This window comes from Cricetulus griseus (genome assembly GCF_003668045.3).
Source record: "Cricetulus griseus strain 17A/GY chromosome 1 unlocalized genomic scaffold, alternate assembly CriGri-PICRH-1.0 chr1_1, whole genome shotgun sequence".
NCBI classification, from domain to species: domain Eukaryota; kingdom Metazoa; phylum Chordata; class Mammalia; order Rodentia; family Cricetidae; genus Cricetulus; species Cricetulus griseus.
Genome location: NW_023276807.1, coordinates 166,244,377 through 166,359,776, shown reverse-complemented (window position 1 = coordinate 166,359,776; position 115,400 = coordinate 166,244,377). Strand labels below are relative to the sequence as shown.

The 115,400-nt window shown below is 40.8% G+C and overlaps 3 protein-coding genes across 6 annotated transcripts; all 3 read right to left on the bottom strand.

Moving 5' to 3' along the window:
• Positions 1-4,823: 4,823 nt before the first annotated feature.
• Positions 4,824-24,552, bottom strand: LOC100755241 (THO complex subunit 2-like). Its single transcript, NM_001379121.1, is given in 8 exon segments — positions 4,824-6,923; positions 8,064-8,237; positions 11,245-11,423; positions 14,994-15,227; positions 15,663-15,819; positions 17,673-17,713; positions 17,828-17,866; positions 19,264-24,552. A coding segment is annotated over 1 exon segment (4,806 nt). The 5' UTR covers positions 24,400-24,552; the 3' UTR covers positions 4,824-6,923; positions 8,064-8,237; positions 11,245-11,423; positions 14,994-15,227; positions 15,663-15,819; positions 17,673-17,713; positions 17,828-17,866; positions 19,264-19,593.
• A 13,264-nt stretch (positions 24,553-37,816) lies between these two features.
• On the bottom strand, positions 37,817-77,496 carry LOC100771469 (polycystin-2). The gene is made up of 15 exons (XM_027388483.2): positions 76,813-77,496; positions 69,025-69,138; positions 59,618-59,751; positions 57,968-58,218; positions 56,589-56,813; positions 54,458-54,686; positions 51,731-51,898; positions 50,608-50,789; positions 49,325-49,445; positions 45,373-45,471; positions 43,096-43,217; positions 42,748-42,865; positions 42,315-42,478; positions 40,452-40,599; positions 37,817-40,057 (listed from the first exon to the last, which is right to left on the bottom strand). Exons 1-15 carry the CDS (start codon positions 77,411-77,413, stop codon positions 39,821-39,823), a joined length of 2,913 nt encoding a protein of 970 aa, XP_027244284.1. The 5' UTR covers positions 77,414-77,496; the 3' UTR covers positions 37,817-39,820.
• A 23,379-nt stretch (positions 77,497-100,875) lies between these two features.
• Positions 100,876-107,972, bottom strand: Spp1 (secreted phosphoprotein 1). 4 transcript variants are annotated; one of them, XM_027388485.2, is made up of 7 exons: positions 107,817-107,972; positions 106,634-106,701; positions 106,500-106,538; positions 104,210-104,290; positions 103,647-103,688; positions 102,367-102,663; positions 100,876-101,686 (listed from the first exon to the last, which is right to left on the bottom strand). In XM_027388485.2, exons 2-7 carry the CDS (start codon positions 106,685-106,687, stop codon positions 101,297-101,299), a joined length of 903 nt encoding a protein of 300 aa, XP_027244286.1. In that variant the 5' UTR covers positions 106,688-106,701; positions 107,817-107,972; the 3' UTR covers positions 100,876-101,296. The 4 variants fall into 4 exon arrangements, with proteins under 4 accessions (XP_027244286.1, XP_027244287.1, XP_035308644.1 ...); XM_027388486.2 differs by having other exon boundaries at positions 107,763-107,914; XM_035452753.1 differs by lacking the exon at positions 107,817-107,972 and having other exon boundaries at positions 106,634-106,724.
• Positions 107,973-115,400: the final 7,428 nt, after the last annotated feature.

Here is a 115,400-nt window from a genome sequence, read left to right as displayed (position 1 = left end):
ACACACCATGAACAGATAGTTTGCTGGTGTTTCTGCTATGAAATCAAACCGTACACCAAATCCCAGGCCCTCTCTTACTACGTGCAACCCCTTGTGCAGTTGTTTGACGTTTGGGGATACTTGTTTTACAAAGGAGCTAATATTGGCAGTGCCTTCTACGGTATTGGGAAATCAAACTGAAGTTATCTCTAAAGTATTTATTTAGTAATGTTAACTGTATGCCACCGTGCCTGTGTTTTGTTTATTTCTTTGTTTGTGCTACTGTGGATGCTGGGCAGCTTTTCATGATTAGAGGGAAAGTTCTTTACTGACTAAGCTCTGTCCAGCTTTAGTGTGGTAATGAAAGCATCGAATTTAGGTTCCCCAGCTACCAGACAATGAAATGAGTTTGTAAGAGAAAATAAAGTTGCTTTGGAGTCAGTCTGGTGGCTAGAATACCTTATGTTCTCAGTAAAGACAAGAGTTTTTCTTATTACCTTCTCTCTTCTCATTTAGGATGTCTGAACAGGGTCAAACAATCATCTTCTCCACTCATCTGCCTTCATATTCCATCTTCAGGTTGTTTGGCAGCCTTACCTTACTTGCCTTGGGAAAACTCATGTTCCATGGGTCTGCACCAGAGGCATTGCAGTACTTCGAATGAAACGGTGTGGTTGACATCTTTTGTAACAACCCCTTCATTCTCAGGATCCCAGAAGAGAACAGAGGGGGCAATAGACTTGTGGTGTGGTCTCCATTCAGATCAGGGATTAAAAAGCACATACTTAAAGGCAATTTATATCAAATTGTAGAGAAATTCAAAGCAATTCCAATAAAATAAGGAACAAGACATGGTTGTTCATTCTCTCCAGATTGATTCAATATAGTACTTGAAGTTTTAACTAGAGCAATAAGACAACTGAAGGAGATCAAGGGGATACAAATTGGAAAGGAAGAGATCAGCATATCGTTATTTGTAGATAATATAATGATATACATAAGTGACCCAGAAAATTCTGCCAGGGAACTCCTACAGCTGATGAATAGCTTCAGCAAAGTAGCTGGATACAAGATTAACTCAAAACAATCAGTAGCTCTCCTATGTAGGGCTGAGAAAGAAATCAGGGAAATATCACCCTTCACAATGGCCTCAAATAATATTATCTTGGTATAACTCTAAACAAGTTACTGAAAAGACATGTATGACAGAAAACTCAAGTCTTTGAAGAAAAAAACTGAGGAAGATACCAGATGGAAAGATCTCCCATGCTCATGGATTGATAGGATTAACATAGTAAAAATGGCCATTCTACCAAAAGCAATCTACAGATTCAACACAATCCCTATCAAAATTCTAACATAACTCTTTACAGACTTTGAAAAGGCAATGTTCAACTTCATATGGAAAAACAAAAAACCCAGGAGGGCTAACATAATCCTAGTAATAAAAGAACTTCCAGAGATATCACCATCCCTGATTTCAAGCTGTACTACAGGGATATTATAATTTTAAAAAAAAAAACAACCAAGGTATTGGCATAAAAACAGACAAGTTGATCAAAAGAATTGAATAGAAGACCCAGACAACTCCACACGCCTATGGACACCAGAGTTTTGATAAACAAGCTAGAAATACATGCTGGAAAAAGACAGCATCTTTAACAAATGATGCTGATCAAACTGGATATCTTCATGTAGAAGAATGCAAATAGATCCATATATACCATCCTGCACAAAGCTCAAGTCTAAGTACAATCAAAGACCTCAACATAAAACCAGATACACTGAACCTGAAAAAGAGATAGCCTTGAATGCTTTGGGCACTAGAGACAACTTCCTTAACAAAACGCTGATAGCACAGGCACTAACATAAAAAAAAATTAACAAATGGGACCTCATGAAACTGAAGCTTATGTAAGGCAAAGGACAACTATTAATAGAACAAAACAACAGCCTACAGAATTGGAAAGGATTTTTACCAACTCTACAACTGACAAAGGACTGATATACAAAATGCATAAAGAACTCAAGAAACTAAACATCAAAAAACCAAATAATCTAATTTAAAAATGGGATACGGATGTAAACATAGAATTCTCAATAGAGGAATCTCAATTGGCAAAGAAACACTTAAATATTCAACCTCCTTAGTCATCAGGGGAATGCAAATCAAAACAACTTTGAGATTCCATCTTACACCTGTCAGAATAGCTAACATCAAAAACACAAGTGACAGCTCATGCTGACAAGAATGTAGAGAAAGGGGAACACTCCTCCATTGCTGGTGGGAGTACAAACTTGCACAGCTACTTTGAAAGTCAGTGTGGTGGTTTCTCAGGAAACTGTGAATCCATCTACCACAAGACCCAGCTATACCATTCTCAGGCATATACCTAAGGACACTCCATCCTACCACAAGAACACTTGCTCAACTATGCTCACTGCAACTTTATTCATAATAGCCAGAAACTGAAAACAGCCTAAACATCTCTCAACTGAATAATGGATAAAGACAATGAGGTACATTTACACAATTACTCAGAAGTTAAAAACAGTAATATCGTGAATTTTTCAGGCAAATGCCATTCAACTAGATAATTCATCTTGAGGTAACCCAGAACTAGTTATGTATTCACTTGTAAGCGGCTATTAGCTGTTAAGTAAATGATAACCAAGCTACGATTCATGGACATAGAATAGGCAAAGAGGAGAGCTCTAGAGGGAAAACAGAAACATGTGGGGACAGGAGTGGGAAGGATCAGGTGTGTGTGTTGGGGGGATAAGGGATGGAGGGAGCGTGCAGGGAGGGATGGCTGAAATTGAGGCCATATGGAAGACAGTGGGGAAACCTAGTGCAGTGGAAACTTACTGGAACCTAGTGAGGGTTCCTAGTAATGGAGGATATGGAGTCTGAACTGGCCATCTCTTGTAGCCAGGCAAGGCATCCAGCAGCAAGTCTGTTGCATTCAAGTTGATGGCCTATGGGGTTTCCATGACATCCCCAAACAACCCAAGCTGATGCTAGGACTGAGGTTGCTCTCCACAAACTAACAGTGGGTCCCCATTTCTGAGGACAACATCCATGCAATCCACTGATGTAGAGAGGTTGAGTTGGTGCCTGCATGGAGCCTTCACCCCTATATTCTAGGGTTGGTTTTTTTTTTCCTGCTTGTTTTTTTGTTTGTTTTGTTTGTGTGTGTGTGTGTGTGTGTGTGTGTGTGTGTGTGTGTGTGTGTGTGTGCAGGGAGGTACTCTGCAGGTTACCAAGAGAGAAACATGGACACCAACCCAGCCACAAGACCCAAGACCTTCAACCTGGTCTGCCTGCAAGATGTGCTGGGGCAATGGAAGTGGCCAACCAATGTCTGATTTAACTTGAGGCCCACTCCACCAGAGGGAGCCCCATGCCTGACACAGGCTGGATCGCTAGGCACTGGAGTTTGGGGTAGGCACCTAGGATAGAACCAAACAGGACTGGTAAAAAATAAATAAATAAATGAATTACTGAAATGATTCCCAATGATATACTGCTATATTATAGATTGACGTCTTGTTCACTTGCCATCAGAGGCTTCCTCCAGCAGCAGATAGGAGGAATACAGAGACCCACAGACAGATACATGGAAAGAATCTAAATTGGAGGTCTTCTTAGGGTCCCTTCCCTTGGAGCTCCAGAAATCCCACAGAAGAGGGCCAGAAATATTGTAGCAGTCAGAGGGGAGGTAGGACACCAGGAGAACATGACCCACAGAATCAAGTAAGCAGGGCTAACATAGGCTCACAGGGACTAGAAGCAGCTGTGTTAAGTACCTATGACCCACCCTCACTCCCTCTGCTGTGCAAAGTGCAGCTCCAGTGTTCTCTACACCATACACACCAGAGGAGAGGCGAGGTGTGGCTTCATCTTCTGAACTTAGGGAGGAGAAAGTGGGATCTTCAGAAAAGGAGGATTCATGTAAACCATGTGAGTTGACAAGATCCAATGGCTAGTAAATATTGTCAGGATCAGAGCCTTATCACTGTGCTCTCACTATGCCTCTTCCAGCTTCTCCCTGTCTTTGGGTGGGTTCTATGCAGTGCAAGTGCACAGAACACCATCTACACTGTATTCTAAGAGGCTTAACCCTCAATACTACACCTGAAGGATAACGTGGCATTGTGCCCAAATCTCTTGTGCCACACACCTCAGTCTGTGTCAACCAATCTTCAAGTACTGCTCCTTTCTATTTTATTTTTTTGAGCCAGTTTCATGTGGCCAGGCTACCCCTAAACTCTTGGTCCTCCTGCCTCTGCCACCCAGGTGCTGGGACTGCATCATATGCCATCATGTCTAGCTACAGCCCTTTTCTTAATCACAAGTCACCAAGGGCTGCTGTTGACTGCATAAAATAGCTACCATTCTGCCCAGACTAGTTTTGCAACTCACTTCCTCAAACAGGGTTGTCTCAATTATGTGTTCTAATGTTTCCCAGCATAGCAAAAAAGGGACATGTAGTTCTAATGGCCTACAGTGTTAGCAGCTTGACAGCACACCCTCTGTACACCTTCCCTTTCCAGTCTTCCTCAAGCACACTATTATCCACTCTCCCAAAAGAACTACCTGCCCTTCAACTGTCTTAGGTTACAGCTCTAAGGGATCTGAAGGGTAAGATGTGGTGATATTCTGATACCGGCATGACAGCCCTGTGCACTTGCTAAGTGGTCACAAGCACTCTCTGTCAAAGGCTTGTTTCATTGTGTGTCCCCCACATACAGACATTTTCATAGTCTAGGCTATTACTAATATTTGCTTATAAAAGGAAAACTTACTCATTGCTTTTTGTAAGGAAACAGACACATTTTCTTTTTATGTATCTTGTCTTTATTCAAGTGAACAGTATCACACACTTCGGAAACACTTAATTGTGGAGATTTGAGCAATTCACTTCCTAATTACACTAACAGAGGGTAAGGTAGAGGAAAGGAATTAAACTTCATTATTTGATTCAAGAAGAAAAAACCCAAACAAACCAAAAAACAAATGGGACTCATGGGTAAAAGAAAAAGAATTCTGTACAATCTTGTAAGTATAATAAAACAAGGTAAATAATATGTATCATAAATACTCTCTGAGGACTGCAGTGGATATGTGGCGCATGGCCAGTATACATGGATACTGCATAACAGCTGCACTTCAAGTTGAAACTTGTTTTGATGTAACAACAGGGTATACATGATAAATATATAAACTCAATATGCCTGGAACACAAACTTTACCCCCTAGGAAGAAAGAACTTGTTCAGCATACCCTAAGAAGAAATGGAGATGAAATATATGAAAAACCTGCTAAAATCAGTATGTTTCATTCATTAACTGACTAGTCAGCTCCCGTTTTTTACTGGAGACATGACTGACATAGCCTAGTAATTAAGTGAACACAAGAATCTAAGACACAGCACTAAAAATGGGGTTTCTGTACTGGTTCTACAGCTGAGAGTATATCACCAGCCCTGAATTGTATCTTTCTTATCCCTTCAGACCACAAAGGATCATACTACATAGTATGTTTGGAAAATAAAAACCTCTTATTGAGAATAACTTTTTATACACAGTTAGTGAAAGCCTCCCTCTTCTAATGAAAAAACTACTAATACAAACTCTTCCTGATGCTTTCTGATAATAGATGGGACTTGCAGCAAAAAAGTATTTTAATTAAAGCAAACTTTATTTGTATTATAAATTCTATTCTGACATACTGGACCAAGAATATCTGAGACCGTGTCTCTGAAATACTATGAAATGACTTCTGCTTTATGATTCACAATGAATTTCAAAACAAAGTATCGTTCTTAAACATTTGCTTAACTGAACATTTTACTGCACACTCAAGTAACATTTAATAAGCTGGTTCTACTAAGTAGCTCTTAATATTGACTTCCAAATAAATTGAGACATGAGAAAGACAAGAAAATATTCACACTAAACAAACTGTTATAAGTCAAACTTAGTGTGAATTTAAGGAACCAAATAAGTCTCCTTTGTTGTAGTTAAAGACACTATTTGGAGACTTTCTGGGGCCATTTTATAGAGCTAAACAATACAAAAACCAAGAAATACAGCTAGTCCCACGGACATTAGCTATGAGAAAGTAAGCAAAATAAAAAAAAGAAAAGAAAAAAGAAAAAAAGAAAGTGCAGTACTAACATTTTAACTATTCATACAAACTCCAGTACAATGGGGACACGGCCACGCCATGGTTTATCAGTATGGTTTAAAGTTTACCAGTAGAGGGCGCCTGAAATGAACAACCACATAGCTGCAATAGCATGGAAAGAAATCCCTCCTTTCCTTCCACACACTGGCTAAAAATGGCAATGCTGAAGTGTACTCGGGAGTCCTTTACAGTTCCAAGCTTTAAAAAGCTACTTCATTGTCACCTGAAAAGAATTAGGCAGGGCAGCAATTGGGCGTACTTCTCAACATACCTTCCAGTTTTTTTTTTTTGTTTTTTTTTTTGTTTTTCTTGGTTCAATATTTCAAAGTCTAGATCTGTCAAGAGAGGAAAAGTCTTTTTTTTTTTCTTTTTTTTTTTTAAATCTTCTTTAATCCATGGGTAAAGTTTATGGAAAATAAAATCAAGTGCAGAAGATTAATAATTAGTTATAAAGACCAGCATCATATGATTATCAGGCATAAATAATGTACATGTTATGGCAAATCCACTCAGAACCACACAGTGGATTATCCCATGTGGATCCTGGCATCCCCATTTCTGCCTCCAACTTCTAGGTCCACTGTAGACTGGAAGGAGGTGAAGGATTTCTGGGGTAAGGCTGACTGCTGAGTCTCACTGTCATCTGAAGATGCTGACCTGATGGGGACACTGCATCACCAGTCCCAGCACTCCAACTGTTTGTGCACTGCACCAGCAATTCATCTGTTCCATGCGACCTCACTGTCACCACCTGTCGGCCATTATTAAAAATAGAAGAAAAACAAGAACATGTCACCAGCCAGACGATGCATACTCTGCTACATAGAAGTTGCCTTAGGAAATGTGAGACCAAATAATGTTCACAGTTAGAAAGACTGGAGAGAAACAGCAATTCATAACAATCCTTGTAGTCAATGGAGTCCCAGCATGACAATCAAAGTGTGGGGAACGAATAGCCATGCTTTTACATCACAGTTGGTCTACAGTCACAGAGGGACTGCTTTTCTAAGTAAAGGTTACAGAATGTGATTACTATGATGTTTCATAGAATTAAGGGTTTCTTTTCAGAGATTAAAAAAATTGTGACAATGAAAATGAAAACACCATTGTGGGCTATCTGTAAAAACATTTTAAAACAAATTTTCTTTTATTGAAAATAGATTTTCTACCTAAAATAATTTTGATTACTATTTCCTCTCCCCAAATCTCCTCCCATCTGAATCTACACCCTTTAGGATAGTAATAAAGAAAACAAAGTCAGGCAAATGGGAACGAAATAAATACAAGAAAAAGAGCCAAAGAAAAAGCACAAGAAACACCCACCCCCACACCTCCACACACACATCTGTATACACAGGAATCCTGTAAAAACATACAACTGGAAGCCCAAATATATTCACAAAGAACCTATAAGATAAAGATAAATAAGGTATCCACCAGAGAAGACTACTTGGACACAGATTCAAGCCAAAAGGAAGTCTTTATTAACTTGCTAGAGACTACACTGGGTATTCAGAACCAGAGTACAGTCCTGAGCCTTTCACAGGGTGAGCTTTTACACACAAAAAAACTACACCCTGAGTTGACACACCCCAATTAGCCAGAAGCCAAGAAACAGAGTATATCTAGGAATTTCCCCAGAACTATGGACTTTAATGGATTAAGTCTTTGCTCTCCTTCTTGTAGGTGCTGCTGCCTACATGCTAGGTTCTAAGGTCTAAACAGTATTTCCATCATGGCATCAGTTGTGCTAAGGTCTGAGGCCCTGTAACATTACTGCTGGAAATGGGTCCTGCCCTTACTATTCCTCGGTATTACCACAGAAAACTGTCACTAGCAAATATGGGCAGTTTTCAATACCATGGCCACAGCATCTAGCAGTCTTCCATACCGAAGGTGTCTTCAGTTTGGCTAGCTCCACAATCTCCAGCTTTACGATCCACACCTGGGACTGGGACACCATGCTGCAGTGGGATGCTCCATGCCTCTGTCCATGCTCTCACCAGGCTGCAGGAAACCACCACTCAGAGGACCACACTGAGGGTAGGGTTTGCTGCTACACGGTCTTTTGAAAAACAAACAGTTATGTTTTCTGTTTAACAGTATGATCAGAAACAGTATCTAAGTGGCTTCAGCATTTAGAGAAAAACTCATGGTCTGGTTCATGGTCTGGTGGGAGAGAACTAAGGGCTAAATCTCCACCAGTGCACATGCTATCTAAAGCCTTTAAATTTGTATTTACATCCCTACAATCAGACGCCGCATTAAAAAAAAAATTCCAAAGAAAACTTTTTATATGTGAAGTTTTTTTTGGCTACAAAGATATTCATTTGGAGTGCTAATTTTTAAAGAATGGTGACATTAAAAAAAAAAACACTACATAGGAAATTGCTTAAATATATTGTTTATCTACACAACAGGATTCTAAGGTGATACCAGAAATTATAAAGTAAGCAAATACTTAGGGAAACAGATTATGCTCTCAATGTATTTTAAGGAAACAAAGCATTATGAAATTATGTTCTCTCATCCCATTACTTTGTATAAAGATATTACACAAATGCCTTAAAAACATGAACTGAAGACTTCTTGAATACAGCATGAGATGTCTGTTGTCTTCCCATTGAAACAACAACTGTCCAAAGTTTTACTTTTTAAAAGAAATTGTATGTGTGTGCTGTGTAAATATGCCAGGTGTGACTGATTGCCTGTGTACATGTATGTGGTAGCCATAGGTCACAATGAAGTGTCTTCCTTTACTGCTGTCTGCCTTCTTCCCTGAGAAGATATCTCTCACTAACCCTGAGCTTATCTGGTTGGCCTGAGCGAGTCCTGGAATCTGCCCATTCCATCACACTGCCTGAACTGGGTTACAATGTGTGCACCATATGCCTAGCTTTTATTTTGTTGCTGGGCATCTGAACTCAGGTCCTCATGCCTGTTCATGCAGCCCTTAAAAGTATTTAAAAAAATAATTAATTTGTATTTTATGTACATTGGTGTTCTGCCTGCATGTGTGTCTGTGTGAAGGTGCAGGATCCCCTGGGACAGGAGTTACAGACAGTTGTGAGCTGCCAACTGGGTACAGAGAATTGAACCTAGGTCCTGTGGAAGAGCAGCCCATGCTCTTAACAATGCTGAGCCATCTTTCCACCCCCATGTAGTTTTTAGAACCCATTTTTGTAAAATTTTAGGAAAAAATATCAAAAACATAACAAATCAAATCAAAGCAAACCAAAGACGGGCAAACCCAGTTTAGCTCTTTCCCATCAAGTAAGACCTTAGCCTTCCTTCTAGGCCATCTCCATTCCTTTGTGTCAGCTGCCTTTCCCTAAAAACACTTTTTACCAGGGACCCACATTGGGCTAGGACTCAGGCAGGAGATGTTCACTATTCTAGTCTACAGAGTGAATTTCAGGACAGCTAGGGCTACACAGAGAAATCCTGTCTCGCAAAACAAAACAAAAAATTATTTTCTGAACTAAACATGATTTTTCCTACTTTCTTGATTTCTATTTGAAAGATGAATTACTATGCATGAGAGATAAAGAAGACAGTGATTTATAAATATGAACTTTAAATAAACTGAAGTGTAAAGGCCAAAAGAACAAAGGACAGAGGGGCAGAAAAATAATGGTGTCCTAAAACTCCATTAACTTCCTTAATGAACACAAAGTTCAGGTCCCAAAGATGATGTGTACTATACAGAAAACAAAACAAACTGTATTAAGTGTATTAAGCAACCAAGTAGTACTTCCTAAGGATAAAGTGGAAGGAAAGTATTGACATAGGAAAAAATCTTGCTGTTTGTATCAATCAACACCTTCCGGACTAATAGAATGTTTTCAGATTACATGTAAATTTCACCTGGTAGAAGCAACATATAAATTATTATTTAAGTGGTTCATGTAGCGATCAGGTCTATATTCTAGATAAAACAGTAAACAAATCTTCACAAAGTCTCCTTAGGTTTGTAGTTAAAAATTTCTTAAAAATGAAAATATTTCTGAAGGATGGCCAAAATTTTATGCATCTAAAGATTTGATATTCTCATATTCACTCAGGTGTTGCCAATGCCGGGTCTTAATGAAATCACTTTTATTCCCAACTTCTATCTAATACAGTGTTAATCAAGCAGTCTGTCCCCCTCCCACCAAGGTCCTATGAACCTAAAGCCATGTGATCTCCGTCTTCATTGCTAACTCTGTAAATGGCACAGAACATCTCATACCACTGCTGCTTTCCGTACATATAGAAACGCTGGAAAAAGACTAAGTATTCCTGTACCACTCTATCCTGAAATATTATAACTTCCTTTTTCTCATTAAATTATCTGAAATTGAAACTATGGAAATAATAGTCAACAGATACAAAAATATAAACTTATGGTCTTTGTTGTGACAGGATGAACCAGGACCAAATATTAAACTGAGCTTCCAAAGCTCACACCTGCAGTGCAGCAGGATGTCCCTGAGGGTAAAGTACTTGCTGCCAGTGTTGACAACTTGAGCTGTGGAACCAGAATCCACATAGTGCAAGGAGAGAACTGGCTCCTGCAAATTTGTTTTCTGACTTCCATATTAGTGTACATGCTTGTGTGCACATACCCCCAATAAATAAAATAATAAATAATAAAAATAAAAGTTCTCACCTGCACTGAACATTAAGATGTTGGCCATTTCAACAGTGCTGGCTTTATCTATTTCATTACATCTCACTACTGAGAGTTGCTTTCTGTGTGTGAGAGACAAGTTCCCATGTATTCAAGGCTGACCTTGAATCTGCTATGTAAAGGAGGGAGGTAATCTCAAACTTCTAAGTCTCCTGTCTCCACTTGTTAGTACTGATAGTACAGGCATGCTCCATCATGCCTGGTTCATGAGGACCGATTTCCTAAGCGTCAGCATTCCCCATTTTCTTAACTTCTTTGATGGGGTAATGTTTGTGAACCATGCCATTATTCTTATAAACAATCATTCACAACACAAGGTGGCCAAATGACAAACACAAATAGTCATTATAGAGAAGGCAAAAACAATTACATTTCTCAATATGATTTGATAAATACTTACATGTATTCTTGGAAGGCATGTAAGTCATCCAATTGAGTACCATAGATGAGCTATGCCAACTGAGAGTGTGCCAAGGAAACAGTGAAGAACATAATGGCAAAGCTAAGGAGGTCTTAGGCACATCATGACATGGTTATGAGAGCTGGCTCGTGGTCTTGTTAGAACATGAACTTGAAGAGCTTCAAAAAAGAGGGAAAATATTAGAAGATGAATGGACAATACAGTGTGGTCTAAACACACACTTGAATATAATTCCACAACAGACACAGATGTGAATTTAAAAACTTCATGGCAAGTGACATACACACATCACAAAGAGTCAAGTGTTGTATGGTTTTAGATGCAGCATTTAAATTTACTCAATTCGCAGGAGGCTGGCACAAGGAGAGGATGAGAAGCTGTGGCTATCATGTATGATTTCGTTAGGATTATGGGAAAGCATGGTGATGAAGTGGTGATGGTTGAACACCACGATGAAAAGTACTTAATGTCACTGAGTGGGTTAAAACACAGACACTGTAAGTTTTGTTATGCATATTTACCATAATAACAGAAGAGTTACAAGCTTGTTTCCCTTCCTCAACCCACCAGCATCTATCTTCTTGCTCAAACAGTATTTTTTGAGTGCCTACCTTGTGCAAGGAACTGTTGCCACAATTCTTGGTTCTCTGTGAAGTTCCTTCCCTCTGGCTCCTTTCCTGAGAAGGGCTGCCCCTTCTACATTTCCTGGTATAGTATCTATTTCTTTCCAAACTTCACATTTTCTTTTTCTACATCCCTTCCTTTTCCTCACTTGCTTCCTCCCATGAGGTGAAATTCACATTTCCTTGTTAGTCTAGGGCTCCAGGCCAGAGAACATACCAATGGCCTCTTACTGCATGTGTGTTAAACAAAATGTGTAGGGTTATAGTCAACAAGAATCCTAATAACAGAAGCTAATTCTTTCACAGTGACAGCAATGATCACAGCATACCTGATGTAAAATACGGAGCAGCTTTGTATTGCCACATTTGAGTGACTTGAAAAAAGTATTGAAGTGTGGATGATATGTTACCTTAATCCAGAAAGAAAAAAAATATAGTGATAGAAACTATATTGTATAAGTGCACTCCTAGTATGCCAGATGCTCAAAGATGGGTAAAAACTTCAATTTTCCTAAAAAAAAAAAAAAACCTCCATCTTCAATGTTACCATATAGTTACTACTGTAAGTAGAAAATAAAAACATGAAATTTATTGCAATATAAAACTAATAGGACTTATTTTTCTCTGCCAATGTATGAACTCCATGGTTGACCATGATACTTATCCAATGGGATTTATGAATGTTTGTCACTCATAGGAAAGTACTAAGCAGTCAGGTAAAGAAATCCCTGGATGTGTGCAAGGGTGTGTGCACACATGTATACATGTGTGCAAGTGTACCCACATTGACATCCATGGGAGGTGACTCTATAACAAAAATAAGTTCAAAAGGAAAAGTTTGCTGTTTCTGTCACCTTCTTTTAGATCAATTTCTACCTATTTCCTTTCTTTTTAAAGTTTAACTGTATTTTGTGTGTAAGAGTGTTTTGTCTGAACATGTCTGTGTGCAATAAGCATCACTGGCCAGAGGTTAGCAGAGGTATCAGATCCCCTAGAACTGGAGTTACAGATGGTTGTAAGGTGCCATGTGGTACTGGGAATTGAACCTGGGTCCTCTCGAAGAGCAGCAAGTGCTCTTAATCACTGAGTTATCACTCCAGCCACTTTTATTTGCTAAGTATCATCTTTATTTCTGATTTTTTTTAAAAACCTTGCTTTTCTTCATTTTCTGACCTTCACACATCTGTTCTTCCAGAATCCATGTAAGCTCTAACAGTGGCCATCAAGACAGGAACTGTGGTAAATGAGAATTCCTCTCTTCTGTCAAATCTTCCATTCTTTACTAGTTAACTTGTGGTGTTATTTTCAGCCATTACCTTGTGACAGCCTTAGCATGAATTCAAAAAAGAAGAAAGTGACCTATGCACCCCGAGACACCTCTTTAGGGAACATTGTGGCTTAGAATTTGCCAACCACATCCAGAAACCGAGAAACTGTGAAGTCATGGAGGAACTGCCTTGATTATGCTCATCCTTAAAATCTTGGAAGTCAGAGACACACTCAAGACATTCTATTGACTTTTAATTGTCACTTACCTGCATATCATTCTCCTGATTTTCACAGGAATCATTAGAAAAAAACTTGACAGTAATTGCAATGCACTTTTGATTCACCTTAATAGTTCTGACTGGCCATTAAAGCAGAACTGAGTTTAATGTGAAAAATTATGACAAAGCATACATAATTATAAGACTATATTGAGTGTTAATATATGTGTAGGTAATTCATATGAATGATGCTTGAGTGCTGCAACATGATACCCAGTATGAACTGTTAATATTCCTTGCTTTCCTTGACATTCTGGTCTCTTGTAGAAGCACTGTTTGTCTAAGGTATATAGTTTATTGTGTTTACTGTCCATCATCCACCTTAAAGCAAGCTGTGTAGGCAAGGGACTATTTCCCACTGATATGTCCTGTACCAATACTTTATGTCTGAGAAATACAGGATAAAATGCATTAGCAAACAAGAGTTCCCAGAGAAGCTAGTGAAGTTTGTTTCCTCATTGTTTCCCAGAGTAGTCAGGGCAGCATTATCAAAGTTTATGAAAGAACTTTGTGTCTTGGAGATTCTTAAGAATAAGCAAGCAATTGGGGACCCATCAAGCCCTTCTATTCTCTGTGTTGTGAAAGTGTGGCTGCCAATTGTGAATAGAAAAAAAAGAGGGGAAGGAGACATGGAAAAAGTGGAGAAACAGTGGTGAATGTACTGATTACACCAGTAATGGCTAAAGGTGGTTGCTGGGAGGAAAGTGCTTTTTCTAGAACGGGGATGAACCTAGATGGGAATTAAGGTTCTTTTGAACATCTGTATGTTCATGTGTGTGGGTGCATGCAGAAGCTACATGGATGTCATTCCTCAGGAGCTATCCATCTTACTGAGACAGGGTCTCAGTAGAACCCGAGGCTGGCTAAGTAGGCTAAGGAGGCTGGCCAGACGTCCTGCTGTGTCTATCCCCCCCCCCAAAAAAAACCCACACTCTCTCCAGTGCTAGGATTAAAAGTGTGTGCTACCATTCCTGGCTGCTTATGTGGGTTTGGGGGCTTAAACCTGGGTCAACATGCTTCCTCAGTATACACTTTACAGGCTGAACTACCTATCGAACCACTCCTCTATTTAAAATTTTTTTATTTTGTTTTGTTTGTTTGACTGCAACAGTGTCTCATGTAGACTGGGCTGGCCTTCACTATGCTGAAGTCTGAGGATTACATTGTACTTCTCAACTCCTGACTTTACTTACCAATGACAGTATTATAGGCAGAGACCACCACGACCCGTTGAAGTAGTCCTGAGGATCAGGCCAGGTTTTGTGCCTCGTTTATGCATGCTTTGTGCATGCTAGGCAAACATTCTAACAACTGAGTTACATCTCCAGCAACCTGGACCCAAAGTCCTCTATAAAACAAGTATTCTTCTATCCACTTGCCAAATACTCTTATCCCATCAATCCTGCAACTTCAACTCTCACTTTGTTGTCAGTCTGGATGCTTAATATCTTTTGTCTATGCAGTGGCAGGAAAGGTGTTTTTCCCTAGACCATATTCAGAACAGACATGTCTAGACAACTAGCTAGAAATAGGAAGGCTGTAAGCCTGCAATACATACCTGCCCACACAGAACAGGTTGATGTTGGTGTTGTACAGTGAAAAGTCACTAAAAGTTGACTAGGTTCTTTTTGATACAGCCAGATGTTTTTCTGAAGCCAACAATGTGGGCGGCTGTTTCCTCCCTGGTTCTTGACAAATCCAGGTAAGAGTCTGTTCCACTGCAGCTACTCTCCAGTGGTGACTCTTGCTCTCTTCTTCTACTCTCTACAAGATTTCACTTGTGTACATCCAACTAATTTAAAAGGACGAACAAACAAACAAAAACCCAAAAAGCAAAAATAGGCAATAGAAACAGGTAACACCATCAGAACACTTGTGTCTTGTGTCAATTATAGACACCATTTCCTGGTAAAATAAGTTTTTTAATATTAATTTTTTTCACTCTGGGTAAATACATATGACATGGTGATTCTTATTGATTCTTCAGAGTTACTGGCCTTCAAAAATGAAGGTCCTATGGTTTAGTAATGTCAATTTAGTCCCTAAAAGTATGAGGATCCCACACCAGGGATATCTGTCCACAGAGCCTGTGTCATCAAATCCCAGTTTCCATGGCTACTTTCCCTGGTCTAGATGACACAATGCTTCCAAGGAAAATTAGAGAGAACAGGGAAAAGTACCCCGTTTTCTGCCTTTGTGTTTCCATATGAACTATAGTGGTACTTACCTTAGAGGCATTCTATGAGGAAAAGGAGATCATCTATCTTTGAACAGGGTCTGGCACACAGTAGGAGCTGTACAAATTTCTCTTATCAATGATGTGAGATGAAGTAGCACACTGGAAAAGCCACGCAGACAGAGGTTGTGCTTCTGTTCTCTAGGAACTAGGAAAAGGTGTGTCAGAGGACTCAACACCATGTTAACATAGAAGAAACAGCTTTTGAGAACATTTACTACCTTTTCTCTAAAACTGACTTTTACTACATTTCTGTCTAAGCAATGCTAAATAGAGTACATACTGGGTAGTTGACATAATCTGGTCAACAAAAAAATGACTATTATAATGTAATTCAGACATAGTTTCCATAAAATGATGTAGATAACCTTACAGAAATCAGGACACAAGGTTAAAAAAGAGGACTTTGGCCACGATTGCTCAGGGCAGATATAGTAAGTGGTACCAGAAGGCCCACATTGAAACAGCCTGAGTGGTCTAAATTTCTTTAGATTGTCTTCAGTAATTCTAAGAACAAGTACCTTTATCTAATGCACAAGGTATTTAAAGTGTGGTATCCAAATGGACAAGCCCCCTGCAGATACGCCCATGTACAAATATAAACAGTATCGTTAACATAAACTAGAGCAGCATAGATTTTATACCAGACCAAAAAAAAAAAAAAAGTCCTCACCAGCTCACACTTGAAGTGACTTTAATAGAAACATGTTATAGAGAGAAGGTGGCAGATGAGAGCTACCCAGTGCAGTCCTAGGGAATGGACAATCAGGGTTGGAATCTCTGCAAGCGGACACAGAAGACAATGACATGACATATGAAGCTACCAAAGTATAGCTGAGGCTTCAGCTGAGGTCCCAGAACTTGGACATGCCAGGAATGTGGAACATATGTTAAGAAAAGCTGTGGACAATGAGCATAGTCCACAAGGAAGGGCGCATGGGCTTTAAAGGACAATACTATGAAGAAGGAATGCTGTGACCTCCTCCAAGGGTCTACAATCTCACTACCAGTTTGCACCATACTCCGGACAGGGAGCTACAGTATTTAATGTCTGTCCTCCTGAGTTCTGGTCTTGCTCTGGTCCAGTTGTTTTTGTTATTCTTCTACTATTCTCTTTTATAACGGGATTATTTACTCTGTGCCATTATATCATGGAAGAATGCAACACATTTTTGAGTTCTACAGAGGTAAACCTTTGCTTTGAGTTTGAGGCTTTGGATTTTTGAACAATACATGAACCAGCACACTTGATAACAATGTATTTTGCATTATGAGATGCACAAGAGTGTTTTGAGGGCCAGAGGTGGAATGCTACCATTGGCTTATCAAAGGACTCATATACTTGGTCGCACATTTTATGCAGCGTTCAGAAGAACTTTGGGAATGTTATTTGATCATGTGGTCTCCTTGCCTTTATCAACAGATTATTCTGAGAAAGCAGGCTTCAAGCCAAAATTATTCAGACGAGATTAAGGTTAGTCAACAGAAATAAAGGTACCAACCCTTTCAAGAAGATTTGGTGGTCCTATGCTAGGTTCTTTAATAACTAGGGAAAGGACAGAGTGGAATTTACAACTGCACATTTTGAAAGATCTGCCAGGTACTCGTTTGGGAACTGGGGATATATTCCATCATCTTAGGCAAAAACACACTAAATGAATACAGAACAATCTGTCATTTTTATGACTTACATCATAGGAAAGTCTCAATCAATATTTGCTAAATCATTAAATGGAGCGAATAATAAAGTAGAATAAAGGAGAATGGCTACCACAAACACAAAATTCCTTTCCCTCATTCCTTAGCTATGTGGCAATATATAGTCAAACATCCTGCATCTAATTTGCATGACTCATGATCATATTGATGCTTACCTTGTAAGTTTGTTATGGAGGAAATGAATCTCTGAAAGACCTAACTAGTTGCAAGGCACCTACAAGATTTTCTATAACTGGTACTAAATCACTCTATGAAGGTAGAACAGTAACTTCAACAACTCACCATAGCCTACTTCTTATATACTAGTAAATGCACAGCAGGCCCTAAAAAAAATAGAAATGATACCTAAATTATTCTTAATCTTGTACACTGAATTTGCAACACCAAATGAACAATATTCAGGGGAAATGAGTGTTTTCAAAGTCATTTTCCAATACCTCTAAAAGTCTTCCATTGAAGAAAAGAGGGTTTTTCCCCTACAAAGATATAATTTTAAGTGATATTAAAATACAATAATATTTGATATATTACAAAAATTATTGTAAAACATGTTGAGTCAATTATACACTATATTTCTTACATAACTATATATAAACACTTCCTTTGCTTTACATGTTGTTTTTCTCAAATGAATGGTGACATAAATTCAAAGCATGATTATAACACATGGTATACAATTTCTATTTGTCTAATGTTCTCATACAAATTTCAACTTAATATTTAAGGTATTAATTTTTATTGATGAAAATACTACATTCACATATTTCTTAAGACCACAGCTAAAAGACCCTTAGAAAAACACCACACTTACATGAAATACTGATAATTTACGTACCATTTCTTTTCCGTTTTCTTGGTTTTTCTGAGACAGGGTTTCTCTGCATAACATTTCTGTTGTCCTGGAACTCATAGAGATCCATCTGCCTCTGTCTCCCAGTGCTGGGATTTCTGGCTTAATGTATATACTGTTTCTACACAGCATTCATACTATGCATAATCTTCGTGTCATCCACTGTAACTGTGGATACACTAGTGTTTAAGTTACAATTTTTAATACTTAAAACATAAAAATTACTATTCTTGCTGATCAGTGAATGTATAAACAAACATAAAACCATAAGGAATGGATTATTAATACACATTAAACAAACTTACATATAAGAGAACCCATACACAAAAGCCACAGTATCTCAGGATTCCATTTATGTTATGCCCCAAATCAGCAAACCCACGGGCAGAAAGTATGTCAGCAGTTCCCAGGGGCTGAGGAAGAATAACTTAAAAGTGGTCACTGATACACTGGGGCTTCTGCTGCAGATGAGAGAAATCTTCTGAGACTAGACAGTCTTGATGATTTCACATGTGATGAATTTGCTAAAGGTCACCAAACTGTGTACACTAAAAGGGGGAATAAAGCTCAACTTTAAGTTAAAAAAGTAATGTTCCAGTAAAGATCACAGTATCCATGACTGAGTAGGAATGTAAGAAGTAAGTTCTTTAAGACAAAGATGTCACATTAGGAGAAATTAAAACATTTTAGTTTTATTTATTTAGGGTGTGTGTAGGTCAGAGAACAGGCTGTGTGAACCAGAGTTCTCTCTCTCTATCATGGAGGCACCAGGGATCCAAATCAGTCTTTAGGCTTGGGGGCAAGTACCTTAACCCACTGAGTGATGTCGCAGGCTTAGTAAGGGAAACTGTGATGACATATTTAAGAACACATTGAAGGAAAACACTGCTGTTCTGGTTTACACACAAACTCAAATTACAATTTTTACAAGAAGCTAAAATTATCAGGTAACAATGTTTTCACTTATATTTTACACACAAATGCAGCCTTCCCTACACCAAGGCATTCAGCCTAGGAACTAACCTTTCTAAGGGTGATCCAAGACTCAGCTGGTGAAAATTTCATAGATGCTGTTTCTGGGTGGTGTTATTTCAAGAAAAAAATGTACGCACAGGGATCTTGCTGCAAGAAACTGCCCGGAGGTGAAAATAATGTTCTGAAAACCAGTGACTTTGCAATGTCTCAAGAGGATGGTGATGCATATTCATCTTCTGACGTAAGCAGATTCTCGTTAAGATGGACAGCACCAGAAGCTCATAATTAAGTTTTGAGAGTGACACAGAGCTCTGTGCATCTTTGGCCGGGAAACCTTCAGCTTGGGGGCCTGCCCACACTCTTGGCTCAAAGTCTTCATTATCTGTGCTTATCTGAGGACTTATGATGCTTCTTCTCTTCCTTATCTCCAGAACTGTCCCATTTCTCTTTCTTTTCTATCTTTTCTTTATCATGTCCAGACTCCTTTTTCCCACTGGATATTTTATCCATCTTTTCAGGTTTAAATGAATCACCTTTTTCTTTGCCTGAGGATTTTGACTTATTTTTTTCCTTGTCTTTCTCATTTGGATAAGGAGACTCGCAGGGGCTTTCACTTTTGTGCTTTGAAATCCCCAATATTCCATTTTCATCTTTCCGCCTTTTGACTAAGTCTAAGGGCACTTCCCGGTCATTGTTTGAATAATCCCTTTTCCGCTCTTTCCGGTCCTTTTCGTCTTTTTTCTCTCTTTCTCTGGATCTTTCCCTTGCTTTGTCCAAATCTTTCTTGTCCATTTCTCTCTCCTTACTCTTGCACAATGGTGGTGGGACATGGTTGATGTAGAGCTTTGCTGAAGACTCCTTGAGTTTGACCAGACTGTCCTTTATTGTGGAAGAATGTGATGGAGAAGGGTGGGAATCAACCTTGCGACGTTTTTCTCGTTCAGGCTCTAAATTATCTGTTCGGGAAACAGGTGATTTCAAGGCCCCAGAAACTGGTGCTTTTTCTCCTCCTTTAACATTTTCTTTTGATTTTATTTCCTTTACTAAGTCTCTTTCTTTTGATGGCTCTTTCTCTTTTTCTCTTTCTTGGGAGGATTTTGATTCTATGTTGGGGACGATGATCCTGAATTTCTCATCTTTAGCTTTCTCCTCCTTCTTTAATTTTTCCTTATCTTTGTCAGATTTAGGCATTCTTTCCTTGGTCTCTCTTATCTTTTCATCTTTATTTGGCAGCTCTTCCTTGGGTTTTTCTTTATTGTCTTTACCAAGTACCCTAGTCTCTGGAGTAACACCTGGGGTCTTTTCTTTTTTCTCTTTTTCTTTCTCTTTCCCCTTCTCTTTGTCGTTTTCCTTCACAGCTTTGGTGTTGGAGGCACTATTTCCATTGTTTGAATTCCCTTTTGGTGTGGTGCTAGAAACTTTATTAAGAGCTTTCACACCACACTGAGTCCTTTCCCGGGACTTGTCAGTCTCCTCGGTACTGCTCTCATCTGACTTAGATGTACTTCCTATGGACAACGGCAACCCACTACAAGGCCCATTTTGTATACTTGCAGCAGCATTTCTCGGAGGAGGATCTTTGTGATGAAATTCATTTTCAGGAATCATGTGTGACTTTCTACTTTTCAGCTGTCCAGAGTAAACCATGGCTAGTGCATACAGATCTGGCTTCTTTTCTTTCTCTTCTTGGCAGATTTTATGCACTCTTCTTTCCAAAGCTTGACCCAGATTTAAAACTTTGGGGTACCATGGCAGTATTTTTGTTAGCACAATCAAGATATTCCTGATATGAGTGTATTCACCAGTTTCAAGGCAATGTACTGATGCCTTGGTTAGTTTATAATGCCATTTATGTACAACATGTCGAAAATTCTCATAATCTAACTGATCAGCTTTATTTCCACCATCAAATCCAGTTGCTCGTAGGATAGTAAGAAAACCTGGATAGTTTCCACATTCCTTCTCATAAGTGGATCTGTCGCTATGCCACCTAGTCACAGTCTCTAACATGCAGCAAAGAAATCTCCCATATCGACTAGCTTCATTTTCAGTAAAGCTGGCAACCATGTAAATTATGTCAGAGAAAACTCGGTCATAGCAGAGAAGTGTGGAGAAATTTGGAGTCTTCTGCTGATGAACCAACTCAACAAAATGAGCACAGTAAACAGAATCAATTGCTGAAAAAATACATCGAGGAAATATACACAACTGGAGAAACTTTGTGATGGTCTCATTTTTAGTAGATTTTGCTAAGAGCCAGTTGTCCTTTTCCAGTTTCAGTCTCTGCAGAACTCGCTGTACATGCTCCATCTGTTTCTTTTCTTCTTCAAGAAGCTTGTCCTGAAGGGCAGTACAGCGTTCTTTCTCTTTTTTCTTTTTATTCAGAGGCATTTCTTGATTGTCATCAATTGCTTTCATCTGGATCTTAAGTTTATTGACCTCTCGTTCATAGCTGGTATGTGGAACTGCAAGGTCATACATTGTCAGAGACCAGAATGTGGTATAGAACTGAGGACTGATATCTTCCCAGACTTTGGAAATGTGCAAGGAGATCACTGCTTCATGGACAGGAGCCATCACCATCTCACATGCTGTAATGTACTTATGAACTTTATGCTGCTGCTTACTACCCTTTTCTGATTTCTTAAGTTCATCGTACTTTGATGAAATATGGTGTGCATACATTGGCCGAGACAGAAAAAAGGCTGCATCATGGGGCGTATGAAATTCATTACACAGCACATCAATCGAAGGCACTCTCTTTATGTAATCATCTGTGCTTAAATTTGATGCTAAAAACCCACCAAACTGTACCAAAGTATCATGACACTGGTCATACAACTTTCCTACAAGTTTCAAATGTTTCTCTCCACCTTCCTGAAAGATCACCCCATTCCTCTGCTGAGCCATAAGCAGACAAAGAGGAAGGGCAAGATCATGGTCCAGTAGTGCATCCTTCAATCTCTGAGAGGATTTTTTAGTGTTTCTTATCTGGCCAAAATACCCACCCTCAGCTTTCAGTTGCTCCCCACCAGTCATAGCCTCTAGCTGCTCCGTTGTCATTTCCTCTGTAACTTCTATTCCTGCCATTTTTTGTACCACTTCTTTCAATATAAGCAGGTCAAAACTTTTGCCCGCCTTTAATTGATTGGCTACATACTGAAGAAGACCAGCAAGGTCAATGGGGTATTTACGAAAAACTGCACCACAGAAACTAGCCAGACTCTGAAGCCAGCTTGAGATGGTTGTGTCATCATGTTTCATTCTTTCTTTTTCTGGATTAGCTAAAGCTTCAATGATACAATAGGCCAAAACATCATAATTCAACGCAGTGAGATATTTCAATGAGTCTACCACAGGTGTTATTAAGTTATCGTACTTCTGTATTTGTGACAAGACGTAATCAAACAAAATGGTTGGATTGCTGTGGCTCAGTTTTCCAATCTGCCTCCCTGAAGGCTTCACATTTTCCTTGGTTAGACGCTTCATAATGTACTTGGCTCTGTCTACTGTATGGGCTTTAACTTTTACTAAAAGTGGGTGGCTGTGGTAAGTCTCATTCTTCCACTGGCCATATAAGCGGTATCTATGCTGATAAGGAAATGTTTTAAACATTCCCCATAGTTCCTCTGACATACATGCATTGCAATCCATCAAAGAAAGAGACGGAAGGAGTACCTGGTCAGTAATGCTAAGCAAACAACTAAAGATAACTTCCATCTTCTCTTTATTTTCTTGTTTCCCATCAGACTGAAATTCCTTCATAAATGACTTGCCTATGCGCACAACCTTTGCAAATAAGATGGGATCATGAGAAAGGTAAGGACCAAGATAACAGAACATACTGAATACATCTCTCCTTAAGTCTTCAAAGCTCTCCACTGGCTTCGGCGACTTCTTGTTTTGTAGAGCATTGACAGGTGAGCCTTTAGCACCTTTCGGAACACCAACTCTTCGGTAAAGAGGCTCAATAGTTATATGTATAAGATTGCATATAGCAAGGGCTATTACTTTATGTGATGCTGCATAGTACGGAGGCATCCGATCCATAATACTCTGTGCATGCTGCCAATCACCAATAACTAACAAGGCTTCCAACAAACCAAGTTTTTGATTGTCAGGTACCTTCTCTACTTTGTCATCTTTTTTCTTTTCTTTCTCTCGTTCATCACTTTTGTCAGAAGGCAATACAACCATTGTAAGTTTCCTAACAATGTGTTTAGCTTCCACAATTTCTCGTTTGTATTCATTCACAATACAAGTATCAGCTGGAAGAAGGTGTACATAAAGACCATCCAAATCAATAAGGTTAAACTGTAGAAGTACTGCTGCAACTGTGTACAAGGATGATGGAGTCTCACCATTTGGTTCCTGGTAAAACTTGAATTTGAAACCAAGAATATGACACAGTGTTTGTGGTTCACACATACCCATGTAAGCTTCTAATAAAGATATAAAGAAATCATGGTGTTCTGGCCTGCACTCAAACACTTCTAAGATGATATCCAAAACTCGATTGGGATCCAGATTGAAGCATCCTATTAAAGATTTGAGAATTTCTAAGATTAAATCACTAGTAATATTTCCAGATAAATCTTGCCCCAATTCAACAATCAGCTTGGCATAACCTTCATTTTCTTCTCTTAACAAATTGAACTTCTGCTGTTTATAAAAGAGTTTCGTCTTGATTTTGACTGACTTTTGATTGAACTGCTGTGATTGTTTTATAAGGCCTAATGACTCCAATGTTTCCGGATCCAAGCGTTCCTTTAGAACTGTGTCTGAAACTAAATACAAACATGCTAATACCAATTGTGTAAAATGATCTCTCTTGCTTTTTTCTTCTAAACAGTTCGTCTCAATATCTAGTATGCAGAATATATCGGCAAGAATAAGTGGAATATCTTCTCGAAATTCACTGATGTCACTAAGAACATTTGATGCCTGTTCAGGCTTTAAAGTTCCTCTAATGACATGGTATGACAACTCATAGAGAGCTTGTTGGAAATCTCTACAAGCCAAAGTGTCGCGGTTTTTACTTTCACTGAGAATCCGGCATAAACGCAAAAACTCGCCTCTCCCGGATTTCTCCCAGTTCTTGATCCACTCGGCGGGAACCACCACAGCGCCCGAGGCCATTGCCATCTTTTCTTCCCTAGTAACAGAGCCCCGGATGTGCAGCATGCACTTGCGCAGTAGCACCGGTGCTTGCTGGAGGTCAAAGGAGAGCCCCGCCCACAGCGAGTGCTGGGAGCTAAGCGTTCTGGAGAAAAGGATTTTAGTCGAGTTTTTTTTCTGCTTCAGGAACCGGAGCTGGGAGGGCTGGTTACGCAGTGCCACAGTCTGCTGTCTGGGTGTCTTTGTGCCTGCTGGCACTCACACTGCAGGTCACTGCAACAAAGAAAAAAGCAAAACAGGATTGCAAAGGTGTGGCTCACACGTTCCCTAAGCCACATGCCTCGATCCCAGAGCTGTTATTAGTGAAGGACCGAGTATGCACCCAGGTCTTCTCTCAGACTTTGTTTCCCCATTCTTTTTCTAGGTATTACGATCTCATTAACTTACTCATATCGGCTTATATGAAACAGTGACTCCAACAGGCTAGTCAGCAGACCCTGAAGCTGCCTTCAGAACCCCATACAAAGCCTTGACATATCCTCATGCTGAACCCAGCTGTGCTTGACCTGCTTTCTCTCCCGACAGATAAAAAAGGATCCTTTCGGTTCCCCTAGGTGGATTCTCCAATCCTCTTTGATGAATACCAGGATCCTTTCATTTCTGTGGGTGAGGGGAGGTTGAAGTTGAGTTTCCCCCCTTCTACAGTTCATTCCACTATGTTTCTAGTGTTGCCATTCTCTGCTGCTACACCACGCCACTCTCTCTGCTACCGCCAAACCTGGAGGTGGTAATTCCCCCAGTGCCGCTCCTTCCCTGCTGGTTCCCTGAACTCAACCACATCTCTACATAGAGTATCTTCTTTCAGCTTGCTCTAATTACCACTCTGGTTCATCATCTTTTTCCTTCTGGCGGCTGACTAACACTATTTGCCTCCCATCTGCTAATCAAATCCTGGGTGGAAACCTCTAACCTAACTCACAAAAACTCTCAGTTCACACTGAGTGAGCCAAGGAGGGGGCAGGAAGATAATATGAAGACGCAGGTTTGGCACATGGTCACATACTTAAGTCTTGTATGAACCTATGTGAACTTCAGTTTGCTCTTCGGTAAGAGAACAATTATCTACTCCATAGGATTTTGGTACTGGAATAAAAAGAATTACAATTTATCCAGTACAGTCACTGTTCCCACTTTTGAGACAGGAACCATACACAAAGATAACTAGAGCTAATCTGTCCCTCCACAACAGCTCATAGTAGCCCCAGGTATCTGCCCACCCAGCTCCCAAAGAAGAATGGACACTGGCAATGCATCCTTTGCAGAAACCCTTTGTAGATGGAGAACAGCAGTTCTCAACCTGTGGATCACACAGCAGATAACCTATCAGATAAGCATTATCATATGTTTACATTATGATTCATAACAGTAACAAAATACAGTTATGAAGTAGCAATGAAATAATTGTATGGCTGAGGGTCACCACAACATGAGGAATTGTAATAGAAGGTCACAACATTAGAAAGGTTGAGAACCACTGCTCTAGAGTCAATAGAAAGGTGAAGAGGACTTGAAGGAGTAAGATCCCACGAAACCTCAATGACAACTAATTGATTAAGACTACTTTCAATTAATGTGAAATTATAATGGATGAAGTATTACAAATCAAACTAGGGTTTCCTGTGAATTTATTGCTAAAAAATGGTTTTTAAAATAAAGTTTTTTTCTAAAAAAAAAAAAAAAAACTAAATTTCATAGGTATGAGCAAATACACAAGTGTAAGCATTTTAGGCAGTAATTTTAAAATGTTTTATTTTATATTATATGCTTTAGACTGGCATCTGTTGCTGAAATTATGAGGGTCTACAGGACGTTCACAGCTGTCAGAGGGAAGGACAGATGTGCTTGGTATGCAACACTCTCTGCTGCACAGCCAGAGAAGCCTCTAACTCTGAAGGACAATTGTTTAATAGACCTGCGATCAACCTAAGTGGCCTCAAACCCTGTCCTGAGCCAGGTTCTGGGAAATCGTAGCTATCTGTGACTGACAGTTCTACACAAGTCAGGAACAAACAGCTAGACCACTATTCTAGAGCAGATAGTGGCTCTATGAGCACTGGATTTGCATCAAACAATTTACATGCCAGCTGTGTTCCATCTTGAACATCTATCTGCCTCTGGGCTCCTAACAGCTGTTAGGACTCCTGGGGTTAACTTTTTGCTATCTAGAAAATGAAAACAAGATCAGGAGCTTTTCTGAAGTCTAAACACAGAAATGTATGTGAATTTATTTGCATAGTGTCAATTGCAATGGAAAGCATCAGTTCACTTCTTTAATTCTAGATGGAAAACTCCCACACTCTCTAAGTTGAATGCACTTCATGAGGAACAAAGTGAGAGCATGAAATAACTACATGAGGACCAAAACGAATATTAAAATGTCAGGTACCCAGACACATGCATCACATAATGACATTACTTTTTTCTTTATTTAACTCTTGTTTTAACACTTGAATTTTCATCTTTCTACAACAAAATCCAAAATAATATACACCAAAACACAGGTAACTACAAGCAGCCATGTGCCCACAGAGCAGCTCCCTTATGTAACTACTGTGTGGATCTGGACGGATGAGGAATGACAATGACTTCTGTCTGGTCAGGAGTCAGACACCTAAACCTCCTAGGCCACATGTAACCTTCCTTCTAAAATTCAGCTTTAGGAAAGAACTTGATGAAATCGTTTAAATAAGACCCTTAGAACCCATTCTTGGTATCTGATCACCACCACAGTAAGAGCAGATTCCTTATCTTCCACTATTCCCCAAGTGACACCTAATCACTCTGGGATGTGTTCAGTAAGGATTTTATATGTCAGTTTAGAACAAACTTTCCTTAGGCACTTTCCATTCACTGACTCCAACTCTAATTCTCAATTATAAATCCCCTCTTGCCCATCCCAAACTTGGAGTTGAATCTATTCACCCTCTCTTGACTGCAGACCCCACTGACATGGCCCCTATGCAACTATCTTGAAAAACCCTATAATGCTTTCAAAAGATACATATACTTTAACAGAGGACTTAGGTCAAAAGGAAGGGAACATTTCATCTGGAAGCCTTCAGAGAATCATGAGATTGAAGAGGTTGTGGTAGTTTGAATGTAATTGCCCCCATAAGTTCGTAGGGAGTGGCACTAAAAGGAAGTGTGGCTTTATTGGAGTAGTTATGGCTTTGTTGGTGGAAGTGTGTTACTGTGGAGACAGGCTTTGAGGTTTCCTATGCTCAAGATACTGCCCAGTTGCTCAGTCTACTTCCCATTGTCTTCTGATCAATATATAACCAGCACCACATTTGCCTGCATGTCTCCCTGCTCCCCAACATAATGAATTGAACCTCTGAACTGTAAACTACTACCTTAATTAAATGTCTTCCTTTTTAAGAGTTGTCATGTCATGGTGTCTCTTCACAGCAACAGAAACCCCTGACTAAGAAAAAGTGTTTATAGGAGTTACCTAAAGAGGTAAAATCCAAAACTATAGAGTGAAATGTTCATCTGCTGCTTACAGATTTTAAATTTTATCTTGAAGGTGATGAGAGCATAGCATATCTAATGAGTGATCTGCATTAACTTAGAAGCAGTACCTGGAGATCCTGAACATTAGAAGGTGATGGTTTCCCATGTAAATTATGCTCCACAAGGCATTCCAAATAATCCTCTCAAAACTTGTCACTCTTATTTAAAATTCATCTTAAGTTATTTATTGTGTATGGGTGATTTATTTATTTATTTATTTATTTTTTCTGAGAGAGAGTTTCTCTGTATTGCTTTGGAGCCTGTCCTGGAACTCGCTCTGTAGACTAGGATGGCCTTGAACTCACAGAAATCCGCCTACCTCTGCCTCCCGAGTACTGTGATTAAAGGCGTGTGCCACCAACACCTGGCTGTGTATGGGCATTTGGGCTACATGTATATTTATGTATCTGTGTATGCATATGTGTATGTATATGCCATGTGTATGCTGTGCCTGCAGAGGAAAGAAAACTGCATCACAAACCCAGGGAACAGTTACAAATGATTGTGAGCTGCCATGTGGGTGCTGGGAAATGAACCCAGGTCCTCTGGAAGAGTAGTTAGTGCTCTTAACCTCCAAGCCATCCCCTCAGCTCTGCTATTTAATTTGAAAATTATTTTATTATTTATTCACTCATTCATGTATATTCACATACTATATAATCACATATTCAATATATTTAATAAACATATACTTTTAATGTTGCTCCATTTTCCTTAATAGAAAAACATTTCTTCAAACACTAATAGACTAAACACGATTTTACAGTTGCAACAAGTTCTAAATCAGTCATCTCTACAAAGGTGAGGTTGTAAAGGTAAGCATGACAATCCATAAACTCCTTTAAAGACAAAAACTAGAAGGTAGAGAAATTGCATGTTTCAGAAGAACTCAGCTCATTGTGAAGGTGATGGGGAATCACTTAGGTAAAAGTCCTTGAAGCCTAGAGAAGCTGGGGGCATTGCTTATATCATCATAGGTCATAGGGGCTTCAGTCCTAACATCAACTGGACTTTGACTGGAAGCAGACCCAGGTAAGATTCTTTAGCTGAGTCCAGATGGCTGACACTTTTGATTTGGCCTCTAGCAACCTACGTGGAAGCTAGACTAACTAAGCCTTGATCACAAAAATTAGAAAATAGTAGCTCCTTTCCACTACTGTAATGTGACCCTCATGTTTAGCCAAAGTCTGTCATAGTGTGGAACACCAGTGCTAAATGTGTGTCCTACCAAGTGACCTCAAACTTCGTGCCTCAGCTGCTCCAGCCTCCAAGGGACATTCCATTTGCCCCTTTCTACCTGGAAAATCTTGGATTCACTAGGATGATGAATTGCTTTCCACGCTCAATTCTTTTGCTCTATTCTTCAGTCTTATCAGAACCCTATCCTGGAGTTCATTAACCCTCTCTACCTTTATGGATGAAAGAGCCATACTAACTGTAGATTTCATGACACTGCATTTATATAAGACAGTCCTAGGATTTCCCGAGAAGGCCCTTCAGTCCCTCCACCTCCCTCACTAATCTTGAAAACCTTTTTCTTATCCAAAGTAGGTCCAGTGGGTGGAGACCTGCAATAAACCTACAGCAGACAAAAACTGACAAGAGGCAAGGTTTATCCTGCACATACCCAGATGAAGAAACCTGAGCAGCTGGAGGTGTTTAGGGGTTTGTATACTGACTTGGCAAGTGAAAAGGGGTGTCTCTAAAGAAAACAGCCCATGGAATTCCTGGGTATAGTTTTGCTGGCAGCTCCCCCAAAGACATCTCACTTTTCAGAAAGGGCTTCTGAAAGTTTTATAATCATTCAGTTCACATTGTTATGTTACCCCATTTCTGGTAAATTCTCTTCTGTTTCCATTATCTAATTTAGTATTGTTTGACCAGTATGTCCATTTATTTTTAAAAATTGAACACCTCTGAGATATTAAACTTTAATAGGTAGGGTTATCATGTAAAGATATTTTTCTTCTGCTGACTCTGGTTTTTTAAGATAAGTTTGTTATTTAAGGTCAACTGGAATTTGCTTTTTTGGGTAGACCTAATTAGAATGTAAATACTGAACTTGAGATAAGAAAAAAAGGGGGTTGAGGGGACAAAAGAGGCCATTTAAAAAACATGATGCTAAAGGAACTTATCTGAAAAAATAGAGATTAAAAAAATGATCCTGCCACATGGTGCTGAGAAGAGGATCCCAGGTTCTCTGTAAGATCAGTAAGTGCCCTTAACTGTAGAGTCATCTCTCCAGCCTCAAGGTTATAAAATTATAAAAGTCCCTCCAGTGATGGTAAATACTGACAGCTAAAACTGTTATCTTAAAATTCTATATGCAATGAAAATATTAAACTGTCTTAACTGTTGACACTCATTATAATTCTAACCATGGCTATTCTAAGTCTTCACATCTAGTTTTGTTTCTTCTCTAAAATACCAACAATGAGATTCATAAAAAAGATGTTAACAACTATGTTTAAATGGAGCTTTCTTCTCTCTCTCTCTCTCTCTCTCTCTCTCTCTCTCTCTCTCTCTCTCTCTCTCTCTCTCTCTCTCTCTTTTTTTTCGAGACAGGGTTTCTCTGTGTAGCTTTGGAGCCTATCCTGGCACTTGCTCTGGAGACCAGGCTGGCCTCAAACTCACAGAGATCAGCCTGTCTCTGCCTCCCGAAATGGAGCTTTCTAATAAAACTTATTTTACAAATTAATTTTCTTGCATTGTTTTTGTGTAAGTTAGTATGACTGTAAATTTAATTGTTTTGTGGTTCAAATTAAGTATACAAACTCAGTTTGTTTGGTACTTGTTGGTTCATTTTATATTTTTCCTCTGTTCAGTGGTACATCTAATAAAATAATGTCAATCCAGTCTGAGATAATATCCATCCCTTACAGCAGTGGTTCTCAACCTTCCTAATGCTGGGACCCTCATGCTGTGGTGACCCAAACCATACCATTTTTTTCACTGCTACTTCATGATTGAAATGTTGCTAATGTTATGAATCACTATGTAAATATCTGTTTTCTGATGGTCTTAGGTAACACCTGGGAAAGGGTTATTTAACCCCAAAGGGGTCACAACCCACAAGTTGAGAACCACTACCCTAGAGACAAATAAAATTGAATGCAACAATAGACTCCAGCCAGGTAAATCTCATTTGAGAACAGTTCTTTCTGTGCCACTTTGGTATGTACAAAAATGAAAAAGGGAAATAATATATAACAGGATATTGCCTCAAAAGAAAAAAGGGCAAATAAAACAAAACCTCCTTTGTTACTCAATTATCCTGAGAATTCAGACACTGTTAATCATTTTTCCTCCAAGGTGGGAACAGATCAAGCCAGTAACAAGAACAGATTCATTTTCACCATGAGAAGCCATTAAATTTTAACTTTACTATGTTGATTAATACTTTAAAAAATAGCCAAAATGGGGGAACTTAAAGAAACATCAAAGGTATCAGAGCAAAAGAAAATTGCCAGAGCAAGCATCACAGAACTCTTCCTTAGGTTTGAGCAGAGATCTCAGAAGAAGCCTTATGTCCATGCCACCTGAGAGGAAGGGAAGTTGAGGACTGACAAATGAAGTGGTGCTCATGGATGGTAAATTTGTACTGAGCTGAAAACCCCAGATTTGAGACAGTACCTACTAAAAGTAAGATATTCAAGCTCTACTGCTAACTTTTCTTAGACATAACCCTACCCACGTTCTTAGTCCAAACAGCACAATTTTACCAGTGCAAAAGCAAGCACAGGAGAAACACTTCATTAAAAATGATTCAGGCAGGACTGGAGAGACTGCACAGCAGTTAAGAGCACTTGTTGCTCTTGTAGACAGTCTGGCTTTGATTCCCACAACCCACATGGAGACTCACAGCCACCTGTAACTCCAGTTCCAGGGGGTCTGACATACTCTGGCCTCTGAGGGCACCTAGCATACAATGGCACCACAATGAGATGCACATACATAAATGTAAGCAACACTCAAACGCATAAAATTAAAAGAACAAAAAACTTAAAGGCAGTTAGCTGGATTTATAAAACAGTCACTGTGAGTTCAACCCTGGTACCTTTCTAATAATTTCACTGTCCAAGAAATGACTACAAGTTGCTTAATGATTATGTTTTATGTTGTCAAATTAAGTATTCTAAAAACAGCCACCAGGTTCTAGGTTCACAGTTACTATGCAAAATGTGAGGTAAGACATCAGTTATCAAGAAACTCATGTTGAAAAAAGGAGACCCCCCCTCCGTCAATTTGTGGATGAAATTCTGGTTGCTACTAAAAACAAGGCCAGAACATTATTCTAATTTAAGAAAGAAAAACAATGTCATCTCAGAATTCCAATTAGTTATTAAGCTTCTGGTTTCTTCCTTCCCTAAAAATCCTGTGACATACTGAAATGCTGAAAGTAAAATCTGGGCTTTCAAAAAAAAGTAATTCCTCTCAGGCTTAGAAGACAGTTCAGTGAATGCTTGTTACTCAGGCAATGAGGTACTGAGTTTGGATCCCCATAATCCAAATAAAAACCCGAAGCACAATCTGTACCCCCCCAGTTAGGGAATGGAGACAGGTACAGACAGGCACACCCACTGTGTGCTAACTGGCTAGCTAGCCAGCCTAGCCTAAACTGTTATCACGAGACCCTGTCTCAAAAATCAAAAGAACAAAAACAAGTGAGAAGTGACAGATACCTGGCCTTGGCAAGGAACATGTGGATGAGCACACTTGCAAATGCATGAATGCATATATCACACACTCACCAAATAATATTTTAAAAATTAGTTTCAGGGACTAGAGAGATAGCACAGTGGTTCAGAACACTTGCTGGTCTTGCAAAGGATGGGGATTCAATTCCTAGAACTTACACAGTGGTTTACACCCATCTGTAATTCCAGTGCCAGGAGATCTAATGACTTCTTTTGACTTCCATGGGTACAAGGCACACACTTGGTACACATACAAACACATATAAGCAAAACATTCATACAAATAAAATACACCAATTTAAAAAACAGCTTCCAATACAAAGAGAAATCATCAATTTAAAATGATTAGTTTCTTTGCCATATAGCATATTTATGAAGTATGGACCCATTTCTGAATTTGTCAAATAAACTTGATTGTATTACAATTAACTTGAAAAATATTTGGGTAACATCAGGAATTAATGCAGGAAATAAACTAAGCTCTCAATATGAAAAATTACAAACTAAAATGTCTTAAAAATTTGAACAACAATATGGCAAAAACTTTGCTATGGCTTGGTTTACTGGTTTTACACCTCTTTTGAGTGACAGGAGAGAAAAGGAGGAAGGGAAACCCTTATACTATCAGTCAAATTAACATTTTTCTTATTTTCATCCAGCTGGTTCTGATATATAGGTATCTGGTATGTTTTGCACACATACCTCTCTCCATATTGGTGGTGGTAGGAATTAAATTCAGTCCACATGGTTTAATTTCCTAACACCAGAATCTGTCATTCAGCTCACCATCTTGGTCGGTTTATGTGCTTTCTTTTAGTTTCTTCTGAGTTGTTTTCTTTCACCTCTCTGTCAGTCAGTGGTTCACAACCTTCCAAACGCTGCAACCCTTTAATACAGTTCCTCATGTGGTGGCGACCCCCAACCATAAAATTATCTTCACTGTTATTTCATAACTGCAATTTTGCCAAGTGTTATGAATCATAATGCAAATATCTGTGTTTTCTGATGGTCTTAGGTGACTTCTGTCAAAGGATGGTTCAATGCCCAAAGGGGTAGTGACCCATAGGTTAGGAACCACTGCTCTCTATGTCCTCTCTTGGAACTACAGAGCTTGATGGTTTCAAAGCAATTGTTAAGAGTAAATGAAATGTGTATGTACCTATACGAGTTTTTAAGATTAAGACTTCTGTCAAATGTTCAGGCTTATCATACAGACATACCTTAATGCTTGTTCAAAACACACACTGCAGTATTTTCAGTACTCTAAAAAAAACAGTTTAAACATCTTGGCTACGTTTCTTGCGCTGGGTGAAGAATTAACAATAATGCCCCATGTCAATTTAACACAGCCAATAGTCTGATTTTGTTTATAAATGTGATCATGGAAATAGCTCCTACGGGTACTCCTGAGGGTCAATGAATCAGGCAAACCCAGAGATGGCTAAACACACTCCTAAAAGCCTGGGAAGCCCGTCCTTTTCTTGAACCTAAACTAATTGTCCCCACACACACCTGCCCCCATTCCCAGCATTTCTACGGCCTCAGAATATTGCAGGAAAGTACTTATTTCAACAGTGAGATGTAACACAAATAAATAAATGACCAAGAGACTGATGATATTGGGTGATGGGGGAAGTCCTTATGGGTATATATGTTTGTCTTATTGGTTAATAAATAAAGCACTGGTGGCCAACAGAGAAGCAAGATAGGCAGGACTAGGAGAGGAGGATTCTTGGAAATGTAGTAAAGAGGAGTCACCAGGTGATCGCCAGGAAGAGAGGATGCATAAGGCCGGCGTCCTAGGTAAGATAAGTCCTTATAAAAATATATAGATTAGTAGTTATGATTGGTAATTAAGACTGAGCTAGCAAATAAGAAATCCTAGTCATTGGACAGCAGCATTGTAACTAATATTAAGACTCTGTGTGTTATTTGGAGCCCCTAGAGTTATCGTTACAATTGGGGCTCAAGCTTCAAGCTGAATATCAGAAAAGCAAAGCAGCCAGCCACTAGCTCTTAGTGCTACCTCAGGCTGAAAGAGCTGATCCACCTACCAGTCTCAAACTGCTGCCACTTCTCAGTGTGGCTGAAGAATGAAGGCCTCTCTAAGACCTCACTTCTGTCTTATATACTTCCCTAATGTTGAGATCAAAGGCGTGAGCTGTAATTCTCTTTTAGACTGATACTCTCTTGTGTAGATCTGAGTGGCCTTGGACTCACAGAGATCCATCTATCTCTTAATCCTGAGTTTTAGTATTAAAGGTGTGTACCACCACCTCTGGCTGCTGGGATTAAAGGTGTGTGCCTGGCATCTATGGCTTGTGGCTGACTCTGCTTTTCTGAATCCCCAGTCAAGCTTTAATAAATCGTAAACAATATATCACCACAGCGAAAGAAATAACGAAACGCTCCCGGTTTTCAATCTCAGAACCCCTTTCGCTCCCCGTTCCTGATTTTACTGCACCTGGGACACAGTCTAACTCTCCGAAGCCACCCACTGCCCGTCAGGTGGGCATTCTGTGCCCTGAGCGATGCCAACGGGAGCCACCAAACGCCCAGGCTTAGGGAAAGCCTGGTGACACCAGAGCTAACGGCCCCTGCTCATTCGGGAGAGACTCGGAGTCCGTGGCTTTTTCCCTGCGTCTTTCAGGACAGCCAGGCCCGCGGCTCAGCCCTTCGCGGAGGGTGGGCGTCCATCCACGGCCGAAGGGTTGGAGGCCGCTGCCCACGCCTGGCCCGCCCGCCCGCCGCCCTCCGAACTCACCTTCGCGCGCCCGGCCCGCGTCTCCGTTCGCGGCCGTGTCAGGCCCGCGCCCTCCTGCCCGGCCGCCGGAAACCGCCTCGAGGCCGCGGCTCTGGAACGGGCTTCGCCGCTCCGCGTCCACCACACACAGCTTGGCAGAGACCCAACCACACGCCGGCAGCGCCACGGAGCGACGCTCGCGGAAAGCAGGGCAGGAGCACCGCCGCACCTGGTGACGTCACTTCCGAGCGACAGCGGTTCCCCCGCGCGCCCTCTGAGCATGCGCGGCGGCACCTGGCTGCGGATGCTCCCCTAGCGGGGTCCCAGCCTCGTTTGAAAATGAATGTCAAGTTCAGACAGTTCAGCGAACTTCCGGGAAACGATGCGCGGTGGTTTAACGGAGGGGAGGTCTGGCCCCGTGTTAAGGCAGAAGTCAGTTTATTTCTGCAAGTGTTGTTAATGAGCTCAAAACTACCAAACAGGCCACAAGCCAGGGAAGCGTGACTGAAATAGTTGTGCAGTGTAGACGGTGCTGTCGAGATTTGTACCCGACCGGACTTTTAAAAGCTATTTATAAAGTTTTTTTTTTTTTTTTTTTAATCTGAAGGACGCATGCATCATCACAGAAGCATGGAAATATTTTATAAAGCGATTGGAGATTATACTGGGGGACCCAAGATGTGTTTTTCTGTCATGGTCTGATCAGCTATGAAAAAGTGGTTTCTTTGATGATAAAAATTCTTTGTAATATAAAAGGGCATTATGTTTTAAACACACATTAAAGTTTGAACTCATTTTGAAATTACCTTTGAAAATAACCTTGCCTATTGCTACTTGCTTAGTATGTCACATATATGTATAAACTCATTGTTCATTGCTTTGCACATGTAAGTGTTCTATATAACTGACATGGTCATTCACTAGACAATTGTTTCTATTTAGGTGTCTTTCCCCACTGTGATAGAAATGATCAGTGTTCCCTTTTTTGGATAAACCTCACTTCTTCCAGTAAACTACCACTCAAAAATCTCAACTTTCCTTATTTGTTTAAAATCGGTTCTTTCCTAATTTCATACACATATATGATGTTCTTTGATTATAGTCTTCCCGCATTACCCTCTTTTATTCTCTTCCTCCTCCTTTCCCTCTTCTTTTGTGTGGCCCATTGCATTTAAATCTCCCAGCATTCCCGAGCTTGGGTGGGGGATTATTTACTTTCCTTCCTCCAGCAACCACTTAGTGCCTACAGCTTGGTGAGAAGTATACTTACCTGCAAATTTCATGATTTCATTTTTCTTTACAGCTGAATATTATTCAGTTGTGCACATGAATCACATTTGTATTATCCATCCATCAACTGAAGGGTATTTAGGTTGTTTCCGTTTATTAGGTATTATGACTAGATCAGCATCTGTGTAGAACGATGTCAAGTCCTCTGGCCATACGCAGAGGTGTGGAGCTAGGTCATCACGTAGATTTTGGAGCAATATTGGCTGTGTATGGTTTCTTGTATATGGTCCCCAGTTGGTGGAAGCATTTGGTAATGGCTAGGAGGTGTTACCTTATGTCATTGGGGGTGGTCTCTGAGATTTCAATAGCACACACCATTCCCAGTAAGATCTCTCTACCTTATGTTTATTAACCAGATATAACCTCTGAATTACTGCTCCAGTGACATGCCTACATGCCTGCTGCCAAACTCCCCACCCCATGGTCATGGGTCTGCAAGCCCCAATAAACTCTTTTCTGTAAATTGCCTTGGTCATGGTATCTATCCTAGCACAGCAATAGAAAAGTAACTAAGATAAGTGTACTGCTTTCTCCTCCACTGTGTGGGTGATTGAGAAAGTCGTGTGAAACAAGTCCATTCATTGTCTGCATTGTATCTTAGGGCAACAAAAGCCCATATAACTGAACCACTTGTGAATGTGTCTAGTACACAATGCAGGCAAATCCTCTGTGGTATATCCCTGTAGAATGTGCTTACTGAGTGTCAGCTGTCAGGTCTACAAGTCTGTCCTTACCCAGAACCCAAGAAGACTTGCTTTGTTTACAATTAATACAAGAGGATTACTACCATTATTGGAGGGTAGAATAAATCTGAATTGTGCATGGCACACTATTTCTCAGTGTTCCAGCAGCCAATAATATGAACAATGAACTAGCACACCCTTTACTGATGTTTTCCCTGTTCTGTTTCCCTCATTCTGCCATTCCTGTCACCTCTATATCCCAAATGTCCCCCTGTCCCGTAGTCTTTGTCCCAGGTTATACGTCTGTGAGTAAAGAAAAGAAAGACTATGTATGGTGGGTTTACTCAGAGTCTACAAATGTATGTTTAGTGTAAAAAGCATATAAATGTGTTACTTGTGTTCTTCCTAAAACAGAAAAGAAGGAACTTTTCCAGGGTCTTTGCCATGATAAAAGGCAACTCTTTTTTATATGGAAGCAGACATTTTTTACACCTTGATACAATGTTAAGTCTTTATTAAGTAATGTACACCTTATTATAGTTAGGAAATTCTTGACTGTCAGAAGAACCTTGGATATATAATATCTTAATTGTACCCATTACAGAGGGAAGGATAACAGAAAAGAGATTAGGACTGAACTTCCCAGAACCAAAGTAGAAAAATATATGAAAGTTATGTGAAAGTGGAAAAAAAAAAGAATTCTGCAAAATTTTACAAGTTAAAGGGAAAAAAAGTAACAATAATAATAATAACAAGCATCATAAAAAGATGTTGTAGTGACCATAACAGATATATGGCACATAGTCGATACACATGGATACCACATAATAAATGCACTTCAAGTTGAAGTTTGTTTACTTGTAACAACATGATACACATACATAAATACATACACACAATACCCCTGGTTTGCAAACTTCAATACCAAGGAAGAAAGAAATTAGTGTACCATAAGATAGACCTGGAGCCATCAGAGATAAGGAAACTCAACTTACTTCACTTCTGTAGAAGCTGCTAGAAAGGCCAGTCTGCCCAGCAGTTTGTTGGAGGTTTGGTGAATTCTATGAAGAAAATGAATGCTGGAGTATTTAGATAACAGCACTAAAGTCCAGGACTCTCCTCTACCTGTCCTCAACCTGCTGATTGCTGGCTGGTGTGGCTTTGGCTCTCAAAAGGCCCGGTTACTCCGCATTTTTTTTAAAATGGTTTTAGTGTGGTGTGATTACACATGGCCTTAATCCCAGAACACAGGAGGAAGAGTAGGTGGCTCTCTGTGAATTAGAAGCCAACCTAGTTTATACAGTTAGTTCCAGGCCAGCCAGGATTATACGGTGAGGCCCTGTCTTTAACAACAACATAGATTTCTCCTATCAATTTAGTGAGACCCTCACCTAAGGAAAACCATTGCTGATATGCAACTTTTAGCTGATCACTTCTAATAATGGATAACCCCTTAACCCTAGAGGCTCCTTACAGGACTGAATTTGCGTTCTCATTCTGAAATATAAGATGGATATTTGAGAGCTATATTCTAGATAAAACATAAGCCAAACCTTTACTTTTACAGAGCTTTTATGCACCTCAAAACCTCCTTAAAACACTGCTTCACATGTACACATTTGCTGAATTAAAACTTTCATTGCATACCAAAATGTTCAGTAAGTTTGTCTTATTCTTTAGCTACTTTAATATTAGATTCAGTTGTAAATGAGACACATGGGAAAGAAAAATGGAAAAATTTCTATTCCAAAAAAGAATTGAACAGTTAAGTTTAGTGACAGATTAAGGCTCTTTCCAATTCTCCTACATATTTTCCTATAATTTATCTTTTTGGCTTTTCTTACCCAATGTCTAACAAAAGCTAAACAAAACAAAAAATAAATTATGTGTTTAGTCCCACAAACTGAGACTGTAATAGCAAAAAGAGACAGCACTTAAATTCTATCTCAACTGTTCACACACATTTCAACAATGGCTACAAATCCGTACTCTGCTTTGGAGTTCTCTCCTACTTCATTTTTTAGAAAAGTTCACCCCAGATAGGTTGGTGAAGAAAGACTCCTTTCTTAGAAGGAAGTTTGCGATAAGCTCCCAAGTGACATCGGAGCAGAAAGAAATGCTTGGTTTCTCTTAACGAATTATACAGGACTGCTACTGCTGACTGCAGGGCTGGACATGAGCACAGAACAGCTTTTAAAGACTACTTCATTTTCACCTGAAGACTGGGACAGGGCAGCCACTGCGTGTACTTTCAAAATTTTTTGTTTTCTGAACTCAATATTTACATCTAGATTTCTCATTTGAGAAAAAGTAAAACAATCCTCTTGAAACCATGGGCAAAGTTTATGTAAAATAAATTAAAGTGCAGAAAATTATAACAGTTGGTCACAAAGACCAGCATCATAATGTAGCTGGGCGTATAAATACTGTAACTGTCACTACCATACTGGACAACCACCTCATCATGTCTCAGGAACACACATACAAATACTTGTGGATTATTACACATGGACATTGGCACTTCCACTTCCACCTCCACCTTCCAGGCCCTCAGCAGACTGGGAGGAAGGAGGCCGGGAACTTCTAGGGTGAGGCTGACCATTGAGTCCCACTTGCATGCCTACACCGTGACCTGTCTGGGATGCTGCATCATCCGATTCCCAGCGTTCCAACTCTTCCCGTACCAGGCGCTCCATCTGCTCCCTGTGGACCTCGCTGTCACGACCCAGTCTCTCATCCTAATGAAGAAATTAAATAAATAGCAGAAACGAAGGCACTGCATGCTACAAGTTACATATTCTACAATAAACTGGAGTTGGGAATTTTAGGTGTTCACTTAATTGTATCCTCCATTGCTGGTAGCGCCCTTAGAGGGGGAAGTATCAAGAATCACGCCTCCAGGTTATCATCTGATCTACGGTTATATATATGAGTACAGCATCAGGTTAAGAGTTACAAAACGGGACAGCTACCTCTGTGCTCTATAGAACTAAAGAATGTTTCTGCTCAAGGGGAAGAATCTGAAAATGAAAGTGAACAGTAACAATATTTGTGAATGACCAGTGTCATGGATGTCCATTTCTATGGATAGACACCTTGTCCACCAGTCAGCTTAAGCTCATGACCACTCACCTCAGCCACTCCATCCAGCAGCCTTCCTAACACCTCTCGCCTCTTCAGCTTGGCCCGCTCCATGATCTCAAGCTTGACAATCACAGCATCAATCTTGGACACGATGCTGCCTATGGAGTGCTCCATGCGGTCCACACGCCTCACCAGTCTGCAGGGGAAGACAGCGGGCACAGCTGGTCATGACAGTAGCCACCGCCTGTCACATCTGTGTCAGCCCATTTGACTCATGCGTGGAAGCCAAGGTAACGTGATAATACAAAACACTTTCTACGTGTTTGCAAGACTTAGAGACAAACTGTAAGAGGCTGTTTGAGGGAATGGTAGCCTCCTTCCTTTTTTATAAAAATAAAATTGTGTCTGAAGGCTTAAAAGCCTTTCTTTACAAGTACCATTTTTAGGTACACAGAATTGCTTTTTAATAGCATAGCACTGAACAGTGACGATGTTAAAGAACAAGTAGGAGATGATGTAAATAAACTATAATTCACCTAGACAATAGGTGTCGAAGGTGACACTAGAATTTGTACTGCATCATGTTTCCTGAAATAGTTATAACCAAATAAAACTGTTAGAAAATAGCATATTCTTTTAACATATCATTATTTTGAATAAAAATGTTTAAACGCCTTAAAACATGTCAAATAGCAACAATTTGAATTCTCCCTCCCTGGCCCCTCTCCTTGTGATCCTAGTGACTGAAGAGTGTTGCACATAACAGGTCAGTATTCAGCCAGACTAGATGCCCTGGAGACAACTTCTCAAATGACAGTATAAGAATACTAACAAGGAGCCGGGCAGTGGTGGCACATGCCTTTAATCCCAGAGGCAGGCAGATCTCTGTGAGTTTGAGTCCAGCTTGGTCTACAGAGTGAGTTCCAGGAAAGCCAAGGCTACACAGAGAAACCCTGCCTCAAAATAAAAAACAAACAAACAAACAAACAAAGGATACTAACAAGGATAGTTGTTGGAAAAGTTATTTTTAAAACCTCAATCCTTTTAAAGGTCTAATAACATATGACAAATGAAAATCATTTATCAAAAAGACAACTAAAGAAAAGTGAGAACTCATGGCATTAGAAATGGTTGAATAAGATATCATCAAATAATATGTTCCCCAGGTTTGATGAGAACCATTGCAAATTCGAAACACTCATAAAACTGCAAGCAGGATAAACTCAGAGGTAGACATACACAGTGAAGGTACAAAAAGATAAAGAAAAAAAATGAAAGCATCAGGAAAATCAATGGTTTATGATATACAAATTATTTCAACGAGCTATGTTCTCATGAGAAAACCAATGCATCTCACTTAAGATAAAGACATAATGAAAGGCCTGATCCATTGAGAATTACTTATTACAAACGTGTATGCACCTAACAGCTTCAAATTACACTGAGCGGAACCTTCTAGAATTAAAGGTGAATAATTTACTAATAATACAGATGTGATTACCCCGCTTTCAAAAGCAGATAGAAGCCAACATGCATAAAGTCAACAGAGAAGCAGGAGACAGCAACTGACAGGCATCTACAGAAAACTAAGCAGCAGCAGAATGAACATTCTCCTCAAGGACAGACCCTGTTAGGCCCTAAGGCATGTAAAAGCACTGGCATACACATGTAAAAGGAGACATAGACTCTAAAATTTGCTAAGATATTTTGGTTGGAAGAAACCGAGAAGATATTAATGTTGTCCCTGTCCCCTATTATTTTATAATGAAGATCTTTTATAAAAAGAAAAATACTCTTCAAACTTATTTGAAAGAAACAATATTAGTCATGAAACGTCTAGCTCCATGAGATGCCATGTCATCTTGTTTTGATCCTGGTCAACACAAAACTGGAAAAAGCATTTGTACTTACACCTGAAACTCCTCATAGGAAACCCCGCTGGAGATGCTGCCCCTCCTTCGGGAGCTATGCCCACTGTCATCGTCATCTTCCTCTTCAGAGTCATCCAGGCTTCTTGGGAAACTTCTGCTGCTCATAGGACGTGGTAAAGAGCTGTGTTCCAAGTCCAGGTCCTCCTGAAGAAGATGGGGATTTCCAATGAGGGGCTGACACGTCAATCCCTCACAAAATATCTCCCCAAGGGGAAAATGTGTGTGCTCCAGACCGGTTCTCTACAGTTCTGATTTCATGGATTGACATTTTAAAGCAGGAATTAACAAGGTGAATAAGCAGCTACCAACGTGTAGGTTGAGGGTGTGGTGAGAGGGGACAAGGAGAGAAAGCAGTAATTAATTAGTATATGGGGGCACTAAGTCCAGCCCTCCCTCCACCCCAAAGGACTCACCCTCTCTTTCTCCAAGTCGTCTCTCATCTGTTGGTGTTCACGTTCTGTCAGTTCCTGATCTCCATCCTGGTCATATTTAGTGAATATGGCCTCAATTTCTGCATCAGTGTGGCCTTTCCTGAAAGTGTTGAGAAGGTCGAGGTGAATTTATACAGTACATGGTGCAGCCTGAGCCCTGAAACATTAGGATGCAGGAGGAAGGGAGAGAGACAGCATGTTCCAGAAAAATACCTGCTTCCCCAAATGAAAACCATTGCTCTACCAGTACTCAGGGCAGAAACATCCTCTCGTCAGCAAGAGTTAGCATGTACAATAGGCATTCCCAAGTTCTAGCAGTGCGGCCCTCACCCTTTCAGGTCCTGTCGAAGCTCATCAAAGTTTAACTTGCCCCCACCTTGCCGTAGACTCTCTGAAATGTCATCTACAGTATTTCTTTTAAGTTTTAGTTTGACCAATGCTTTTTGGTAGCCCTATTGAAAAGAAAAGAAGAAAAAAATAAGACATGATTTTCTTTACTCTCCTTTTGTCTTTTAGTTACAGTGAAACTATTGAAAGTTCAGCACTTGATAGAAGATGGTAATTCAAGAAAATGTGTTGGTGAATAAGTAGTGAATGTAATCTCAGTTTTCTATAAAACTTATACAAAGCTCAGTATCTCTCAATAGATCAGGAACTAAGGACTTCTATAATTTAGATATGTATGTCTGTATTTCAAATGTAAACCACTGTGAATTCCGTAGCTGTTTGTTCTGCAGAATACAAGGGAATGTGAAGCAGCCTGCCTGCCTGATGCCATGCTCCCCACAAGGATGGTCATGGACTCAGCCTCTGAAACTCTATGCAAGCATCTACTAAAGGCTTTTCTAATAAGGCACCTTGGTTGTGCTGTCTCTTCACTGCAACAGAAAAGTAACTAAGGCATCCTCTTAAGAGTTACTTTATCATGACGTTTATTTGCAAGCATCATTCTCTCCAACACATTTTCATTGCAATGTGTATTATTTATTTTGTGACAAACAAATCTTCACTAAATTGTTTTAGCTTTTTATCTGGTTCCTTCAAAGGATGGCTATGACTACCTCCCCACAGTAAGGTGTTTCTTCTACCAAACTTGTTTCTTTATGCTATTGTTTCTCTGCTGTGTTTTTATCTTTGCGGGGGGGGGGGGGGCATTCTCTGCCAGGCTTTTTACTTTTAAAAAAATTATTTTTTATTTATGTGTATGCATGCACATGTGTATGTACGCACAAGTGCCTGTAGGTGCTCACAGAGGCTAGAAGAGGGTGTCAAAATCCTCAAAGTGGAGTTACAGTCAGTTCTGAGCTTCCACAGGGTGCTGGGAGGCATATGCCAATCCTCTGAAAAAGCAAGTGTTTTTAACCCCGAGCCACCTCTTTAGCTCCCCATAAGTGTGTGTGTGTGTGTGTGTGTGTGTGTATTATACATAATATATATGTGTGTGTGTGTGTGTGTGTGTGTGTGTGTGTGTGTGTGTGTATTATACATAACATGCATTATACATCACACACACACACACACACACACACACACACACATATAAACATGGATGTGTCAGGGAGACAAGAAAGCAATACTCCCTGCTTTGTGATATGTCAACTAAAAGCAGAGCTGTCCCATGGCCAAGCAGCAACAGAAATAAGGGTCACCATGGAGCCACTGAAGAGGATATGCATGTTACTTTGGTGGGCATCTGGAGACCAAAATGGCTAACAATGAGTCCGTACTCTACACCATTTCCCACACTATTTTATGACATAACAAATCTGAACCCTGTGGCTGAGGGCCTGACGTTATGTAATAATGTAGTAACTAAACTTCGTGACTATGGAAACTGCAGTGTGGAGCACCAACGTTCACACTGAAAAGTAGCGAAACGCCATCAACTGATGCAGAACTCAAGAGGACAGGCACTTAGGTTCTGTCCAAGGGACTTTACGAAGCTGAAGTTTTCCCTTAAAACAGAATTTGCACACAAGGGGGCTTAGGCTTGAACATAAAAACAGTGAAGGAGCGATTCCACCTACTATGACAGAGGGCATCCTGTGCTCTTATTTATTTTTATGTAAGTTTTAGTCTTTAAGGGAAGTACCTCCCCACCCCTCCCTTGTAGTTAACAGTTGTAATTACACACTTGTTGAGAAGGTGTGAAATAAGTGCTCAGGCCCCCAAGCTGTGGTCTAGATCTAGGAACCTTTTCCTTCAGTTTTCTACAGAGAAAGGCTAGAGGTGAAAAGAAAGTGACTGCCTTCCTTCTATCTCAGCTCAAGTGGTTACTTTGAGAGAAGGGCGGAATTAGATACATGTACCCTCCCTGCTTTCAGTCTGTTGTGAACTCAGAACTCTGGGGCACTGGGTAATTAAGAATAAAAAGATCATCTTAAAATTGAATTCAGACCATAAAAGGATCTTCAGAATGTAAATCCTAGTCTATCTATCAAGCCTCCCACCAAAGAAAACATCAAAATTATTTCTGAAATGAAGCATTCTACCCTTTACTTCAAGTAATTTCAGGGAATCAGCTTGTTTTGGTAAGCTGGTTAAAATAATGTTCCTTTATATGTAGGAAAAAAACAAAACAAAACTGGGAATTAGGGTATAGCCTACCTTTCTGATAAGGTCTGAGAGTTCCATTTCCGATTTCTGCTGGGCCAAATCTGATTTCACTTCCGAATAAGTATCATTGATGATGGCCAAAAACATATTCTGTTTGTAAAACAGAGGATGAATCTCAAATATGTTTCAAAAGCAATCTAAACAATGAAGCATGCCTTTTTGTTCAACTGTTTACCAAATCCGAATCATCATGAAGTCGCTAATTAAATTTTACTCTCAGGCTCTTTGAAGTAGTGTTTCTCCATTAAGTCATAACAAAGAAAGTCTTATAAAACCATGTGGGGGCTAGCTGTTGTCAGCTTGACACACACTAGAGTCACTGGGGAAGAGGGAACCTCAACTGAAAAGTTGGCTCCATCAGCCAGGTCTGTAGGTGAGTCTGTGGGGCATTTTCTTAATTGGTGACTGGTGTGAAAGGGAAGTGGCCAGTACTTCCTGTGGGCAAGTGGTCCTGGATTGTATAAGCAAGCAAGCTGAAGAAGTAATGGGAAGAAGCCAGTAGGCAGCACAGGTATCTGTGTCATTCAGTTCCTGCCTCCAAGTTCCTGCCTCAGTTTCTGGCCTTGATCTCCTGCACTGGCTGTCTTCGGTGATGGACTGTAACATGTAAGGCAAATATACCTTTTCCTCCTTGCTCTTGGTCAAAATGTTTTATAACTGAAGTTAAAACACATTTTTTTTTGACATATCTTGCAATGACACAATAAAAAAAGCTACAAAGTATTAACGCATTTATAGACACACAGAAGATTTACTATTGTTTTCTACATTTAAAACATTAAGTTACTACGTAGAGCTCTTTAGAGCTACAAGTTTTAACAACAACTTAATTAAACTTTTTCCAAATCTTGTCATAAACTCATATGAGGAACACAGAACATATTCTACAGAATTGAAATGACTTCAGCAAATAGGCACAGAGTAGGCCCAGTATAAAGATCAAGGAAATCTGTGAAAAGGGGAAGACTTCAGAGTCTATCAAACTTGGGTTCTTGTCTTGTGGGACTGGGAAGAGATTGTGGGAATCAAAGGAAAAGATGAAAGAAAAGAACAAACAGCAACACCACCCAGGAAGGAGTGCAGAAGACAGACAAAGCCCCACAAAGTTTACCTCACACTATTTGTCATATAGCTGGGCTCAACAACAGCCAAAGGGCTCTGTGTCAAAACTACTTCATCTGCAGTCATCATGTCAGATCTTCCAACCTGAACCTTCACACAACAAAGACACGAAACACCCCTTGTCCAGTCAGCTGAACCTTGTGTCTATGTAACCTGGAATCACAAGCCCCAGAATCATCTAAACCCCAGGAAGGAAAGCCTGTAACGTGGAACTCTCCCCGGAATCTGCGCTCACTCAAGTGAATGCTTTCTCTCTGTAAGAAACTTCCACACTGGAGCTGGAGAGATGGCTCAGAGGTTAAGAGCACTGGCTGTTCTTCCAGAGGTCCTGAGTTCAATTCGCAGCAACCACACGGTGGCTCACAACCATCCAGTATGAGATCTGGTGCCCTCTTCTGGTGTGTAGATAATAAACAAATAAAATCTTAAAAAAAAAAAAAAAGAAAAGAAACTGTTCCTCATTTGTACAAGAAGCAGAGATACTGGCAGTCTAATCCAGCTTTCACCTCCAGCAAACATGGCATGGCCCACATGTGTTGTCTGACCTGTGTATATGTGTTGTGGTGAATACATACGTGTGTGACATGTGCACCTATAAGTGCACACGCAAAGGCCAGAGCAAGTGTCTTCTCTATTTTCTCTGCCTCATTGTCTTGAGACAGTCTCTCACTAACCTGAAGCTTTCTTATTGGTTAAGTTGGCTGACCAACAAGATCCAGGAATCCACTTGTCAACACCCACGTCCCAGTGCCCAGAAGGTGGAGGGTGTTGTGCAGGCACATGCAGCCATTTCTGGGATTTTAGTTAACTGCTGGAGATGCAAACTCAGGTTCTCGTATTCTCAGAGTATCACTCTTACCCAATCAGTCATCTCCTAAGACCATGTTTGACTTTTTAAAAGTATAATTAACTCTTTCCTTTTTGAGACTACAGTATAACACAAGTATTTGGTTGTTTGGCAACCACAAGGATGTTGTCCCAACTCACTTCTCCTCCACCTTATGTATCGTTCAGTGTCTTTCACTTGAACCAGAGCTTCCTGGCTAGTCTATCTAGCCAATTTGTTCAAGGGATCCTGTCTCCACCTCTTTGAGCTCTAGGGTTATAGGCTGGCTGCCATCTCTGAACCACAGTGGAGGCTGGGGATCTGAACTTGATTCCTCAGGCTTGAATAGCAAGCACTTTACACAATGAGCCATCTCCCTAACTAGCTCCTGATTTTGCATTTATAAAATAGAAAAGGTAACAGTACCCCTCTTAAAAACTGCTTGTGTTGGGTAGTGAGATAATCTATGCAGTGCTCAGGATCGGTCCTAACAGCGACTGTTCTGAGTATTAACCATCCCAGCTGCTGTCACTCACCAATGTCGGTTACTTTTCCTGACATTTCCCCTCCCCAGTTGTAATGAATACTCCCATGAGTTTGCAACAACTTTTCTCAAAGCACTGCACCTAGTAAATCAGATGCACCACCTGCATACCATTGGCTTGTGTCTGGCTTATAGCTTAGGTTTCTATAACTATGAATGCGTTCCAAACAAAGTCAGAGAATCAGAGAAAGTCCAAGCTCTAGTCTCCTTTTCAGAACTCCCTCAACTGTATAACACATCACCGAATGCACAAACACTGTAGTTTACACTACATATTACATAAATAATGTATAAGAATAGAGTGCCTTGGGCAATATTTATCCAGTGAGGGATGACCAAGACTCTTATTTTAGTGGAGAACTATAAATCTCTATCAGTTAAGGAAGACTATTGACTAAGACTGGACACCAGGAATTAAAACAGAACATAAACCCACAGGTGTGTGCTCCATTCTGAACGCAGATAATTTCAGTTCAAAGAAAGCCTCTCGATTTTTTCCTCTCCTCACCCACATAACTCTCTATTTTTTGCTTACAAATGCTGTCCCTTTTGTCCCATTATGATTATCTAATACTTAATGAACATCATCTGCCAAAACAGGGATACCCAGGTAGGCTTGGAAGGTGAGACATCGAGTTACTGAATATAAGCATTCAGCTTCCAGAATGGAAAATCTGAAAAGATGACAGTGTTCGGATGAAATATACCTTCTCCCTCAGTCAAGCTAATTTCATTTTACACATTTTCACCAGACAGGTAGAATGTAGAAATGTTAGAGAAAAGAACAAAAACACCTTTAAAAAAAAAGTCTGAGTTAACTTAAAGTAAATGGTAAAAGTTGTTCCAAATCAAGAGACTCAAAGGTATTTTAAAAAGTATTTGGAAATAATTCTTAATTACTGTTAGATTTAGCTTTAAATTTAATTTATGCAAATTCTTTCTAGCAGTATATAGGTCTTTGGGCTATGAGAAAGTTGAAATATTATCTTAGCCTTGACATGTGATAATTCACCCAGTAGGACTCTTGATGTCCTACTTCTAATGTTTTGTAAGTTCCTATTTTCTCAAAGAAAAGGGAGGGATGGAAAGTCATACTAGCAAGTGACTAAAAAGGTAGTGACACTGTGTTGCAAAAGCAGGCAAGCACGACCTACCGCTGAGGCAAAGCTCCATCTAGGAACTTGATAAATCTGCACTTGCTGTAATTATTTTTATAGTGGTTAGACACACATATATAGATGATTGAAAGACCACAGGAAAAGCAAATTATTGTCTGAAAACTGTAATGGAAATGGAAACAGTAAGTTTTCAAGAGTAACCATTTCTTTTCTGTTTTCCATGCGTTTATTTAAAATGATGGGTGATCAAGCATGAGAGAAAAGAGAAGGTGGTGATTTAGGAGCATAAAGTTTAAATCACCTTACTGAAAAAAAATATATATATATACATACCAAAAGAATGAAGAACATAAAGAACACAAATGTAGTAAAATAAAGTGGTCCCAAAACCCGGTTAGCTTCCTCAATCTCTGCGAAGTTGATATCACCCAAAATGATGCGGAACTGAGTGAAGCTATGAAAACAAAAGAGAACACAACACAAAACCAGTGTCCAGCTGCGGACGTACACTTATTAAAGATGATTTCATATGTTGGGACAATTTGGAAAGTTTGAGATAGCTGCCAAGAAATTGAAAACTGTCGACCTCCTCGGGAAAGTCTTGTTACTTATACTGTTCATTGATGATGCCTTTTAGAATAACATGGTTTCATATTATATATGTCATTTCTAATCAATATTAAATCTGACTATTAGATGATTTGTAACTCAACTGCTTATAATAGTCATGCTTAGTCTGAAGTTAAAATATCTTTAAATAAAAACAATGACAAAACATATACTGCAAATGGTCAAAACTGTAGGGTTTCAAAGATCCAGCATTCTTACAGTCACTCAAAGTGAGGTCACAGTGGCTAGACACAGTCAATGACATCATTTCCTTTCCTGACTTTCATCAATAGCAAGATTAATCAGGGATCTCCATCCACAAAACGACACTAACTCCATTTATTATGATCTAGCCTTTCCCTCACTACCTAGTAACTTCGTGAATGGCAAATAACTATAATTTAGAATATTGTGGGAACACCAGAAAAAGACTGAAGATTTGTATACTGCTTTTAGTTTCTTCTACAATATTAGAAATATGTTTTATCTCTTAGAAGTTGAAACTTAAGATACAAGGCAACAATATTCAAGAAGAATGAGAATGTAGGCAAATGGCCACCTTATGTGGGTGGGGGGTTGGGAGGACAGAGCCCTGGAATGGGACCCAGGGCTAAAGTATTCCAACCATGTGTACCTCCCCTGCAAACAGCCATTTAAAACTCCCACCTGGTCTGGGTGCTGAGAAGACCTTGGTCTTTGGAATAGTGCTGTCTTTCTATGGTAGTTCCACTCTATCTCACTACTTGAAAGCTGCTTCCCTAAGAATCAACATTTCCAAACATCATGTTTTCTTTCCTGGGACAATATTTGTAGAAGAAATAATTCAATGTGTCCTTATTCTTAACATTTGCTCTTCAAATAGTAACAAGAATAATATTTTTACTGTTAGGAATGCTGTGACATATCTAACTTACTTTAAAATAAAAATTTAAAAATAGTATTTGACAACTTCATATATTTATAGAAAAAAAAAAAACACTTTTCTGTTTCATTTCATAGATACTTACATACATTCTTGGAAAGTACTGAAGTCATCAACCTGAGTGCCGAAGACAAGGTATGCCAACTGAGCGTACGCCAGGAAAATGATGAAGAACATAATGGTGAAACCAAAGAGGTCTTTGGCACATCTAGACATGGTTGTGGAGAGCTGGCTCATGGTCCTGTTAAAGCTGATGAATTTGAAGAGCTGCAGAAGAGGGACACTGTCACTAGGTGAATCTATGATACAATGTGCTCTACATATACAGGGGAACTATTCTACCATAAAAGTAAATGCAATTGTTACTTGTTATTATGTCAACTTTGAGAGCATGCTAAGTGAAATAAGCAGATGCAAAACCTCAAGTGTTGTTTGTATGCCTCCATCTATTTGAAACACTTCAAAGAGCCAACTCACTGGGACAGGAAAAACAATGGAAAATTGACAAGTCAGGTTATAGCCATTTCCTGTTGGGATTACAAAAATGTTTGGTGACGTCCAGCAGTGACAGACACAACACTGCGCTGTGTACTTCATGCTTCTGAAGTATGCATGTAAAATGGCGAAAATAGTATTGTGTAATTTATATTTATCATAGTAGAGAGAATAGGTGAGAAATTATTTACTCTTTTTCTCTTTCAAATCTAGGAATACCTACCTATCTTGTCATTCAAAAAGTGTTTGTTAAGTAGCTAGCTTATGCTGGACAGAGTCCTCAGGGCTGGGAATGTAACAAAGCTTCTGCCTCATGTTACTCACATCTTATATCACAGTTACAATATAGTAAAAACAAGCTTAAATGTGACTGACAAATAAGTGATACTATTCCCCAAAGAAATAAACTGAAAGAGGAATAAAAAAGCAGTAACAAAAAATAAATCAGAAAATAGTTTTGTGCAACACTGTCACATGCTGAACACCACTATGTAAGGGTAACTTTGGGTAACTGCCTTGAATCTTCAAGGACTTCATTACTGGTATTTTCATCCCTAGACACTAGACAGACCGAGAGCCAGATGCTCCTGACTGTGAAGCATAGTTGGCCATGTCAACCTGGCCGAAAAGGCAAATCCATGTCTTCCAATGGCCTGCGTGATTCATGTTAATAAATGCATACATAGTAAAACAAAGAATGCGACATAACTTACCTTGATCCAGACCAAAAATACCATGACCGCAGCTATATTGTTGAACTGTATTTGCCAGTATGCCACATGCTCAAAGTTAGGGAACGTATTCTGATCCTCGAGAAACTGTAGTAGACCCTCTACATTTGACATTCGGTAAATGTTAATGACTATAGCAACTATGGATAACTGGAAGACATAAGATTTATATTTATTACATCACTCTAGAAATAGATAATCCACCTTAAAATGACTAGTTTTCCCTATTGATGGGATTGGAGGACTGACCGTATTACTCATCCAATAGCACTCATTAAAGTCATCAGCTAAAATATGAAAACAATATACAGCCTACATTCTTTAGGGACAGAACAACTGAAAACATGTGCAGGTGTGTGCATGAATGTGCACAGAGGAGATCATACGAAAATAAGCTCACATGCAAAAGGGAAGGCCTTCTGCCCAGCTGCCCATCACAGCTAAAGAAGCAAGCTCATAATCCCGTTTTAGCCTTCTTTCAGAGCTTTCCTGTCTCAGGGGGACAAAGGGCACCAGCAAGGCTGCTATTCCTTCTACATAGGCAGCAAATCTTCCAAAGGAGACACAGGTGATCTCCATAAAAGCCCAAGTATCTCAACAGAGTCCTGGTAGCACTTAGGTTAAAGTAAAATTAAAAGCTGAAGAAAATAAGCCTTCAAAGAGATGTTCGTGTGAGCTACAGCTCACACACACAATGCTACAGCTGTGAGGCAAAAAAAAAAAAAAAAAAGCCAGTTCCCTGGTGTAGGAGAAAACCTGACAATCTATGGGTGGTTCGGTAGCTAGAAAGCATATTCATGGTTTGAACAGATGATAAACAAATGAATTTGATATGAAATATGAACATGAACTGCTGAACTATAATACTATACACTATTCTTGATAGATTATAAAAATATTTTTGAAACATGTAGTACATATGTTTACAGTCTATATGGTAAACAACAATATAGTCAATTGTTAAAAGTTATAATTATAATTTGTACTTTTTTAATTCTATGCATGTCTTTGTTTCCATGGCTACACCTGTTATACCATAACAACACCACAACTGAACACATCCAACGAATTAGGGTACACAGTTAACTCTTTTTCACTGAACAGCATTCAAGATTTAAAATGTTAAATGTTGACTAGTTTTGGTAATATGGAAAATACTTGGTTAAAACAATGTCTGTAATTAATTACCATATACTACTTGCTTTTTTACAGTTCTATTCTCAGTAACCTAAATATAAGTATATATAAGCCAAAAGGCAACTTTGCACCTTAAAGTTCCAAACATTGTTTCCTAGAATTCGAATGTATGTGATCTGTACTCTGACATCACTGATACAGAAATGTTCTGGAAAATAATTTCCAAACTTGATGTCTCCCTCATTTTCTTTAGTACTGTTTTCTTTTCTTTTCTTTTCTTTTCTATTAATACTTTAGTAGTGTGTCGCTCAAGTAGTTATCTTGCCGTGTATGAACTCTGTGATGTTAAAAAAACACCATGTGGGGAGGGTGGCACCAGAATCTCATGGGTCTTGGACTTTTATTTCAAGTGGAAGCACTTTTTGAAGCACACATGTACATGACCCAGTAAGGAGGGGGTGAAGCAGACAAGAGTCAGTGTAAGGACTTAACAAGCCTTCCTCTGTGAGAACTACTTGGGAATGTGCCAAACACACATTGGTCTTAATGTCTAAGCCATTGTCCTATTATTATTATCATTGCCGGTAATACCACAGTTGCCATGCAGTACATGTCCACATGGTTCTTTCTCAAGTCTTAGGTATTTGTTCCTTCACACATAAACAACATGTTCAATATTTTATCAACAAATTCTAATGGTCAATACTTGATAAAGATGTAATAAGTGTTTCACAAAGGCCAAGTAGTTTTAACTTGGAATGAGGAAAGAATACTGTCAGGGAGAGGGTTGGTGGGAGAACACTCATTGGTGAATGCAGTCCTCAAGAGAGAGAGTCGTCTGGAAGGGAGAGACAGTGGGAAGCAGAGACACACAATGACACGTGGCACAGCTACGCCCAAAGAATATTTAAATATATGACAATTAGGCACACTGTTATGAAGTTAAAAACATAAGACAAAAGTTGATATGCTGTTGAAATAGGAAAAGCTTAGAAAAATGAATTTTTACACCAATGGCTCTGGAAGAAAGCAGTGGACATGACTGATAGATACAGTTTAGATTTAGTTTCCTCTGTACTGTGTGAAAGGAGTTCCAAACTACGGGATATTTTCTACGTTAAACAATTTTTAGGCTGCTTCTTCTTGTCAAAATTTGATACTTACAAAAAAAAATGATTTTCACTAGCAGAAAATACCCCCACAGTTTTATCCTATAAATCTTATATGACATACCAAAGACAAATTTAACTACTTAGTTGTGTGATTAAGTCAGTAAGCTCAATAAAAACATTGGCATTATAATCAGGAAGGTTTCTCATACAAAGTGAGAAACAAAAAAGTGTTAACACAGAAGTTAATATAAAAGAAGTTTAGATTTTCTACTAGAAATATCAAAATCCCTAACACTGAAATTGAAGACTGCAAATTAACAATCTTTTAGAATACAGAGAGGACGAGAGAGAGAGAGAGAGAGAGAGAGAGAGAGAGAGAGAGAGAGAGAGAGAGAGAGCAGGGAAGCTAGAACACAGAGAGGAGACACAGCAGCTCCATTGGCGTTTCTCTCCAACCTACCACAACAATCCCAACATCCAGACAATTCCAGAAACTCCTGAAATAGTGCAGTCTGTGAATCCGAATCTCCAATATCTCTTCCACCACATAGTAAAGGATAAAGAAACAAAAGATGATCTCACAGGCTGCCAGGAAGAAATCAAAAGCTGTGACATAGCGGATCAGTTTCACAGGCTGAAACTGCCAAGAGGGCACCACACCACCTGTCGCTGGGAACTCAACCAGTAACCTGCATTGAAAAAGAACAATTGAAGTAACAATGTATGATAGAATTCAGGAAAGAAGGTAGGTTGCATCCCTGTACTATGAGGTGAAAACCACTGCCCTGGGTTTCAGAAACAGGGCATGCATTTTGTAACTATGAAACATTTATTCAGCAACTATGTAACATCTAATTAGCTCTTCAGTTTGCTAGTATCCTACCCTTGAAAGACTGTTTATCTAAGACACTCAACACCCACCTGCTGTCTGGAATAAGACTGTCCCTCTTTTATATTAACACAGCACTGGGTTTTACTACATTCCTAACTTAACTGCAGACTTTTCTTGCCAAATTCCACTATGCAACTATACAGGTGTCACAGTGCCAAAGTTCAGTGGTTCAGGAACTAGAATGACCTTCTGCATAACTAGAATGAGGGTCTCTAACTCTATAGTTTCAAAAGCCCTCAGTCACATGCCTGGTATCACAATGTCCTCCATAACAGGACAGCAGCCAAACCTAGAACCCAAGCTTCTAAGACACATTGCTCCAGCAGTGGCAATGTCAAAGCTGGGACTCTGGAAAATGGGAATTCCTGTCAATTCGCCGTCAGCTTCCTTATTTGATGTCAAGTTCCAGCGACAGCCAGGATAACTCAAAAAGCAATGGGTCCCATTCCAGTGAGTGGCCCCTGTGTATCACAGCCTCTCTATTCCATGGAGGCTCTGAGCCTGTTAACCACCTAGGAATTTAGAAAGAAATAGAGTGATTGCCCTGATGGGGCCATCTTTGAATTCTAGGAAGGAACAACCCATCTTTGAATTCTAGGAAGGAACAAACCACTGAAGACACCCTGAAACCAAACATTTTCTAGTATGTCAGAGTAGCGTGTCTATTAGAACCCTCTTCAAATCAACACTGGCATCATTATGAAAAGCTTAATGGCGATTGTGATCAATTCTCATCCATTTCTAGCAAGATCTACTTGCTTTTAAAAGGTGTTGTGTTCAGCAAAAGTTGATAAGTACAAACACTGGCAAAGTTTAATTGCCTGTTAAATCAGAGTTGAATTCAATGTGAAAATTATTACAGAATACTAATATTACAAGAACATGTCCTTACTTCCTATGGAAATATATGTGCAGATGACCAATGGGAATGACCTTGGGGTGCTGCTGATGTGACATGTCAGGCAAACACTAAATAACTATTACCTTGCTCAAGTCTATTTTAAGCAGCACTTACTATTTACAATGCTACACAACTTGTTTCTCGTGTCTATCTTTGTTGAATGCAAACTTTCCAAGTGCAGGGACCTTTGTTTCATCCTCTGGCATATCCAAACAGCCTAAAACAGTAACTGGCACCATATATCCAAGACCAGCTTGTTGAATGCAGAGAAAGATGAGGCAACAGAACCTTTGGCACAGTTTCCAATGGTGGCCGTGGCAGGAGCATCAGTCTATGCATGGAACCTGATGTGTCATTTATGAGTCTTACATACAAAAGTGTGTAAAAGTGAAGGCACTCAGGGCGAGGAGACAAGGAATGGTAGCCAGAGGACATGGTGATAGAGGGTGGCTATCCTTATAATGGCTGAAGATATTGGAAAAAACAAAAAACAAACAAACAAAAAAAACAAGCAGAACAACAGAAACCTACCTACAATGCTTTGAACGGACAGGATCTAGAAACGGGATAAACTTGTCCAGAGTTAAGGCTCTTTCCAAGCCATAACACTCCAGGGTCCTAAATCCCTTCTCCAAAATCAGTCTCACAAAACCTGCAGTTACCACCCGTCCCTTGGTCTCAGCCTTGATTCTCGGTACCTCCCTCCAGCTGCAAGAAGGATTTCTCTAGTTCATCTCCAGAAATGGATGTGCAGGTAACTACCCCAAAATAGGATGGCTGTGAGACCACAGTACACACCTGACCACACAGAACAGGTTAATGTTCGCGTTGTACACTGAAAAGTCAATGAAAGTTGCTCGGGTTCCCCGGTCCAGCCAGAAGTTTTTCCGGAGACCAGCAATCTGAGCGGCCGTTTCCTCCCTGGTTCTGGATAGATCCAAGTAATAGCCCGCTCCACTGTAGGTTGCAATGATTCCCCAGTGGCTGCTCCCATTCAAGTCCTTTTCACTTGTGTAGATCCACCTAATTAAATTAAATTAAAACAACAGATTAAAGTAGTGAATTAGTGAATCCTCACTGTTATTGGCCTCAGTTTGGTAACGAGGGCCCTGAGGCTTAGTAAATTTGATTATTCCCAGTGTGTTTTGCCTTAAGAATCTAGAACCCACACTAGCTAGACCTGTCTGTCCACAGAGCCTGTGCCACCATGTCCCCACCATACTCTATCTGATGAGGTTTATATTCCACAAAGGCCCCAGTGAAAACTGTAGACAAAAGGGACATGTGCAGTAAGTCACTAACTGTCTCTCCTTGCTTCCTATGACATGAGATGACACCTGTCTTAGAGGTATTCTATAAGATGGGAACGAGACACATTATGAACAGGGCCTGTCACAAAGTAGCTGTATCAATGCCTCTTATCCATGGTGTGAGACAAAGTAACATTATAGAAAAAGAATCTGTATGTCAGCAATCACATTATGGAGGGAGTGGAATAAACATGAGGGGAAATAAATGAGAAGTCACAAAAAAGAGTAGAAACAGTGTGAAGGAAATCCATTTTAAAGGTTCATTTTATTTGTATAGTATATACTGTGTGTGTGTGTGTGTTTGTGTGCTTGTGTGTGTGTGTGTGTGTGTGTGTGTGTGTGTGTGTGTGTGTGTGTGAGAGAGAGAGAGAGAGAGAGAGAGAGAGAGAGAGAGGATGTGTGTGTGTTCGTGTGTGTCACATGCACAGAGGCCAAAAGAGGACACAAGATCATTCCCTGAAACTGGAGGTACCGGTGGTTGTGAGCCTCCTGGGAGGAGTGCTGGGATCCAAACCATCCCCTGCAAGCACAACATGTGTGCTCTTAACCACTGAGACATCTCTTCAGTACCCCTAAGTTTGCACTTTAAAGAATTACATTCTGAAAACATGTATTTGCAAGAACTACTAAAGTGAGTTAGGGGACAATCCTGTTTGTCCTAAAGAAATAATACTGAGCATCCTGAAAGCTCTCAAGGCTGGAATCACTTCTTTTTCTTGGGTTATATGCTGGATAGCTCAGTCATTGTGAAATGTGCATTTAGAAACCAAAAGGAGACGAGAAAGAAGATGAGAGAAAACAAGGAGAAAGGGTCAGCTTGACCCAAACCACAGATGCTACCACTGGACATGCATCGCAGATCCTTACGCCGTTCCATTTCGAGGTCCAAATGGAGCCCTGTCCTCACTCCTCACAGAGTAGACGTCATAGCACTCTCTAATTTCATTTCTCAAGTCCTGAGGGATGGAGCAGGATCCGTTTCTGACCCTGAGCTGGCGCAGACGAGGCACTCCTAGCAGCAGGTTCTCGTAGAAAATGAAGGTCTGGTTGTCAGCCTGCGTGTGGTTGCTTTTCTGTGCCTTCCAGTACAGCCCATCCAGGAAGGAGCCTTCTGTGAACTGACACAAAGAATTCTGGGAGATCCAGACTCAGAGGCTGGCTGGCTTCTGCCTGGAGCGTATGTTTATAAGTCACCAAGTCTTTGAGCCTATAAGCGTAGGTCATGCTGTCACAAAGATTTGGGTTTGGATCTTACTGCCATTTGCTAGGTGTGGGGCCTTGCATAGGATTCCCTAAGCTGGGTTCCCACATTTGGGAACACTTTTCAGGTCAAGCACCTGACACAGTATCAATGTACTCTGATTTCTGTCTGGGACTAACAACAGAGACTCGCATGTTTCATAGATACATAAAGGCCAAGAACTTCACTTTCTCTTAGAAAAACAGCATCCCACATAACTATAACTCCAGAGTAAAAAAGGCAGGAATGTCAATTACCTTTTCTACTGGATCTTTTTCTACCTGGATTTTGCTGCACGTGGAGTCCTTCAACCCTACCCCTCCTCTATGTGGCTTGGCATTTATCATCATGGAACAGTGCATGTGAGAAGTTTCGTGTTTGTATGAAAGGCTCTTCCTTAGTGGAGAAAAGATCTAGTCATTTCTCCGTGCATTCATTACCGGGGCATCCATATTGAGACCTGCCATACTGAGCAGGGCAAAGGCCAGTACTGCACAACTGTGGGGTTTAACAACAAGTGTTCTTATGTGTTAAAAGGTTGCAGTGCCTAGTTTTCCCTATGCCTGAAACCACAAGCTCTGACTTCAGGGCTTAATAAGAATTTCCCATACTATTTCTCCTGGGAGAAACAATAACTTCCTTTTAAATATCCTCTCTGATTTTCCTAGGTTCTGAGCGCCATCAGGACTGGCTTAATCACTGTCCTGTGTTATTCATTGCTATTGCCTGCTAGTTGGAGCTTAGAGGAGGAGGCTAGGTTGAACTTTACAGTAGCAGACCTTTGAAATATGTCATATCTTATTAGGAGCTGGACATATTCTGGGAGCTGAAGGCACATGGCACTATCAACAAAGACACAAATCACAAAAAGTAGAGCAGTGTAGGACACCCAAATTTGCTACTTGGGACTTGTGTCAATCACCATTTACATAATTATGAATGAGTGACCAATAAGCTATAATGAAGCAGCAATCATATAAAACAAAGAAACAAACAAACAAAACAGGTCTTTTCTTCTCCAGCCATGTGACCATAAGGTAAGCACCCTGAATTTCACTTACCTCATTTACAAACTGTGGCAAACTTATTAGTACGTACCTGATAAGATCACTATAGACATTAATAGAGGTATAAAATATTCTGTGCAAAGTGCTTTCAACATTCAATAAATACCCAAAGGCTCAGGAACTCTAAACAACTTAATAATGAGTTGAACTTATGGTACCAAATGAATAGTTTTTGGAGACAGGGAAGTACTTTAGGTCATTTGTAAATACCTTCCAGAAGTCCTCCATCGAAGAAAGAGTTCTAAAGTTAGTTTTCTCTGTTTTAGACACTGGGGTGTCTATGAAAAGCTGTGACAATGTCCGTGTGTAGTAGTACACATTGGAGCTCATCATGCCATAGGTCACTGGAAGACAGAAAGAACTGAGTGAGCAACAAGAGGGAATCTACACACACATGCACAGCCGACAGCCTCCATAAACAGCCTGTTTCTGGTAGGTGGGTATTTTGCATAGATCAGTGTCCACATAAGGTCACCTCTTCCCTCCCCTGCCAATACTCTAGATTATCCCTATCTCTCTGCTTATTTAAGAAATATGCAGCATGAATCCTGGCCTATGTGAAACAAACAGGCCCAATACCGAGTACTGAACTGACTTCCAATGTGTGTGTTGTTTGACCTCCTACTGTCCCCTAGATCAGTCTTTGCAGCTATTGAGGCTGCTGTGTTCAGAACCCCACACAAGCTCTGGCATCTCCCAAGTCTGCATTTGTCTGTCTACTCCCCCGCCCCCTTCTTAGTTCTCCGAGACCAGTTCGCCATCCCTGTCCTCTCACAGCTCCAAGGCTAACCTCTACAGACTTCAACACCTGAGACCTCTGTCCCTTTGTGCATCAGGGGAGACAGATATACGTTGTCCCCTGGAGCCCTACACTCATCCATTGATTATCTAGATGCAAGATGGCAGGGGACCCTTTAGCCTTGGCCACAGCTGTTGGGAGAATCCATACTGACAACTATATGCCTCCCTATGTTGTCACCTATGTCTACAGTGGTAATCTTTCCCAAGGGGCTCTCCTCCTCTGTTGGTCCCTTAACCTGTCACATCCTTACAAATGGCCCTTTTGCATAATGTCTTCCAGAAACACTATGGCCTATGGGCTGAAGATTAATGTTCCAAAGAGGAATTTTGGGTGACTGTCCAGGCAGCGAGATATCTCTGTCAATTCTAGAGTTTATACATTATCCTTCTGAGGTCTTTGATGGAGTTGAAGACAGATTATGGTTATGGTTTCACTAGTTATTATAAAAAAATAAGTTACATATAAAAGTTTAGACTCACAAAGATAGGATAGATGAGAGAACATTTTCTTTAAATTTTGCCAAATGTTAATGGACTAAATATTATTAACTATAGTGCTTACTTGATAAATGTTCTGTTATATATAATTTTACTACGTTAAAGTTAAAACCTTTCTTTTTATTTAGACAGAAAGGAGGAGATGATGGGGGATATCCTTCTGTAAATATGTTTCTCTTATTGTTTGATGAATAAAACACTGATTGGCCAGTAGAGGCAGGAAGATAGGTGGGGCTACCAGACAAGGAGAATGCTGGGAAGAGAGGCAGAGAGGCCATGGAAGGAGACTCCATGTAGCCAAGGAAGGAGGAACTGGTCTGGACCCTCCTTCAGTAAGATAAGACCATGGAAATACTTATATTAATAGAAATGGGTTAATAATTAAGAGAGAGACAGCCAGTAAGAAGTCCTAGCCATCAACCAACAGTTTTATAATTAATATAGTGTCCGTGTGTTTATTTGGGCCAAAGTGGATGTGGAACCAGGCTAGAAAGAAACTCCACCTACAATTACTACTTTGGATTTCTACCTGCCTCTGAAATGTCAATCAAACCCTGTATGGGAGACTGTGATCCAAGTTATGGTGGCCGTCATGGATCATAATAATGGACCATGGAAGCTCAGAGGAGTAGACTTGCATTGCTGGACATGTTTCTTACTTCCTGAATGGCTGCTTTTACTTTACCCCTGTTCTGTAAGGTGTTATAAGTAGCTCCTCTATAGGATTTATGGGTGCTTTATTAAGAATAACTAACACCTACTTGATACAGGGATAACAGTTAAGAAATGTCCAGCTTTTCCTTTCTTACTAGTGTGCTACAAAACATCTATCAGAAACTTGGGACTTCCGAGCTAGCAAGGTGGCTCAGTATAGAAAGGCACTTATCACATATCCCTGGCAACCTGAGCCTAATTTTGGAAACCCATGTAAAAGTGAGAGGAGAGAATTGGAGTGCTCTGACCTTCTCATGTACACCACAGCATGCCTGTTTCCATACACACGTCTTAAATACATTTTGAAAATTAAAGCATTTAGCACTTCAGCAAGTACTGTTTTATCCTGGAATTATTATGATTATAGGTGCACTCTGCTGTAATTCCTATACTTTGCTAAAAACCAAAAGCTTCTAGAAGAAGGAATCTGTTTTCTGTGTCTTTTGACCATAGTGGTGAACACAAAGATGATTATTTCTTGATTCTGTAATGACTTGTATTAAACTAATTTTGTTTAAATGATTGGAAAGTCTATCTCTCTTGCCCTACTATTGTCAAGCAGTATATCAAATTAAGATTATTAAAGAAGAAATGTGGGTGACAGTGATCCGACATGAGTGTGTTTGAGAGTTCATCTCAAGCAATCACTTAAGCAAGAAATTAACAGAGACCCACAGTTGGTGCAATTGTGCAGAGTATATAAATAATTTCCAGTCCTTCACCTGCCTTTCTATGGTGTATCTAGAATAACAACAACGTTCTTCACATGATACATGACCAGCTCCCCCCTCCAACACCAGACTGATCCTAGTTCAGGATTTGGAATTCTAATCCAGTCAATGGCACAGTTATCAGACACGAGTATTAACAAGAAGTGACATCTCCCTCCAAACAAGGGACTCTCGAGTCCTCAGAAGTGTTCTGCCGGACCACTCACCTCCCATAGAGGGACAGGTAGAAGTGCCCCTGCCCTGGGCAGCAACGCCTTATGAATCCAGTCTATACAAGGGACAAAGGAGATGCAAAAGAGTGATGATGGAATAAATGGTTAGGTGGTTACTTTCAATTAGTGTGAAATTAGGATGTATTCTTTGGGGTACTGGCTTATATAGAATATTTTGGGAGTGTTTTACCTATTGCTATTGGAAGCTATTTGTGGATAGGTAAAAATTATGCACACCTAAACATGTTATAGACACCACCTTTGAAAGGTATCTCCTTTGTCTCCCATTATTCTTCAAATCAGATACTGGTGTTTGCTACTAAAATTCCATTATGTGTACAGCACCCCCTGCTGGACATCAGCAAATGATGCCTCTAACACTGAAGGACAAAACCGGTTGGGGCACCAAGAACTGTTTCTTAATTTTATCAAGATACAGCTGACCTAATTACCTGGGAGCAACATTTCTACATATGCCCAGGGCAGGAACATGTCAGAGGCAGCTCAACATCAGACAATCTAGGTGAGAACCTCAGACGGGCTCCACACAGAGTATCTGCCTGTGAGCTCACAACAGAAGGTGCTGGTACCCCTAGATCTTGAACAGCAATTAACCAACCTTCTTGAGTGTGAATTTGAAAATGAGCATAATAATACTGAAAGCTTTTTATGAACCCCATTAAAGAGATGCATGTGAAGGAAGGAAGGCATTTGCACAGTGTGAACAGGAGTGGAAACATGACAGCTACACGTCTTTCAGTGGAGGAAGTCCACTGGCAAAGTGGTACTCACACTCTAAATGAATTGCAATGAGAACACACACTTTGTACTGTGTGCAAAGGAAGATAAACATATATTTATGTGATACCAGGTAATGGATATGTATGAGTGTGTGTGTGTGTGTGTGTGTGTGTGTGTGTGTGTGTCATGTACACACATTCCATCTGCCACTTCTTCTCTTAACCCCTCATTTCCCATTTTTCCAAAAGAAGTCAAAACAAAATACATTAAAACACAGGCTACCCTTGAACACATTGGCACCAGAGTCAACTTCCTGAACTAATAGCCCAGGCACTAAGATGGACAGTTAATAAATCAGACCTCGACGGCAGTGGTGGCACACGCCTTTAATCCCAACACTCGGGAGGCAGAGGCAGGTGGCTCTCTGTGAATTCGAGACCAACCTGGTCTACAAGAGCTAGTTCCAGGAGAGCCTCCAAAGCCACAGAGAAACCCTGTCTTGAAAAAACAAAAACAAACAAACAAACAAATAAATGGGACCTCATGAAAGTGAAAAGCTTCTATAAGGCAAAAGACACTGTAATAAGACAAAATAGCAGCCTACAGAGTGGGAAAAGATCTTCACCAAACCCACATCTGATAGGGGGATGATTTCCAAAACATATAAAGAACTCAAGAAATCAGACATCAGAAAGCCAAATAATCCAATTAAAGAATAGGGCACAGATCTAAATAGATAATTCTCAATAGAGGAATCTCAACTGGCCAATAGACTTAAAGAAATGCTTAACATCCTTAGCCATCAGGAAAATGCAAATAAAAATGACTCTGAGATTCTATCTTGCACCTGTCAGAATGGCTAAGACGAAAAGCACAAGGGATAGCTTATACTGGAGAGGATGTGGGGTCAAAAGAACACTCTTCCATTGCTGGTGGTAGTGCAAACTTATACAGGTACAATGGAAATCAATATGGCAGTTTCTGAGAAAATTGGGAATCAATCTACCTGCTATATCACTGTTGAGCATGTACCCAGAGGATGCTCAATCATAGCACAAGAACATTTGCTCAAGGACATTTGCTCAACTATGTTCATATCAGCTGTATTTGTCATAGCCAGAAACTGGAAACAGCCTAGATGTCCCTCAGCCAAAGAATAGATAAAGAAAATGTGGTACACTTACACAATGGAGTATTACTCAGACACAGAAAACAAAACAAAACAAAACAAAACAAAAAAAAACACCGTATATACTCACTCATGGTGGATATTAGCTGTAAAGGATAACCATACTACAATCCACCAAGTCAGAGAAGCTAAGCAACAGGGAGGACTCAAGTGGGGGGGGGGGAACTAATGGATCCCCCTGGGAAGGGGAATAAGATAGATATCACAGGGGGACAGGAACAGGAGGAATCAGGTGGGGGAAGGATGGAGGGAGAGATACTGAAAGAGACAACTGACATTGGAGGCATCTTGGGAATAAACTAGAAACTTAGTACAATGGAAACTCCCAGGTGTCCACAAGGGTGACCCTAGCTAAGACTTCTAGCAATGGGGGATAAGGAACCTGATCCAGCCATCTCCTATAACCAGGCAAGACCTCCAATGGAGGGACTGGGACACCAACCCAGCCACAAAACCTTCAACCTACAATTTGTCCTGCCTACAAGATGTGCTGGGGTATATATAGGTGGTGCAGGAATTGTGGAAGTGACCAACCAATGACTGGTCTAGCTTGAGACCTATACCACAAGAGGAAGCCAATCCCTGACACTGCCTGGAGGGCCAGGACCCAGAGGCTAGATGGCCCAGAGACCTAGGATAGAATCAAACACAAGTAGAAAAAAAACAAAACAAACAAAAAACACCACAGACTACCAAACATTCATCATGTAAACTAAGAAAAGATGCCTTGAAAACAATAACAAATCAGCTCAAAGCAATCAATGATACTGTTTTGTTCATTATTCAGAAACTATAAGCTATCTATGGCCATACCACTCTGAACACTCCCTAACTCTGATCTGGTAAGTTAAGCAGGGTCAGTCCTGGTTAGTACTTGGATGGGAGAAACTATAAGCTTGAACATTCAAAAAAACAAATGCAATATAGCAGAGTTCCATCTACTGCATGTATTTCAATGGCTAGAAGCAAAAGAAAAAACTTCTAATTTCATGAGAGAAAAAGAAAACTGTAAAGTTTCCAGGAAAGCTTAAACAAAGGAGAGCAATGGAAATTTGACTGGGTTATCCTCTTATTAGAAAATAGGGCATTAAAATTTGAAAAAGGCAACTTAAGAAATTTTATAAGAAACCTACTTAATATAAAGTTAAAGAATGGAGGGACACTTGACATTTGCAAGCTTGGAGACCTGAGTTCAATCTTGGTCCCACGTGACAGAGGGAAGAGAGAACCAACCCACAAAGTTGTCCTCTGTCCACCACATGCATCCACAGCTAACACTTGTGCATCATATGTGCACACACTAATAAATATTCTCCAAAAAGAGTAAGTTAACATGCTGCTTACTTAGTTTTTGACAACTTGACACAAACTAAAGTCACCTGGGAAGAGGGAAACCCAAGCAAGGGATTTCCTCCATCAGACTGTCCTGTGGGTGTCTGGGGGTGACTGATGTGGGAGAGTTCATCCCAAGGTGGGTCATGCCACCCCGGGGCAGGTGGTCCGGGTTGGTATCCAGGAAGCAGCTGAACAAGTCAGAGAGCAGCGCCCCTCCCCCCACAGTCTCTGCTTCAGTTCCTGCCTCAGGATCTGCCTCCGGGTTCCCTTGAGGATGGACTGAAAGCTGCAATATGAAATAAACCCTTTTCTCCCCAGGTTGCTTTGTGGTAATAAAATCAAAGCAACAGAAAGTGACAGTAGTTTCCTATAAAGGCGATCAGGATAAGAGCACTGGATCTAAAGAAAAGATTGCTTTATATCGATAAATGATATCATAAACAATGGCATAGCTCTCATGAGTTCTTATGTATGAAATAACATTATCAAGATGTATGAAATGATACAAGTAATATAAAAATAAGCAAAATCACCATGGGAAACCCCAAAACGACCAACTTCCATTTAAGCAAAACACAAAGCAAAACCTCCTAAAACAAAGATTAAAAAAAGCCTATGCAGACAAAGCCTGAGTAGCAGGAGAGTCCCTCTTGAGTTGGCACCACAGAGCTTCTCCCTGGATCTGGCTCCTGAGCTGACCCTGAGGGAAGAGGAGTGACAACGATGCTCTCCTTGGCCCAACAGTAGTGAGGCTTCGGAACCTTCTAGGCCTTCTAGTTCCTAGCCTTCACCACAAACTGCTGTCAGCCTAACTGAAACTCTAGAAACCATCTTCCATGTCTGATCAGGTGACTCAGCCTCCATCACTGCCCAAGAAATGCCCAGCGACTGGCTGTCCTGTCTGCAGCCAAATCCTGTCGGATGGGTTGAGTCAATAACCATTTACACCAATGTTCCCTCTAAAAAATATAACCTTACTAAAGTAAAAAATGTAGCATTGACAGAAAAAAAAAAAAAAAAGCAAGCTTGTGGTTATAGTGAAAAATAAGAAAAAGCCAACCCAGAGATTTCTAAAATAAACAAGAAAACACAGCTGGTTGTGTAACTTCAGTCAGGTTTCTTTGGCTCTCAGTCTTCAGTTTACTTATTTGGCCTCATTCCCAAACTTACTCCATCTGAAAACATACTTTTCCTCATTTTGAAGAGCTTTAGTTGACCTGTTAAAGCTGTAAGTTTTTTTGGTTTTTTTTTTTTTTTTTTAAGTTCTCTTGGCAACTGATGTTCAGTCTGGAAGATTACTCAAAATCTAGACTTCCTTTGCATTAGAAATATGCTTGCATATGTGCCATTTGAAAATGCTGAGTAATTTTAATGGACATGTTAATGCAAAAGCCAATGTGGTTTAATATTTAAGTGCACTTCTGTGCTGGACAAACTCAACCTCAGTGTTCTGTGCTCCAGCAGCTAAGAACGTGGAAATCTGAAATATTCCATCTCATCGTGTATATAAGGAATGTAATATGCTGAGTTCATAGCAGTAAGATGATGGCTGCCAAGGATGGGGGGAAAGGCGGGTGACCCTCCAAGCCAGCCGTGATGTAACAGCTGAGAGACAGTGATAGGAAGGAAGCTGGCTTCAGCCAACAACTGAAATAATCAGGGTGAATTCTGAGACAATAGAAATCCTGTAAATTTGGATTGTGGGAGTTAAACCTCTGCACATTAGAAAAATAAATGAAACATGCGTATGTGCATGGATCTTAAGGCATATATAAAAGTTACATCTCATCAAAGCCATTTCCTAAATAAAGCTTTCTTCTTCCAAACGGGCAAAACAAAACAAAAAAACTGTCACTTTTAAGCCTGTTAGTGGTTATTTATTTTAAATGACTAGATTTTCTCCATTGGCAGCAGATTGTACTTTGCTATCTAAGATAATTACTTTTCAGAGCTGCAGCCAGACCATTATCTCCATAGTAGGAATTAAATTAAATACTCAATAAATGAGGCACATATACCAAGCACCAGAAATAAACGATAGGTTGCTAAAACAGATAGTAATAAGATGAAACTTATTTAGATTTTTTTTCTCTAAGCAAACATTCCTGGGTCTGCTCTCCTATGAATTACACTCTTGGGAATATTTTCACTTTTTCCCCCCATCTCCCAGCTTATTACAGGGAGTACAGATGAGGAAAATGGATGAAGATGCACACAGGGAAGGCTGCTCTTAACTGCTGAGCCACTTCTCCAGTCTCCCACCCAAAGAACATTATGGAATCACTGATCAAACTCTGATTCTCTCCACATACAAAAAAAGATAAACTCTTCTCTTTGTGGGCATCAATTGTTAAGCATCTCTCAGTCAACACTGGAAAAGGCAGGTTTCTCTTTAGGGAAGTTTAGTAAAAAGCCTGGGGGTGGGAATGGCAAAAACTGGCTTCCTTGTCCCCATAAAAGTCCTCAGAGAAGACATAACAAAAATCTATGCTTCAGGGCCAGCAAGATAGCCAGCAGTTACCACACTTAACAAGCAAGCCTAATGGTTTAAGTTCAAGCTAGAGCCCGCATAAAAGTGGAAGGAGAGAAATGACTTTACAGTTGTCCCCTGACCTCCACAAGAACACTTGTGTGGGAATGCATACTCATACTCTCTCTCTCTCTCTCTCTCTCTCTCTCTCTCTCTCTCTCTTCTTCTCTCTCTCTCTCTCTCTCTCTCTCTCTCTCTCTCTCTCTCTCTCACACACACACACACACACACACACACACACAATTTAAAAAACCCACACTTCAACATGCTTCTATTCAGGACGCATGATTTGCCTATAGCTTTTCTGGACTTAAAAGCAAACAGTTCCTGAGATGGGTTCTGAGCTACAGCTTCCCTCCACTCCCTCCCAGAGAACGCATGAACACACTGAAGTAAGAGAGGAAGGACACAAACTAGGTCAGCTAGGTTTTCCCTAAAGCCTAGTGACCCTGGAGGACTTGGCAGAAATAAAGCACTTTAAGGAAAGCAGTGACTCAAACTGTCAGGATCCCCAAGGGGATTTTGGAAGGCATGTGCCACCACGTGCAGTCTTAAGGAGAGTTATCACTTGAGAGTTAGACACGGAAGTGTGACATTCAGTGATATGAAATCTAACATCCAAAACCTTTGGCTGGGATTTTTGTAGACAGAAGGTTTCTTGTGCATCTCACAGTGAAGTCTGTCACAACTAATGATGAACTGGCCAGCAGAGAACTTCCCCAAAGTCCAACCTGAACTGTAAACCACACTGAGAAGAAAATTGCTGGCTTTACCCTCCAGGTTCTCACATAGTTCTCTTCAGTTGTGATTACAACAGGTCAAACACCTTCAAAACATTCCATTAGAGAGAGAAAGAGTGTACTCACAGATGCACAAGACTATGAGGAAAAGGAGGTAAGTGACCAGTTCCCGTAATACGCTTTTAAGGTATTTCTCTCGGTTAGTGTTGCTCTCTTCCATGAGTCTTGTTCCCCAGAGACCTTTAAAATAATGAAAAACAATCAAAACAAGGTCATCCTTCCTAAGAAACTTCACAAGTGGCAAAAGAAAAAATGAAAGGAATAGTGAACCAGTTCTCATATGGAAATAGGAATGTACAAGAATATGTATGCATGCAAACTGCACGTGACTCAGTGATTTTATTTAGTATACACCATGCTCCATTCACCTCAAAATTACAAAATCCAAGGCAACTCAATCATTTTTTGTAACTTGTAGGACCATTAGCAAATATCTTTAAAAGTTTAGGAGGATTGGAAATGAAGGCAATTTAAAAGATTGAGCAATTGTGAACATCACAGCATCACATCGCTCTTCTTCCTGCTTTGTAAAGGATACACCTGGTAACCCCCCCCCCCCGCTCCCCGCCACACACACACACACACACACACTAAACCTAGCTAAGTAAATGGTGTGACTACGAGGAAAACCACCCTTGAGGTCGACACAGAGCAAAATCCAAGTTGTTGCTTCATTCCAACTTGGAAACATCTACTGAGCTTCCAGCATAGTGGCAGAAAGCCTGCTCTGTGCTCACTTTTGTCCTGTACGAAATACAGAGGCAACTGACCATGCTTAACATCGGTTTAAGCTTAACGTGTGTTTAAAGTGCTTATTAACATGGTTTTAAATGTACAGCAATGGCGAATGCGGCTCCTCTGTCTTTCTTTTGGAAAAAACTACAATGAGCAACCATGTTGTGTATTTCAACAGATGGAAAGTGTAAAGCTGTTGAGGTAGAGATGATGTAACCCTCGGAGAGGTTGCTGGAGAGAATTACCAGTTTGGGATTCAGCCAGCAGGCAGTATGGTGGCTGTCCAAGACCTGTTAATGAACAGTGTGATCAAGTCACAATGCTGGTTCCCTGGGAGAACCTTAGTAGCTTTCCCAAAACACTAATTTCTCAATCCTTCCAGTTAGGTTATTAACAGACACAAACCTGGCTCCCCATGCTACCTGTCTTACATTCTACACCTTACTCCCGTCCATTAACCCAAATTCTGACCACACTTGAGCCAGAAACAAGGAGAAGTGGGAACAGTGAAGTGTTTTCACATCAAGGAAATGAGGTCATCATTAAGGTTGATACACTTTTTAGGCCGTTATATAAACACAAGAGCTCTACTCTATTAAGTTTAGCTATTCCATTTTCCCTTTCTTCCTTTAAAAACTTAGCATCTAAACATTAAGGACACCATGATGCTCATTGCAGGCCTCAGCACTCTGAAAGCTGAACGAAGTTCATGACCAGGCCTGCTGCTGCCAAGAGCTGGTATTTGTCAGGGAATTGCTCATGCAGAAGAAATGCAGCAAGCAGGGTGTTTATTCATTGCAACTCTACCATATTCAAGAGTTTTTACAAATTTAGATGACATGGAAAATTACAAGTCAGGCTAGCACAGCAGCCAAGGATCAGGCTCGGCAGCCTCGGGTACAACCATACTTGTATCTTTGGGTAGAGCTCTTCTAGAGACCTTGCCTACAGTATACATGTGGTGACTGCTGGTCTCCTTAGCATCTTTACTGCTATGTGGTCAGTGATTTTATTCTTTCCACTGGTTTATAGACAACCATGCACTATGGAATAGACATAATTTCATACAAATGGTATTCTCCGACCTTTAAATAGAAACAAGACAAAAACGACGTCAGATTTTTCTCAAGCCAAATTTGCAATGAATTATGGCAATTTAATTCAAGCCCTTAAAAGGAAATGAAAAGAAATATCCCCTTTTCTTATCTCTATATACTATCATGCATTTACTTTTTCTAAATTACTCTACCTACCTCCTAAATATTAACAATTGTTAATTCCCCCACACTGGGGGTCTACCTTAGGAGACAGGGCCCCTCTGCATCATTGTCCTGTGGCAGAGTACTGCCAGCATTCATTAATTGACAAAGAAGAGTGGCTTAAAGTGCACATCACACAGATGGCTCATATTTGCATGCCCCAAATGAACACCCTTCTTTTTTGTCCCACTCTAAAAACTTCTTATTTGAGCAAATGGCATCAAACAAGAAATCTGAGGTCCATCTCAAAGTGAGCTCTCCTTCTTCGCATGGAGTTGGTTCTGTAATTATTTTGTGTTGAGACAAGGTATCATTATGTAGCTCAGTCTGACCTTGAAATTGGAATGCTTCTCCTGCCTCTGCCTCCTGACTGCTGGGAATACAGACATGCACCACCATGCACATCAAGCCTGAATCTGTAACTGACAGCTTCTGTCTTTAATCTAGGTCTGTAGCATCACAGCCTGGAAGATGAACTACAATTCTGGTCACCCCTTTTCTGTGCCAGCTCCCTCCTGACCATCCACTCACTGTATCCCCTACATTCTTCAGTCCGGCCTATGATTATACTAGTCTTTTCTGAAGTCTCTCAATAAATCCAAATACCTACAGGAAAATGTACCAACTCCCTAATGCAACATTCAAGTCTGCTTAGCCTTGTTCCCAGCCAGAATCCCTCCTCCTCACTTCAAAGTGTGGCTTACTTTGAATCCCTATGAAGACCTTCACTGACTTCCTCAGGTAGAGATAGATTACCTCTTTCTTGAATCCACCACCCATGAGAACAAGGACCACTGTGATACCTTCGAGTGAAGGGGTTTAGCAGTCCCCTAACTTTCTGGCTAAATCTTGGCTCTGGTCCTTAGGGAGGTTCCAGGAAGGGAGTATCTGGAGTAGCAACTGAGCAGCAACTGACACAGCAGAGAAGAGAGAACACTAGAAAGGATCATGGGAGACTAGTCACCTGTGAGGGCAGCTTGCCCCTCAGCTCAGCTACATCTCTGAGCAATGTTCCACACAGGACGGCTGAGGGACAGGTACTAAGGGCCAAGAGCAATGCTGGAGAACAGGTGCCATAGACCCACCATGGTGAGACCAGACTCCACACTGAGTGCACTGGCTGTAAGCATCAAGTCTCAGGGATGGCTACCCACAAGGTCTAGCCTAGGACTCACCTCTGAAACATTCTCTATACTGAGGTTCGGACTTCACAAACTGGTAAACAGATACTCTGGGAAAGCTCCAAAGACCTCAGAAAAGTCCTAGAAATCTGAGTGGATATTAGTATAACTGTGATCTGAGTACCCGCCCCCTGGAGAGATGGAGCAGGAGGATGGAAAGTCCCAGGCCAACTTGTATTGTGAGATCCTGTCTCAAAAGATCAAAATTTTAAAACACCCAAAACATGTCCATCATCAGGGAAAAGTTAGGGAAATAGAGTGTGGATCTGTGAAATCGATCAAATATATTGTATGCATGTAAGAAAATTCTCAAATATAATAAAAATATTTAATTTAAATAAAAAAGCATGTCCATCAACTAAGTAGTGGATAAACAAAATGTAATATGAGTTTACAATGAGTCTAGGAGCCAGTCATGTATAGGGACAAAGTTCGGGTACACACTGCTGTGTGGAGGATCTTGAAAACAGGCTGCACAAAATAAGCCAGACACAGCAAGGTAGATTCTGATTTCACTTGTAGTGGATTTGTACATGATTATGAAAAAGTGTGGGGAAAAACAGTTAAGTAGAACCACACTGTTATAAATATATCAATTACTCACTTAGCTGTAGCTAAAAGGGTAAATTTGATGTTCACTTTGGCACAACTTTAAAAAAAAAAGAAAGACAGTAGGTTCTTCCAATTTAGATAAATTAGGAATCTGAACACAGAGTAGTTGGTATGGTTAATGTCCTAAATGTCCTCAATGAATCAGTATTTAAAAAGTAGGAAACTATGAAAAATGGCAGGCTAAAGTTAAGTAAAAACACTGCAAATATTTATCATAGCAAGAACAGTTTTGGGTTCCAATGCCTATAATTAAATCCTAGTTTCAATATTTATATAATTGTGACCTTGGGAGAGTCATTTAAGCTGCTATAAAAATATTGGTTCCCTCATCAGGAAGATGGTGTGAGGATGGCTTCTACAATATAGGGGACAGCTAAGGACAAAACAAACTATGGCCATTAAAACGTCTCCAAGAGTGCTGAACACAGTGAGCAAGTCACTGTCACTTAACAGGTTAGGGCAGGTGTCTCAGCCTCTCTCCGCCTGACATGCAGGGTGGGATGATGTGCTGCAGCGAAGGAAGAGCAGCCCTGTGCTCTGTAAGATGTCAGTACCATTCTTGCCTTCTATCCAGCAGGTGCATTCCTCCTCCTTGCCTCTCCGGGGTTGTAAAAGCCCCCAATACATTCAGGTACCTCCAAATATTTCTTAAGGGGCAAAAGTTCTCCTACATGCACTTGAAAACTTTCATATTTAGGATAATGCCACACTGGTGATGAAGTACAAAGGGATTCCCGCTAAGAATGGAGAGTCATATCAGCTATCACTTTGGTGTGGTACTATTTGGTATAGCCACGTTCAGGCCTTCATAAACTTCAATAACCTTTCCAATAACTGAATACACTGCTCTGTAGACATCAAAAGGGAAGGCAGGAGAAAGGCAAGTTAAATACAATACAAAACAATGACAGCCACTTATCAAACAGCACACATCAGTGCCAAGCTCTGATTATTTCAGGAAAAATAAAAGTAATCCTCACATTCATTTAGACCCCAGCAATATGTGACAGAGGTTCCTAACTTCAGACAAAAATCCATTTCTTCCCCGCTGGATATGTGGCTACATAATACTTTTCAGCCATCCTGACAGTATCGTTAGTCATATGAATGAAGAATTTGCAGCAGGAGTCAAAGTGATGAGTTTTATTTCCAGGACGATGTCTGGGCCACTGCCATCAAATCACTTAGTTGTCCTTTGCTTCCTCTGATCCAGGCTTTCAGCACCTCTTCACTGGTGGCCTCTTGACACACCTGCCTGGATGAGGTTGCTATCTACCTCTGAGAACCAAGCAGGATGCCAAGCTGCCGAGTCCCGTGCCTCCTCTTAATATTTACAGATACATATTAATTGTCCAATTAGACATAGTGTGCCCCAGAACGAGGCTTCAGACAGTCCTGACTACTCACTGCTAGAGGGTAAGGGCATCCACAGTCCATAGAACAGGAAATAGCATTTGCTATCCACTAGCTATTGCTGGGGGCAAGCAAAGGCATGGGAGGCTAGACCCGACCCTTTCATTATAAATGAGAAGCTGAGGCCCAGAGAGACTGAAGAAGTGACAGAGGAGAACCTGACTGGTGATATTTTGTTTATGATCTAACAAATAAAGCTTGCCTGAAGATCAGAGTGCAAAGCTAGCCACACTAGTCAGCCAGGCAGTGGTGGCACACACCTTTAATACTAGCACTCGGGAGACAGGCAGGCAGATCTCTGTTAGTTCAAGGCCACCCTGAGCTACACGAAATTGATCCATTCTAAAAGAAAAACAGAGGTCACATAAAGGTGATCTCAGCACTTGGGATTCCACGCCTTTAATCCCAGCACTAGAGAGGAATAAAAGGAGGGAGGAGGCAGTAGTTCAGATGTAGTCTGAAGATGCAGTCTGAGAACAGGATCACCCCATCTGTCTGAGCATTGGTAGAGATGAGAACTCTGTAGTAGCTGGCCACTTTTCTTTTTCTGATCTTCAGCTTTAACACCAATATCTGTCTCTGGGTTTTTATTATTCGTGCTACACTTGACAGTAATCTCCCTTAATAATTCCCACCATCACTGAGTATAGCAAAAGTCACTTTCTGTCCTGATCCTCGGGATTATTTACATGATATATACAAGGTTCCTATTATTGTTATCTAACAAGACAGAAAAAAAATCCACATCTCATTCACTGTTGGTTATTTTACATTTTTGGGCTCTGTCCTTTGGAAAATGGTTATATGCTGCTGTAGCTTATTTCCTTTTATAGCTGCTAGCAGAACACCATCTTCATGCTAAATATTTAATACATGTGGCTTAGTTAATAAGCCACAATGATGCCAACTATATTTCTTCATAATGGGAGTAAAATGTTTAAAATTTTCCATAATTAATAATTTCCCAAATCTACTCTCTTGTGAAGTACACCTTTGATAGATGCATAATCCCATTATTATTTCTACAGTTTATTAGATATTACTGAGGGAACAGATGCAGACACACAGGACAAGACCCTGGGGAGGGACTCACAGCTACCATGTCCTCTCCAGTGCCCCTCTCAGAGCCACTACAAAGCTCCCACTGATCAAGCCTGTCTCATTGTGAGTTTACTGAAATTCTTTTTTAAAAAGAAATAAACCTATACATATATATGTCTCAATATAAAACGATACATTTTGTTAATTGTCTCCCATTATTGTGTTCAAAGTTAAGTCTATTACCAACTGCTCAAGCTGATTTAAAAATCATCTGACTTTCCATTATCCACTGCTTATAAGAAGCATGGATCTCATGTTGGTGAATTTTTTTAAAGCACTTCTCACATAGTTTTAAAATAAGAATCTGTTTCATGCGGTTTAGATAATAGGAATCATCAGTGTTTTCCTTTTCTTCTAAAGTTACCTCAAAAGGACCGTTGGTGTTTCACCACGCCCAAGTCACATTATCTAGCACACACATATAAAAGCAGGGCAATCGTTTGTAATATTTGTAAAGCACAACACGGAAAAGATGAGCTGCCCATTTTAGATGTCTTCTCATTAAAGTCTTCCAACACATGGAGGGCTATGGACTGGCTACTTCTTTTCTTAAAGAAAACTTAATAACACGTTCAAGGTCGAACGGTAGGAGAACCAGGATTTAAATGTAGGCCTGGCTTGTCTAAACCACACTGCTTCAACATCTGGGTAGTTTCTGTGCAGGACTGTGAGCTGCAGACAGAGGAGACCAAGGGGGAGGGAAACAACAAGAAATACCAGGATGGAACTCTTAAAGGTGGATAGTAAGACAACTAGCTGGGTGAGAGTTGGTGAAACGCTTTTCCTTGGATGCCTCTGGTGGCAAAACTTTGAGAACACGGGATTCAGTCTGCTATTGGAAAATCCCTGTCCTCCCCAGCCCTGTGGAGAGTTGTGTGCCCAGAACGCTGACACATTAACCAGCTGGTATCTGGAGAAGCAATCGTCTTGCTGGAATGGAAGAGAACACTATTTTAAAACATACTTTTAGTCTTTAAACACACACGGGGTGGGGGTAATATTTCCTTTGCAACTGTTTAAGAAAAAATTTCCAGAATTAGAAACGGCCAAAAATGCTTTTCTCCAGACATTACTGTATTCATGCAGTCAACAATTCCCCTCTCAACCAATCGTACCTATCTAAAAGCATCACTCTGGGTAACACTGTAGGTCCCTTCCTAGACAGGCTGAAGGGATATGGCGCATGGCCACCAAATGAAAAGTATGGGAGCCGGAATAAACTTGCTTCTCATTTTGTGACATTTAGCAGACACAGTTATAACTATCATCAGTTGTACTAGAATATTCTTTGTTCGTCCTCCACAAGCCCCAGATACTCCCTTAAACGGCTTTCTCCTATTTGCCAAAGTGTGCTAGCATCCTAATGAGAAAGGGAGGCGCCTGACGAATTCAAACCAAGGGCGCAGTGGAATTCCGCACTGGGTACCGGAAATCGCAGTTAGGGAGGTAGGGAGGGTGCTTGGAAGGGAGACCAGAACGCCGAGGACAAGGGTTCGAGCCCGCAAGCAGGCAGTTCTCCCGCGCGCACGGGACGCCGCGGGTCCCGTTCTTACCTCTCAGCCCGCGCACCAGCCTCTCGGCCCAGGCCACTCGAGGCGGCTGCCCGTCCAGCGGAAGGTGGCGATGCAGCGGGTCCCCTCCGCCTGCGGGGCTGGGACACGGCGCGCCCTGGTCCTCTAGCCGGCGCCTCCTCCCGCTCGGGTGCCCGGCTCCCCGGTAGCTCCCCAGGGCTCGTCCGCGGGCGCCCGCCGAGCTCACAGCCGAGGAGGAGGCCGACCTGCGGCTGCCCGGGCGCCACTCCACGTCCATCTCCACCACCATTCCTCCTTCTTCTCCTTCCACCTCGTCGTCGTCGTCCTCCTCCTCGGCCTCGAAGCCCGGGTTATCGCGGCTCCACGCCTGCCGGGAGCATGACGAGAGCGGAGGAGAAGGGGAGGCCGAGGCTCCAGCCGGGGGGTCCCGAGCAGCCGCCTGCCGGATGCGCTCCATCTCGATCTCCAGGCCCCGCTGCTCCCGGAGGCCTCCCGGGACCGCCAGGCCGCCGCCCACCGCCGCGCCTCCCGCAGCCAGCCGGCCCGGGCCCGGAGCTCGAGGTGCGGGAGAGCGCTTCGCATCCCCGGGCGGCTGCGGCTGCACGCGGTTGGAGTTCACCATAGCGGTCACTGGCGCCCAGCGCGCCCCAGAGCGCCGCTGCCCTCAGCCGCAGGAGCCATGTTCTTTTCTTCCCGGGGTCCGCCGCCTGCTCCCCGCCCCCCGCCCGCCCCTTCGGCCCGCCTCCTGGGGCCGGGCCTCCCCTCGGCTGGCCTCAGGAGCGGGGAAAGGGCCCTGGCGGCCAGCGCGCGCCCTGTCAAAGTTCCAAGTGGAACCAGGGTCCCGAGCGGCGCCCACATTCCTATGGGGTAGCGCGCTAAAGAAGGAAGTGCTTGCAGGCCAACTCCTCTGGAAAAGGAGTCTTGGATTTGTCTATGCCTGCATGACCTCGAGATAATGCTTAGGCCCTGTCCATCCCCTGCCTAAGTTTACCAAGTCGCAAAGAGGAGAGTAAAGACTGAGACCCTTTCGTGTGATAATGTAAACTAGTGAAATACAGCTTGAAATGAAGCCTCCGGGCGGGCAAATAAATCTACCCTTCATTTAAAAACCAGAACAGAGCACTAAGGCTGCCTTGCCTTGCTCTTGGTGGCCCCCATCTCCCTGATTGTCCTGGTGATTGGGTGATTTCCCCGCTCCTCTCTCCAGACATCCCAAGAATTCCAAGGACTGGGTTCTGGGACTCTCTGATTGCTGATGCCTCCACCTTTATCTCATTTCTGATCCTGCGCAGCACTGGGCTCTGAATAACGGGATCCTGCCTCAGGCATTAGTTCTAGATCTTTATTCCTGCCTATGTCCCAACTAGAACATCCAACTCAATGCCCTGCACACGGTTCATGCTAAGCCCATTCCAACCTCAATTTTTGTGGTGTCTCCATCTCTTTTAAATTTCAGATCCCTTGTTGAGACTTATGCATCTCTTCCTTCACTTCTGAGGCTTCTCTTAGGACATTTCCCACCTGCCTCCTCTTCAAGTCCTTGGTGGGTCTTCTTGTTACTTTACCCTCAAGGGTCTCTCTGATAAAATCTCTACTTTTAATTCCCACTGCCAGCCTTGGTCATTCCACACTGGTGCAAATGATTTCTGTCGGTTCCACCTCTCTTCTGCCATTGCAGTACCAAACCAACCTTGCCTTCTTTAGCTTGGCAAGAAAGACTGGATTGGAAGACTTGGAGAGTGCTTTGGTCCCTGTATTCTCCATGTCCCCACCGTTTCCAGATTATAGGATCGGCCATGTTGATACATAAAGGAGTCTATGGACTTCTAGCTTAGGTGATAACATTTAATTTCTGTAGTTTAGCAAATGTGCACGATCTGATCCTATATTAGTTTGCTAGGCTTTGTTATAACAACCTACCTCTCGCTGTGTCCAATAATACAAATGTTTTTTCTCAAAATGGATTGGTTGGCTTGCAGATGGACCATTTTGCCTGTGTCTTCCCATTGTCCTCACTTGGGTGTCTTCTCCTCCTCCTCCTCATCATCATCATCAACATAGTGGTTACAGACAACCATAATTGTATGATTTAAATTTAGTTGCTTTGAGAAAGACCCAATGACTAAGTATAGTCATACCCTGAGATACTGGAGCTTAGGAATTCAATATATGAATTTGGTGGGTACAAACTTAATCCAGTCCATAATGGGCCCTACAATACTTGTCTAGAATGGTCTCCCTGTCTCACATTTATCCATGCAACATTATTTGCTGACCCCATGCATATTTCTGTATATAGCATTAAGAACTGGGTAAGTTAAGTAGAGTGCAATAAAGACCTTGGCCTCATAGAAGACGTATCTAACAAAGAAAGGTGCAGAAATCTCCCACTAGGGAAGTTGGGATGCCTGTCTTACAAGAGTCCTCTGGAGATACAGTTTCTGAGCTGTGCCACCTGCACTGAGCTAACAGAATAACTTCTTAACAGACATCTTGACAAAGAAGACAGGTGTGAGGAAAAAGCATAGACTCAGCGAGAAAATAGGCTCTGTCCTTGTTTTTAAAATGTGGCTCATAGAGCTGTAGCCATGGCATAAGATGCTTAGAAATAGAGACATTGGGTCTCCCACACCCATCTTATCGACTAAGAAATTCTAGTTTTGCCCTGGAATTCAGAATCTCCTTGGGGTCTCCTGACACCCTAAGTTTGAGAGGCAATGCTACCTTTCAGATGAAAGAGTTTCATACAGTCCATCCTGCAGCCCTGTGTATTATGGTCCCTAGTGATGACATCATCCAGAACCCAGTCCCAGAAGTTTCAGTGGTGCTTCAGTCTTTGTCAGTGTTTATACCACACTAATTCATTATCAGGACTGTGGAAGCAGACAACTGCACAGCCTGGGGGAAGTTACCTCTCTTGCACCTGTGAAAATGGAAACAGTGCTAATTCCTGCCTCACAAGTTTGTAAAGATTAGGTGACTTGATACAGGTGTCTAAGATCATCCCTTCAGGCTGCTAAAACAAAAATGCCACTACGAGGTGTCTTGTAAGCATTTACTTCTCACAGTTGAAGATGCTCAAGTTTCAAGACCACGGCACTGGCAGAGTTGAAATGTGCTGAAGTCCTTTCTGATTCATACATTACTTCTTAGGTGTATCTGCACGTGGTGGAAGGGACAAAGAAACCTGTATTAGGATTTGGATCTTAAATATCCTTCAAGGTTTGTGTGTTAAAGGTTCAGTCACCAGATTGTGATCCTGTTGGAAAGTGGTGAGCTGTGTGAGGTGGGAGCCTGTGAAGTTAGGTCATCAAGGTCATACTCCTTCTTGAAGGGAATGTTGGGACCCAGGTCTTCTTCCCATGCCCTCTTATCCTCTCCTCTCCTACCCTATCTTCTTGTCACTATGAGTCATGTTGTTCCACCATGTGTCTAACCTACAATGACATTCTCACTAATAAACAATGAGCTAATAAACACTCATTTTACCCTATTAACTTATCTAAGGCATTTTGTCCTAGCAATGGAAAATTAAGCAGCACAAACTCCTTTGACTTTATAAGACATCTGTCTCTATGACTTCCTATAAAGACCCACTTCCTTTTGTCATCTGCAGGAGTCCGGCCTGTATCAGTCCCACACTACAGAAGCCATCTATTTCGGACTGGTGTCTTTGGGGCTGCAATCTGAACCAGCTGAACAGCCCTGGATCAAGCCTTGAGTGGGGGAGTGTGGATCAGAAAACTCCTAGCTACCCAGCAGCATTAAGGATGAGACAGAGACATCTTGTCATCTCAGGAGGGCTGTCAGTTCATATTGGAGTCCACGGTTTATTTATTAAATAGCTTTCCGATAGTGGGGGTGATAGCAGAAGACATCTATTATCATGTATAAAGCTGATATCAAGTATTTCCTTTAATCCCAGAGACACCCCTAAAACTGCACGTTCTCACCAGCTTCTCACCAGTCCCTAGGCACGTATACAAGCCCTCAGACATTCCATTCCATAAGGGCCCCAGCCTTCCAGCACCAGGCACATTTCCCTAGCCCTCAGAATAGGTGTGGGCCCAGCCAGGGCCTAGGTCCATAGTTATACAAACTAGGAACCAGTTCTCACCAAGGCCAGGCATCTGGAGGTAATCAGCCGGCATCTGAAAGACAACGTGAGCTTCGAGCTCCTGTAATTGAGGTTTGCACCCAAAATATCATAGTCGATATTTTTGGGCACCAATAGTCATCCCTGTGACAAGGATTTCAGTGTATGAATTTTGGAAACAACACTCAGATTATATCAGTAAGGCATATGGAATGCTGACTTGCACATGGTAAATGCCATGTACTGTTAAAGCTGTATCCATTCTTATGTATTAATTATAGTAATTATTTTTGACCCACTGTAACTGCTTGTTGGTCATCTTTGGGTCAGCTATACTGTGTATTTATTGAGAGTGAAAACAGGAGATCTCTGGCAAACTCAAGATTGTAGAGCAAATACTTCTGAGATTCCAGTGTGAATGAGGCACACAGCCAGGAGCAAGAGGCGATCTCTGAGAAGGGACAGATCTTCATGGGGAAGAGGTCATGAGTAGAGCAAATCCTAAAGCTTAGGGATCTCTAGTTACAGAGCTGTACCTTTGACTAAAGCTGGGATCTCCTGTTTGCTTGACTTTTGGAATATTTTTTCCCAACTAGAAGACAGCAGTTGAGTATGTGCCTTTCTCATCTTTCCTTAGCATTCCTTGCTGGTACCTGTGAAGTCTGTCACTTTAAGCAGGAATATATGGGTGAAAAACATGATGCAGTCAAGGGAGAATAGAAAAACCAATTCACTCAAATACTTTTCATTGACCTTGTATGTTGAATTCTGTGCTTTATTCTATATAATAAAAATATGACTTTAGTTAGGATGGAATAGGCAGATCCTTCATGGAGATATATTCTCATTGGAGAGATACTTACCCTGAATCTAAATAACTAAAATCTAGTTAAAAGTGGAAGTTTCCAAGTCAGGAGGGGATTCACCAGAGAGAAGTGGTAGGGAAAGCAGCAGTACCACATCATGGAAGGTCTCAGATGTGATTCTGACAAACAAATCATAAAGTTAATAAACATAATAATAGGTCTGTGTTTTTGTCAATTATTTAAGACAAAACGTGAAACATTCTTCCTAAAATGACATCCTCACCTGTCAGGACCCATGATAAGGAGTCCATTTCATTTTGACTAATGGTCAGAGAGTTTAAACATGTCCTTATGTCCTTATGTCTACAGCTCAGGGGCTACAGGATGCTTTGACCTTGATGGTGGATGTGTCTTATCTAAATAACAACAGGTTTGGGACCAGGTGCCTTTACTCTCAACCCTGAAGGCCAGATGGCAGGTGTGGCTACCAAATACCTGAAGGATTAAGGGAAGTAAGTCTCTTTGCCCTCATACACGTTAATAGAAGTCTTCTGCCATTTTGCCCTCACTGTTGGTTGAATACATAAGATGGTGTAAGAATAAACAAAGGGCTCATTCAGTATGGACTGAAGCTGCCCTCTCGCAGATATACTGTGTCTCTGATTCTTAACTCTTTTAGTTAGCCTTTTCCTCATCTACACTCCCCCACAGAGGTACAAACCTGGGGCTGCTCGGCTGGCTCTGATTGCAGCCCCGAAAACACAGCCCCCAACACTTACCATTGAAAGTAATTCAGATTGGGTGAAAATGTATCTAGGCAAGTAACTTGGAGTTGGTTGTGTGCTTACCTCCATTTTACTTACAAGAAAAGTAATTTTAAGAAATCTCTGCAGTTTTAGTGAACTGTAACTCAAGCAACACTTGGCCCCTTTTGTGCTGAATCTGACTTAACTTTAGTCTTAGCTCTCATGAGCCCAGGACTCCTCAGGGAAGACATTCCCACTCCAATGTCTTCATTCCTTCCATTGTACTAATGTTCCCCTTTCTGCTTTTCCTTTAACGTGTTTATCCTTTACAGAGCAACTGGCTCTTGCTCAAGCAAGGCCTGAGACTGTCAGTTTTTCTCCCTGTGGACAGAGTAACTTTCTTTAAATAGTCAAACACCTACTTCTCATAGATTTTCCCTTATATAAAGTGAGAGCCACCAAATTATATTTTTCTTTACCTGGCTACCACAATACTATTGTATTATAGATTTCAGTAATCCATTTTAGGAGAAGAGGTGTTAGAAACAGGGTTTCTCTGTGTAACCGCCCTGGCTGTCTTGGGACTCGATTTGTAGACCAGGCTGGCCTTGAAATTACAGAGATCTGCCTGGCTCTGCCTCCCTAGTACTGGGATTAAAGGTGTGTGCCACCACTGCCTGGCAGATTTCAGTAATCTAATACTGTGGGGCAATAGATGTTGTTTTGTTTCTTTTCACCTTTCCGGTGGGCTTTTCTGGGGACACACGGTACAAATTCCACATTTAGTTCAAGTACTGCTGTAGACATTGTAAGACCCTCAGAAAGCTGAGGCTTCCAGAATCTTAGCCCAGGACGGCGGCCACCCCAAACACAGAATGGAGGCAAAAGCTTGATGCAAACTGCACGAGGCTTTATTGTAATTTAACGAGCTAACCCCATGTTAGCTCGGGTCTTTCACCCACCCGCCAGAAAGACGGCTCCTTGGGTCTCCCAAAAGATCTTATAGGGCAGCGTAAGGGGAGTGTCTAGGGGTACGCACAGGCTTACGCACAGGCTCATGATTGGTGTGCTTCCAGGCTTGGAGGGCTTGCCCTGTGTTGATTGGTCAACTGTTTGTTATGGCCCATAGGCCCTCCCAGGGTGGTTGCTATGCTCTCTATGTCATTGTCGTGCGCTTGTCCGTAAAGCACACCCAGGGTCGTAAAGCATAGCGCCACCAGCTAACTTCTGATTGGTTCCTTGTCACAAGACAGGCATCTGACCTCTAAGTGACCAAGGCAGGTATATGGCAAGCACGTGTTCGGCTGTTATGGCTGCCAAAAGGGAAGCCGGTTCCTTCATTCCCCCATTTTCTTTTTTGGAAATTCCAATCATGGAATTGCTGTCTCTCTAGCATCCCCATTAGGGAGTGATAGATATTGGCATCCCCATGCAAGGGAGTTCCTTTTGACTTAGCATTTTAACCAGGGAAAATGGACGGCGAAATTTCTTTCCAAACTGCTTCCTGCTGACTTTGGGACGAAGTTAGGGACCCTAGAAGGTTGAAATGCTAGTCAAAAGCAAAAAGGAATTTAGGCAATGGGGAATTCATCAGGGGCTTCTGGTTAGCAGACACTGTTGCAGAGACAGGGGGTGTCCACATCAGCTGACTGGTTCACATCCACAGCAAGTCCAGGGCTCGCAGTCTACTTAGAACAGCCTGTAGTCAGCAACTGATACTCAGATGTCTGCCAGAAGCAGAAACCTGTTTAAGACATGCTTAAACTAGGAACAGAGGTTAAAACTTATTTACTGAAGCCCACAGTACAGAAAAAGCAGATATCTGTTTAAACACCAGGAACATATTTATAACTTTGAGTCCTAGCAAAAACTGCAGATTTGGGCTATAAGCATGTACATTTTTCTTCTGTCCAGAGAGCCAGGTATGGATTGGACAGAGGTGCCTTTGGCCTGATGAAAAGCCCTTTAAGTTTGTACTTAGATGACAACCAAAATAAACTTAAAAACCTTGAGCTTGTGCCTGAACAGTAGATAGTCATTACTTTATCAGCTAACATACTGACTAGTCTATAGTAGATCTGACAGGCTGATGCTTTCAAGCTGACAACCAGTAATATTTCAGAGATCTGAGAAGGGTATATTTTACCCGAATCTACTAAAAAGTGACAGAAGCCAGTCTATATACAGTTAGCCACACCCAAGTTTCTCCATTACCATTGGAGGCAGCTGTCTCAAAGACCAGCAATCTTTGCCAGGCCTATACTGTGAGAGTTTTTTTCCTCTCTGTGGAAGAGGGACATGGAAAAGACTGACCTTGTTTTGTCTAGGCAAAGGGGTACAATCAATTTTCCAGTGTCCAGCAGCTTTGTCCACATTCTCGGCCAGGTTCTGGCAGGCGGCAGGTTTCACATCTGAGCATCTCGCTCACTGGTCCAGGTGCAGGAACTGAGGTGCCTCGTAATCTTCTTTGGAGACTTTGGGTCACTGTCCGGATCTGGCAGTCTGTCTGACATTATAAACTTTAAAGATAACAATTTAAATGCCATATTCTGAAGATCTCTGAAGCATTAGAGGTCTGTTTGTCTGTTTTAGTTACTTGCCTTAAGCACACATTAAGCATACAGGTGGCTAGGTAAGGTCTTATTTCTGTAAATGATTTTTAGTCTGACTGTAACTGGTTTTAACTTAGTAAAATGTTTGAAACAGCACAGCTGAACTTAAAACTGTATAGAGCTACCTTATATTCCTTAAACAGTAGCTTAACTTCTTTCTGAGGCAGGGTTTTTCTGTGACTTTGGAGCCTGTTCTTGAATTCGATCTGCCGGACCAGGCAGGCCTTGAACTCATAAAGATCCATCTGCCTCTTACTCCAGAGTGTTGGGATTAAAGGCGTGTGCCACCTACACCCTGAGCTTAAAGGTGTGTGTTACCAACATCTTAAACTTAATTTTTAAAAACATGAACTGTAACATCTTAAAATAGATCAGCATCTTTCACAAAACAAGAACTTTACATTGTCAGGCTTTGCTTAAGAATAATTCTAAATTGAAGCTCTTTAAGTACAAACATTAATAAAAACAAACATTTGAAAACTGGTTTTAAAAGAAATTTAAATTCCCTTAAGGTCTTTCTGTAATATATAGAAGCATTAACATTTTAAATCTTAATTGAAAAACTTGTTTCTAAGATGGTACCTCTAATTTCCATGCGGTCACCTTTAGTCAAGACGGCGGTTTTAGTATTCTTTTTTTAACTTTAGCAAAATGGTGACCAGTCAAGTCATGTGACCAGTTGGCCATGTGCTGGCTACACCAGGAAACAGAACATTTTAAAACAAGTATACATAAATTACTTGAGAAATAAACAGGACTTTTTTTAAAAACAAAATCAGCTTAATATGATTAAAATTTTAACTTATATTATCATTTTTAAAAATTTATTATTTGTAGACATGAGAAACCATAGCACAGTTTACATTTTCCTACATTTTTTTTCTCATTTCTCAGTCAACATAAAAATTTTGTCAAAGTCCCTTTTACAGTTCTTAATAACTTTAAGGCCCTTTTTTTTTTTTTTTTTTTAGAATATCCGGATCAGGACAGATGGTTCACCTGCCTGAGCTAGCTCCATGTGCTCAAGGCAGAGAGACCTGGGGTGGGGGTGCTGCTGGTAACCCCAGACCCTTGGCCAATCCAGGGGTGGGAAAAAGACTCCTGCGGCCCCCCTGCATACCATGTGTGTGGAGCACAGAAAGACGGGTAGCAGATGGCGGCCTTGTAGCCATGTTCCCTCAGAGCAGGGAAACAGCCACAACGGCAGCTGGGGCAGAAACAGCCCTACTGGGCATGCCTCAGACCCGCAGGTGGGGATAGAAAGGGGGTGGCGTGGTGGATCCTGAATTGAAAACCAATGATGATAACACAGAATAGACAGGAAAGAACAGACGCCAACCCAATCCGCCCGGGCTGCTCATAAGGCAATGGCGCCGGGAAGACGGCGGCAGAACTCGGCGGCGGGCCAAGTGTCCTTGGCCCGAGTCCGTACCTCCTGGGTCCTGGGTGTCCTCAGAGTGGCAGTCTGTCCACAGGGCGCATCTGCCAATCACAGTTGAGGTGGCGCCACGTGCTCAGAGAATCAAGAAAAGACCCCTGACCCCCTGACCCATGCATGCCACGTGCGTAGGGAGAGCAGGGACAGAAAGAGATGCTTAAGAAACACATAACACAAATGTGAAACATTTGTTACAGACAGTACAGTAACACAGACTAGGTTCCTATTCGGAATTTTAGATGACTTGATTCCAACAAGTACCTCTTTTACAGATTGGGCGACCCGCTTGGTTCCCCTTACAGATGGAGCAGGCAACTTGCTCCCACCAGTCCCTGTCCTTACAGATTGGGCGACCTGCTTGGGTCCCCTTACAGATGGACCAGGCGACTTGCTCCCAGCAAGCCCCTGTCCTACAAATTGGGCGACCTGCTTGGGTCCCCTTACAGATGGACTAGGCGACTTGCTCCCAGCAAGCCCCTGTCCTACAAATTGGGCGACCCGCTTGGGTCCCCTTACAGATGGACCAAGCAACTTGGTCCTACCAAGTCCCGCTCCTACAGACTGCAGAAGCTGTCATCCGAACCTCTGCCCTAAACAATTCTTGTACAGAAACCATACAGAAACAAAGACTGGAAGATAAAGTTACCTAGTGTGGCGCCACATGACTCAACGAAAGAGGGTGCTGTAACTTTAACTGACTAACTATGGTCCTTAACGTCCATCCAGTGGTCAAAAGTCAGACTGAGGGGGGTTGGTTACAGTCAGTCCCATCATCAAAGTCACAGATAAGACAAAACAACACCCAAGACACAGACAAAAACTATCAGATGTCTGTCTCCACCTAGACAGACAAAACCATTCCAGAAATACAGACGGCCGGGAGGACGGATAACTTCCCCACTCCAGGAGAACTACCGTACCCTCACCGGCTCCCAGACGGGAATCTCCCAAGCGTTCCTGAGGTTCCCACAGACTTCCTGGAACGTCTTCCAGGGTGGCAGTCGGTGATCTCCCAAGCACGTCTACTGATCACACTCTGTCTCCTCCCGAGACCAGAGCTCTTGTCTCTTCCCGAGACACGAGCGACTGCAAAGCACAGAACCAGATTTCAGCCGGCACAAAAACACAAAGACACAGACAATACAGGGTACCCATTTACCTCCAAGATCAACTCCACTCAGGTGAGGGGTGGTCGCAAATCCCGGACGAGCCCCCAAATGTAAGACCCTCAGAAAGCTGAGGCTTCCAGAATCTTAGCCCAGGACGGTGGCCACCCCAAACACAGAATGGAGGCAAAAGCTTGATGCAAACTGCACGAGGCTTTATTGTAATTTAACGAGCTAACCCCATGTTAGCTCGGGTCTTTCACCCACCCGCCATGGTGGATGGCCAGAAAGACGGCTCCTTGGGTCTCCCAAAAGATCTTATAGGGCAGCGTAAGGGGAGTGTCTAGGGGTATGCACAGGCTTACGCACAGGCTCATGATTGGTGTGCTTCCAGGCTTGGAGGGCTTGCCCTGTGTTGATTGGTCAACTGTTTGTTATGGCCCATAGGCCCTCCCAGGGTGGTTGCTATGCTCTCTATGTCATTGTCGTGCGCTTGTCCGTAAAGCACACCCAGGGTCGTAAAGCATAGCGCCACCAGCTAACTTCTGATTGGTTCCTTGTCACAAGACAGGCATCTGACCTCTAAGTGACCAAGGCAGGTATATGGCAAGCACGTGTTCAGCTGTTATGGCTGCCAAAAGGGAAGCCAGTTCCTTCAACATCAGAGAAACTTGTAAACAGCAGCCTTGAAAGGGGGCCAGTTTAACTTGACACACAGCAGTGTCCATACATCCAGTGCTAACACTGTTACTTTTGGGAGTTTGTTTACTGACTCACTTTAATTTTCCAGTGAAAACTTATGAGACAGAAACAAGCAGAAGTGCCTGTTGGTCTGGACGGCTCCACCTTCAATAGGAAATCCAAAAGTGTTCCTGGCATGTGTGGTGTTGCTTAGCAACTCATCAAATAGACACTGTTTTCCTCTCATTTCTCCCCAAGGACTTATTTATATAAAACATTTTAAGATAAACTTTTACCACTCAACACTTTTTGCAGAAAGCCTGACATTTGGGACATAGTAAGAAAAAAATGCTGTTTTTAGACTCCCACTTATTTCTCATTTTACTCCTCATAAGGCAAGGAATAGATTAGTGGCATTCTTCGTTCTGGTATGGGTTTAGATTGACCTGTCTGTGTCTGTAAGGAGTTAACTTGGCATCATCATTGGCTGACACTGTGGTGGCAGTGACCTAACCACCTCTCTATCTTAGTTTCCCATTTAGAATAATGAAGTTTAATGCCCACTTTCAGATCCTCCTTGGAATTCAGATTGAATGCTAATAGAGGAATATTATTAATAAATTCACCAATCTTTTCTTGAATGCCCACAAGACATCATGTGCTGTATTGGATTCTAGGTAAACAAAAATAAGGCATAAGTTCTGTTTTCAAGCAAAGCAAATTGTACAGACAGACTACCTGGAAGCTCTCATCCCTCTTCTTATACTTCACAGGAACTACGGCTCTCTCTAGACTTGGGCATTCAGTTGCCAACTTCTCCTGGCATCTTTACAACCCTGGTCTCTATTTACTTGTTGGTCTACCATGTAAACTTTTGTGTTATTTGTCCCCTTTGTCAGTCTTCTTCCTGAGTCAAATGCATGCCCAGGGTAAGTGGTGGCCATGGCTTACTTCACTGGTGTCCACAGCTCAGCACCCTTCATCTTAGTGAGTGACAGTGGTAGCCAGACTTTCTGGGCAGGAGTGATTCTCCCCTATTCTGAGTTTGGATGTGACTCTGAGTTTGGGGTGGCTGGCACTACCTTGAGCTCCCAAAAAGTGAGTCAGGCACTCAAGATGGCCAATTGGAGTGTCCAGTTCCTTTAGCCCTGTGATTGTATTTACTAATGAGTACAGTAGCCAAGTTTGATCACTGTTACTCAAGCCAGAATGTGGGTTATTTTTCACCAGGTATTAAAAATGAAGCCTTTTTGGCATGCTGGATTTGTGTTACAATTCCAAGTCCAGACAAGGCGGCAGCCAAAGTGTTGGCACTCAGGGAGGGTGGAGCCAAGAACACTTATACAAAAAAATGCTTCACACAGAATGTAAGGACCAGAAGCAAACCAAAATCAAATTAATGTTAGGTTGCCCATGTTATCATAGAACACACACACACACACACACACACACACACACACACACACACACACACACACTTTATTTCATGTAACCCATGCTGACCTCAAACTGAACTTCTGATATTCTAGCCCCCACCTGCTGAATGCTGGGATTACAGGTGGGTGCCACCATGCCCTTAATTCCAATACTCTCCTAAACTAGCACCATCTCCAGCCATAAAATAGGTATTTTGTCCTATGCTGTGTCCTATTTTAAGTACAGATATATTTATCATCTGTACCTTTATTCGAGGTGGGACTAAGAACACAGCTATTTGGACTACTTTATAAGGTTTTCATCTTAATTAACTCTAATTTATAATTATTTGTTAACATTCTTTGGGCGTTGTTGCTAAAAGACTTTAAACTGTATTTTCATCAGTCTAGACTTTCCCAAAGTGTATCGAACCATTTTCCAGATACCTCTTGACCCCAACATGAACAAGGATTTACTCCAGCGTTCCAAGACCTACCAGACTTCAGCTCTTGCTTCATGTCCATTTAGTAAAATTGTGGCTATGAATGAGTCAGAAGGGCTGTCTTTGTCAGCAGTAAGTTTGTTATTAGGTTGCCACAGGAGTGAAACATTTAACCAGCATTTAATCTTTATGACACTCTGCCAGGAAATGGTTTTGTTTTGAAATACAAATTCTAGAGTCTAACTCTTTTGTATTTCTGATGACCTGTCTTTGCTGGGTCATGGAAATCTGCATATTAAGAAAGCAGACTAAGAACATTGAGAAAGAGTGCGTTTTGATGCCATGTGAGCCCCTGAGTCAGTACTTATTGAAGCTATAGTTTTCTTCCCCACTTCCCCCAGGAAAGTGTTTCTCTGTATAGCCCTAGCTGTCCTAGAACTAGTTCTTGTAGACCAGGCTGGCTTCTAACTCACAGAGCTCCACCTGCCTCTACCTTGGTAGTGCTGGGATTAAAGGCGTGTACCACCACTGCTTGGCTGCCCAAGCGTTCTTTCTTGATCACATGTAAAGTGCATGTAAGCATCAAAGGAACACACTACCAAACTACTTTTGAGGATGGGTACTATCTTACCTTTCCATCAGCTATGCATAAGCTCTTTCAACATCTTTCATAGCATCTGACATTGACAGTATTTCTAATACTCTATTTGTCATTCTTTTTTTTAAAGATTGATTTATTATGTATACATTGTTCTACCTGAGCCGGGTGTTGGCGGCACACGCCTTTAATCCCAGCACTCGGGAGGCAGAGGCAGGCAGATCTCTGTGAGTTTGAGGCCAGCCTGGTCTACAAGAGCTAGTTCCAGGACAGGCTCCAAAGCCACAGAGAAACCCTGTCTTGAAAAACCAAACCAAAACAAAACAAAAAAAACATTGTTCTGCCTGTATGTATGCCAGAAGAGGGCACCATATTTCATTACAGATGGTTGTGAGCCACCATGTAATTTCTGGGAATTGAACTTAGGACCTCTGGAAGAGCAGCCAGTGCTCTTAACCTCTGAGTCATCTCTCTGGCCGCTATATTTGTCATTCTTACAGGTGTTTCGTGGTTGAATACTATTGTAGATTGTTTCATTTGTGTTCTTTGTGGTACTGGAGATCAAATCTAGGGCCTTGTACATGCTCTCCACACAGAAATGCTGGGCCACTGGATTATAACCCCAAATATTTGCAGTAACACAGAACATCTTTCCATATGTTTGCTATCTGTATATCCCCTTGAGTGAAATGCTGAACACATCTTTTGTATATTTTCTGATGGCACTGTTTGATTTGTTTAACATTTTAACTCTTTAGAGTTCTTTACTAGTGTATGTTAATGAAAAATTAGTCCTGGTCTGTGATTCATGAAACACAACTTCTAAAAACACTTGGACTCTTCTTAGTGACAGGAATGAGCTGACTGGTTTTTATGTGGTGATCTGAAAGGGGGAGCCTCAACTGAGAAGATGCCTCCTGAGATCCAGCTGTGGGAATTTCCTTAATTAGTGATTGATGGGAGAGGGCCCCAGCCAATTGTGGATGGTGCCATCCCTGGGCTATTTGGTCATAAATTCTTTAAGAAAGGAGGTTGAGCAAGCCATGAGGAGCAAGCCAGTAAGCAGCGCCCTCCATGGCCTCTGAATCAGCTCCTGTCTCCAGGTTCATGTCCTGACTTTCTTCAGTGATGAACAGAGATGTGGAAGAGTAAGACAACTTAACCCCTTCCTCTCCACGTTGCTTTTGGCCATGGTATCGATCATAGCAATAGTGACCCTGAACGCTGATGAGATAGTGCTTACCTGGGGTTCCAGATAGGGTATGGCTGCCAGAGGAGCCAGCCATGGTGAGGGGATCAGAACTCTCAGCTGTGCTATTTTGCCTCTAAGGAGGGCAGAGGTGTGGAGACAGTTCAAACAGCACTGATGAATGATTGACTCAATCCTGACTATACAATAAGACATTTTTAGAAACCCTAGAGCATGTGTTCCAGGAAAGTTTCGAATACCCCACTCACCACACTCTCATGCCATTTAGTCATATCTGAGTTGTGTCTTTAGCAGAAAATAGGTAAGCATAGAGGTTTTCTTGACTTCTGTAAGTTGTTACACTGAACTGTTGGGTGTGAATATGGTGGCAGTGGCAATCGCTGAATTTGTAATTAAGTTGGACATGATACGGAGACTCGGAACTTAAGAACGTGAGACAACTGTAGTTCTCTAGGACTGAGCCTGTTGTTCTGTGGGATCTGGTAGTTAGTGTGACAAGTGGGAGATAGGACTGATGCTGCATGGCTGGAGAAGCTGGCATTTGTGCTCCAGATTCCTTTGTGGGGTGTGCAATGGACAAACTTCCCCACTGCTGTAATTTGTCTTCATCCTTTTTACAGGACAAAGTTCTAAATTTTGAAGAAGCCCAACTTAATAATTCTTTCTTCTTATGAACTAAGCTTTTGGCATTGATTCTAAGAAATCTGCTTAGTCTGAGGTCTGAATATTTTCTCCTAGTTTATTTTATGGGAATATATTAATTATATCATTTCATAATCCACTTTGAAGTTTTTTAGTTTGGTTTTGTTTTTTGGTTGTTTGGTTGGTTGGTTGGTTTGAGTGTTTTGTTTTGTTTTGTTTTGTTTTGTTTCATGTGAAGTATGAGACTTAGGATTCCATCTTTCTTGTTATGGATGCTTTTTTTCTTTCCTTTGAATGTGCAATTGCTTCAACACAGTTGCAAAGACCATTACTTCTGCATTGGAACGGCTTTATTCGTTTGTCAAAAATACCTGTGGACATTTATCAAAACCTACTTCTGCAGCCTCCAGTATGTTGTCTGATCTGCACCTCTGTCCCTCTGCCGACACCACATGACCTTGACTGTGTAGCTGTATAGGAAGCTTAACACCATGAAGTGAGATGCTATTATGTATGTAGCGAGCTGAAGTAAAATGATATTATTTGCAATAATATTATATTTCTGTTATATTACATTAAATTATATAATAATATTGTATTTATTATTTATAGTACCGGTTCTTAAGGGCTTTATGGTCTCTTGTCAATTTTAAAATATATTTGGACACCGTATGTCCAAAATTTTTGGCTGAGTTTTGGATAAGAATTGTGTTAATCTTTCAATAAATTTGGGGAGAATTGGCCTGACTACTATATTGAATCTTCATATCTCTCTGGTTTTCTTTAGTAGATCTTACAACATTTATCATTAAGTTTCTGCATATGCTTCATTGGAGTGATGATACCTAAATATTGAATTTTCTTTGGAGCAATTGTAATGGCAAATGGGATTCACTTTTCCCTGTCAGAATACAGGGGATTTGATTGATGTTTGTGATGATCTTGGGTCCTGTGCCTTTAAAAGCTGGTTCTAGATGTATTTGTGTAGATACTTATGCTAGCTGGTTTTATGTCAGCTTGACACAAGCTGAAATCATATGAGTGCAGGTACTAAGGGTTTGTACCACGATGGGCAACATTTCCTAAATGTTTTCTACACAGACAATGGCATCATCTGAAAACTGAAACGTTTCTACTTCATATTTTCTAGGCTGTGTGCTTTTTATTTTGTGTACCTCATTGCAGAGAATCCAGTTCTGTGTTGAATAAGAATGAAGAAATGAGACACTCTTGCTTTGTTGCTAAGGGGAAGCACTCATCCTGATGTATTTATCCTTGAAAATATTAGCAATGTATTTTCAGAGATGCTCTTTCAGGTTGAGAATACATACTCTGTTCTTCGTGTATGTGCACATGGTATTTTTCATACGTTTGTTACATTTGATTTCTGTGCCTCAAGTGGTTGTCAAGGCTACCCCTGCTGTCATCCAGACCATTGTCATCTGTTGTGTGATATTTTGTTTGTGTTCAGACAAATAAAGCCTGACTGGATCAGAGGACAGAGCTAGCCACTCTGGGCAGTGGTGGCACACACCTTTAATCACATCACTCATGGCTCACGACTTTAATCCCAGCACTGCAGAGATGGATATAGGAAGTGATCACAGTGGAGACAAGATCTCAGCTGCTTTTTTGAACTGAAGGTTCAGACAGGTAGGAAGCAGTTGGTGGCCGCTCCCCTGGTCCTCTGATCTCCCAGGTTTTTACCCCAATATCTGACTCCTGGTTTTTATCCTGACTGACCACTGTCACCCTGACCTCTGTCACCTTGACGGCTGTCATCTGTACATGGAGTTTCCTGTTCTTCCTGGTTTCAAAGCCCTTTAACCCCAAGTAAACTGATGCTTATACTAATTATAAACTGGCCAATGGCTCAGGCTTCTTATCGGCTAGCTCTCTCTTAATTACTAACCCATTTCTATTAAACTATGTATTGCCACTTGACTGTGGCTTACCTGTAATCCGGCATATTACTCTTCTGCCTGGCTACTGACCAATCAGTGTTGTATTCATCAACCAATAAGAAACATAATATACAGAAAAATATCCCCCATCAGTTATCCTGACCAAGTTTTGAGAGTAAATAGGCTTGAGAAGCTTTTGGGTTTCTTCTAGGTTGTCAAACTTATAAGCACAAAGTTGTTCAGAATTGCATTTATTTTTGAGGGGGCTGTAACAGAGTTCCAGAAACTAAGTGCTGTAGAACTATAAAAATGTTCTGTTTCAAGTTCTGGAAGACCGGAGTCTACTATTAGCATGGTGTCAGTGGGGGCATATCTCCACAGAAATCGGTAGAGGTGAACCCTTTGCTTCTCTCAGGCTTTCAGGGCATTGTTTCACTGTCTCCATCTCCATACTCACACTTATTAGGTCACCAGCTGCACCGGGTTAGAAACCCACTCTACTTCACTATGACTTCATTTTGATGAAAGGAATTACATCTTCAGGACTTTGCACCTCGAGATATTGGGCATTAGGACTCCCACACATCTTTCTTTGTAGAAAATTCATCTCATCACACTGGCTTTCTCTCATTGCTTTAAAGTGGCAGCAGGACCTGTGTGATCACCCTTGTTTATTTCCTAACAGTAAAGAATTGTGTCTTCGGGGGCTGGAGAGATGGCTCAGAGGTTAAGAGCACTGGCTGCTCTTCCAGAGGTCCTGAGTTCAATTCCTAGCAACCACATGGTGGCTCACAACCATCCATAATGAGATCTGGTGCCCTCTTCTGGCCTGCAAGCATATGTGGAGGCAGAATATTGTATAAATAAATAAATAAATAAATAAATAAATAAATAAATAAATAAATAAAAAGAATTGTGTCTTCTCAGATTTTATCTGTGCTTGTCTTGATAGAGCATTTTAAATTGATTTTTTGGCAGGAGTGGTATTGTAACCCAGGGCCCTGTGTATCCAGGGCAAACACTCTCCTTCTGAGCCCAAGGTAACTGTTTAGAAGAGGCAGCATGTTTTATTATACCCCATGATCGCATGGTTTCAATTTCAGCAGTCTGAAATTAATGCATGGTGAAAGTCAAGTGCCACTCCTTGTTTTTAGAGTAAGGTCCCATCGTCCTAACCTGTCAGAATATGCACAACTTTGTGAGTTTTACTCAATGATATCCAGATAAGAATTTCAAAATCTATCTTGACATGTGTGATTTTGGTAATGCAACACTGTTAGGATCTTATGCTTGGGCTTGTCCCTTTAGACCTGTCCTGTATTCTTCCTCTCACTGGTACCCATCTTGTGCTTTATGTGTGACAGGTCAGTAGATTCAGCCAGCTCAGCATTTAGGATCAGTTTATCTGTAAATTTCTATGTATACATGAATATGTGTGTGTGTGTGTGTGTGTGTGTGTGTGTGTGTGTGTGTGTGTGTGTGTGTGTGTAGGGGTGGTCTGAAGAGCAAATCTATGCCCTTGCATATGCTGGGTAAGAGAAAAGCTGCATGTATGTATTCCATCTCAGGAGGAGGAATGTGCCAGTGAAGCTGAGTTTGAATGCCAGGCAAAAGATGAAGACAATCACATTTTTCAGTTAACAGCAACCTCTTTTCTTTCAGAACTGTTGCGTCATAGTTAGACAAGTCGTGCGCAATGAGCCTAACATTCATTAGTGATCATATCCTCAATCAATTTTTATGATGTGACTTATGAAATGTTTTTTTCTAATTTTATCATTCTGTCTTCACGTTTTTTTTTAGTTGAGTCTTTGCCTGTTAAGAAGAGTTTTTCTTTTATTTTCTCCGTCTTCCCGTATCATGACAAGAGAGTAGAGACAAAAAAATGCTAAAGAAAATTCTGTTGTTTTCAAAAATATGAGAGGTGGGAACTGAGTAAATGGTCTATAAAAGGATCATGAAATTTGTACCCTGGTGCTTTGGGAGTACATGCCTTTCTCGGCTCACTAGTACACTCCTATCCTTGGGAATGTTTTCCCCTTCTTAATACAATGTCTACTTCTATTTCTAACCACGAGTCTCTGGTCCAGTTCTTTGCCTGGGGACACAAGAACCTGAATACTTAAATAGGTGCCTATGGGACTCAAGCCCTCATTTACAACAGTATCACTATATCCAATAAGACTTAATACAGCTTATATTAATCCAATACAGTCAAGTCTGCTCTTCAGTTCCTTGCTTATGACCTTATCTCATCTTTGGGTGTTTGTTTTCATTTTATCAGAAAAAGAAGCTTCAGATCTTTTGTACCTTTCTTGGCCAAGAACACGAATTAACCTTTCCCTGGTGACCCTGCCCAGCTGTCATCAGCTTAGCGTCCTTTTTGCAAATCCATTGCCTTTGATTGGTGATCCTGGAGTTGCATGCTGCAGCATGCTTGCTTTGCCAGCTGGCACAATGACACTTTGTCAATAGAGGGCACTGGAGGGACACTGCAGAACTGGCTCGCTCTAGCTGTCCTTGGTGTCCTTATTCTTGCTCTTAAAGCAAGGCTGCCAGCTCTCTGTATGCAGAGCATCCAGGGGTACTCACAAGAGTATCTTTCTCCCTCAGCCGCCCTGCCAGCCTCAGTATGTTGGAGCCCTTCTGCAAGCACACTAGTAGGCAATTTCTACCCACCAGCTGCTGACCAACCCCAACCAAAGGTCACCCAGCCAACTTGTCTGCTCCTCTGCTGGATGGCACCTACCTCCTTTCTACTGAAGCACTTCAGGGGGCAGCCCCTTCTGTGCAAGCTGTCCTTTATATGGCTACTCCTGCCCCTATTGTTACCATTAAAATTGTCTTTTGTCATCTATTAACACCTTATTTCTGGTAATTTTTTTTGTATTAAAATCTCCCTATTCAAATTACTTGTGTGATTTCTGACCCCCTGCATAAATCCTGTCTAACGGAGAGGCAGAATGGTCTTTGAACTCAAAGATGTGGTTTTGGGTTTAAGATGCAGATGTCCTTGGGTTTCAGCTTGTGCTGACAGAAAGGAGGTTGCTTGAGTTCCATGGTCTGTGGGGCTGGCACAACTCACTTGTGACTATTAGGGGCTGATTGCCATGGAGTGCCAGGGAAGCAAGTACACCAGGAACTTATGAGTCGCTTCAGTTAACTACTGGTGTCTGCAGGGACAGATTGGGGGGGTTGTATTCTCATAGCCTAAGTGGTATGGGACACCATCTCTACTGTACAGTAATTTTCCACATGCATTTGTGCTTTTGTCTGACTTTACTGTTTTCTTTCCTGGATGTTTATATGCCAGTACTACAGTGCTTCTTCTGGTGTGTGTGTGTGTGTGTGTGTGTGTGTGTGTGTGTGTGTGTGTGTAGGGGTAAATAGGACAAATCCTTCCTTATTGCTGTTATTTCTTTTTAGAAATTTTCATTATATTCTTATGTATCAATTTCCATATCAACTTAAAAGTTGGCCTGCATAGTTTTAGGGGAAAGGTTTAGTTTTATTTATTGTTTATTTATTTTAAGGATTTTTTAAAATTTATGTTGCAAACACGTGCTTGCATGTGTTTATGTATACCATGTGTATGCAGCATTTTCAGAGATCCAAAGAGGGCAAGTCACAGGCGGTTGTGAGCTACCTGGTCTAAGTGCTGGGACCCAAACCCAGGTCCCTAGTTTTACTTTTTATGGAAATCATATTACATTTTTATATTACTCAGAGGAAATCAACATATTTATGAGGTTTAAAAGTACTATAAAACTAAATGCTACCTATTGTTCAAATACTTTTCTGGTTTCAAGAAATTTTAATTTTGAAATTAAAATATTATTTTATCATTTTCACTCCCTCTTTCTTCCCTCCAACCCTTCCCTTATACCAATCCCTTGCTCCCCACTTAAGTCCATGGCCTCTAGTCCTTGCATTGCTATTACAGATGAGTGATGGTGGTACATGTGCATGCGTGTGTGCGTGCGTGCGTGTGTTCCTAAATATATAAATATAACCTGCTCAATCCCTATAATATTGCTTGTATGTATATGATTTCAAGGCTGACCACTTAATATTTGATAACTAATTTAGAGGCTCCCTTCTGGGGAAGATGATTTCTCTTGCTTTCTGTCTTCCTTAGTTGCCTGGAGTTCTTTGTTTAGAGTTTAGGCACCTTGAAATGTCCCTGTCCATGTTAGCATGTCTATTAGTGTTGTCTTGTTCAGGTCCTCTTTAGGCAGCCAAGTTGATGAGGCTTCATGGGGGAAGCTCCTCTGACACTTCTAGGATACACATTCTCATAGCAGATGTCCTGGTTCTTACCATCTTTCCACCCTCTTTTCCTCTATGATCCCTGAGCCTTAGGTTTAGGAATTGTGTTATAGATGTATCTATCAGCTAGGGCTGGGTTCCACACAGTCACTTATTTTTTACATTTTGATCAACTGTGGTTTTTCTGAAAGGTCTTCATCTATACTAAGAAGATGTTGCTTTGATGAGAAGTGAAACTTTTAATTGTTGGGGAGTATTATTTTAAAGGGTGTTGCATTTTTTATTGCTGCAGTTTTTTTATTTTTGCAATTCCAAGGTTTGTTTGATTAAATAAAATTAACCTGTGAGCAGGAGGATGAGTCAGCAAGTAGCTGACAGGAAGTGGTAAAGAGGAACCGTGCATAGCAAGGGTTTTTCAATGGGGGCAGAGAAGGAGGCTGGAGTTTTTTGGAAGCCACCAGCAAAGAGACAAGGCGAGCTGCTTGCTCTTCAGCCTCTCTGAGCCAGCAGAATTCCATCTCAAATCTTGAATTGTGAGTTCTTTAGATTTAAAAGTTCCCCTTAGTATCTTTGACAGAGTTGGTACCTGAGAGAACAGAATCCCCATTGCTTACGGGGCAGTCACTGTAAATAATAAAAAAACTTATACCCACAATAATTATCTGTGGTTATTTAGAATATTTAGAATGTAGTTAAGAATTGGGTTGGTTTAGTAAAGTAGCAGTTGTAGGTTCTCTTCATTAGTTTCATTAGCTCTGCCTGGCTAAAATTCGAGTACTAGGCATGATTTCCTTCTTGTTCAATGAATGGGTCCAAGCCATCATAGCTGGGTAGGGCTGTTGGCTACTTCCCTCCCTCGGAAGCTTGCATGGCACCTTCGGGCCATGAGAGCCTTAGAGAGGAGGTCTGCAGGTCAGATCCAGTTCAAACCTCTGAGTCTTGTATCTGAAGTACATATCTTCAACAATAGGGACTTTTAACTTCAACCTCTCGAAGGCAAACAAGGGCAGCAACAGTAGCCTATAATGTTTTGGGGGTCTCTTGGACATCCCTGACCAACCACTCAAAAGAAGGCATTTCATGATTGGGCTTGTGGTTTCTGATACACAGCCTATAGCCCAGATGGGAATCTTTCATTTAAACTCTAAACTCTATTTGTATAAGTATGCATAGACATATATGTATTCCATGTAATTGTAGTTAGGTAGATAATTCCTTATGACCTTTCCAGATCTGATTGTCATTTTACTTCCTTCCTTCTTTTGTATTTGTCTCCTACCCCATAATCAAAGCCCTCCTTCCTCCTTCAGAAAATCACTTGTACCCTGCTGTTCTCATCTCTGTTGCTCCCAACACCCCACTGTACCTTTTTACTGTCCAGTTAACTACAAGCTTTATATACACATATGAAGAATTTGAGCTAGGAACCTTGAGAAGGAATACACAGTATCTGTTTTTCTTGATCTGGATTACCCCCTCCATGCGATCTTTTCTAGTTCCATCCATTTACCTGCAAATTCTATGGCTGGATTTTTCTTTAAAGCCTAATAGTATTCATGTGTCAGTTGAAGGGTGTTTAGGTTGTTTCCATGATTTCTAAATGGGATTTCTAAAGAGGTAAGGCTTGTGTGCTACTTTAGAGCTTCTGGAACTTCACATTCGAATGAAATTGAGAAGAAATTTGTTTTCATTTGAAACACCATTAAATTCTTTAATTATATTGTATATATTTAAATATATATATATATATATATATATATATATATATATATATATATATTGCTTTTTACCTAACCTATATAAGGGAAGGAAAGCCACAAGATTACTGAACAAATTAATAGATAAAGACAGAAAACATAAATTGACTTTTGACTACATCCGGGCTTTCATTAGCTCTTACATTAGCTAGTGAATGTTATAAATAGGTAAGAAAATGCCATACGAGAGCCTTGTTTTTCCCCCTGCTATCAACTCTCAGGTAGACCTTGTTCTGCTGATCACTAGAACCGTAAGATGGCTTTAACTAAGTCAGGCAAGTTCATTAAAATGGTTACAGTTTAGAAGTCACAAACCAATTTTGAGAAACCAATAAGGAATAATTGACACCACTAGTCTTGCTACATTCAAGATACAAGATTTATTCACACCAACAAAATAATCACAACAAAATATACACTAATTATAAAAACAAAAGATTGTAGTGACATTGTTATAGATTCTCTTTTATCCATGTAAAAGCATTTTGCTTGTGTCTACATACATCTTATTCATAAAGTAATAACAATCATTAAGATGCAGTGGCCATTTGTACTTCTACAGAAAGAACAGAGGCAAAGTACTGAAGCTTTTAGGTTACAAGGGTGTTTTCATGGAGCAACAAACTAAGCTAATAGCCCCAAATATTATCTATTTTCTTCTCCACATACATATACCCACTAAACTAAGAAATGAGCAGTTAATATTCTTGCTTAGCCCTCACTAATCTTCTTCTTCTTTTTTAACTAAAAGCAAAGTAAGGAGCTGTGGTTTTGCCTCTCTTTTAATTGACCTCAGAAGATGAACTCTCTATTTCATGGGAAATACGAATTTTCAGATGGTTAATGTCTTCCTTACTCTTAGAGTCTGGAACTAGCTTGTCTTCATGGCTCTGATGTTCCTGGCTTGCTTTGGAACTTTCCTTGCTATCAATCACATCAGACAGCTCAGTGCTCTCATGACTAGCTTTCTGTTTGTGCTCCTGGGATTGCTCATGGCTGTGGGTTTCCACACTTGGTTCATCCAGCTGACTTGATTCATGGCTGGTCTTCCCAGTGCTGTCCTGATCAGAGGGCATGTTCAGACGATGGACAACCGGAATAACCTTGAGGGTGTCAACCAGCTCCTTGCTCTTCATGTGGGAGCTAAGATCCTCATCTGTAGCATCAGGATCCTGAACCAGAACAAATTGAAGAGTTATACAAACAGCTAGGGATAAGAACATTATAATCCTTTATCTCTACACTTTAGGTCAAACTGTACTAAGTATTTTTAAAACTTGATTGAAGAAGAAAAGGCACTAGCATGTACTTTGTACTTTACCAGTCACCATTGTGTCAGCCATTTCTACTTTAATAGGTATATCCTTTATGTCTGTGATAAAACTTGTAGGGTGGTCTCATAGTCTCTGATTTACATGGAAAGACATTAAAAGTTAAATCAAATAGAAAATAATAAGGCTGAGTCTAATTCAGACCCTTTTACTAAGTTCATTATAATTGTGACTTTTACAGTTCCTCTCACACACTTGGCTTCCAAATACGACCATTATATTTCACAAATAACTTCCTGCAGTAGTTATTGAACTAACATAAATGCCTATTAAATATTGCTTAGATACTGGATTTGGAAGGATAGAATTGTGTGTGATAGAGAAAATTAACAAAGATATTATGTACACTTTAAACAGGACTGCCAACATAGAAAAATAAAAAAGCTCTGTATTCAAAGACCATAAAGCAGACTTCAAATAAATGTGCAGTTCTTGGTGAATAGTGGGTGAATTTGTATACTCTGGTTTCCTAGAAGTGAGCTCAAGCCATAGTCATTCTGTGTGTCTGACAAGGGATTTACCTGGTCATCAGAAATGTGGAACTTCCTAGACTTTGACCGCAGTCCATAAGCCAAACTGTCACCTCGGCCGTTAGGGATCTCTACTGTAGGGACAGCTGGAGTGAAGACTTCTGTTTGTGTAGTAACAGTAATGGACTCATCAGACTCATCAGAATGGTGGGAATCGTCAGGATGGTCATCCTCATCTGATTCATCAGAGTCCACAGAATCCTGGCTGTTTGCATGGTCTCCGTCATCATTGTCATCATCGTCATCATCCATGTGGTCATGGCTTTCATTGGAGTTGCTTGGGAGAGTCTAAATCAAAGATCAAGATGGCTCAGTAAATTAGTGTTTGGGTTTTTTTACACTGTGCTAGTTTTCTTGAATATTTTAGTTTAATTTCAAGATCTTTGCATTTACAATAAATTCAATACTTTCCATGGTTTCATTGTGACAAAGTGGGCCTCATACTTGCTTTTTAACACAAGAATAAATGAAATAACATTCTGAAGCACTTTTTTGGCTTCTTAATAAAATGTTATTTTCTTAGATATTTTCAAGTCAAACTTATAAGTATGATGCTCATATTACTAACAAGTTTTCCCTTGTAAATAGTGTACATTGTTCATTTACTGAATTTATTGAAGTAATAAGCATAAATAATGTTAGTTTGATTTTTTGTGTGAAACATAATCCCTCAAGATATCATATTATACCTTAATATAGAGATTAAACTCTATAGTTGCCTCCCTATTGTCAAGGATAGTCAAGAGATGACTCTGTATAGTACACGGGTTTACAAACAATGGCCCAAATCCATATCATGAACTAAGGATTAAAGACTATTAAACTATAAATCTGTGGTTCCTTTTTAAATCTAACTTTCTTTATCAGAGTTTATCTATCTATTTAAATTGAATCCTAAGGGAAAATTTATTTATTTGCTCAGCAAATAGGAAAAAACACTTATCAAATAATCTTTAACATTAGCAACAGAAACATTTTAAAGTAAAAAATCTTGGCTTTGTTAAGCACTGATGGTCTGCTTATCAAATATTAGTTAAAGCATCTTTAAATTACCTTTCATACTTTATAAGAGGCTTAAAGTTTCAAGTAACAGGTATAGGTAGACGATTTCTGAACACTAAACTGAAAAACCTGTGTATTTTGATGATGAATGAATGCATTTCCTTCCTAAGCAAGCTTTTGAATGGCGATTCACTAACAATCTGAAGGGAACAATGAAGTAGCTTCCTCCAGATCTCTAACAGTGGGAGTCAGTGAGTGTGAGAACTTACTTCTTGTTTAAGATCATCTGTTTCTTCAGAGGACACGACATTCTGAAGAAGAAAGGCCACATATTAGCATACACCACACATGCTCAGCTGCTTAGTTCAAAGTTATTCTTTTCAGTCTAAAGCTGGTCACTTTTTTTTTAGCCTGGATGATGATTTACAGTGGGACAAACCACCATAGTGTATGCATTGTTCTTCTAGGCACTCATTCACCTAGAAGCAGGAAAACCCCACTTACTAGCTTGTATGGTTTGATTAGTAGCTGTCTATTATCATTGTTAGGTGTTTTGCTTGTTTGTTTGTTTTCATATTGTTTTATCATTTATTTGTTTTATTTTTGTGGTCGGTATTTTGCTTGCCTTGTATTAGTGTACTGTGTGCATGCTGTACCTCAGGAGATCAGAAGATAGCAGCAGATTCCCTGGAACTAGAGTTACAGAAGGTTGAAAGCTGACATCTGGACACTAAGAACTGAACCAGGGTCCTCTGCAAGAGCAGCCAGTGCCCTTAATAGCTGTCCCATCCCTCCAGCTCTGTTTCAGTTTTGAGAAATTGAAAAACAATACCTGTGGGGCTAGGAGATTTTGCTTCTGAGATGGGTCGGTTTCCAGCCATGTGGCTACAGCATCTGTATGTTTGCTGTAATGCTATTAAAAAAAAGTGTGTGTTTGTCATTATTAAAAAATAAACAAAGGGATCTGCATGCCACAAGCTTATAAAATGACTATAGTTTCTACTCCTGAAGGAAAAACATAATATATACTCATACTTCCATGCAAAACTTCAGAGATTATAAAAATATAACTTATTTTTTTTATTGATTCATTTAATGGTACTCTAAATAGCATTTACTATGGGACTTGGCTGTTTTCAAAGTGATTTATAAATATAGCTTCAGTCCTTTCAACTCCTTATGCGGTAGACATCAATATTTACCTGTTAATACCAAAGAAGAAACTCAGCCACATTGTGGCTAGGCAGTAAGAAGTGGCAGAGCCAGCATTCAAACCCAAGCACACTTCCTAGTCTACCTTTGCTGGATGAAGTTTTCTCCCAGGTAAACACCCTTAATTACTATTGATCCCATTGTTTTCTCTCCATAGGACAAAGAGGAATTCTCCAAGGCAGTACTTCATATGCTGGTGTCCTTAGCTATAGGTAGCTATTTAAATGTAAGTTTAGATTAAATTAAATGTAGTTAATTTCAATATGAATTAAGATAAAAAACAAAGAACTGAATCTCTCCATTGAACTAGCTACTCAAGTCTAGTGGTTAGCAGATAGCCATTGCATAAAAATTCTATTGTACCAAGCTGCCAATGGTGGAAACAGAATAGGCTGTCCCTCAGGGAAGACCATCCATTTGGAAAGTGATTATGCTACTTCAGGAAGAGCATATTGTCCTGCATAAGTGTCCCATGGTCAACTGTGTTGGCCACACTCCATCACTGCATGGTGATTGTGTTACTGAGAACAAGAAACCTGAGATTCTACTCATCACTTGCACAACCACCTGAGGTGGCAGTGTGTGTACAATCACCTGAGGTGAGCATGTCTGATTTTGTCACAGACAGCTCTACACAGGACTGCTTCTGTTGGGCAGTTAGAGAGCCTTGCTGGAGGAAAGGGCTGTTGCTGTACCCAGAGGCAAAGGCTGACCACGTGTGCTCACATATGACATTTGTCACACAACATAAGTTACATTTATAGTTTAAAGTAAGTGATATGAAGAATTTATGTGTAAGCAAAGTAAATAGGCTCAAACAATGTTCAATCATCTTAACATAAATAGCTAGTGTTAATCTTCAAGGGTATATCCTTAAAGACTTCCATATTTTCTTCTGCTTCTATGTTTCTTAGATTCTAGAAAACTGACTTTTGAGCTTTTCAACTACATCTTAAATACCATTTGATGGCCTATACTGTTGTGTCTTTAAAAAATGCATCCCTGTATTTTAAAATATTTATCTTATTCTATTTTTGAAAGTACCAATTATTGCCTCTCTCTTGCATAGGAATGCTAATTTTCCTGTTTTGTTAAATTGTGATTCAACACCTGTGTTCTCAAGTCTGTTGGAAAACAGACAGGCCTACTCACCCCATCCTAGACACCCCACATTTTAGCAACTCCCTGACTGTCTTCATGAAGCTTCAGTGACTCCCAAGCAACTCTACACTGGCCTTTCTTAGTTCATCTGGAACTGAACTCCGTGTGCCTTTTTGTCCAGACTCCATGGGACAAGGCCCATCTGTGTTAGTCTGGCATGTGTTCACCTACTGTGGAGGGGCAGGTAACCAGTGCTGCTGGTCAAATAACTGTAATAAATACAGATGTTGGTTTGGTTTTCATTTTTGTTTAGGAAAATATAGTCTAAAGTCTGCTGACAAGCACAATAGATTCAAACAGCTCGAACAGACTTTCTCTTTATGGTGGCTTCTTAGCAAGAATCTTGGGCTACCGGTATTGTAAATATTGTGGTCATAGGAATAGCTCTGACCAACATCTGGGTGGAGTTCTAAACTCAGCCTCTGTGATTTTCTGCTTCTAGGAAAGTATGCTGGCTCAAGGACAGAAACAGTGACTCAAGATTCTAGGACCTGTTTTATATAAGTAGCAATAGCCTGGTACAGGCTTTTACCATATTAAAAATCTAATTGTAAGAGAATCTGTTTATTTAAAACAATGCCCTGTTGAGTACTGCCTCTGTCTATAACAGTTAGTCAGTAAGTACTATGAAATGAACAGGTCTGATTATGCAGATAAATAAAATGGCAGCAAGTAAAACACTGTCCCAGGCAATCTTTGCCAGGCTGGTGTACATTCTTTAGTTAAATGATCAACCCAAAGGGGCTTACCAGCTTCTGCTCGGAGCTGCCAGAATCAGCCACTTTCACCTTTAACACAGAAGAGTGAAGGGAAAAAAAGGCATGAGAGTGTGCCAAAGCTCATGTACTTTCAAGAATTTTCTCTGAGATTTGGTTGTACTCACCGGGAGAGAGGAGGCAATGCCAAAGAGGCAAAAGCAAATCACTGCAAATCTCATGGCTGTAGTTGCTCCTGCAATATATTTGTGAAGAATACTTGGTATCTTGACAGGTTCATACATATCTCGTTGCCCTACAACATTATAAATTATGGAATCTTTTCTACATCTCAGAGAAAGCATAGGCTTTTGAGTAAGCATTTGTGGGCCTTGGCCTTCTCTGGATCTCTCACCCGTAGCAAGGCAGCAAGGGATGAGGGTGGAGAGAGGCATTTCACGGCTTCTATTTATCCAGTCTTTACATCTGGAGTCTAAGGGTTTATGCTACCACTATCTGATGTCTCCAGCTCTCCACAACTAAGATCAGTTTCACAGTAATTTGGGAATTAAAATGGTGAACTACTGTGGGAGTACTTTTTCCAAGGAAGAAAACAACAACAACAACAACAACAAAAATAGAATGAAGAAAATAAAGTTGCTTTCCATTTTTCCAATTTAAATCTCAAATGTGATTTTTCTAACTTAAATTATTAAGAAAGTGATATAAAACTAAAATAAAGATGTCTTTGAAACTAAGTAAGATATTCCATTTGCAGTGAAGAACATTGAGAGCAGCCAACAGCTTTTCTATGCATGGTAACGAGTCCACATATTATCACACAAGGATCTTAGTGAAAAATTTAAAAGCCAAGTGCAGAAGCAAGACATTGAGAAAGGCTTCCCCTGCACACTCCCAGATGAGTTAATTTATTAAAAGTAACAATATAAATGGCTTATATTAATATATAATATCCTTCTTTAATTGCCTGCAGTCATCCAGCAACTTTAAAATGATATAGATATTTGTTCCAAAGAGACATAGAACTTTGCAGTGTGTGTGTGTGTGTGTGTTTATTTGTGTGTGTGTGTGTGTGTGTGTGTGTGTGTGTGTGTGTGTGTGTGTGTGTGTGTGATTGGTAGTAGTTTTCTCTGTCCTTTAGAGAACCAACTCAGTTTATTTTTAACTTCTATATTCAACCGACTTTGAAGACACCTGGAAGCCTGCAATGTATCCAACCTGCTTATCCAAAAAGAATAGAACCATGCGATCCTGGCTGACAAGTGCTACAGTTAAAAGTTCAGTCTTTGCACTCACCCACAGGATCCAGCCAGGAGAATGTGCAGCCTCACCGGCCAGCTATGACCTTACCTTGGCTGGCTTCCTCGGAGAATGCCAGAGAATGCTGCAGGAGACTGCAAAGCCGAGATGCTGATGCTTAGCTCCTCCTTGTCCTGCTGCTGACAGCTTGGATCTCCCAGAATTTAAATGCTGCTGGGACAGTCTCCACCAACCCAGGAGGCGGAGTGATGTGTCATGAGGTTTTTGCCACTGCCCAACCCACCTGCTCCCACACTTCCCCCTCTGGTTTTGTGGTTGAAAAAAAAAAAAAAAAGGAAGAAAAGGAAACACACAAAACATTACTTATGTACAATATCATTAACTACTCTTTTCATTTATGGGATACATTTAGAATCCTGGAAGAGCACAAAGGTGCATGAGGACGGGAACAGCAGACTGTTCTCACAGAGTTCATTTACAGTTGCTGAATTAGTGGGAAAAAATTAATGGGAATGGAAGGAGCTGGGATGATGTCTCTTTAGACCTAAGTGACAGGTGAAGGCCATGTGGATACACCATTTGTCCCTGACAGACCTACTGAAGACTAGAAATCTGGTGTTTCTGAAGACAGGATTTTGAGACCCTGCCCCCTTTGCCTTTGTATTTGATAGCTCAGGTTGTCTGGGGTACAGTGGCTCAAACTTGTAATTCCAGCACTCAGGTGGCATCATGGGTTCAAGGCTAGCCTAGGCTATACATGGTCTTCCAGATCAGCTTGGGCTACAGAGTGAGACATATATATATATGTAAAATACATATATATATATATATATATATATATATATATATATATATATATGTAAAAAAAACAAACAAAAACAACAACAAGAGCCGGGTCTTGGTGGCGCACTTCTTTAATCCCAGAACTCGGGAGGCAGAGGCAGGCAGATCTCTGTGAGTTCGAGGCCAGCCTAGAGTGAGTTTCAGAACAGCCTCCAAAGTCACAGAGAAACCCTATCTCAAAAAAACCAAAAAAAAAGTGTTTGTCAAACAACAACAAAGATAAAATGAAAACAAAACAATACACACAGCTCAGTTTTGACACTTCAAATATGCAGAAGCATGCCATTCAGACATACCACATAGTGGCCCTGAAATGCCACTCGTGCCCGTGAAGTCATGCCTCCAATGACCTTTCAGAGCTGTGTTAAAGAGAAGAAGGTAGGTCACTCTAGATAGAGACTGCCGAAGCAAGTGACAGTCACATGCCTGCTGGGCTATGAGGCTGCAGAAGCCAGACTTGGGCTTTTAGTCCTTCTGTCACCAATGCCCTGTGTGAGCTTGGGCAAGTCACTTAGCCTTTCTACAGGACAATGGATTTATATAGGTACAGTTACCAGTTCTTGAGGTGTCACAACCCCTATCCCCATTTTAAAGAATGTGTATATTAACTATTACTGAAATCTTCATCAGAGGCTAGTAGCCATGACTTGTAATGTCTTTAAATTGGGATGAGGGTGGGTGTAAGGGATCTTTAAGCTGTTTCTAAAGATAGAACTTATATTTCTGAATTGTCTGTTTTAAGTTTTACTTCCCAACACATATAAAGTTGGCTACTTAATAAGAAAAAGCAAATTTTATTTTCTGTATTAACAAGACCTTACTGAGTGGCTAAAAGTAGATAAAATTATAGATGAAGCAGAACTGCTTTAAATATTTAATGTTCTGCAATTCCTTTCTCCTCTTACTTGAAACAGAGAACATGCTACTTATTATATTACATCTCCATTGCAAGAGGCATGCAGTAACTGATATTAAAAGGTAGGTCAATGGACACATGGGGAAGGGCCTAGGCCTAGGCCTAGGCCCTGAGCTGGCCCAGGATGATGTGGTAGACTTTGGGGAGCCCCTTTTGAGGGCCTTACCCTGCCTGGGGAGTGGAGGGGGGATGGCTAGGGGCAGGTGGTATGTTGGGGGTGGGGAGGGAGAGGGAGAAGGGATTGACATCTGAAGCAAGCTTGTTCCTAATTTGAACTAATAAAATAAAAAAAATAATAAAAATGTAGGTCAAACCATTATTGTATTAGATGCCAGTCCTATTTGTCAAATATTGCTTTTAATATGAATTTAGTTTATGCAATCTCCAACAGAGCTAGAATAAGTGCAGAGCTGTTCTGAGCATTTGGGCTATCTCTTGATGGATGTATTCTAAATGAATTGCGATTGTTAATTTGAAGGTCATTAGCAAATGCTTTATTAAGGTGGTACCTATGACTATAAAATATAAATCACACAGGTTATACAGTTGTAAAACCAGGCTTCTTATTTCTGCTTTTAAAAACTTTTTTCCCCTTTAAACACAACATACTTATGAGTCTGTCATGTTTTCAGTGTAGTGGAGGGAAATTCCACAAATCCTAAAAGCAACAATATGTCCACAGAGGTCACTGCAGTGCCCACAGGAATGATTCAACACAAATTAGAGAGGTATAGGAATAGATTTTGCTGGAGCTGCGCCACCTCCAGTGAAACCACGTGACCCTCCCAGGACTCTTCCCTTTGTAACTCTCAAGTGCCACACGAGGGCAGCATTTCTGGAAAGGTGACATCCTGCAAAGGCCTCAGTGATTTTCTCAATGCAGCAGGGAGAACATCCTCAGAGGCCCAATGTATACAGGCAGCTTCCCAGAAGGCAGAGTAAGGAAGTATATGTCAGCAGTGACCCAGTTCACAACCAGGGCCAGGGACTCTGAGAACTAAGCACTCCTGTTCTGCACTGTTGATTCCTTCAGCAGTCCTAGGTTGACACAATCCTCTGCTTCCCTCTTCCTACACTCATGCCAGCTTTGTGTATTCATGGTTCAAGAATGTCTGTGCCACTGGCATGGGGAGATGAGGAGGTTTGCACTGGGAGCAATTCAGCAAAGCAGGGAAGGACAAGGAGCCCTTCTGACTCGAGGAGGGGCGTGCTCCTGCTTTCTGAACTCAGAAAGCTGCTGACATTTTTCCTGAGTGGGGTTTTCCCATTGTTAGAATTCACACATTAAACAATAATCCGGGAACGTTATCTCTCGTATACCCACATCTCATTCTCATATAACTTTGGTCCGTAGGACCAAGAGTTTAAAATACCCAAATTCCTTGTAAATCTTGTCAATGGAAATATCGTAGCTTAGTTGCAAAGAGTGATTTGTGATCTTAAAATGTAAACACCATAAGAAGTTAAACAGAAGCATATAAAGAATATTGTTATTCCCTTGTTTACATGAGAATTTCCATATCACTGGAAAAGTTAGGTGCTTAAATGTCACCTAGACTGAAGGGAAATTTTTATTATATTGACACCCATCTTCAATGAAAGTTGCTAATTAGATCCTACCTGGTATATAGCTTTCTCAGCTCTACAGATGTTCATTTTGCCCCTAAATAGAGATTCCATTGTTTTAGAATTGTCTTGACAGCATGAGTGATCTGTCGGGATCCCAGTCTGTGGGAAGGGGACATTATTAATCAGAGGGTTTAGGCATGAAATTAGGATGTTTTACAAATACCATTAAGAAATACTGTAAATCCTTTCATCCCATTGTTTAATAACATAGACAACAAAATTTACCTCCTGAAAAAGTGGTCTTCTATGGGTAAGCATTAGTTTTGAATTAAGACAAATAAAAAGGAGTTTCACCTTAAAGCTCACGAAATGTTACAGAGTTTAAAAATATACCCACTGAACTGATTGCTTTAATTTATATTTTTGTGGTTAGAACACAAACAGGTTTCATTGTGAGATATTCATGCACAAATACCATTTAATTGTGTTCTTATTCTTTCCTCCATTTTCCTTTCTCATTGTCTTGGCTCCTCTTGTTGGTCATCAAAATAGTTCTTCCTTTTGGTTTCATAATAAGTAGCATAAATTCCATTACCCTCCCTTCATCTTATCTCACTGCTTCCTTTAGACTTCTTCCTCTTCTTTCATGGTTCCCTTTCTACTTTCATATCCTCCCAAACACACACTCATACCCTCAAACACACACACATACCCTCAAATACACACACATACCCTCAAATACACACACATACCCTCAAACACACACTCATACCCTCAAACACACACACATACCCTCAAATACACACACATACCCTCAAACACACACTCATACCCTCAAACACACTCACACAGTGAAATGCATACTCATGCAAACACTTAAACACATTCACACAAACACACTCACACACACACTCACACACATACACACACACACACATACACAAGCACACACTTGAACACACATTTACGTATACACACACTCACATATACACACATTGAACACACACACACTCACACACATACATACAAATTTAAATCTATATTTGAGTATGTTTTTTCTTTTAACATAAATGATCTCTACTCCCATCTATTTTTCTATGATCATCATAATTTCATTCTTTACAAGTGAGCAAGATCCAATTGTGTATGTATACCACATTTTATTTTTCCATTCATCCATTGATAGAAATATAGGTTGGCTCTGTCTTCTGGCCTTTGTGAACAGTGCAGCAATATACTTGGATATGTAAATGTCTCTGTGGTATATTAATTTAGAATCCTTATTGTATATGGCTCACATATCTATCAAAATCCACATATTGTTGTGCCCAAATTCTGAAACCCCCAAATCACCACGAGACCCATTTAATGCAAAAGCAAAGAGTCTTTTATTGTAGCTGTTTAATGAGCTAACCCCATTAGCTCAGGTCTTTCATCCATTCACCATGGCGATGGCTGGAGAAAGACTCAGGGGAACCACAAGGCAGGGAATATATTGGATAGCGTAAGGGTATATCCAGGGGTACGCAACAGTATCAAGATTGGTGTGCTTCCGGGCTTGGACCACCTATCTTGTGTTGATTGGTCAACTGGTTGTTATGGCCCATAGGCCCTCCCAGGGTGGTTGCTATGCTCTGCACGTCACTGTTGTGCACTTGTACACAAAGCACACCAAGACCCATAAAGCACAGCCCCTCCAGCTAACTTCTCATTGGTTCCTTGCCATGAGGAGAGTATCTGATCTCCAAGTGACCAGGGCAGGCCCAGCAAGGTCAGACATGTGCTGCAGAAGCCTACATGTCTTTTCTGCAGCCTGTCATGGCTTCTGAAGCAGGGGGGCTGGTCCCTTCAATATGAGTCTGATTTATTTTGATTAAGACAATTAAGACAAGTCGTATCCACTTTGCAGCAAATTATGTAATTCCTTCTTTATAGGTAAAATACCATTCAATACACATACCACACTTTCTTTAGCCATCCAGCTGTTGACAGATATCCAGGCTAAGTCCATACCTTCATCATTCTGAATAGTGCTGCAATAAATACAGGTTGTAGGCACCCCTGTGTTGTGTTGAGCACATGGCTAGAAGTTGCATAGCTGTGTCATGTGGTTCTATTTTTAGTTTCTTTCTTTCTTTGTTTTTTTTTTTGGGGGGGGGCAGGGTTTCTCTGTGTAGCCCTGGCTCTCCTGGAACTTACTCTGTAGACCAGGCTGGACTGGAACTCACAGAGATCCACACGCCTCTGCCTTCATATTCCTGGGATTAAAGGTGTCACTGTGACCTGATAGTTGTTTTTGTTTGGGCTGTAGTTTGTTTGTTTCTCTTTTTAGAATGCCCTATGCTGATTTTTGACAGTGAAAATATTAAACTGCTTTACATCCCTCAGGCTGTGTGTGAAGGGCCCTCTTCCTAGCTTCCTCATTAGCACTCGTTACTCAATTTCTCTCTGAGCTGTTCTGACCAGAGATGGAGTCTCAGTGTACTTTTAATTTCCATTTCCTGCTGGATAAGGATGCTAAACATGTTTGCATGTTTATTGGCCATTTGTATTTGACCTTCTGAGAACTATTTCATTATTTTATTTATTCACTGATGTGTGGTTTTACGATATTTAGTTTCTTGGACTCTACATGTAGCACCCAGTGTCCAGTCCCTTAGGGTGGGGCAGGTGTTGTGTATCCCACACAGGGAGGGCAGGATTCTGTTCTTATCCTGCTTTTGTGGACCCTCACCAGGTGAAGTGAGGATGTTCAGTGGTCAACTCCAGCCTACGGCTCACCCCACAGTTCCAGCTCATGGAACACTGCAGTTTTGCCTCAGATTTCCCCCTCTATTTAGAAGTATTCTACAGCCAGATCCCAGAGTGTAGTTCCCAGATAATTGCTCTAGGTTCCCAGAATGAGGTGAGGAGGGAAGGAGGGAGGGAGCTGGTTCACCTCTAGACCTGCCTTGCTGCTGACTCAGCAGGAATCCATCTAAAAGAACCTTCCAGTAGGCGATTCTGCTTGAGTGTTGGGGTGGGGCAGGATTTTCCCAGCACAGCACACAGCACCTCCACCTCCTTACCAGCTCAGTTATTCATATGCCTTTTATTCTCTCTCTCTCTCTCTCTCTCTCTCTCTCTCTCTCTCTCTCTCTCTCTCTCTCTCTCCCTCCCCCTCCTTTTTTCTTTCTCCTCCCCTCCCCTACTCACTCTCCCCTCCACTTCCTCTCCTCCTTCCCTCTTCCCTCATTCTTTTTCCTAAGGGTGCTTAGAATTTAACCCAAGGAATTAGAACCCATAGCCTTATCTCCTGGTTTGTTTCCTGTTCCACCGTGAAACAGTCACACGCTCTATACCACTGAGCTATGGTTTCCATTCCTAATATTTATTTGTTAATGTGTCATTAATCACAGTGGGGACATTTTTAACATTCTTTAAGTGGTGGGCCCTTTAAAGCAGATTTAATTAATTTTGTTCTCAGATGATTCCATTCTTATCCTGATGGAGCTGGTTACTTATGAAAATAAATTAAGGCATTTGAAACTTGTACAGTCACTATGGTTAGGGGCATAGTTAAGAAGGGAACTCCAGGATGTGGACAGAGAGGCTTAAACAAAGAGTATTGTGGGATTAGACTCAATCAGGAAGCCTCTCTTCTCATCAGACACCCAAGTAGGAGTGTACAAATCTACATAGATACAGTAATGATACAGGCACTGGTCATCAAAGAGATTCCGAAGTGGGAGGTCGATGCTTTCAACAATAAGATAAATATCTGGCAGCCACAGGTCCTTGTTTGTGCAGAAATTTAATTGTAGCAATAAGCAACCATGACAGATGTTTTCTAGAATGTATGAAGGGACAGAAACCGTCAATGAAATCAACTTATGAGAATACTTGTTAAAATTTGGTAATTTTTGGTAGATAACCCATGATGCCTTAATATAAAAAATGTGACAATTTCAGTGCAGAACACTAAAAGAGAGAGAGATAAACACTGGACCCTACAAAAAAGGCTAAGGTGAATAGTTTCAAACTCCACTTTGCTAGAGCCATTTGCTTGCTTGCTGTTCACTGTTGAAGAATACTGGTATTAATCCCATACATGACATAAATAATTTACAACACAAGTTTGATTTCTTCGTTAGTGTTTGGACCTTTAATAAAATAATTTCCATGATATGTTTCTGCAGCTTATATGTCAATATTTATTTTCAGTAAAGAAACAGATTAATCTTCTACCATAAACGTGTTATTCTTAGGCAGAGTAAATGGCTGATACTTTTTTTCCCTGTTGCTTTCATAAAGCCCCATCTTAAACATCTCCTCTAGCCCCCACTGAGAACATTTTCCCACACTTC

Bases quoted from the DNA above. Each gene is read 5' to 3' on its own strand.
- LOC100771469 (XM_027388483.2), bottom strand. From the start codon at position 77,413: ATGGTGAACTCCAACCGCGTGCAGCCGCAGCCGCCCGGGGATGCGAAG. The intron at 51,899-54,457 runs GTAGGTTGGAGA...TATGTCTTCCAG, and splicing joins TGGATGTTGGGATTGTTGTG to TTATCCATAGTTGCTATAGT. The intron at 45,472-49,324 runs GTATGTATATAT...TTTTACAAACAG, and splicing joins TTATGTTCTTCATTCTTTTG to AATATGTTTTTGGCCATCAT.
- Spp1 (XM_027388485.2), bottom strand. From the start codon at position 106,687: ATGAGATTTGCAGTGATTTGCTTTTGCCTCTTTGGCATTGCCTCCTCT. The intron at 104,291-106,499 runs GTAAGCCCCTTT...TTTTTTTAATAG, and splicing joins GCAGCTCCGAGCAGAAGCTG to CATTACAGCAAACATACAGA. The intron at 103,689-104,209 runs GTATTGTTTTTC...TTTCTTCTTCAG, and splicing joins AAAATCTCCTAGCCCCACAG to AATGTCGTGTCCTCTGAAGA.